Source organism: Osmerus mordax, chromosome 25 (assembly GCF_038355195.1).
Source record: "Osmerus mordax isolate fOsmMor3 chromosome 25, fOsmMor3.pri, whole genome shotgun sequence".
NCBI classification, from domain to species: Eukaryota; Metazoa; Chordata; class Actinopteri; order Osmeriformes; family Osmeridae; genus Osmerus; species Osmerus mordax.
Window position 1 is genome coordinate 435658 of NC_090074.1, and position 131601 is coordinate 567258.

General features: G+C 47.7%; 7 protein-coding genes across 9 annotated transcripts in view; 4 read left to right on the forward strand and 3 right to left on the reverse strand.

Annotated features, from left to right (window-relative positions):
* Positions 1-17695: 17695 nt before the first annotated feature.
* On the forward strand, positions 17696-43056 carry jam3b (junctional adhesion molecule 3b). Of its 2 annotated transcripts, none has more exons than XM_067228929.1 (9): positions 17696-17780; positions 37769-37837; positions 37971-38084; positions 38309-38461; positions 39165-39367; positions 40120-40219; positions 40419-40548; positions 40881-40935; positions 41050-43056. In XM_067228929.1, exons 1-9 carry the CDS (start codon positions 17696-17698, stop codon positions 41083-41085), a joined length of 945 nt encoding a protein of 314 aa, XP_067085030.1. In that variant the 3' UTR covers positions 41086-43056. The 2 variants fall into 2 exon arrangements, with proteins under 2 accessions (XP_067085030.1, XP_067085031.1); XM_067228930.1 differs by lacking the exon at positions 17696-17780 and adding an exon at positions 37562-37671.
* Positions 43050-53417, reverse strand: ncapd3 (non-SMC condensin II complex, subunit D3). Its single transcript, XM_067228931.1, has 34 exons — positions 53305-53417; positions 52518-52693; positions 51986-52315; positions 51565-51732; positions 51244-51305; positions 50919-51006; positions 50700-50833; positions 50544-50616; positions 50314-50439; positions 49879-50131; positions 49628-49666; positions 49439-49519; positions 49259-49332; positions 48869-49003; positions 48455-48675; positions 48045-48236; positions 47825-47922; positions 47558-47667; positions 47232-47339; positions 47039-47153; positions 46812-46895; positions 46465-46703; positions 46233-46312; positions 46022-46159; positions 45693-45826; positions 45360-45559; positions 45138-45248; positions 44898-45059; positions 44663-44808; positions 44302-44375; positions 44173-44226; positions 43490-43552; positions 43351-43405; positions 43050-43198 (listed from the first exon to the last, which is right to left on the reverse strand). Exons 1-34 carry the CDS (start codon positions 53354-53356, stop codon positions 43129-43131), a joined length of 4245 nt encoding a protein of 1414 aa, XP_067085032.1. The 5' UTR covers positions 53357-53417; the 3' UTR covers positions 43050-43128.
* Positions 53418-53805: 388 nt separating this feature from the next.
* vps26bl (vacuolar protein sorting 26 homolog B, like) lies at positions 53806-57022 on the forward strand. Its single transcript, XM_067229239.1, has 6 exons — positions 53806-54179; positions 54608-54764; positions 55095-55259; positions 55456-55631; positions 55876-56018; positions 56172-57022. The coding sequence occupies exons 1-6, from the start codon at positions 53957-53959 to the stop codon at positions 56298-56300; spliced, it is 993 nt and encodes a 330-aa protein (XP_067085340.1). The 5' UTR covers positions 53806-53956; the 3' UTR covers positions 56301-57022.
* A 4621-nt stretch (positions 57023-61643) lies between these two features.
* fez1 (fasciculation and elongation protein zeta 1 (zygin I)) lies at positions 61644-72058 on the forward strand. Its single transcript, XM_067229033.1, has 10 exons — positions 61644-61855; positions 64452-64815; positions 65785-65884; positions 66410-66496; positions 67101-67260; positions 68004-68323; positions 69147-69227; positions 69554-69629; positions 70063-70128; positions 71108-72058. Exons 2-10 carry the CDS (start codon positions 64481-64483, stop codon positions 71122-71124), a joined length of 1242 nt encoding a protein of 413 aa, XP_067085134.1. The 5' UTR covers positions 61644-61855; positions 64452-64480; the 3' UTR covers positions 71125-72058.
* Positions 72059-72213: 155 nt separating this feature from the next.
* esama (endothelial cell adhesion molecule a) lies at positions 72214-104179 on the reverse strand. 2 transcript variants are annotated; one of them, XM_067229030.1, is made up of 7 exons: positions 103735-104179; positions 77125-77270; positions 76227-76434; positions 75744-75899; positions 75414-75536; positions 75059-75188; positions 72214-74875 (listed from the first exon to the last, which is right to left on the reverse strand). In XM_067229030.1, the coding sequence occupies exons 1-7, from the start codon at positions 103796-103798 to the stop codon at positions 74398-74400; spliced, it is 1305 nt and encodes a 434-aa protein (XP_067085131.1). In that variant the 5' UTR covers positions 103799-104179; the 3' UTR covers positions 72214-74397. The 2 variants fall into 2 exon arrangements, with proteins under 2 accessions (XP_067085131.1, XP_067085132.1); XM_067229031.1 differs by lacking the exon at positions 103735-104179 and adding an exon at positions 81229-81300.
* A 2671-nt stretch (positions 104180-106850) lies between these two features.
* Positions 106851-110461, reverse strand: LOC136933646 (myb/SANT-like DNA-binding domain-containing protein 2). The gene is made up of 4 exons (XM_067229121.1): positions 110021-110461; positions 109174-109429; positions 108836-108899; positions 106851-108606 (listed from the first exon to the last, which is right to left on the reverse strand). Exons 1-4 carry the CDS (start codon positions 110459-110461, stop codon positions 107700-107702), a joined length of 1668 nt encoding a protein of 555 aa, XP_067085222.1. The 3' UTR covers positions 106851-107699.
* Positions 110462-129222: 18761 nt separating this feature from the next.
* The window catches only part of robo3 (roundabout, axon guidance receptor, homolog 3 (Drosophila)), a 51802-nt gene continuing 49423 nt past the window's right edge, over positions 129223-131601 (forward strand). The window contains 1 exon segment of the mRNA XM_067228571.1: positions 129223-129376. Coding sequence (XP_067084672.1) covers positions 129223-129376 — 154 coding nt within the window.

Genomic DNA, 131601 nt, shown 5'->3' on the forward strand with positions numbered 1-131601 from the left:
TGAACGATTAAAACATTAAACATATGGTAATAATGGACCTGGGTTTGGTGGACCAACAGCTGTAGGATAACAGCTCTCTCAAGTAGAGCTGCACTACTGTGGAACAGACTTCAGAGGCAGCCATGGACAGAAGCAGCCAGCGACAGAGGCAGCCATGGACAGAGTCAGCCATAGACAGAGGCAGCCATGGACTGAGGCAGCCATGGACAGAGGCAGCCATAGACAGAGGCAGCCATGGACAGAGGCAGCCATGGACAGAGGCAGCCATGGACAGAGGCAGCCAGCGACAGAGGCAGCCAGCGACAGAGGCAGCCATAGACAGAGGCAGCCATGGACAGAGGCAGCCATGGACAGAGGCAGCCATGGACAGAGTCAGCCATAGACAGAGGCAGCCATGGACAGAGGCAGCCAGTGACAGAGGCAGCCATGGACAGAGGCAGCCATGGACAGAGGCAGCCAGCGACAGAGGCAGCCATAGACAGAGGCAGCCATGGACAGAGGCAGCCAAGGACAGAGGCAGCCAAGGACAGAGGCAGCCATAGACAGAGGCAGCCATGGACAGAGGCAACCATAGACAGAGGCAGCCATGGACAGAGGCAGCCAAGGACAGAGGCAGCCAAGGACAGAGGCAGCCATGGACAGAGGCAGCCAAGGACAGAGGCAGCCATAGACAGAGGCAGCCAAGGACAGAGGCAGCCATAGACAGAGGCAGCCAAGGACAGAGGCAGCCATGGACAGAGGCAGCCATAGACAGAGGCAGCTCATGGTTTGTATTGCACCTATTTGATTTTCTGTCCTTTAACAGTTTCAGTTTTTTGGGGGTTTGTTTCTGCATATATTTGGCCATTCTTCTCCAAGTCTTTGGAAGAACAAGCCTTCTGTACATGAAGCTGAGAGCAGAACCCGCCCCACGTCGACCCTGTTTCAACAGAACATGACTCAGCCCTGCAGTGTGGGGTTTCGACCGGGAGCTGTTGTGACTCATGACCTTTCTAATCAAAACCCCAAGCAGGCCATCATCATCATCACCACCATCATCACCACCATCATCACCACCATTCTCCTGATAGTCCCTGGTGCTCTTCCTGACTGACCACGTCCAGACCTCCCACCAGCTCCTGATGCTATGCTGATGCAGCAGGAAGCTGAGCACAGTGTGCTCTGATGCAGCAGGAAGCTGAGCACAGTGGGCTCTGATGCAGCAGGAAGCTGAGCATAGTGTGCTCTGATGCAGCAGGAAGCTGAGCACAGTGTGCTCTGATGCAGCAGGAAGCTGAGCACAGTGGGCTCTGATGCAGCAGGAAGCTGAGCACAGTGTGCTCTGATGCAGCAGGAAGCTGAGCACAGTGGGCTCTGATGCAGCAGGAAGCTGAGCACAGTGGGCTCTGATGCAGCAGGAAGCTGAGCACAGTGGGCTCTGATGCAGCAGGAAGCTGAGCACAGTGTGCTCTGATGCAGCAGGAAGCTGAGCACAGTGTGCTCTGATGCAGCAGGAAGCTGAGCTGGGCTCTGATGCAGCAGGAAGCTGAGCACAGTGTGCTCTGATGCAGCAGGAAGCTGAGCTGTGCTCTGATGCAGCAGGAAGCTGAGCTGGGCTCTGATGCAGCAGGAAGCTGAGCACAGTGTGCTCTGATGCAGCAGGAAGCTGAGCTGTGCTCTGATGCAGCAGGAAGCTGAGCTGGGCTCTGATGCAGCAGGAAGCTGAGTTGGGCTCTGATGCAGCAGGAAGCTGAGCACAGTGGGCTCTGACGGCTCTGACAGGACTCGCCGCCTGCACGCTGTCTCCTTGTGACTGTCCTCCACCTTGAAGAAGCTTTGTCTATAAGTGACTCATCCACATCTACTGTGCGTCACCTGTCTGTTAACACACGGATAAGACACGTCAGAATAGAACCAGGTATTTGTACGGTACTGCCTTTACAGTGCTGAGTCACTGAGTGCTCCCCCACAACCTTCATGTTTCTCAGCACGAGACCGTCGTCATGTCCAGTGGAGGATGGACAGAAGAAGCCTCCAAACCATGAATCAGCCAGCCTGCCTACCTTCTGCATCTGAGGGGGCCGAATGGTGATTGGCTGGCCTGCATTTGAGAGTGCTGGATGGCGATTGGCTAGCCCATATTTGAGGGTGCTGGATGGTGATTGGCTGGCCGACAGCACAAGTGTGCACTCACGGGGACAGCACGACGGTTGCCATGGTTGCCAGCGTGCTCGTCACTGAGCAGTGAGGAAGGCTCCCCAGCTCTGCTCTCCTCTCTCTCTGTTTCTCTCCCTCCCTCCTTCTCTGCTTCTCTGCTTCTCTCTCTCCTCACACTGCTTAATCTGTAAACACAACAGTTTAGTCTTCAAATGGAGATCTCCACGTATCGTGTCCGACATATACAAGCCTACTGTTGTGTAGTGTAGTTTTGTAGTGTAGTGTTGTGTAGTGTGAGTGGGATTCCCTCCTGGTAAACTTGAGCATCTACCATCACAAAGTGGTTAGATAGTAACATATGTAGCTCTCTCTCTCTCTCACACACACACACACACACACACACAATTTCTTTCTTATCAAAAATACAGGACATCTCTTCCCCCAGCGCCGAAACATTTGAACACTGATTAGATCATGAGGACACTGAGTTTATGATCAGGAGAACCTTTTAGAGATAATACACGTTCTTAATAACTGAACTCAGAAAGCCTTGACTGAGCACAGTGTAAAACACAGCTTGTTAACTTGGCTGTGGAACAGAATTGTGGAGATGGGTGTTAGTAACCTGTGTAGAAACATGTCCTCTCCACAACAGAAACTCGCATAACTGAGTTTCAAAGAAAAATGCACAATTCCACAGCCAAAGGCATGAACGAATCAAATGTGCCTTTAGAAAGATAAATTTTGCTCTCCAAAAAAGATGAACTACTGCATAGAAGTAAATCCAGGATCAGTCCCCGTCAAATAAAATAAAATATTGCATGACATACAGACCTGCTATGTTTTATTCAAGTTTAAAACCCGCAAGAAAGAAAGTTCACTTGTGTTTGCAGCAGGTGGCTGTATACAGACGCTCTGGTCTTTGAGGTTGAAGGTCACGGGCGTCACACCTGCAATGACTTCACACCGGTTCTCCACACTTGGTCTCACACTGAGGTAAGGACCTCACGCTGAGAAAACTATGACACATCACTCAGTCACTCTCACACTCTCACACTGTTCCCTTCAACGGCAATGACTCTCATGGCAACTCTTCATTCTATACGGCAACGTGACGCATGAGTGTTTCAATCAGTGTGAGTCGAATGCTGTTCAATTCTCAGCATGTATTCTGAGATCTGATAAAAACGTTACATAGTTTCATCGTCAAAATACGCCTGGTTCTGTGTTAGAGGAGCTCTTTATCTTGCTAGGGTTATGAGTTTCATGAGAGAAAAGCAAAAACATGAACAAAACACTGAACGCAAATGTCCCCAACAGGCAAGAGCAACAGTGTCTGAGGTCAGCAGGCGGTTCTTGATCACTTCCAGGTTTGATCTGTAAGAGGCAGTTGACAAGGCAGGGAGACTGGTTGGTTCTCTCTGGAGGGCTGTGGCAGCCAATGAAAAACAACAGGAGCAAGAGGGGGGCTGGTTCCAAACCACTTAAGAGCAACCTTGTACACACAACAAGTGTGTAGAGCAGGGTGACCCAGGGGGGATTGGTTGTAGGGTTCTAATTCATAACACTGGCTCCCACAGGAGAGAGTTGCCTGGCAATCTATATGTTGTCCATGGAGACAAGAAGGACGGGACAACAAGATTGGAACAACAGCTTGAGATTTACACACAAGTGTTTTGGGTCTTTGGGAAGTCAGTTTGTGTGAGTGTGTGTTTGTTGTGTGCAGGAAAACTGGCTGTTTCTGGATGTATGACTGTATTACCGCTAAGCTATTAAACTTCTTAAACTTCCAAAATATGACTACAGATAACCCCTACAGATGAACAAAATACAGAATTCATTTTTACAATTTCCAAAAGTGTGACATCAGGCAAGTCTGTTATCGATTGTTTATAATGAAGTCCACCTTCCACTCAGTTGTCTCTGTTCCTTGCAGCGTGTTCACACCTTGTAACCAAGTCTGAGGTGAGTTCTTAAGTTCTCAAAATGCTGTGCCCTGTTTCACACATCTCAAGTGTTCTGTTAAACTTCACTGTGATCTTAACACCTCATCCTATTATCACCCATTATTTATACCTTCTGATAGAGATGCAGCCTATTGGCATGACATCATAGTCCTGCTCAGCTGCCTCTCCTGAGCTTTCATCCACCAGGCAGCCTGATGATGTCATGAGTCTATAACACAAGACCTGGCGGATAAACCTGACAATGTCATGAGTCTATAACACAAGACCTGGTGGATAACCTGACAATGTCATGAGTCTATAACACAAGACCTGGTGGATAAACCTGACAATGTCATGAGTCTATAACACAAGACCTGGTGGATAACCTGACGATGTCATGAGTCTATAACACAAGACCTGGTGGATAACCTGATGATGTCATGAGTCTATAACACAAGACCTGGTGGATAACCTGATGATGTCATGAGTCTATAACACAAGACCTGGTGGATAACCTGATGATGTCATGAGTCTATAACACAAGACCTGGTGGATAACCTGATGATGTCATGAGTCTATAACACAAGACCTGGTGGATAACCTGATGATGTCATGAGTCTATAACACAAGACCTGGTGGATAACCTGATGATGTCATGAGTCTATAACACAAGACCTGGTGGATAACCTGATCATCTGAAGAAATGTCAGGTCAAAGCCAGCAGCTTTCATGGCTGATAAAACCCACCGGTCTGACTGGGACGTTTTAACAACAAAAGTCTGTGCACCACTAGCATGGAGTCTGTTTAGCTCAGTCAGGTGTTGGTTATATTCTGCTAAAACATAACCCTGATGAGGTGCCTGTTGGAGATCACTCTGACAAGCATTTGGAAACAACATATTTGCATCACATTTCAAAAGGCCAATGACTTGGTCTGCAAACAGGTACACTCAGTATGGATATTCAGGCGGATCCACTGATGAAGGCTGCCCTCTTGTGTATACAAGCAACACTTCTGGTGGTCAACTGGTGTGAAGTCTCACTCTAACGCTGTAGAACTGCAGTTACAGCAGTCTGGTTTCCACTCTGGATTCACTTTAAATCTAGACATGGACACTGGCTAGTGGTTTCACATCCAAAAGCTGTTACTTAGTTTGCTATTACCATTTCTTGCTGCTAGAAAACAGTTATTTCCTCAAACCCGGCATTCCATTTAATTGCACATTGACTTTAAGCAACTTTGCTGTGGGCAGATGGATCGCAGCAACAGGTACGCAATGAGTTTACATGACCTGACAGGGCAATTAAACCACTTTTCTTGTGTGCCTTGGGCCAGTTTGTCCTTAGAACACTTAGCAAAGGAACGGTTGGTTTTTCTAAGCAGGGAGCATTACAGCTTCAGAAATGTTACAGTTGTAAAGCTTGTTACAGAAATTAACAGAGTTTAGAGTTACAATATATTTTGTACGATTACAATAATCAAGTCCTATATCTCAATCCATTTTTATGCAGTCTCTAGTCTTGCCCACAAGAGGGCGCAACTATAATGTAGTAAAACGTTCTATGTAATGTAATGCCATGCCATGGAATTATGTCAAAAATATTTAACTTTGCTTTAACGACACTACAGCTGCACAGTCTTGTGGGCAAAACCAGGCACGGCAGCAAGATTGAAGAAACAAGAGCAAAAATCTTCCCTTCAAAGCCTTCCACCCCTGAAACAGACTACAAGTATCTGTCTGTGCTGCTGGCTTTTAATGATACAAAATATATTTAGTTTGAAAGGAAAAGGAGTCCTAGTGTTCGGCTTCATCTTGTAAAGCATGTCATTCTTCTTGTAAGGTTTGTCACTGTGTGACACACCAGTGGCTGGTGCACTGTGCAGTGTGAGGCCTCACAAACAGGAAGTAGCAGGGATAATGGCCCCTGTCCTTTAAGAACAAACCGAAGCATTCTCTGCAAGGTGCAGTTTGACTTAGGAAACAGGGGGCATGGATTTACAGCAGTTGTACTATTTCGCTTTCAACAACACTGCAGTGGCCAAAACATGGCACCACCACCACACTACAGCACCAGTCTTTGAAGTTGTGTTTCTCAAATTGAAACAGCAGTGATGAATCAAATATGAAACACTTTGAGCAGGGGGTTGTCATTGTATAGAAATTGATGGAGGGTGGAGGTGGTGATGGGTGGTGTGTGGGTGTGGCAGAGAAGAGGAGGGATATGGGCTGGTGGAGGTTGTGATGTGGCAGAGAGGAGGAGGGATATGGGCTGGTGGAGGTTGTGATGTGGCAGAGAGGAGGAGGGATATGGGCTGGTGGAGGTTGTGATGTTGCAGAGAGGAGGAGGGATATGGGCTGGTGGAGGTTGTGATGTTGCAGAGAGGAGGAGGGATATGGGCTGGTGGAGGTTGTGATGTTGCAGAGAGGAGGAGGGATATGGGCTGGTGGAGGTTGTGATGTGGCAGAGAGGAGGAGGGATATGGGCTGGTGGAGGTTGTGATGTGGCAGAGAGGAGGAGGGATATGGGCTGGTGGAGGTTGTGATGTGGCAGAGAGGAGGAGGGATATGGGCTTGCTTATTAACCATTGACATGTGCATGAGGTGTCATGAAGCTAAACATTGTGCTGGAAACCCCTCGGCAGTCCTAACCCTGACCACTAACCCTGACCCCTAACCCTGACCCTAACCCCGACCCCTAACCATCATGGCTCCAGATATGTAATGTCTCATCTGGACTGTCAACATTCCCTCATAATCTCACTCTCTCTGTCTCTCTGTCTCTATCTCTGTATCTCTATCTCTTTCACTCATGTCGTTCTCTCTCCTGAACCTCTCTGTCACGTCAGGATGTGAAGCACATTCTTATTGCTTTGTGACAAGAGTTAAGCCAGCAGATAAGGCTTAGCAATTAGAACTGTGCTTAACAATGCAGATACACAATATGATGAGACTACAGAGTTAAACCTGGATGTAAACTGCTGAATCCTCTAATACTATACTATCCATCTAACCACACACACTGTATGCATGTCACTAATCTCCACCTTCAAATTTCAAAGACAAGAATTGTCTATTAAAGTCAATAATACATGATTAGAGCAACATATCATTTTGATGAAATTATACCTTCCCGTACATGGCTGAAGGTAGTGAACTGGAAGAATGTAAGCCGACTGACACTGTTCAGAGATGCACATTTACAATCTTACATCAACACCACAGACCACAGACTGTGCATTGATTTACTGAATACATTGATTTCCTATGCAAGTGCATCGGAAACTACTTAGAGGATTGTGAAGTGCTCTTAGCCTTTCTTGAGCGCTTTTCTCATCGTTACGGAAGTGGATCCGCTTCCTGCTGAAGGCTGTGCATACATTTATAACCTGCATGCTGATTTCGTTTATAGACCTGCACGCTGATTGCACAATCTGCAACAGACTTCTGAAGAAGCACAGACACATGGGTAGTTCTGCAGGTTGACATGTTCTGTGTTTAAAGAGTGCATTTGTTTTAAAGTAGACAGGTGAAGGATGTTTAGTGATAAATGTAGGATGTTCTAGTGACAGGTGAAGGATGTTTAGTGATAAAGGTAGGATGTTCTAGTGACAGGTGAAGGATGTTTAGTGATAAAGGTAGGATGTTCTAGTGACAGGTGAAGGATGTTTAGTGATAAATGTAAGATGTTCTAGTGACAGGTGTAGGATGTGTATACGAGCCCAGATGTGTGTGATGGAAAAACGTCTATGTGGGTCACCGTGGTTACATTGGAGTTTATTTCAAATCCTAATCCATTTGGCACAAGCTCATAGAATGTTGGCGTCAAAATGAAGAATGATGAGACAGAGGTTTAGGAGCGGTCGTTTGGTGGCTCAGACAGCTGCATTCTTGTGGAGAGTTAAAGTGTTTAGTGAGAGTTGGGGGAAGTTGTGCTAGAGGGTTAGGATCTGGAATCCAGGTTTGAGACTCACTTCTTTAGATCCAGTCCTGTAGAAAGGTACATGATGTGGACTGGCATGCCTGCAGATCCGTCTGGGAAAGACGCGTCAGATGAGTAGAAGGAAAGGAGCAAAAGGCTTCATCATGATCGTAGTCTTGAGGCAGATTGTTTTCTATCTGAAACTGGTTGTAATGTAAAGTTTACGAAGTGAATCTACAATCTCTGAAAGCCTCATATTACAATCTGACAAAACACAAATTTGCTTTTGAAATCAAAATATAAAATCGTGATTTATTTGTTCTATTTTGAAAATAAATCTAAAATCAGCATTGCAGTGCTACAATGCATTTATTAGTCATCAAAACGATTAAATGTAATGCATCTTAAAATGTATAATTTCATAAATAATGTCCCTGAAATGGCAGCCAAGCATCATTCAGTTTGCTCCACATTACCTCAGTGGATCCAGGTGGGGTCTAGAATTCTCCCCCACATCAGCTGAATGTGGTCTAACCAGAATCCATGCTAATTAGCATGAGCTCAGTGAGTTGTCTGTGTCATGATGGGGCAACGGGGGAAGGTGGGGGGGCTACACTGAACAGACCCAGGTGGCACTAACAGCACAACAGACGTTACAGGAGCATCTGCACATGTGGCAGGCAGCCAGACCCTGTTCTCTGCTCCTGTCCTCTCCCTCCCCCTCTCCTCTCTCTCCCTCCCCCTCTCCTCTCCTCTCTCTCCCTCCCCCTCTCCTCTCTTCTCCTTTCCCTCTCCTCCCTCCCTCCCTCCCCCTCTCCTCTCCTCCCTCCCCTTTCCTCTCCTCCCTCCCCTTTCCTCTCCTCCCTCCCCCTCTCCTCTCCCTCCCTCCCCCTCTCCTCCCCTCCCCTCTCCTCCCCTCCCCTCCCCTCCCCTCTCCTCCCCTCCCCTCCCCTCCCCTCCCCTCCCCTCCCCTCCCCTCCCCTCCCCTCCCCTCCCCTCCCCTCCCCTCCCCTCCCCTCCCCTCCCCTCCCCCTCTCCTCTCCTCCAGGCCGGTCTGTCTGTGCAGATGTTGTTTTCACAGACGTCCCTAACGCTGGTGAGAAGGTGGGATGAAGCCAGCCGTGTTGGGGGAGGAACGGGGGGGGGACTCCGTGCTGGGGGAGGGACGGGGGGGGACGACGCCGTGCTGGGGGAGGGACGCCGTGCTGGGGGAGGGACGGGGGAGGGACGCCGTGCTGGGGGAGGGACGGGGGGGGGACGCCGTGCTGGGGGAGGGACGGGGGGGGGACGCCGTGCTGGGGGAGGGACGCCGTGCTGGGGGAGGGACGGGGGGGGACGCCGTGCTGGGGGAGGGACGGGGGGGGGGACGCCGTGCTGGGGGAGGGACGCCGTGCTGGGGGAGGGACGGGGGGGGGGACGCCGTGCTGGGGGAGGGACGGGGGGGGACGCCGTGCTGGGGGAGGGACGGGGGACGGGGGCCATGCTGGGGGAGGGACGCCGTGCTGGGGGAGGGACGGGGGGGGAGGGACGGGGGGATGCCGTGCTGGGGGAGGGCGTCAGGCATGCGTCAGGCATGCTGGCCGGGTGACAGCTGAGAGAGGGTGGAGACCCAGCTGAGAGAGGGTGGAGACACAGCTGAGAGAGGGTGGAGACCCAGCTGAGAGAGGGTGGAGACCCAGGCGGTCAGTGTTGGCAGTGGAGGAAGGACAGGAGCCAGGCGAGGGAGATGTGCAGACCGCCCAAGGGAGATGTGCAGACCGCCCAAGGGAGGATGGATCACGTGACACACACATAACAGGGATGGGGACATGGTTTAGTGCTCAAAATTATAATACAGGACATCCATAATTGTTGTTGATTTTTCACTCAACATTTTAACCATGAATGTAACTATGAGGGCATCCTCATGGAATGTTTGTTTTCTTTGTGTCATGATGGGAATGTGAGAGAAAGTTGTGATTCTAAATGAATTTAAAGAAAATGAAAAGCAGAATTCTGAATGTTGGTCCAACTCTTAAATGACACAAACCTACAGACCTCTCCATCTCCTTCCTTCAAACCTGGAGAATGTACTGTATGTCCTTCCTCCAAGGAGAACAGACGAGGAGAGACAACAGACGAGGAGAGACAACAGAGAGATTACTCCTTCTTTCATGTAGTTGTATGTGAAGAACACACAAAAATCCACCAGCAATCCCCACATCACATTAAGAGCTTTAACAGAAAGGTGTAAGAGGTTTACAGGCCGTAATTCCTTTAGAAAGCTCTTCTTATGTCCTTGTCTCTTACTACCTAAGAGCCTTGGTGACTTGGTCAGACACAAAGCAGGGAGCTTCCGATTGAATCAGCTGTCTTCTAATCCTTCTTAATTTAGGTACGTAAACCTCAAGGGCTTAACGTTCTACGACCCTTTCCAACCTAGCGAATAAAGCAACTGATTGTCTCCTGGTTTGGCCTCCAACTGGATTTCACTCCAACGTCGGGACACGTTCTTCTCATCGCTGGGGCGAGAAAACATCTTCAGACTCTGATTCGTCCTTCACGGTCTTCTACTGCTTGTCCGTTTCTCTTTCCTATCGTCGCTTCTCTCCATAGTGTCTTAACGCTTCTCTTCTCAGCAGCCCACCACTCTCACCTCCTACATCAGGATCCTCTTGACGTCCTGCATCTCCTCTTCGTTCACCTCCATCCCGGCATCTTTTATACTTCAGAGATTCTGCTTGTTCTTTTGTTTCGCTCCTCAGTTGAGCCCAGAGGGGCTGTGAGGTGGAGGGTCAGAAGTCTCTGCTGTCTCCTGTTTCTCTCTGGCTGGTCTCTCTCTCTCTCTCTGGCTGGTCTCTCTCTCTCTCTCTGGCTGGTCTCTCTCTCTCTCTGGCTGGTCTCTCTCTCTCTCTCTGGCTGGTCTGTCTCTCTCTCTCTGTCTGGTCTCTCTCTCTCTCTCTGGCTGGTCTCTCTCTCTCTGGCTGGTCTGGGTCTGGCTGTGTGTCGCCTGGCTGGCCTGTCAGATCTCATTACCTAATTGGGATTGAAAGGCAGCTGGGCTGTGATTCTGCCTGCGCTGCACTCCTGGGCAAGGTGCTCAGACCTCCCTCTGCCTCACATCCCTCTGCAGAGCCCTCTCTCTGCCTCACATCCCTCTGCAGAGCCCCTCTCTGCCTCAGACCTCCCTCTGCCTCACATCCCTCTGCAGAGCCCCTCTCTCTGCCTCAGATCCCTCTGCAGAGCCCCTCTCTCTGCCTCACATCCCTCTGCAGAGCCCCTCTCTGCCTCAGACCTCCCTCTGCCTCACATCCCTCTGCAGAGCCCCTCTCTCTGCCTCACATCCCTCTGCCTCAGACCTCCCTCTGCCTCACATCCCTCTGCAGAGCCCCTCTCTCTGCCTCACATCCCTCTGCAGAGCCCCTCTCTGCCTCAGACCTCCCTCTGCCTCACATCCCTCTGCAGAGCCCCTCTCTCTGCCTCACATCCCTCTGCAGAGCCCCTCTCTGCCTCAGACCTCCCTCTGCCTCACATCCCTCTGCAGAGCCCCTCTATCTGTCTCACATCCCTCTGCAGAGCCCCACTCTGCCTCAGACCTCCCTCTGCCTCACATCCCTCTGCAGAGCCCCTCTCTCTGCCTCACATCCCTCTGCAGAGCCCCTCTCTGCCTCAGACCTCCCTCTGCCTCACACCTCCCTCTGCAGAGGCAGGCTGTACGGTTAAAGTGTGACTGGTATTGTGCATATTTCATGGAAGAATTGGTTCCAAAGGATTGTGCTAATGTGAAAAACGGTATACTCAAATTGCTCCTTATTTCAACAAATGTACTCATCTGACTTAAATGTGTGCAACATGGCTTATATTTTTTGGAATTAGTTTCAATAAATTAATTTAAATTTTAATGACAGTCTTGTGATCAGCAATATAATACCCAAAAGTAATAAACTGGGAATCTAGCGAGAATAGTTAGAGTTTGTTTTGAATCTGCTAAACTAACCTAGATAAAAACGGAGGAGAATGTTTTTGAACTAAGGGAACGTTTTTCTGGCAGGACACTAGTCAGTCTTTTTATAGGTGGGGTCTGCACATGAAATGGATCTGAAACAGCTCATTAATATCAATTAACTCTGACAGAAAATCTACTGCCAACATGACCCACATTTTAAAATGTTTGAAGACCGGCTTTGTAAGAAAACAATAGCTCTGACTTGAAAGAGAGCACGTTAATTGGAAGGATTATAATGATGTTTTTCACTCTGTGCTTCTCTTCTGTATTTAACATCTTAAGGACATCCATTATTATCCATCACACACACCACAGTGGGAAAGCCTGAGGTCATGAACACCATAATAATATTAGCGAGGTCAAAACTTGCAAGGTTTCTCTAACACGAGACAGGTTGTTTTATATAAGTTACAGGGGTGAATACTCTTTATACTTGTCTGGAAACTCTGTCATTGTAAATAAGAATATGTTCTTAGTGGACTGACCTGGTAAAATAAAGTCCTCTGTGAAGAACATTAAACTGTCCAGTCACCTGAGAACAGGGGCCTCTGTAGTTTTGACACAGATGGAGAGGTCTCTTGTAATGTGGGCTTAACACTGTCGGACAGATGAAAGATATCTCATACTTACATTTTCAGATAGAATAGAATCGACCTTAATGCAATGTGATCAAGATCTTTTCAATGAATTCCTGCCTTCATTAATTCCTCAAGATCATAATGTCACATTCCAAAGACCTCATGCTGTAGAACAACAAACTCTCTCTAGAATCCTGGGACACAAGAAACTTAGAGAAAAATACTTACAAAAAAGTTAAGAGAACTATTCTGAAGTCCAGAGAACAGGACGAGGTGTTTGTTATCTTGTTCATGCAGAGGTGTTGGGTTAGGGTTAGAGGTGCAGAGGTGTTGGGTTGGGTTAGAGGTGCAGAGGTGTTGGGTTAGGGGTGCAGAGGTGTTGGGTTGAGTTAGAGGTGCAGAGGTGTTGGGTTAGGGGTGCAGAGGTGTTGGGTTAGGGGTGCAGAGGTGTTGGGTTGAGTTAGAGGTGCAGAGGTGTTGGGTTAGGGGTGCAGAGGTGTTGGGTTGAGTTAGAGGTGCAGAGGTGTTGGGTTGAGTTAGAGGTGCAGAGGTGTTGGGTTAGGGGTGCAGAGGTGTTGGGTTAGGGTTAGGGGTGCAGAGGTGTTGGGTTAGGGTTAGGGGTGCAGAGGTGTTGGAGAGATGGAGAGGCCTGCATGATAGAGACCCCCCCCCCTGACTGTGCAAACGAACCCTGTGTGGTCCCTGGGATGCGGTATCACACACCCCTTTAGCGAGGCTGTGAATGAACACACCCAGATGGAGCCTCAAGCCTATTACGAGCCAAACAAAACGCTGGCCTCAGCAATAAGAGATGACTCACTTTTGTATTAATCAGACATCTGTTGTCATGAGGTAATGAACGTGTTCAGCAGTTATACAGCCATGGCCCTCAGTAGCAGTAACAGCAGAATTATTTTTTAAAAGCCATTCAGCTAAAATTAGCTGCATAACTAATGTATAAGCAGGCAGCATGCCACAGTTAGGGTGGGTTTGTGCCTTACATTATTTAAAGGGTGAACGTTGATCTTTAGACAGAGGGCACAATGATGCTTCAACTATTTGGAAACGTCTGCAGATGTTACTGAAACGTACATTCATATGCAGGTGTCGCGTATGTAAGGACCAGTTGACAGTCTTTAAGAAACACTTTGAAAAACATTCATGTACAGCTACTTCTGTCCTGTGTCTAGAAAGTGCAGACTTATTTGTCATCAAAAGTACTCGGAGTAAGTGAGTCGGAGTCTGAGTAGTGAGGAGGTGTCCAGGTCATAACGAGGGGCGCTTCAGGTCATGGTTGAGAGGTGCAGTTGAGGTGAGGGTCTGAACAAAAAAATTACTCATTCGTGCCCAAATCATGGAAAAAGATAACTGTCAATTCCAAATAAATATGTAATAAAATGGAACTTTATGGTATTTTTCTTGCTGCCTCAAAAATAATATGTTATTCATACAATCATACACTGTATAAAACCACCCAGGCTTGGCTTGGTATGTGTCGTCATTATATTTTCATAGGTTCAAACACGCATCAAAAAACACACTCCGTGAAACTGCCTCGTCTTTCCTGGAAAGGCAGCCTTGGTGTGACGTTTCACACTCAGGCCTGGCTGTCAAGTTCTCCTGTGAGTGCGTGTGAGAGTGTGTATAAGTATGTGTGTACAGTGTGTGTGTGAGAGTGTGTGTTTGTGTTTCAGGGTGTGTAGATGTCTGCATGGCTGACCTCACGCCAGCCCTCACAGGAGCTTCAGCCTTCAGACCCTCAGGCTCTCGACCTCTCTCCAGCTGGCACCCAGCCAAACACTCCTTACATGTTTCATTGTGTGTGAATCGCCTCTGTGATTTGTCTGGGCTTGATTTACTTAATGCTCCATTTTCAGTTTTTCATGAGTTAAATTTGTTTCATTTTTTCTGTGTATACTATTTCTGTTTCTGTGTGTTCACAATGCAACAATGTTCCCTGTAAAATGGAGGAACGTGTACATTCCCAAACCTCTCAGCGTTTTAGGATTCAGTTGGGCTTTGTGCATTCACTTCTTTGATTTCTATTGAAGATTTGTTACATTTATGTAAATCCAAATGAGTCCCAGCCTCAACAGGAAACTAAAAGTGTTTTAAATAAAGACACAGCTACTATAAACCTTAGTTGAAAGATAAAAAGATGAGTACAAAAAGGTTGTGAATTCATTTTCTTTCGTTCTGTACACACATTTTGTGTCTAATTGTATTCCTGTTCAGGTCTGTGTTCTACTGAAGGATCATGTATTGTGTTTCGCTAGAAAGGTGGTAAAAGTCAGAATATCTTCAGGAGAACCTGCCTGGTTTCCAGGGAGAACCTGCCTGGTTCCAGGGAGAACCTGCCTGGTTCCAGGGAGAACCTGCCTGGTTCCAGGGAGAACCTGCCTGGTTCCAGGGAGAACCTGCCTGGTTTCCAGGGTCACTCAGAGTTAAACTGTACCGATAGCAGCAGGATAGACCCTCACACACACCCACGACAGATTTGCAGAGCACGAGAAGTGATTACTTGAGACACATCGGGTGCTCTTGGGGAAAAAATGCCCTATTTATTTGATCTGAATTCTGGTACAGTTCTCATTTACCCCCAAATCCTTTTACTCACTTAAGCTTGACAAGGTCCATGCGGGTTTGTAAATAAGCATGAAAGTTGAGGGAATACTACGGACCCATGTCTGCCAAATTGTCCAGCTTCATGGACACAGGGTTGAGCTTCTCTGAACACAGGGTCCAGTTTCTGTAGGCACAGGGTCCAGCTTCTCTGAACACAGGGTCCAGTTTCTGTAGGCACAGGGTCCAGCTTCTCTGAACACAGGGCCCAGCTTCTCTGAACACAGGGCCCAGCTTCTCTGGACACAGGGTCCAGCTTCTCTGAACACAGGGCCCAGCTTCTCTGAACACAGGGCCCAGCTTCTCTGAACACAGGGTCCAGCTTCTCTGGACACAGGAGACGTGTGCAGAGGAGCGGGTGTGACAGGGGCTGCCAGCTAGGCTGTCTATCATTGTCTAAATATAAAATGTGATACATCAGGGGATATAAATACATTGGCTTGATATCCTTATCTTCACCCTTCACCAATCAAATCACACATTGGGTCACCGATTGTGTGCCTCCTCCTCCCCTGGAGCCTAGAGGAGACTGGAGTCCTGTCTGAGTGCAGTCTATCTGAGTGCTTTCTCACTCAGGGCTTACATGTAAACGTTCTTGACTACTGTAAGGGCCTCTAAATAAGGATCGCTGGTGCTGCCAGCAAGAGGCTGTCCGCTGGTGGTGAACCCACAGGGTCCGACACACTCTCTTTACGTGATTGGACAAGTGTCCTCTCCACACTTCCTGTGTTAGAGGACCTGATGTTCCTGACCAACAAGGCAGCAGGACAGAGGTGGTTGAGAGGAGGGGGCTGGGTGGTGGGGAGGAGGAGGCTGGGTGGTGGAGAGGAGGGGGCTGGGTGGTGGAGAGGAGGGGGCAGGGTGGTGGGGAGGAGGGGGCTGGGTGGTGGAGAGGAGGAGGCTGGGTGGTGGGGAGGAGGGGGCTGGGTGGTGGGGAGGAGGAGGCTGGGTGGTTGAGAGGAGGAGGCTGGGTGGTGGAGAGGAGGAGGCTGGGTGGTGGGGAGGAGGAGGCTGGGTGGTGGGGAGGAGGAGGCTGGGTGGTGGAGAGGGGGAGTGGTGCATTTCCTGATACAATGCAAGATGAGTTCATAAACATCTGTTCTTGTTGGAAACTGAGTTATTTAAAACAGTCTTCTCTCTGAAGGCAACGGGTCAGGCTTCAGAACTCTCATGCATACATTCATGTACACTCAGACGTGTACACTTAGGAAAAAGGTTCAAATGCTGAAAGTTTGTTTCATTCAGCTGTGACAATTAACATGTCTCTCTACCTTGCACTGTATATTTGTACAACATTATTTGAATGCCTGCCTTAAAATATTGGTCTTGGATTAAAAAATGAGGTTGGCCCTGACTATCATGTAGGTTTTGAAGTTCAGGCTTGGGAGCCATATGGTTTCCCTAAGTGCTGGGAAGTATATCCCAGAATGCAACATGTCTCTGAAGGACTCAAACCACCTCTATTATTCAGAAGACAAGAGGCAAGACAATGGATACAACAGAGGCTGTAACACTGTATTGTCTGTGTGTGTCTTCACTTACTGTTCTTCCATGAACATCAATGTAGAGAAGCTTAATGCATTGTGCACATTGGAAATGTTCTATATTTGAACTCCATTCGCTCTGAATGCATGACTTCCTAGTCCTGTAAGACACTGTTGTCTTGTGAGTTTACTGGAGGACTTGCATGAGAGTGACTAACTGAATGTGGAGAACATACTAAGAATTGATGCTCCTTATCCTATACATTACACTACTATCCTATCAAGGGTGACATAGTATTCCTGCTACTGGCAGGTCGAACTCAGTACCACCCACACACACACACATGCACCAATCCACACAAATATATCCTTGTACACATCCATCCCCCCCACACACACACGAGCATGCATGCATGCACGCACACACATGACTGATGTTTAGCTCTGCTATGAATGTCCAGTTATGGGCAGCAGTGCATGGTAATTGCATGCAGCAGTGCATGGTACAGGCATGCAGCCTCTATTGAGCCTCACCAGGATAAGTGGCTGAATGTTTCCTTTAGCTGGGATCCTGTAGATCACATGAAGGCTTCAGTTATCCAGTGACAGGATTAGGCCTGTAGCGGAACCTCCAATCAATGTACAATAATCCCTTGTTTAGTCTACATAACAATCTCACAGCACAGCAAACATAATAAAATAAATGATTTGTCATTGACAGTGGAATAAATAGTAGTTAGATTTCAGGCATTTACTATAATGCGTAATTTCATTTTGTGTATCTTTGTATCTGAACACGAGCGTCTGTAGAGGTGAATATAACCTGCTGATATACTCTATGCAGGCTGCTGCAGCGGGTCCTGTTCTAAAAGCCTCCCACATCTCAACTATAAATTCTTGTCTTTGTGAGTGATGCTTTTGGTAGCTATGGAAACCCGATACAATAGATTCCCCCCCCCCCCCCCTCTCTCTCTCTGTCGCTCGCAGTCCTCTCCATCCTCTCCAAAGCTCTTTACTTTGCGCATGTACAGCCAAACTGAACATTGCATCGACTTCAAGATGGCGTTAACACGTCTGGCTTGCTTTCTGGTCCTCCTCTCAACTCACTGTAAGTAGCTAAATTCATGTTATAGATTCCTAACCGAGTATTATTACTCCGGAAAGATCCGTGGGTGATCGGTTCTATCCTGAATTTACTTTCGACTCGTGTGCCGGTTAAGTGTTACATTTGTGTCTGATTAGTTGTGATTCTTTCTGACCTAACTAAATATACCTTACAGTATCAAACCATTCACCCCACACAGAGAAAAGTGTTTAGATCATTGTATGTCAAAGAATATTTGAAAACGACTGATAACGGAATTTGTTTGTCATCATAACGCTAGAGCGTGAGCACTACTGACTCGATGAAATGCCGTTTCTAACGGACAGTGTTTCACTGTCTGGCTTTGTGAAGCGTGTCTTGGAGAACTATTCCTAAACAGTTATTTAAAACATCGACATCTATTTCCGAGTTATAATTTAACCGAGCATTATCTAAAGAAAACATTCTGCTTTGGTCAATTTGGTGGTTTTCGGTTACAAGGTTGGATTTGTCGGTTTGGCGACTTCTATAGTTCCAAAAGTTTTAGGTGTTGGATATTTAGACAAACAGACGTTCATACATTCTGAAATGATATCTTGAAATTTCCAGTTATCTATAGTGAAGTTGTTAAATATATATCTAGCTTGTTATAAACCGTACGGCGCTAGATCCAGTGATGCGAGATAACGGTAGTTTTCCACGGGAACAGACGGACCGCGGGAGGAGCTTGTGCAGGCCAGCGGGCAGCGCGTGCTTCTGTCCTTAAACAGAGTTTGAAAGTTTTTATTAGCTCTCTCGGAACGATCGATGGACCATCTTTATCTCCCCAAATCTAATCAGTTTGATGACATTTGAGAAAGGGTATATGCCATTTGTTAATGTAAAGCTTTGTGTTTCGACGACTAGGCCATCTCATCCTTTTGGAAACCTGAAATATTAAAATTAGGCAATTTTGGATTTTCCCATTTGCCTTAGTTTAGTGATACAATATGCAAATAATTTGCCAAAATCAAAATACCACGGCATTAAAAGGGCGTTTAGAAACTCTTAAGTCTATATCCTCAAAACAAGTTTTATATATTTTAAATGCTGTTTACTAACTTTAATTAATCATCACTTGGCTTGTTAAAGCAAAAGCAAAATAAATCACCAAAATGAGGCCATAGCCTGTAGCAGAACTAGAGGGTCGGCGGGTCATCTGTCTGAGGGCTGGGCGAGCGGCGCGAGGACGGGGCAGAACAAAGGCAGCCCGAGCCTTCACACCACGCCGTTAGCTTCTGATCATCCAAGTGTGCGGATTGGTTTAAACCTCAGTGGATTTAATTAGGAGGTAGAAATGTTGCAGTGTCTCACACGGCCTCCTTGCAGTCTGGTAGCCTTTAAATATTAAATTAAAAGGCAGACTTGTTGACTGGTGGATAAAAAGAGGGGAAATAAATTTCCATTTTAATAGATGCATTACTTGAGTCATCTTGAGAAATGCAAATGTGTGTCCATGGAATTCATTTAATAAAGAAAATGATGTCTCAGTTATCTGACATCATTATGTCTTTTAGGTAGGACTACTGAACATAATTTAAAGGCGCAAGAAAGTTGTAGGAATGTAGCCTTATTTGTTTGGACTTGTTTTGTGGATAATAAAATGCCTGCAAGAACATTCTGCCATTTTCCACTATTGTTTTTACCTGAATTTCTCAGAACAGGGGTAAGCACTTAGGAATGCTGTTGCCTGGTACTCCTGCCAGTATGTAGGGGCTTGGACAACGCTCAAAGCAGATCAGAACTCTGCCAACATAAACCTCAGCTTCACTACTGGCATTCTCACGATCTTAGAGAAACCACCTGTTCAAAATCCTAATAAATCACTTCTGCCTTGTACAGCCTGATCTACCTTGTACAGCCTTGAAAGTGGGACACTAGCAAATGTAATTTCAGGCTTGATGAATGACCTTTTTGCAAATTAGTCAGAAATTGATTACTCTACATGACTAAGCCAAGCGACATTTGAAACTCCAGTTGTAGGCCTAGTTGTTTTGTGCCTCCTGGCATCTCAGAGGAAGCAGAGACCTCTATCAGCAGAGACAGACAGCTGTCTTATGTGGAGTGATGTGTGGAGGGCTTCTCTTTGATAGGTCATTTCATCATGCCAAGCGGTTCGGCCTTGCAGCGCTTCACAGAATAGCGGACACATTTTGACTGGGTAAACTCTTTTAACAGCAAACAACTGAACAAGTATGTATTTTAAAGGAGCCCCCAAACAGGTGTCTTGGCATTGTTTGGCACGTGCGGTATAGCTGCTTATGGAGTCCTGGGGAAAGTGCTGATCAAGCTAGCTCCAGGGGGGGGGGCTTGTTGTCAAATGCTTCCCTTTCCACCAACAGCTTGTGAGCAAATGTTTGGTTATTCCCTGCATGGTATGTAGGAACCCTTCAGGGCGAGTCACACACAGCCTGACATTTTACTGTAGACAGTAAATGGCAAAGAAAGATAAAAAAAATAGAAAGATAGAAAAATGGATTTCACACAAGGAACCCCTGAGTCCCAGTCAGTTCTTATTAGTTGAATAGTTGAACCTTTTAACCCCAAAAGCAATTGTGTGACAACATGAACCCCCTGTACTTTACATACTTCTCTGTTTTTACTCATGTTGTTCTTGAGACATAAAACTCAGATGTATCAAGAGACATGTAGGATACAGTGCTCAGTAGATAACTATAGCATCATGCTTTATTATCCACATCAGTACATTCGTGCTCCACATACACACGGCATTTCTCTGCCACAAGGACAAACAGCACAGAGCCCTGAAGCAGCTGAGCACATGAGGAAGGTGTTCGGGCGCAGAGGCTACGGACAGAAATATCTATCCAGGCATCCAAACCTCAGACACTGTTGTTAGCGGCACATGCAGCATTCCAATCACAACCACATGGGCGGAAGCCGTCATGTACTGTGTAGTGATATTTCTGAATGTTTAGATAAAGGCCTGAGGGTTTCTCTGGTAGGTGGACAGAAGGGAAAGAGGTGGTGGCAGCTTTGTGGGAGTTAGAAGTCCACCTGTGTTCATATGTCCTTTCATGAGACGACAATCCACATAAACCTCTCGCCAAGAGCATGAAAGGTGATCGAAGCCAGCGCCTATCCTGTTTTAATGAATGTTTAGCCTGGTAAACCTGTCAGCTCGGTAGACATGGGTGCAAAAGCTCAAAACACGCTAACCTTCCAGGAATTTTAAGCATGTACGTTCTCTGAACGTTGATAAAAGTATGTGAACAAAAGAGAAGATTGATACAGCAAAACCTTTTTCTGTCAAGAGCAGCAAGAATCCATTGTTAGCTTTGTGGCGTAAGGCAGTATTCTTTTGTTGACTTTGTATTTAGTGGCTAATCTAGTCTCCTATCATCTGTCTGAGTGTAGGGGCAGTGTTGGGATGACTTCCTGTTTGAGGATGTTTAGAGGTGGTCATGTGATTCCTTGGGGAGGAATCCTGTCTGTGGCGGAGTCTTGGTTCTCAGGACACAGCCTGGGCTCTCACAGGTCAGACGAGAACACCATCGATCAACATTTGGGAAGCAGTCAATTCAGATGAATGTCTTAATGACAGGGCACAGGCAAGGTTAAGCTGGTATGTCAGACTGAGGTGAAACTTCTCATTCAGATGTGTGGCCTTGTCAGAGATGGATGCATGCATTTAGTTAAACACCATTTCATTTACAATATAAAGTAGTACTATTCCAAAACTATGTGCCATCCTGTGACTTCATACATCAAACTGAAACGCTTTCACATGGTACTGTAGTACTGGCTTTGCAGCAGATTTGTTTTGGTTAAAAATCACTCAGAAATGTTGGTGTTCATCCAAAGGGAGTGGGTCGTTTGGTAACATAGGATTGAGTAACTGGGGAAGAGAAGGGTTAGGGTGGTGGGATGTGCATGTAACCGCAGTAACTGGGAGGGTTAGGGTGGTGTTAAGGTGGTGTGGAGGAGGGTTAGGGGTGGTGTGGATGAGGGTTAGGGTGGTGTTAAGGTGGTGTGGAGGAGGGTTAGGGTGGTGTTAAGGTGGTGTGGAGGAGGGTTAGGGTGGTGTTAAGGTGGTGTGGAGGAGGGTTAAGGTGGTGTTAAGGTGGTGTGGAGGAGGATTAGGGTGGTGTTAAGGTGGTGTGGAGGAGGGTTAGGGTGGTGTTGAGGTGGTGTGGAGGAGGATTAGGGTGGTGTTAAGGTGGTGTGGAGGAGGGTTAGGGTGGTGTTAAGGTGGTGTGGAGGAGGGTTAGGGTGGTGTTAAGGTGGTGTGGAGGAGGGTTAGGGTGGTGTTGAGGTGGTGTGGAGGAGGGTTAGGGTGGTGTTGAGGAGGATTAGGGTGGTGTTGAGGTGGTGTGGAGGAGGGTTAGGGTGGTGTTGAGGTGGTGTGGAGGAGGGTTAGGGTGGTGTTGAGGTGGTGTGGAGGAGGGTTAGGGTGGTGTTGTTCCCATGTAATCGGCCCAGATGCTTTATCCACCCCAGCAACACATACGCTACAAATGATTCATCATCAGGCAGAAGCCTAACCCTAACCCTAACGCAGCATCGCATCATGCTCACTCTGACGACCGGCTCCAGATCAGAACATCCAGACGACTGCTGACTCCCAGGACACTGCTACCTAGATTCTTATCCAGATAATTACAGGCCCCATCAAACTGTCCTACATTACCGCTAGCATGTTAATATGAAGATTGTTTTGGTATTTCAACAGTAATAACTTTACCACTAAACCGTAATGAAGTGTAACTACTTAGTTCTTCCTATAAGTATTGCTATGTAACTACATGGTAGTTATTGTAACCTTAATGTAAAGTACATTAGTAGCTTTTTATGTTATTTTAGATCTTACAGTATCCCCTTTTTGTAACATGGATATTATGTTTTAATCAAATACACTCCACTAGGTTTTTCCTTTCTGTCTCCAAGGAACTGTTTCTTAATTAGCGTGTGACAACAGAGAGAATAGGATCAATAGTCTGCCCTGCTGCTAAACAACATCAGACCAGCAATGTGCATTTAGCTGACTGACCAGCCTGGAGAGGGCAGATTGTAACCAGACCATCTGTCAATCTGTTGTTAGAGACTAACACCAACAGGCTTCTTAACTGGTAAGAAGAAGGTTTTAAGCAGGATCTATTCCACAGTTTTAAATACTGCTTTTAACATGGCAGGAGTTGGCGAGGGAATTATTTGACTTGTTTTTTCTTCGAGTAAATGCATCAGGAATGTTGAGACTGAGGAGATCTCCAAATAATTAGAGGAAAGGATAGCCTGGGATTTGAAGCGGGCTACTTCTTCATAGTACATAGAGCTGACCTACTAAGGGCTACCATCCATTAAAACTTCATCGTTAGTTGGGTGGAAAAAGAAATAAAATTTGTTGGATGGAACATGAATAAATAAATACCAAAGTGATAATATCTAGGGACATTAATGGCATTTTCTGATCCTGTCACACTGGATCATGGAGATGAAGTCGACCCACTCATGTTTCAGGGCTGGTGGATGGGACTGGGCAGCAGTGCTTTTACCCAGCTGCCACGTGTAACTGACAGCAGCCAGGGGAAGGGCGTGCCTGAGATATTTGCCGTAATGCCAGACATAAGTGGCGAGTTTGTAACATGGTGGCCCTTGACAGAGACCTGCTACAGGGCCGCCTGGGTAACGCTCTATGTCCCTCCTATGTGACAGAAAGGAAGAGAGGGAGGTTAAACGGCCATATCAACAGCCATAAAACAGCCATATCAACAGTCTTATCAACAGTCTTATCAACAGCCATATCAACAGCCATATCAACAGCCATATCAACAGTCCTTATTAACAGTCATTCACATCACTACTCAGCGGTTTGGTGGACATGTGTCACTGCTGTAACAGGATCCTGTGAATTCGCCCTGAATTCAGCCATAAATACGATGGTACGTGATAAGCAAGCTTCCAGGAACCGGCGAAGGACCAGTGCAACAGAATTGCCCTCCTTTTTTTTTAACTTAAAATTCCATGGAGACTTCTTCAAATATAACCACACTATCTTATCATCCTTCCTCGTAGACCAAAGTTCTGCTAACAGACCAGGCTTAACATGTTTACTCAGAGGTCCTTATCAGAGCTAAAAGATAACTCCTTTTAAACCAATGGAAATTCAAACCTTGGAAATGTTTCTCACAGCCGGCAGAATCAGGCAGTATTATTAAGAGATTGTGTGACACTTGAAAGAGTAATTTAAAAACCCCAAAATATAACAAAAACGCTTGGAGATGCACAGCGGACCTTGTAATTGAAAGGAGCTAGTTGGATTGGGGTTCTGCTGCACCAGAAGCAATTTACAGCGACCCCGCGATGAGTCCAAGACTAGGAGAGAGAAGACTGTTTAAAAATGACAATTTATGAACTAAGAAAAATGATTTGTTGCAACATGAGACAAAGATTAAAGTTGCCCCTTTAAAACCAATTTAATCCCAACAGAAGCAAGAATAATGTTTTAAGAATCAGGATTACGACAGATTGTGATAGAAATGTATGTCTGTGCAGCTCCTAATGTTGTCGTGGGAACGCTCACGCGGGCAGGAATCACGCTGATCTCAACTCCACAAGAGGACTAACAGGGTCTCCAACATTGCTCTGAATCATCAATTGACCATAAAATGAGACTCCCTTAAGCTTGCATGCGCATCATGACAGAATGACAATTATCTGCAAGCTGTAGTGCCCTGCCTGCCACTGCCGTCATGTCCTCTACGTACCCAGCCTGCCTTCTGAAGCTAGATGGGCTGCGGTCCCCTACGGCTGGACTCTGTATCGCCAGCTGTGATTGGCTTCAACCATATTTCTAAAATTGCTAAGAGAACGGCATGGTGTTTAGCTGCTGCTTGAATGTCCCTACTAGGACACAAGATGTGCATGACAGTATCAAATGTTTATTTATGGCTAATGGTTTAAAGAGATTAATATAGCACACTGCGCTCACAAACCAGGACCTTATTGACTGCTGATCCAGGTTGTAGCCACCCTGAGCACTTCTACACTCACTGTTATTGCTTCTGTAGTTATGTGCTGGACTCATACAGTGTACTGTACACTGTCCTGTTGGACAATGTTCCAGGAGGGATCCTGCTTTGAATATGTTTATTCCTGTACATTTCATAATGGAACTAGAAGGCTATAGACTGAAGCAGGGAGGAACAGTCGAGTGATTCACTAAATTGTGAAATCTGATGACAGTACAGTGACTCACCCTTTGCTCAGGAGCAGTGACAGAGGAGTTAGCATCTGATGTTCCGTCGCCCTCCCTGCACGCGCAGGCCTGGAACCAGTCTCATCTTAGAACAATCGCAGCAGAGATGTGTCGTTCTCCTGAAATATTAAACGTGTAAAACTACAGTCACAATATAACTAACAAATAATTTATCGGGAAAATAAATAAGCCTGGTACAGAACAGGAGAACAAAAGTGTTGTGGGGAGGGGGAGCAGGTAAAGGAACAGCACTCAGACAGCCCGGTGAGACTGAAGAACACAAGCCGCTAAACACGAGCCGAGCCAAAGACCCTCTGAAAGCAGCTCCAGCTATCTGCCTTGAACTAGAACAATGATCTTATGGGTTCATGCATTTTCCACTACACTTTCAGAAGGAATCTATATCTGTAGGATGATGAGTGCAGGCTCTTAACCGTCCTTCACCCCAGCTGGGCACGGAGGATCATCCATGTGGAACTGACCAACCATGCAGTTTTATTTCAGATCATCAACACTCAGGATCACGGCCCTCGTGGCTGTGGGCACTGTCCTGTAGGTCCAGGCTACAGCGCACGCACGCCCAGCGCACGCTCGCCCGGTGCACGCTCGCCCGGTGCACGCTCGCCCGGCGCATGCTCGCCCGGTGCACGCTCGCCCGGCGCACGCTCGCCCAGCGCACGCTCGCCCAGCGCACGCACGCCCAGGCCTGGCCTGGTTCTGGACAGGAAGAGTGTGTTTCGCCTGCACGTTAAAAGACAGTAGTTCACACAGACAGACCCCAGATGTGAGCATTAGAGGTGGCTGGTGTGGTGTATGTAGGTTAAACCTCGGTGCTTACGTCTGTTTTCTAGTCTTCCCATCAGGGTTTAGTGGGTACAGTGCATTTAAAGAGATTAGGTCAGCAGTTGGCTAATCAGTTAGAGACATCACTTATCAGGGGTGGGGTTAATTGCTATGTGTAACTGCAAAGATTACAACCGGCAATCAGGACATTCCATACTGTCGTCATGGTAATTGACTAAATATTCTCCTCACTCCACTAATAGGTTTGGCTGTAATCATTTCCAATTAAAGCTTTTTACCCCCTGGCTGTCGCTTGGCTGAGTCATATAAAAATGGGAGTGCCAAAGGACAGTAACAATACTGTAAATCTGAATCATTTAGTCACAAATGGTTCATTTACAACATAATTATCTCCAAAATGAATCCAGGACATACGCACACATGAGAAGGCCTGTAAAGGGAGCGTGAGATGACGGTTCTGACAAGGTGGCTTCATGTCTGGCGGGTTAGGAGGAGGGAGGATGGACGGAGGGAGGATGGACGGAGGGAGGATGGACGGAGGGAGGATGGACGGAGGGAGGATGGAAGGAGGATGGAGGGAGGGAGGGAGGATGGAAGGAGGATGGAGGGAGGACAGAGGATTATGTGAGAGGGAGGAGTGTTCTTCCTGGATCATCGTCCAGATGGCTGCATGTTTCTTTACGATGACTAATCTGAGCCTTCTGAATTACTACTCCATCTTTCTGAGATTTAAATAAGAGACAAAAGCAGTGGGTCTATAAACAAAGTCTCCTCAGAAGTTTCTGGCAGGTCGCTGAGGTAATAGTGGTGATGAGTGGTGATGTGTTGATCCTAGGGTGACTGGTTGGGCCCCAGTTTGTCACGATGACCTACCCTGCCACATCAGACATGACACTATGGAGATATTCTGGGTTCAACAGTGACTGGAAGCCTCTGACTACCACAGCAGGCCTCTGACCGTTAAAACGGAAGGCGGTCATCTATGTTTTCCGGGCAACAGGTTGCACTGTAACCTTTTATATAACAGTTACGTCTAACTTCCTGTGACTGCATAGCTTGGTTAATGTTGAAGAAACATCCGCAGAGCTGGACGTTTCTGCCATCTGACAATTGTCTGGCATTTCCCATGGGGAGTCCCCTCCCCCCTCCTCCCCCAAGCAGGTGATAAGAGCGGGGGTAACTGGCCTGTATGCCACCCCCCAGCCCTCCTCTCCCCATCTGTTGCTGAGCTACATTCCCTGTCCCCAGCACTCAGCCGGCTTATGCTAACTATGTGAGTCTGCAGTCTGCTTTCACACATGCTCTCTGGGTCACTTGCTCTCCTCGGGAATCACATTTGATGTCTCTATCCTTTTTTGGAAAAGGACGAGCATTGGGATCCTGCAGTTGGAAAGGATTTTTATTTATTCTCATTTATGTACTGTGTCAGGCCAAAGTGCTGCATGGAAAGTGCTGAATCATTTGTCTGCTCTAAGAAGAAGGCCTCTTCTTTTGTCAGTTATGTAAACAACTATCTGAATACAAGTCCCACTTTAATAGCTTATTGTATTTTTCCTTTGCAGATGCTACACATTGCTAAGGTCGAATAGAATTGATCTGCCACTTCACAATCAGATTTTATAAAATAACTTTTTGGAAAGTTCACTCTAACAAGTCTTGTTGTTAAACAAACACCAGTTCAGGAAGCCAGTATACCCAACTGGGAAGGTTGTGGTTATAGGCTGTCTGAGGGCAGAGACTCTCTCTTTTGAAGCCACTATGGGAGGAATGTGAGGGCCTGTGACATGCGACCCCCGGCCAATCAGAACAGGGGTTCACCTGTGAAAGCTCTTCCCCCCAGAATCACAGACGTGTGTTCAGCTAACATTCTCCAGTCCTCCTCCGCGCGGCGCGCTGCTCCAGAATGGCTTACGAAGCACAAACAGTTGGTTCAGAAATGTTTCCCACAGCTTTGCAAAAAAAGTCTGTCAGGCACTTTAAGGTGACATGAACTATCAAGAACTCATAGAAACACCTATAGGAACAACATTGTGCCTTCTTACACTCTTGTAATATATCACCAACACTCAAGACCATTTAATTACTAAGTCATTCCTGTGTATTTCCAATTTATACTTTTTATAATGCTACTTTTGACATGATTCTGTCTGGGCAGCAGGACCCTACAGATTCTTCCGGGGAAGATCAGTAAGGAGGACAGCCAATTACAACGCAGCATTCCACATTCACATTAAGCGTAACCGTCATGTCCCCCTCCCAGCTCATGTCTTCTGTATGCCGTCTTGCGTAACTGACGATCATTTTCCAAAGGCTATTCATGGAGTAATAGGGGTTGGTCACCTTGATTTAAGGCTCTAGCTTGGCTGTACATCACTGCTCTGGAATCACCAGTGAAAGCAAAGGTTAGGGGCGGCTCATTATTCCCTCGGTTGCTATAGAGCTTGGCTTTGCGTCGCCTGCATGCTAAACTAATGTTATTGAAAGTCAGAGCTTATAGACCCAGACAGACTGCAGTGTGCGGACCCAGACAGACTGCAGTGTGCGGACCCAGACAGACTGCAGTGTGCGGACCCAGACAGACTGCAGTGTGCGGACCCAGACAGACTGCAGTGTGCGGACCCAGGCCCTACAGATGCTACGGTGCTGGAGACAGGAGAGATGGAGCCATTCTCTGGCCAACATCGATAATGAAAACCAAGAAACGAGAAAGCGAAACCTGCGAAGTGTTAACCCTAACCCTGCGAATTCTATGGACCCTCAACTGTATCCTGAAATCAATGTCAAATTGATAAAAACAATTATTGTGCAATTAGAAACAGCATGTGAAGGGCTGAAACTCTTCTCACTGACCTTAATAGAGTACATAAGATAATCATTTGCCAGACAGTTTATGAACAGCCCTTGCCTTCAGAGTTGCTGCACAAGTTGGCTTTTGTTGTTCAGAAGTGCAAACAAAGACCAATGAATCCTCCAGGCTGTGGGGGGCCAAGCTGGAGCAGAGCACAATAGGAGCTCTGGGTTTGTGCTGCTGTTCTATAGCAGATAACATCTTGATGACTGGACTGAATGCAGTCGGGAGGCCCTATTATGGAGACTTCATAAGCTTCCTGAGCGGTCGCCTCCGCTACTAGTCCAGGCTGTCAGACACCACAACTGTGTGGATGCTGAACAGGGACCAGCTCTGGTCCTGGAACACGTCTCAGGGACCTGGCATACGACAACCAATATGATTATTGTTCACGGCGACCTAAATAAGGAGATAAAAAGGCTGTAAACAACCCACCGTGCTGGCTGTCCCACCAGCCCCAGAGGGAGTGGCACAGGGCACAGGCTGCCATTCTCAGCAGAGGAAATGACCATCGTTTGGTGCAGGAAGTGGGTCGGATTAAGGCTTTTGCTCGTGCTAAGTCAACATGGCTCTGCTAGCAGTGTGGTGTTATTATTCAGCTGTCAGACAAGCCTTACCTCACTGCTGTCTGACGACCAGCCACACACTGAACAATGGCTGCTTATCACCACAGCCCAGGCTACAATGGCTGAGCCTCAGTCCCACTGCACGGCCAGGACGGCAGCAGCTTGGACTGTACCGCTGGGGTTGTTGTGAACATGAACAGCGTTCAGATTTAACTGACAACAAAGCGCTCGAGTGGAGACGTGTCTTTTGATCTCGAGAGGAATTATGAAGGATTTGTGTGTTGAGGAGGGCAGTATGGACATGTTAATATCAGACATGCAGAGATGAGGGAGGAGGTGTAGATTGTGACGCGGGGATGGGCTTAAAGCTTTGGATATAGGATGATGATATTTATAATGTAGCTTTCACTGCTGGAGGTTTAACCTAAACACAAACGTATTACAGAGCAGAGCACCAGCAGGGTTTACTATATGAACAGCATAAAAACCCCCATGAGAAATATCTCCCTGCAGTTACTATATCTTGGGTTGTCTTAGTAATCATAGTATTTCTCATACAGGAAAAAAAGAAAAAGATTCACTGAATGCTTCTCGTCGTACTCTCTATCCAACAACTCCAGGCTTTTCATCACACTTGGAAAGGGCTGGGCTGGAAATGACATTCCTAATTAGGATTTAGGGTTAGGGCTAGCTGGGCAGTCTGGCTGGACAGGAATGCGAGTCATTCGCAGGGTGCATGGCCTGTGCCATCTGTGCACAGTACAGTGAGCAGCTAATTCTGGCACAGAGTGTGATGCAATTTAACACAGATTTTCATGGTAGCAGATTCAAGCTCAGGATTGACTCGGTCTACCAGCCAAAACTCTCTGTGTTGAGCTGCATTAGGCCCCTAGATCTCTCTAAGCCTTCACAGTGGAGCCCCCCAATTTATTTAGATGTGTGGTATGAGGCTGGTCTGGCATGTAGGCACGTCACAGGGCTGCGACAGGAGGAAGACGCCCCTCCAATAATCTGCTTCCTGCAGCAGTTGGCTTTTAAAGGAGGTGTTTTCAGCATCATTCTCAATGGGGACGACCCAGGGACGACCCAGGGACGACCCAGGGAGTTTGAGAAATAAGCTACCGACGGATGTTGTTAGTGAGGAGGGTGGAGGCGGCGCTGGCTGTGATGCTGCATGAGATTCTGCAGCTCTCCTTTACCTGAGAGCACGATTAGCAGGCGGTAGGGGCCTCGGTCCGCGCTGACAGCCTCTATAAATACCGCTTATGCCTCTCGAACGCTAACCTGTTCTCACCCTCGTGGGGAATAACTCACCAGCCCGCTGCCTCGGACGCCCACTCGCATCATTACTAACCTGTATCACTAAATGTCAGCACTGATACTAAAACTCGCTGCATATCAGTTTCATCTTTGGCTCATTATTTATGATCGGTAATAAGGCCTTTTGCTACACCACTATACTAATACTTTACTACATTTCTGTGCAAATGTCTGCCCCAGGTATAAATATTTAGATAGCTGCTACAGGCAAAGATGATTAAAATATTGCAATTTAAGATTTGTTGATTTTATCAGATCAGTCCTGCTTGCTGATTCCTTGTTGCCTTTGGGTTTAGCGGCATACTTGTGTGTGGAAAGTTTATTTAAAAGGGTGTTAAACGGTGTGCATACCACTCACAGCAGCGTATTTAAACCATACCAGAACACATAACTATTATAGCTCTTCACTACTGTATACGATGGAAAAATACAAAAAAGAAGAAAACTAAATTTGTGGCTGTTAATTTGACAGTTACGGTTAGATTTATTTACATCAGTTTTAGCGGGATAGTTCCAAACAGCTGTAAATCTCACAGAAGTCTTGTATTTATTTGGAGGGTTTTCTATCTGGTGAACACAGAGTGCTGGTGTTCTAGACCCATCTTGACACGTCACAGGGAACAAATGGAGCATTAAATTATCCCAGTATATTTACATTCTTAACGTTTTCACACAGAAAATAACCGAGAGATGGCCATACCAGAAGCGTTCTATTGTGATTCAAAATCCCTGATGCCTGTCCTGTTTACAGTGTCCCATGATTGCCTTCTCATCTGAGTCAGTAGGATGTAAGGATAATCAGCTTCTATAATAGTTATATCTGGAATGTCATCATTCCTGAGACACAATAGGCTCCATCCTAATTGTTTACTTAGCATTCATCCTCTCTACGAGAGACTCAAATGTGTGTCACTAAACAAAGGTCTCCATTAGCAGACAGGCGGTGAGGCCCTGAGCATGAGAACCAACAGCTAAAGAACCTGGGAAATTTAAAATTCAGGCACAGAACAGTTGCATAATAAAGCCAGGATTGTTTGGCATGAGTGTGACTGAGGGTGATCTGCTCAGACCATTTAGAAAACACTTTCAGAAGCACTTCACATGTCATGTGCAGATCACATCTCGTATTCCACAGTAATGCTGAGATGTGAGGAACTGGAATCCCGCTACCATGCTAGTCAGGGGTGTAGGGTACCATGCTAGTCAGGGGTGTAGGGTACCATGCTAGTCAGGGGTGTAGGGTACCATGCTAGTCAGAGGTGTAGGGTACCATGCTAGTCAGAGGTGTAGGGTACCATGCTAGTCAGAGGTGTAGGGTACCATGCTAGTCAGAGGTGTAGGGTACCATGCTAGTCAGAGGTGTAGGGTACCATGCTAGTCAGGGGTGTAGGGTACCATGCTAGTCAGGGAGAGGTGTAGGGTGGCTCAGGTGACTGGGAGGGTTCTCGTGGACTGGTGCTGTGGATGTTCGCTGGAGGACAGAGCCCAGCCAGGTGCAGACTAATGCTGACGCAGTCTGACAGGCTCTCAGGCATTCTGTCACACCATCAGTCCCCCCTCTCTCACCCTCTCCCTCTCTCACCCTCTCCCTCTCTCACCCTCTCCCTCCCTCACCCTCTCTCACCCTCACCCTCTCTCACCCCTCTCTCACCCTCACACCTCTCCTTGGCTTGTCTGGGACCTGGTGTGGGACCCACAGCAGATCAGAAAGCTTTCTCTTACTCTACTCCTACCATCTACATATCACTCATTCTGCTTGAGTCTGACTCTTTTCTCCAAAGAGACGTTCATATAGTGCAGACAGAAGGTGCAGCGGAGGACTTAAGGATCTAATCCCAAACGGATACACCACACACTGCAGGCCACTCTCCCTTTACCACATCATGCATCTTACTCTTGTGTGTAACTTTCCAGTGTGTGGCATGTAAGACTGAAGGGATGTTGCAGAGCACACACACTGCAGAGCGTGGTGTGCTCTGAAGGGGAGCAGTATGAGGTAGTCTCTTCAGGGACTTGTGTTATCTCTGCTTCATCTCATCTATTTTTAGCCTGATGGAATGAGGGAGGAATACAAAGTCTCTCCTGTCAATTCTAAACTCTGTGCTGAGGCACTACCTCACACACACAGAGTCAGCTGGGGTACCCACTACCTCACACACACAGAGTCAGCTGGGGTACCCACTACCTCACACACACAGTCAGCTGGGGTACCCACTACCTCACACACACAGAGTCAGCTGGGGTACCCACTACCTCACACACACAGTCAGCTGGGGTACCCAATACCTCACACACACAGAGTCAGCTGGGGTACCCACTACCTCACACAGTCAGCTGGTCTTTCATTTCAAACTCAGCGCTGGTTTAGACAATGCCTCACATCTACAATAAAGCTGATCTTTAAATCTTTAGTTGCATGCGATGATGATCAACTGACTCTCAGTCATTCAATGCAGCCTCTACCGTACCGGTAACCACTAGCAACACCAGCTTCCTGGTAACCAGGTGACTCCCCCTCCAGAGCGTTCTGAGCGTGCTCAGTGTCACTACAACCCCCTCAGCAGCCTGATCCTACCTCATCCTTCACTTCTTTCATATCGGAGGAGTTTCATAGAAACACAAAGTTATCTGTGCGACACTGAAGGCTAGAAGTTGTGTTTTCGTGATTTCCCAAGCCACTTCAGAAAAGAGATTTCGACAAATCTAGAAAATGATTTTTCATATGGTCTTATATCATTAGAGGAGGAGCCGTGTTAATCTTCTGTACTTACGTAAAGACGCTCCACTGAGCTCTTCATAATCTATGTCATCCCTCACAATGGGGAGACTTCTGGAACGGAATGATACAAAAACAGTTGAAATCTGGATTTTGGACCTTTACAAGTCATGTGTTGAGACTGACCTCCAGCAGGTCATCGGCCTTGGTGACAGGGCACCTTTCAGCCCTACAGTCCTGCCTCTCCTTCTGTCCTGCCTCTCCTACAGTCCTGCCTCTCCTACAGTCCTGCATCTCCTACAGTCCTGCATCTCCTACAGTCCTGCCTCTCCTACAGTCCTGCCTCTCCTTCTTTCCTGCCTCTCCTACTGTCCTGCCTCTCCTACAGTCCTGCCTCTCCTACTGTCCTGCCTCTCCTACTGTCCTGCCTCTCCTACTGTCCTGCCTCTCCTACTGTCCTGCTCCTGTCCTGTGGTCGTCGATAGAGAAGAACATTCATAGATATCTGTATTTATATTGACTAGAGCCTTTTAGAGTGGTTTGTTTGGAATCTGACACTAATCATTCAGCAGTAAAGTGGTGTGAGTGTGAGTGTGTGTGTGGGGGGGGGATGTGTGAGAGGAAATAGAAAGAGGTCAAAAAACATGGTGCTGTTAAGTGTCCAGTTTGACACTATTCACACAGAGAAGCTTTGCATGATGGAACCCTGCAATACCAGAGTTGCAAGTTGTAGAACCTGTAGAACCCATCACAGCAGTTATGTCACTGCATGGTCGTGAGGGTTCATAAGAGCAGTTATGTCACTGCATGGTCGTGAGGGTTCATAAGAGAGTCCAGTATGAAAGCCAGAAAACAACACTGCCCAAAGGAAGAGGACATTCAACAGAAAAACAACTATGATATGGCACTTCAGTCTACCCGTCTACCTGGAATATTGGATTCACCATCCAATCAATATCAGTGCAGGAATAAACAAGAATATAATTGTAGTTGCTGAACCAGGGAGGGTAATGAGCTCTGTTGTCCCTCTGCTCCTCCACATGGAACTGAATCAATGCAGCGTTTTAAAAATAACAAGGAATATTATCTTCCTTAATTATATTCTACTGAATGAACAAATGTGCTGAATGTTTTGTTAATGCTACACTTAACCGCAGATTATTCTCAGATTCAGAGCAGCGACCAAACCTTCGCTTGTGATCATGGATGATTTGAGCTTGTGATCATGGATGATGTGTGATTTTCAGCCAAGCTGAAAACAGAATAGTAGATTTAAAGATGGTAAATAGAGGGTTAGGGTTATCTAGATGTGGTGATCTAGAGAATGTTTGTTTTCCTAGTGGGCTAGTCTCTCTCTCTAAATATGAACTGGAAGAACACACACTGTTCTCCTCAATAACAGACAGGGGAAATACTGAATACATACATTTCTTAAGTTTAAAACACGATAAAAAATAAAGCAATAACCTCAAATGCTTTAATCAGTTCTACAGACATCATCTGTGATCCCCTGATAGGCTCTGTGTTCTGGGAGGGTAATCCTCACGTCTCCAGGTGTGTCTACTGATGTATCTCTGGGAAGCTATCAGAGCATCACACTGAGATTAACCAAGAAAACAAGAAACAAGCCAGGCCCACAGAGGAGGCAGGAGAGGAGGCAGGGAGAGGAGGCAGGGAGAGGAGGCAGGGAGAGGAGGCAGGGAGAGGAGGCAGGGAGAGGAGGCAGGGAGACGCTGCAGGGAGAGGAGGCAGGGAGACGCTGCAGGGAGAGGAGGCAGGGAGAGGAGGCAGGGAGATGAGACGCACCCAAGCTCACATCAGACAGATGCAGGTGTCAGGGTCAGGATTAGACTCAGATCAGGACAAGGTCAGGACCTCTGATACCCCCCATGGGAGAGGAAAGAGAGAGAGATCAGGATGACAGCATGACAGGATGTGGAGACAGAGGGGAAGAGAGAGGGGAGACACCTGCCTCACTGTAGCGTCCTGCAGGGTCAGCCCTCTCAGGGTCTCACAGCATCGTCACTCGCCACGCCACTCCTGCTGTTTCCCATTGTCAGGAACGATCCATTTGTCACCCTGCAAAACACAGGCAGGATGTAAACTTTACAGGATACAGAGTTCACCCAGAACCTGGGAGCCAATCAGGCGTCTGTGTTTACCTCAGCTGTGTGCCGCTGCCAGCACAGGGAAATCAGGAGGAACTCAGGCTTCCTGCGGACAAACCGGTGTTTAAACCCCCTGTTCAGGAGCTTGTGGAGGGCTGGATGAGTTACTGGCAAGATTAGTATGCTCTTGTCTACTGTAGTCACCTTTAACACACCTAACAAAATAGGTGAATTTAAATCTGTATAAATGACAATCCTGTTGTGGTGTAGTAGTCCCTGAGCTGTATGTGGTCCAGTAGTTCATGTTTCTCCTGACCTGTACAGTGTCTTTGTCTTACAGACTTACCTAGTACATCACTGAACACACTGGAAACATAGAGATCTGTTTTCAATGCATGTCCTAAAGATTGGATCATCTGTTCACCATAACAGTAAGCAATGCACTAAATGAGCTGTACCTTACCTGATGGCAGGCACAGGCAGGCAGTAGGCCGAAATTTCAGTTTAGATACTGCTCGTATTAATCGTTACATCCCCCAGTGGAGAATCTCCTTCCTTCGCTGACTCCTCTAATCAAGAGGAGAATTGACATTTGAACAAGACAGTTTGACACCATCCTAGCTTCAAGGCTTGTCAGAAACATTAGCAAGTTTCCCAACCAGCCAGAGAAACTTCTTCTATACAGTTGTTATTTCCACCTCATCACAGTCCTCTACACACACAGACCTCTCCTCCCAGCCTGTGTCCTCATATTAAGCAGGATCACATCAGACTTTGGTGTTTTGACTGTCATCTAACTGACAGGTTTATTATTATTTTTTTAATAAAAAATACATTTCAATATTGTCACTTGCTCTCTGTTCCCAAAATAGTACTGTATAAAACATAACATCTAAAGAGTACTTCAGAACACCTTTCCAAAGATCTGAAGTTCAGATTCATAGCAAACAAGGGAACTATCACGTTTCAGAGAACATGAGTCAAAGTTTAATCTCAGAACGAGGTAGAAGGGATCCAACAATATGGCGTCAGTCTGGGTGAGGTGTTTAAACCGCCGACAGCAGGAAAACACAAGCTGTGTTGTAATTGTCTTAGACGGACTAAGCTGCTTACAAGACTGTCTGCTTCAGGTGCAGCCCCCAGACCGCCCCCACGCCCTGGGACGAGCAGGAACACTGGGTCAAGACCTGACTTAACACCCACACTAACTGCCCTTGACTTAGCAGAGAGCGAGACGGATAACACACCATCTCTTAATGATGAGGGCTGGTGGACGGGGGGTCAGAGTTTAGACGTCCTTATGCCTCCAGACAGACATGTCTGTTTGCGTCTGACTAGCGCGGTGGTATGAGCTGACTGTGTGGTGCTCAGCTAATTCACGGTGTCAGCGGGGGCCTTGGTGACCCCAGTGTGCAGCTCCACAGGAGCTGTTGTGTTTCTGAAGGCCCGACACTTTTATTTATGACCTCAGATGGAGAGGAGGGGCTACAATATCACCATGGTCCCCGGGGGGGAGGGGGGGGGGGTTAAGAGGATGTCCTAAGTGGCCAGGATGTAGCTCTCAGTTTGAGTCCTGGTTTAACTGTGGAGATCAGCCAGTAGAAAAAGCAACAGTGAGGTTTTTCTCTAAGCAGCTGACCCTGCCCATGACTCCTCCCCACCCTCTGCCTGAGCGGCAGGGGTGTGGTCTGAGGAACAGCTGTTTATGAGTGCTGACCTGTACGTGTGTCTACAACATGGCCTGTGTGGCCTGAGCCCGATCCCTCTACCACAGGGGCTGGGCAGGGGGGCAACCATGCCCCGTTACTGCCACATGGGCACCCCTGTCACACAGGCAGGGAGAGAGACAGGCAGGGAGAGAGACAGGTAGGGAGAGAGAGAGACAGGCAGGGAGAGAGAGAGAGAGACAGGCAGGGAGAGAGACAGGCAGGGAGAGAGACAGGCAGGGAGAGAGACAGGCAGGGAGAGAGACAGGCAAGGAGAGAGAGAGACAGGCAGGGAGAGAGACAGGCAGGGAGAGAGACAGGCAGGGAGAGAGACCAGAGAGAACCAGTGCCTAGTTGTCTGAGAGGCTATGCTGCCAGCATGGAAGAGCTTACACAGACATGGCCACGTGCCTCCTGTGCCATTACCCAGCATGCTAAGAGATCACACCCTCGCTTACATAACGCCACATTCATCTGACCAGCCACTCTAAAACTGGACGGCACCACATTCATCCAGCCATGTGCTGGAACGCAGAGAATGAGGAACCTGTCACCGTGGCGATGAGGAGGAGAGAGATCGGGGGAGAAAGGGGTTTTGATGTTTATTGACTTTGTGGAATTTATGATGATGGAATTCATGATGAATTCATGAGGATGGGCTGACATAGTTCTTCTTCTGTGATTTGCAGACTTTTTCACAGTCTTGGCAGTGATTCTGAGAACAACCGACAAAGCGCCGTGGGCCAACGAGTTTGACTGTAAGAGCCAGCAGATCACAAGTCAGACACTAAACTCTGTCCACCCTTCATCACAGAAGAAGCACACAAGAATTGTTTGGTGAGTCTTCTGATCTCTACCCTTAAAAAAAAACAAATTTTCTTTATCTTGCAGCGATTGAGTTGTCCTGTTTAGTAGAATCCATCTCAACGAAAAACCCCAGAATTGAGTGGAAGAAGATCAAGAACGGAGAACCCAGTTACGTTTACTTTGAGAAGAAGATCTCAGGTACCACACGTTCATCTTAACATCGAGTCATTCAAGAAAATGTGTTTCACTGAACGGAACGATAAACACAACCATCTTCATGTGCATCATCTAACAAAATAATTAGCTTTGGATCAAATGTTCACCAAATAACTAATTTAACGTTTAGTATACAGCATCAAATGTTGATGCTGTACACCAGTGTGTCGCTCCACCCCTCCCCCTCACGGTTCTTGTGCCTCCAGGAGACCTGGAGAACCGGGCCAGGATCCGGGAGCCGGCCACGCTGGTGATCACCAACACCACCAGGTCCGACACCGCGCAGTACCGCTGTGAAGTCACCGCCACCAACGACCAGAAGTCTTTCGATGAGATTCTCATCCAACTGGTAGTCAGAGGTAGGTGTACCTCCACCCCTCCCCTCCCGTCATGTGCTAATGTGAATCAGCACCCACTATGCCTTAGCAGGATCAGATATTGATTGTAATAAATTCCGCTGTGATGGAGTACGCCAATGCTATTGATTCCAGGATTCCTGGCAGCCAGGAGACTCTCCAAGTGACTGAGACTCAAACTACAAGCTCATGAAATTGGAATGCTTTGAACTGTATTACTTTTCCATAAATCGTACCTCTGCCGTACATAAGATTCTACGTTTAGATGAATATGCATAGCCTCTGGCCAGATGTAAATTAGCTTTCAAATTGGACAACACAGCACTTACAAAGATGACTGGAAAATTGTGAGGAACCACCTGCAAAGCCTCAGCGTTTGTAGTGTCCACTTCAAATGCTGAACATGAAACAGTCATGTGGGCAGGGTGACACTCAAGGATGGTGACCCTCCCTGCTGTTTAGGAGTGTTCTGGGGCTAAATGTGGAAGCTCTGAAACTGCATCCCTGCTAAATAGCTAACGTGCTAAAGATGGAAAGTAGCAGGCGTGTTTTGGTGGCAGGGTTTGGCACCGGACTGAAAACACATACTTGTCTAGGTCACTACAATATTCATCAAGCCAGGTTTTCATCATTTCCACAGGCAGGGCAGCAAAGAGACGTACATCTTGTTTGACATTAAAACGCTGGATGTCTTTTTTCTTCACAGTTAAGCCTGTCACGCCCAAATGCAGCCTGCCAAAGTCTGTGCCTGTTGGAAAGTCAGCGGAGCTGGGCTGTGTGGAGGATGAGGGCTTCCCTAAGTCTCAGTACCAGTGGTTCCACAACAACGAGGAGATCCCCGATGACCCCAAAACCAGCCCCAAGTTCTTCAACTCCTCCTACGTGCTCAACTCTGAAACAGGGACTCTGGTGTGTGTTTGGGCTGGGGGAGTGTCGAGGCAGGGAGTCTGGTGTGTGTTTGGGCTGGGGGAGTGTCGAGGCAGGGACCCTGGTGTGTGTTTGGGCTGGGGGAGTGTCGAGGCAGGGACCCTGGTGTGTGTTTGGGCTGGGGGAGTGTCGAGGCAGGGACCCTGGTGTGTGTTTGGGCTGGGGGAGTGTCGAGGCAGGGACCCTAGTGTGTGTTTGGGCTGGGGGAGTGTCGAGGCAGGGCGGGGTGCTGGCGCCCGGGGGGAGGGAGGATATTTTGGGGAGACAGTTGATGGTGTGAGGGGGCTTGAGCCACGAGGGGAATCTGCTGTCCTCGTTTGCACATTCCTCAAACCTCCCCTCCTCTCAGAGAGATGCAGTCAGCGGCTCGCCCATGGCCACCCCGGTCAACCTTCACCCTGGCCTCTGGAAAGGTTGGCTTGCCTGTCAGTCCCGTGACTTCCAGCCCGTCACACCCAACTGTGAACTACAGGCCTTAACTGAAACCCTTTCAGGCAAACACTGCCAACCACAGCCAGTCGTCCTGTAGAGGGGGGCTGTAGTGGGGGGCTGTATTAGGCTGCAGAAACAGAAAACAAAGTGGATAACAAAATAATTGTCAAATGCCTCTTTAGAAAGATTCTGATTCCCCCTTCACCACCACCATACCCAACCTGTTACAGTGTCCGTGGTTGTATATCTGTCCATTCACACTGGAGGGATGAAAACAGCAGTTTCCTCTGTTTTGTCTGTAGAAATTCAGCGTTGTGAGGAAGGAGGACGCAGGGCAGTATTACTGCAGGGCCAAGAACGATGCGGGATACTCCGAGTGCAGCGCACAGATCATGGAAGTCTGTAAGTCTGGCAGATCACCACACACACACGCAACACTAATTACAGGAAGTCCATTTGTGACCATACGCGGTTCTGTATTGATGACTAAACGGATCCTCTTATGAATCACAAGTCTTCAGTATTGCTGCCCTGTGGCCATGTGGCCAGGACATTTCAGGATCAGAAGCAAAGATGTAACAGAGATGTTTGTTCTCCTCAGACGACATCAACATAGCAGGGATCGTGCTGGGGGTGCTGGTGGTGGTGGTGGTGCTGCTCTGCATCACCGTGGGGATCTGCTGTGCCTACAAGAGAGGATACTTCGCCAGCCAGAAGCAGACAGGAAACAAGTATGTATAATATCTGTGATCATTTAGCAGACACTTTTATCCAGAGCCACATATAGGAAAGGATTCCAATCTATGACCTCTTGATCACTAAGAACACAAAGACTGCCCTAAATGAGTCAAAAGGAAAGGTCAGGTTCTGGGATTCTTGAATTTAGCAAGAAGTTATTCACTGGCCCTCAGGACCAAATGCCGTTGTCTTCATAATGATGAGTAGCCCAAGTCTTGATAGTTGCCATGAGTCCTCATATCTAACATGTTCAGTGCCACACTACAGGCAGTTCCTGGTCTGGCTAGCGCTGGACAGTTCTGCTAATATTGTTTGTGTTTGTCAGTTACAAGGCCCCTGCCAAAGGAGACGGCGTGGACTACGTCAGGACAGAGGACGAGGTAGATAAACAAACATAACACCACGCGTTTAAAAGGTTCCTGTTATACAATTCTATACAGCACTTGCCTGCAAGAACATAAGCTTAATATATTCTTATTTGTATTATTTTCTAGGGGGACTTTCGACACAAATCTTCATTTGTCATATGAGAGGGAAGTGAGTAGGGAAGTATAAAGGCCAGGAGTCAAAGACATGATACTTGTGGCTGGATTCTTCGTGTGATCAGCTAGCTGCCTCGTGCCTTGATCTGGGCACGGCTGGAATGAAAACTAAACCCTTACGTTTGCCAAAGTTGACAAGTTTTCACACCTACAGTAATCAGTACCCAGCCCACATAAAGGTACCGAAATCCACTTGTTTTGCAGAATTATGTTTTTTTGTTTTGTTTTTTTTTACAGTTATTGCACGTTTTAAATGGTTATTAACACTACCTGCTGGAAACAAAAAAATAATATTTACACAAGAGATTCTGCGTGGATGAAAGTCTTTATGCTTTGAAGTACATCTATCATGACACATTCTACTGCAAACATTTGCTTCAAACCTATGGTAATTTATATAACATTTATTTTCTACCAGCAAAATTTGTCAGACTATTTTTGATGGAATACTTTTTAAAATGCCTATAGATAAAGGTTTACTTTTTTAAATTTTTGTAAAATACTAACATGTTTTTATTTGGTTGTTGGACAAGAAATCTTTAACAGTTCTAACCACTGTGTTCCGTTGTAATCCTTCCCCCTTTCCTCATCATAAAATATCTCACTAGTTCTTGATCGACGGTCTTACATATGTTATTGTAGAGATGTTCATGTTGATATTGAAAAAGAAAGTTCCATGTTAATGTTTGTGGAGTCTTAGACAGTAGGAGGTTTAAAGAATAGGAAGTGATGCTGAGTGGACTGTTCACAATCAGTGCAGCGCATCCTTGATATGAAGTGTCCTTTTATGCTTGCTGTTAATCTTGTACATATAGAATATAGTGTCCAGTTTGAGGTTTGTGCCGTCTATCAGGAATGCGTTCAGTATTACATTGTAATTAATACAGTTTGTGTTGGGTAACAATTGTACTGACTGTATATAGATGTCCCATCCCAAGTCTATGTGCAGTGCTGAAATATTCTAACGTCTAGCACAGAAGGCAGTATGACACTCTGTCCATGGATCAACAGACTGATGGATGTTCATGGTAGAGAAGATATGCCCGTTTTGGAACATGGAGATCTCATCTTTCCTTTCCCCCAAGCATTTATCACTCAAATACATTATTTTAAAAGTATTTGTGAGCGTGACTAAACATCCTCAAAACACAAAGATCAGTTTCATATTCATGCAGACGTATATAGTTATTCATCTCATAGCAGGAACTGGTACTGAAGTTCACATGTGTACATTAGTTAAGAAATCATTCCTCTTAAGTGCCTTCTGCTACTACAACAGCCCAGCTCCAACATCACCACACACATCAGTACAGATATGATCCAACTACAACTGCATCATTAACTCGACATGAACGGCGTTTGAGAGGAATGATGCTCAGTACCGTCACGTATCTACACTCCACACATATCTGCAATTTTGTAAATAGGAATGTTTTAATTTCTTTTTCATTGATTTGAAGGATTCAATTTTATTTAATTATTTTTTTTCCATTGGATTAGAAATAGAGATTACATATGTATTAGTGCCTAAATATAGTGGGAATTATTTTTGGTAAAGACACATAGCACTAGTATGCAAAGATTAAAAGATATACAAGACACGCTAAATGGTTTGATGAAGAAAGCCTTACAGCTGACATTTACCTTTCAGGCCAGATAATTACACGTCTAGAACACTGTGTGCTGACTGGATGGTAGACTATCTGTGTCTTGTGCTTGGGACAAGCTAGACCAATCACTGACTCCCAACCATGAGTTTCCACCAATCCAAGGACAACAAGGTTCCAGAGATCTGTTTTGTTTGGTGTCTGAGCGAGTGTGGAACAGGATCGTTTAACAGAACATGATTTATTGATCGAAACTCGGAAGGTCAGCCTCAAGCCAAGTAAAGAAAAACCAAAAAAAAAAAGATATTGACAGTTCATGTTTGTGATTAATAAAGCTCACTTCTAATACATATACATTTGCAGTGTTTCATTTATTTGATCTGACAGTACAATTCAAGGCGATGTTTCGTTGAAACGAGACAGCTTATTGTCCTTTCTTGGTCCTTCTGGTAGCCAGAGGAGACTGCACCTCCCACTGCCTCGGAGGGGGGCTTCTGAAACCACACACAAGTACAGTCAGCACATGCATTCATCTGTGGAAGTCAGACATGAGCCATGTAGGAAGTTTTCTAATTTAGACACAAATGTCTCATATGTAATGTTTCCCAGACACTAGCAGAGGTAAGCTCCTAACACTGCTCCTCACCGCTGCTCTGGGGACCTGAGGTGGAGCACACTCTCTTCTTCTCTGTCCGAAGATCCTGCAGACACAAAACCTGTTTAAACCACAGCTGGTGCAGCACCTATAGTGATGATGATGACGTGTAACGTGGACATGTACGTACCTCCTCTCCTCTCACTGAAGATGGCGCTGAGTCCCTCCCCGAAGGTCACGTCATTTATGTTCCCTGAGGGGCCGTGGGATGTGTGCAAGAAAGAATAAATATCCAGAACTGGCTCAGATATCCAGCCACAAGCCCCCAACAGGAGGGAGATGAACGACTGGTCCAGAACACGCTACTGCGTCCTGCCCGTCACTCACCAAGCGGCTGCTCAACAAGATATTTAAACTCCACATCTAAGCCCTGGGTTCAGTCTGTGAATAATTCACAGCTCTTCAAAACCACTTTAAGATCAAGGAGCGAAGCTCAATGGTTGGATTGTCAAGACACATCGTCAATAAAAATAGCCTGTTATTATCCCCCGGGGAAAACTGATTTCCTCCTAATAAGCGGAGGAAGGGGAAGTACGAGGAACAATGACAGCACAAGGAGGTTATCAGCAGGGACAGCTGATGACCAACTCCAGACACGCATGGAAACAGAGTTACCAGGACAGTTATGAAACCCAGGGGGGGAGGAATTGTATTTTCAACTTTTAGAGCTGTTCAGTAGATTGATTCAGAAAAACAAGCATCAGCTCACATGCACCTTGTCACCATCTCCCTGTGAGGCTGCAGCTCTGAGAACCAGGCTGCAACAGGAGGAGTGAGAGAGAGACAGGTGTGTGCGTGCGTGCGCGTACTCACCGTGAGGAGTGCTGAAGGCTCTGTGACACAGGCTTCCTTTGGGGGGCACCGACACTACAACCAAAGGGGACTCTTAGTTGGAATAAAACCTTGTCTGTTGACCTGAGTGTGTGTCTGTGTGTGTGGTACCTGACTCCTGGGCTGAGAGTCTTCTGTGAGGACCGCTGGTCTGCTGGTTGTCAGCTGCCCTCAGTAGTGGACGCCTGGACAAACAAGCAGCAGTCAGACCGCTGGATTTCCCTTCCTGCCTGTTTCTACGCTGCTCTGGGTGTGTGTGAGGGGCTGTACCTGTTTCTACGTTGCTCTGCGTGTGTGAGGGGCTGTACCCGTTTCTACGCTGCTCTGGGTGTGAGTGTGAGGGGCTGTACCTGTTTCTACGTTGCTCTGGGTGTGAGTGAGGGGCTGTACCTGTTTCTACGCTGCTCTGGGTGTGAGTGAGGGGCTGTACCTGTTTCTACGCTGCTCTGGGTGTGAGTGTGAGGGGCTGTACCCGGCTGACTGGGACAGCAGGCGGGAGAGCTGGGCTGGCAGGGGGCCCCGAGGGGCCTGAGGGGTGGTGAAGGCCCCCTGGAGATGCCTCCTGGAGGGGGAGGCCGGGGCTGGCAGCCTCATGGAGGAGGTGGCCGGGGAGGAGGCCTGGGAACAGGGGAGGAGCGGCTTAGGGAGGTGAGAGCCATCAACAGGGTGACAGTGTGGAGGAACAGCAGCAGTGCAGCATGTCTTACAGCTGAGTCTCTGGTCTGCGTCTCTCTGGGCAGGCTGCTGGCGGCCATGTTGTCCTGCTGTTCCTTCTCATACAGCGTGAGGTTGTACTCCAGCTCTGCTGCTAGCTGCTCGTCCGCCGCAAACAGCTCCTTCACCTCGCTGCGGTAGTCCTGCATGGTGACCTGGAGCGGGGACAACATGTTACCCTCTGGACCTGCAGTCTCTGGACCTGCAGGTCCCTCATCAGCTCCCCTGCTCACCTGCAGGTACCCCATCAGGTCCTTCAGCACCGGGGAGTGCTGCTGCTCCAGCTTGCTCTTCAGGGCGATGATGATGGGGATCATGTTCTCTATGAAGATCTTCTTCTGGACCTGGAGATGGACGGACACACGCAGGGCTGGTTAGACGGCGCCCTCTGGTGGTGCAACTGAACTCCAACCCCTTCAGACTGAACAGAAATATCCCCTGAGTACTGGCCACACCTGGGAGACCACCTTCTTCTGGGCCACCTGGATGACGGCTTTGGCCAGGGCCACCGGCTCGTCGTCCTGCTCGTCGACCTCGCCCCGCCCCGCCGCCAGAGCCTGCAGCTTCATCTCCTTCAGGCTCAGCACGCCCAGCGTCTCAGACAGAATCTCCCTGCCCTCATCGTCCAGAGCAAGCTCTCCATCCACGAAGCACGCTGACGCAGAGAGAGAGACAGAGAGAGACAATTCAACAAGAGTGACATCACGTATTGTTTGATCCTGAAGTGTTATGACGTTAACAACCAAGGCTAAAGAGCGCTGTCAGCTGCTCCAGGGTGCAGCTGTTACCCAGCACATTGAGGCTGATCTTGGTGGTGATGTTGAAGCGCTGGGCGTCTGTGAAGTTCTCCAGCAGGAAGCGGTAGATCCTGAACCTCTTGTCTTTGTTCTGGGAGCCCCTCAGAGAGAACCTGGCCTTCTCACTGGGTACACACACACAACGTTACAACACTGAGCCCTCAGTTCATCTTTCACTGCTTGTTGTAAAAGTGAATCATAAACTACAGTTAGATCCTGGTTGCAGGCAGTGTATTCCTCTTTATTATTTGGTGGACTTTATGCTGATTAAAATGATTTGGTAAATTTAGCCAATGACTGGCTTCTAACGAGAGCTTTACCTTGCGGTTTGGGAGAACTTGTTGTAGGTTTTGTGTTTCTCGTAGGAATTGAAGTGAAAGATGCACTCTATGAAGTGCTGGGAGAACATGGCAGGATTCTTCTTCAGCAGGAGGTGGACCAGGCAGTACTCACACAGCCTGCAGGAGAGAAGCTGCAGTCAGCCCCGGCTCTGCACACGAGAGGTGAGAGGTGAGAGGGGAGAGAGTTTACCTGCTGACGGCTGGTTCAGGGTCTACCAGCACCGTCACAAACCTGAAGAACAGAGAGCCCTTCCACTTGACAAACTCCTCCTACAACAAACACAGCAGCACAGTGAGACTAGCCATGCTGCCATATGCTTCATAATGTAACAAACTACTTACAGTTCAGTTTATTCATTCTTATTGATCTGAATGTGTGTGTGTGTGTGTGTGTGTGTGTGTGTGTGTGTGTGTGTGTGTACCTGCAGCAGGCTGGTCAGCATGGTGACCGTCTGCTCTCTGATGAGCGGGTGGTCGTCCTGGAGACAGGCTGAGATGTTGGGCAGGTAGCGCTCCAGCATGTTGGTGTAGCGCACATACAGGTCACACATGACCAGTGCCACGTTGCTGCGTACGGCCATGTCAGCGCTGAGCTGCAGCTCGCGGGCGAACGCAGGCAGGTACCTCTGGGTGAGCTCCTCGTGCTGCAGACACAGCTTCCCTGAGGGGGGAGGCACATCCACAGTGAGTCTTCAACATGGCCCTCTGCTGGAGCTGTGCTGGGGGACGTCTGCTGTGGTCTGTCTGCTGGAGAGACAGGGGTGCTTACCCAGGGTTAGGACAGCATGGGCTCTCACCCTGCTGGGCATGGAGGAGGGGTGGAACTGGGACAGGGGCTCCTCTGGTTGCCCCCCTGGAACACACACAGCAACACACACCAGCTCGTCATCATGAACACATGGAAGTAGTCACATGTTGACCTGACTACTTGTTTATATGACAGGTCGCCTACACGTATATTTCTATATGCCATCATGACAGAAGTGATGTGTGTACCGGCCGTGTGCTCAGGGCTGGAGGACAGGATAGACTGCACCAGCAGGACTGTCCTCTTGCCCACCCGGGCGGGGCAGTGCAGCGACGCCACCCCCAGCAGGTACAGATGCTTCACCTGAAACACACCCAGCCATCCTTCAGGTGAGGCCATGTCTTACAAGACATCAATATCAACACAGGAGGAGTCTCTCACCACCAAGTCCTCGTTCAGGTTCTGTGCTCCCTTCTCATTGAGGATGACTGTGGACAGGTAGGTCTCACAGAGAGAGACCAGCTCCCCACAGTGCTGGTTCAGGAACGCCTGTCACACGAGGAAAGAGGACTGAGAACCTGAGGCTGTACCGCAGGGGCCTGGGTTCGAATCTGACCTAGACCCTTAGCAGCATCTGTCTCTGCCTTTCCTGTCACACTACAGACAAACTGTCCAATAAAGCATGAAATATACCAAAGACTACAGTAAGAATGTGTGGGAGGTTTTCCTGGCTGTGAGCAGACAGGGATCTTTGTAGAGCAGCTCACCTGTGTCCCCCTCTTGGCCTGGGCGCGGCCCAGTCGACACAGGGCCTCCACACTGGCCCCCACCACCTCCTGGGGCATCTCCAGGCTCCTCAGCCAGGACATGATGTCCTCTGGAGGACACAAACATCCAAGGTGCCATCTCAATAGTGGATCCTCTTACTGTCAGCTTCTCACAGAACACATGACGCAATCTTGCTGTGGTGCTCTTGTCATTGTCTAGCATTGTGCTGCCTGGGTTAGGACTGGGCTCCCTGACGGCCCGCTCACCAACGATCCTGCTCCTGGTGTCCTTGTTCAGGTGTTCACAGACGTCCCCGAGCACGCTCAGGATGTGGCAGGACGTTGTGACGGTCACATTCCTCAACCTGGGGACATGCAATACGTAAGGGATCATTCCTGACAAGAATCGAATAATGGACGGAATTTTAGTAGTACAATAAGGCATGAGACATCTAGATCGTTTCAGGCCTGTGTGAGGGTCACCTACCGGACCATGCGGTCCCAGGCGTCCAGGATCTTTCTGTAGTTGAGGTTGGGGGAGGATCCGGCCACCTTGGACAGCAGCAGCCAGGCTCCTGCAGCATGCTCTGCCTCCATGTGAGACCCCAGGTTACTGATGAAGGCTGCAGTGAACTTGTTCTGCCTCGACCACACTGTGAAGGCCTTGCTGAAGTAGCGACTGGACACAGTAAGGAGGAAAACAGGGTGCAACAGAGACAGAAACAACACACAGTTCAGGATGCATTTGATTTTGTGATGCTTTTGCTGAAAATGATTTAAACTCTAAAACTCCTCTGTAGACGTGCCCCCTCCAGGTGAGTGGCACCCCCACGCTGAGCGGCGCCCCACGCTGAGCCCCCCTGCAGGTGAGTGGCGCCCCCTGCTGAGCCGAGGTACCTGAGATCCTGACAGTCGTCGCAGAGCAGGCCCAGCAGGTCCCAGCAGAGCTTCTGCCCTGCGTCCTCCCAGCTGGAGGGGGAATGCTTCTTCACCTGGCTCAGCACCACCTGCTCCAGGCTCTCCAGGGCCTTATCCTGGACCGCGCTCTCCGGGTCGATGATGGCCGGCAGCAGGCCTCTCAGCCAGGCCGTCTGGACCACCCTGCTGTGGGAGTGGGCCTGAGGATCACATAGGGCCTCATTCACACTCGTGGATGATTACATCGTACTACGTCACATCACATGGATGACATTGTACTACATCGTACACAGAAATGCATCCTTGTGAAGGAGGGGCCATGCACCGAGGCTTGGGTCTGGGTCCAGGGTTTAAAGACTGAATCCAGGGCTGGGGTCGGGGTCAGGGACTCACATGCAGCAGCTCTCCCAGACACTGCATGGCCTTCTTCTTGACGGACACGGCGGGGTCTCGACAGCGCTCCGACAGCACCGAGAGGTTCTCCTGTCCCAGCAGGATTACACTGTGCTTCATCAGACTCATTATGGCCTGCACATGGACACACACACACAGAGAGAGAGAGAGAGACAGAGAGAGAGACAGATGTGGTGGATTAGAAACAACCAGAAAGATATTGAACACTGATATCTTCTACTTGGTGTGGATGTCATGTCTGTACTAGAGGGCAGTCTATCCCCAACAGTGTAAAACCCGTAGGGACTACAGCTGTGATACAGTGATACGAGTGTGTCAAATCAAGTTGGGATGCCTGGTACATGACAGAAATGATCAGTCTGACTGTACCTGCAGTGCAGACTTCCTCACGATGGTCTTCTGGTCACTGACACGCCGCATGAGCACAGACATGGCTTCTTTTGCTGATGGATACACATAAAAAAAAAACAAGTTCCCCTTTAAATGTTTCTCAATGTGAGAAAAACAAACCCCAAAAGGAAATGTTTTGTTCTAAAAAGTGTTCCTTACACTCATAACTAATGTCACTGCCGGTGATGTCCACAGTCTTGAACTGCAAAGTCCTGTAAGTCTTTTGGGACCTCAGAGAACCTGCAACATCAGCAAGAAACGTTACATGATGTCATCAGACTGGAACGTTCTGGAAACACCCATACAACCATGGAAACAGCTTTGGAACAGTCCAAATAAAGAGCTCACCGTCCGTGCCGTCCCCCTCCAGGACGGTGTGCACTCCGGCTGAAAGAGGAACACTGATGAAGCCGTGACAGCAGAACCAATAATACTACTATTTATAGCACAGCCTTCATTTTGGAGGCAATCTCAGGACGCTACAGGTTTATATAAAATATATTCTTAAAAATATATATATAAATAATAAACACTCGTACAGTAAAGACACAGCAGTACATGAGAAGGCTTGTGTACGTAGCGGGGCGGCTGTGCCTTACTGGAGGAGAAGAGCTCCTGAACGCAGCGCGTGGCGTTGAGCGAGGGCATCTCCAGGCAGCGGGACAGGCAGGTGAGGGCGTGGGCCCGCACGGTGGGGGAGGCGTCAGAGCGCCGCCCGAACACCAGGCTCTGGACCAGGAACCTGTGGGACAGCAGGCCGGCCTGCTCAGGGCCCATAGAGCCCTCTGCCTGCCGCTCCGGGCACGCCAGCAAGGCCACGGACACGTCCAGAGCAAACAGCCTGTAGGCCACCTGGCGGGGGGAAGTAACATGGGACTTGGAGTTTTGTTGTTGTTGACTTTTGTAGTTCAAAGTGTCCAGTTTCAAAAGGAGCAGAGATGTACTTGTTCAGCTACAGTATGTCAAGAGGGGATTGTTTTGTTGTTGTAATAAATGACAATTCTCCTCACAAAAACTGAACACGGTGTAACTACCTTTGAGTTAGTGGAGTAGGCAAACAGCCACTTGATGAAGGAAGCGTAGTCTGAACCGGGCATCTTGTCCAGCAGCTGGGACACAGCCTGGGCACCGTGGGAGCGGCAGTCTGTCTTCTCCACCATCTACACAACACAAGGAGCCGTCTTACAGCCTCTGCCAGCCTGCAGCCCTGCAGTCAGACTGCAGGGCTGCAGTCAGACTGCTTCATGTTGCTGCCCTGACCTACCTGACAGCACAGGTGTTGCAGCAGGATACGGAGGAAAGGCAGAGCAATCTCTTTCAGCTCATCTACCAGGTGGCTGTCAGGATTTAGGGATTAGTCATACAACAGATGTGATTCCATTTGAATGTGCATGCTTTATGAGAAACTGGTGTGGCGTACCAGACAAACAGGAGGGCCTGGTCTCTGGAGGTGATCACAGCCTGGCTGGGCAGCAGCAGAGTGGGCTTGCGGCCCTCCCCCCTCCTCATCATCAGGATCACGTACAGCAGGCTGTGGAACACGCGTCGCACATTCTGCCAACAACACGCAGCCCGGAGGAGGACGTTACATCAACGCTACAGGAAGTCAAAGACAAGATCTTTTTTTAAGACGGCATACCTCTTTCTCATCGCCGTGACTGGGAGAGCAGAGCAATGCTAACCCGTAGTAGGCTAGCTCTGGAACGCTCTTGATCTCATCCAGAGCCCTGAAAGCACAGGTCACAGTGAGATTGGGGTCATAACATTACATTTAATTAATTTAGAAGACACTTAAAATGATGTACCAATAGTGTAATTAGAAACTACAGCAGAAAAGACAAGGATCAGAAGAGCGTAGTTTTAACAGTACTAAAGGCTCAGTCTGCATATACCAGGCCATCATTATCAGTGACTGTTTTACCTCCAACATAGCTGAAGTCAAAAAGATATGTTCGACTACTTACTGTTTGCTGTTAAATTCCAATTCCCCAATGACTGGTTCAAAATCTGTCAGTTCACTGAATATCTGAAGAAAACGAAATGTGACTTTGTATCATCGTTGTTAAAAAGGTAATATTCATGGCTTTACCCTATCAGATTGTCCTAAATCATTACATTGAGGGGACTAGCATGAGTAACCAGAGTAAGTTTCATGCATGTGGCACCTTCCTCATCAGAGTTAACAGGGGGTGCATATCTTGGCACAACACTACAGCCTTGCCACCATGTTGCAAGTCCAGATCAAGAAATGACAGTGCTTCCCCTGCACACACAGTTCATAGTACCTTCACACAGCTGTCTGCACTCTGGCGCTTGTCTTTGAGAGGAAACGTCTGCAGAAGCCTGAGGAGGTTCCTGACGAGGAGAACGATGGCCTTCCTGATGGTGAGCAGGTTCCGGGGGGAGAAGTGAACCCTCTCCTCCTGCTCCTCCTCAGCCTCCCCCCCCTCCACCTGGGGAGGAGCACACACACACACACATCACAATCCGTCATATCCCTCCACCTTACTACACAGTCTACTAGGACATCTTGACATGTTTTTAAAACCTTTCGACAAGCAAACACAAGGACAAAAGCATATTAAAACCAAGAGCATTAAAAAACTCAAAACGCATCACTGCAATGCAACATCAGCACGTAGACAGCCATCACTGTCGTACCCTACAGCTAGCGTAGTCTAACTCAGCCCAGCCGGCTGGACGAACCTCTTCCTGCTCCCTCCGCTGTGCCCGGGGCCTCTTCCCCTCCGCCTGCGAGCTCTTCACACACTCCTTCTTCCTCTTCCTCTCACAGCTCTGCGGCCAGCAGTGAGCAGGCAGGGCCAGGCAGGCGTCGAACAGGACCTGGTGGAACACCTGGTTGACCACGCTCCCCGGGGTGCCCAGCAGCAGCAGGTAGATGGAGGCCGCGTGCAGGGACAGCAGTCTGGGCTGGAAGCCGTCCGGACGGGTCCTCGCTCCCACCACGAAGTAGGCCAGCAGGGCCACTAGGGAGCGCGTTGAGACACCACTGTCCCCCAACACAGTCCACACACTCTGAAACAGGAAGCAGAGAGGACTGGCTCATGACCTCAGCTGTACACTGTGCTGCTTCTGTGAAGGCTCTAAGAAAAGCTGGGCTTATTTTAAAGGCTGTAGTATCTCATAAGTCACACATGAACAAAAAGTATTGAGGAAGCCCACCACGATTTAGAATAATGTTAAAGATTATTTCCAGAGAAGTGTAGTTAAGTCTTACTTGGGACAATCCATCACTTGCTGCAGTGGAGCTCTCAGCGTTGTTCGTGTAGGGGAGCAGGCATCTGTACAAGGCCTCCAGTCCCCGCGATCCGTTTCTCGTGATTGAATCTTCAATTTCTGCGTCAAGCGCTTCCACCTCAGTGAACTCCAAATCCCAGACGCCATCAACCCAATCTAGTGAGGGAAACAAGCATTGATTGAGATGCTGTCGTTGACAGATCATGGACAAGAGAAAAGGGAAAATTACTTCTTACTTCACTAAACCAGCCCGACACGGAGTAGCAAAGGTGAACACGTTAGGACAGTGCGAGTGAAACGCCATTAAAATAGATTTTTACGACTGTAAATTGCATTTAAAAAGTAGATGTTCAAGAGGAAATGCTTGCTAATTGCTAATTACCTGAGGGGTGAGAGTGGGGTTACGCCACCCTTCACCTAAGCTTATTTTTGAGCCAGGAAAAACCCTGTTATGTATAGTGCTAATTAGAATTGCGTCTGTAACAGTGACTTCTTCTCCCTGGATCAACAAGGTAAGCATCGCCATTATACTAAAATAGGTTACCCTAAAGTGTTTTAATGTGTGTCGTTTCTGAGATAGCTAGATCTAGCTAGAGCTAGATGGCGGCCGACCCACATGATAGCTGTCAGAGTTTGCTGTACAAACTTGAATGTGACTACTAGCTTGCTAACTAACTGGAAAACAAAAGAATGCAGAAAATGGATTAGCGAATTACGAACAGATCCATTAACAAAGCCATAAACCTTAAGTTCAGATATTAACGTACCTTTAGAAACTTCTTTAAGTTTGAGAATCTCCAACGCATTCATTAATTCCATCTTGATGTATTTTGACTGAACCCGCCAACACAACCATTGGCGCGATTTAGCCCGAGCTTTATACGTCATACGTGCTTTCGCGGCATCAACCATGCGTCCAGATTACGCATACCACGCGAATCAGAGTATATTTCCACTACCTTAAATTTAGGCAATGAAATTTGATAAATCCAGATTTCCAGTGCACAATACCGAAGGCACAGTAATATAAATCTTTGTAAGAAAAAGCACATGTTAATTTTGAAAATGTTCTATTTAATTGTGGAGTTGGCCCTACTATTAAGCCACAGGTTCCAGGCTTAATAGTAGTTTTTGCTGTCTTTTGTTGACTCTTTAGACTGTTGTTGCTTTCTTTGTATGTCAATGTTGCATTAAAGAAAGAAAATAAATATGTTGCAAAAATAAAACGCATGCGCATTTGTAAAGAAGCTATGCGGAAGTGTCTTGGACATGGTGCACTGTTTGCAGCGAATATTTTCAAATTCACCTTTTGGATGTGCAGATGATAGAACAATAACTAGATAACACTGTTTATTGTTACAGTAATTTACACATATCTAGAAAAAATTCTGCTATATGTAGAACAGAAAATCATCAGTTATGAGTTTCTTTGGTTTTGGCCAAAGTGCTGAAATCGACATTGTACTGAATGATGCGGAAACGAGAAAGAAAGTGGAACACAAAACCGAGGATGGGAAGAAGGATAAATATTTTCTATTCTATGATGGAGAGACGGTGGCTGGAAAGGTAAACATTACTCTCAAAAACCCCGGGAAGAGGCTCGAACACCATGGCATCAAGATCGAATTTATCGGACAGATTGGTATGTTGAAGTATTTAATTGAATGAAAGGGTACAGTCCATTTATTCTTTATAACAAAGATTAGTAATATAGTGTGTGCACGTTTAGGCAGATGTGTCTAAAGATGTTGTTTACCAAGCCACTTGTGTTTCTGTCGCACTATTGTTCCTCGAAGTGACAGGGTAGTCTCGTGACATCATGTGCCGTCAGCAACAATTATCCGTAGAAAAAGTTACTGCTGCAGTTGGCCTTTGGCCTACTGAGAGAAAGCTATACAGTTTATGAGCTTTACATTCCATCAACATCCAGTTAACCGACATCAATGTAGTCACTGCCTTTACGGTTTCATAAGTTTGATTGAATTACTCATTCTACGAAACTCTTGCACAATTTACATGAGTCATCCACCAACTGTATGAGCTAAGTGTTAATTTATTCACTTTTTACAGAACTGTACTATGACAGAGGGAACCACCATGAGTTTGTGTCTCTAGTGAAGGACTTGGCCCGCCCAGGGGAACTCACCCAATCCCAGACCTTTGACTTTGACTTCACGCATGTAGAAAAGCCTTATGAGTCGTACACAGGCCAGAATGTCAAATTACGGTGAGTAACAAAATGAGGAACATTTGAACTGTCTTTTTAACTCACTCTCCTTCTATCGATAAGTGTTTCTGATAAAGTGTTTCTGAGTGTCTCACCCATTCACTAATACTGTTGTGAATGAGAGACAATGTTTCCAATAGCTGTGGTTAGCACCCAGCACTCAGGTCACACAGAGAGAGTTTAGTGTCTCGTGGTTTGAACCATTGCCCATCGCTAGTCCTCTTTAATAGAATGTCACTCTCATCAGCATTACTACATGCCTTTATGAACTGCTCTTTATGTATTGTGTTTCTTTATTGATACATTTAATGATTCTTCTTTTAATTTCAGCTACTTTTTGAAGGCAACGTTAAGCCGAAGACTGAATGACACCAGTAAAGAACTGGATGTTGTTGTGCACACGCTCAGTACCTACCCAGAACTGAACTCCTCAATCAAGATGGAAGTTGGAATCGAAGACTGTTTACACATCGAGTTTGAGTACAACAAATCAAAGTGCGAATCACAACATGCATTTAGTCGATTGGATGTCATTCTGAATGAAGTTAGAAGCCAGATCAGACTCTGTGTTGCTTTTCTGTAGAACAATACCTAACCCTAACTTAATGAACCAGTTGTCCTCTCCATTTGGCTTTATACTATTATTCACTTCTAACAGAAACCTCCCCCCTCTGACCATCCCTGCCTGCAGATACCACGTTAAAGATGTGATTGTGGGAAAGATCTTCTTCCTGTTGGTGCGGATCAAGATCCGACACATGGAAATAGACATCATCCGGCGTGAGACGACGGGAGCGGGCGCGGCCGTGTACCACGAGAACGACACCATCGCCAAGTACGAGATCATGGACGGAGCGCCGGTGAGAGGTACCCACGGCAATCAAACTACGTTACACACACACGCTCAGGTGCCAAAACATCTCAGGATTTCATGTAAATGATCACTGAATAATACTAATTTCAGTGGAACTATCGCCAGAGAAACTCAATAACCACACATTATTCCCATCATAGTTCAGACTGAATTCATCTCTGTTTAGTTTTCTCAACATGGGAGGGGACATTAAGTAAGCGTTCCCTGTCCCAGTCGCTCAGTCTGTTTCCCTTCCAGGAGAGTCCATCCCCATCAGGCTGTTCCTGGCGGGCTACGAGATGACGCCCACCATGAAGGATGTGAATAAGAAGTTCTCCGTGCGCTACTACCTCAACCTGGTTCTGATCGACGAGGAGGAGCGCCGTTACTTCAAACAGCAGGTATCCTCCAGACACACTAGAAACTTAATGATTCAGCGCCAATGAGTTTCAAATGAAGTATACAAGCCTATGGTCTCTGTGTGGATGAATGCTGTAGTGAACAGCAAGGACAGTAACTGTGTCTGACTGGGATGCTGTTGCCCCCTGGTCCAGGAGATCTCTCTGTGGAGGAAGGGGGACATAGTGAGGAAGAGTCTGTCCCAGCAGGCGGTCCTGGCTGCCCAGCGCTATGAGGGCTCCGCCAGAGCAGAGGAGGCCCTGGCCCCTGACCATGACAGCTGAGCCACAACACACTCCATCTCCCTGTGTGTGTGTGTGTGTGTGCGTGTGTGTGTGGTACATGTTACATATTTGGTGTTCAGCTAGGAGAACCTTATCACTGAACTATTACTGGAGTGAAACAAAGTCCTTCCTCAAAATGGCCTTCCAGTATTTGTGTCTTCAGAAAAAGATAAAAAAGAAATCTCCCTTTTCCGGATTCTTGATTTGTTGTTTTCAGGTTAAATACTAAACTTCCAGCTAAATTTCCAAAGCACAACAACCTGCATCCTGCAGCGACTTGCTGAAGTTTGCTGCTGCAGATTAGCTGTCCTCAGCAGCTTCATAGTTAGAAAACTAAAATCCAGCAGAGCAGAGCTGTTCACCAGCAGGGCTGTTCACCAGCAGGGCTGTTCACCAGCAGGGCTGTTCACCAGCAGGGCTGTTCACCAGCAGGGCTGTTCACCAGCAGAGCTGTTCACCAGCAGGGCTGTTCACCAGCAGGGCTGTTCACCAGCAGAGCTGTTCACCAGCAGAGCTGTTGTCTGCTGGGTACCAGGGAGTCATGTCATCTGTGATGCTGTGAGGATCTTAATGCTTCATTGATTCTCAGTTAATAGGATTTGTAAGTATTCTTAACTTGTGCCTTCACTCTAGGAGTCTGTGGAATTAGGTTTTGAGATCCTGGACTAAGATTGTGAAACTCTAAGGTCTGCGTTGAGCCTTTAACAAAATTTTCTTTTTTTTTTTTTTTTTTTTACAAATTTCTTTAAATATTTTAGATGACCTGGTAAATAAACTGCACATTTTTACTCCTCAACAGGTCTGCAAACGCCTTTGTAAACCGAGATTTGTAAAACAAATCGTTTTATCAAATCGAGGCGACAAAGCGTTTGCTGACCTGTCGAGGAGTAACAACAATACGTGGGAAGATCCCAAATCAAACACGTCGAATCTGGGGAAGACGCCATGTTGTCAGAGCAATCAGCTGCACTTGCACTGGTGACGTCACTACATCTCCAAGGCAACATATCAACAACAGCGTATTGGTCCAATTATTACACTAGTATATAAGAAACTGGAATATTTTAGTGTTTAATAATTGATGTGAGCATATTTGTGTACAGTCTTCCCAGAGGGTCAGATTTACATGTCAAGACTCCAGCGGCTTCCGGTTCTCCTGTGATGCGTAGAAGACTGTCAGGATCAGACAACCTTCCCTTGGCATGTTTAGCATTGTGAACATGTGTGCACCTCTTACAAGCACAATCACCTTTTATCTTTAGAATTTTTTTTTTTTTTTTATTTAAATGTACACTTTGCCTGGCAGTTTGTTGCGTTTTAAGGAAGTATTTTAATAGTGTTGACTCATGTAGTTGTAGTTCGGCCTCAATATAAATCAAAAGTTCTAATTAAGTCAAATACTATTGTTCAATTCATATATCTTCATTTTCAGAGAAATTTTGGTATACTTTTAGACATGAAGAATCCCAAAAAATCAAATAAAGTACTAACTCATAAAAAAAAGGAATGAATGCATTTGATATTAAACATCAGTAGAGGCAAAATGCCAGCACTGTAACTTCATGATTAATATATGTACTTTGTGTTTGTCATTTTTAATCCTCTGCCTTTTCTTGAAAGAGTCCTACTGACCCATGTTGTACCATGTGACCTTGGTTTGTCACGTTGTCCTAAAGTCTGTCTCATACATTCCAAACATCATAAATGTACACAGTGTCTGTCAGCTGTTTGTACAACTAGTCAGGTCAGTGGTTTATTACTACAATTTCTCACATGTAACGACCTGCATCAGTGTTCTTAGAATATAATAATACTGATCTTAATGAATGAATAAAGAATAGCACGTAACCCTGGTGAGGTGTACCATGTTCATGTCTAGTCTACCAAAGGAAAAAGGATAGTTATTTCAACTGGAGATTGTTTAAATCAGGTGTATGCTAGCTATACCAGTTCTCTGCTCCACAGATACAGCACCTCTAATTCACATCTAAATATATATTTATAATTTACATTTTAAATTGTTTTATTTTTTAGATTGTTAGTTCTTAGGACTAGTTAGACTACTGTATTTTTCTACTTTTTGATTGAAGATCTGTATATGTTTATTGTTTGCACTTTCCGGCCACAGTCAATTCTGTGTTTGTGTAAACCTACATGGCGAATAAAACCTGATTCTGACTTCTGATTGTCCTGCGGGCAGATCAGACTGGCCAGTAGAGGGCAGAAGAGGATCAAGCATCATATGTGCCTGTTTTTAAAGTACATATTTATTTTAGCTTGTGCAGGTGCAGTAGTAAAGACAGGGGTCAAGTCAATGCCTTCTAAAAGGCCTGTTTGCTAGCAGAACCCTTCTCACCAGCAGTAGGAAACAAACAGAACCCTCCTGTCATCCAGGGTGGTGGGTATTGATCACAAGGGGAATGTTGCTGACGGGCGCTGTGCAGAGCAGATGAACTGCAGGAGACAGGAGAGGGTCTTGGTGTTCTTTACTGTTATCTGTCATAATATCCTCTAGCTCTGCTGAGCTAGTGGCTTCACATGCTAAACCACACCACCTCAGGAACTTGAACCTGAAGCCAGGTTCACAGTTTTGAAGGAGCAGTAATTTTTTGAAGGCTAATGCCTAACAGTGGCTATATATCAGCCTTAGCTGAACATTCAAATACCTTTTTTTGAATAATAAAAAATCGGGAGACCTTGATCCACGGGTTGATGCACTGTGCATCGTCATGTGGGTGTTAGATTGTGTTTCCTGTTTGCAGCCATCAGTGTGCTTGAGAGGAACAGATAGGAAAGAAGGAGGTGAAAGGGAAGGAGGGGAGGAGGAGGGGGGGTGGAGTCATGGGACTTCGTCTCCCAATTATAACCAAGACAACCACCTCAAGTGCTGCCTAGCCTTGCCTCGTCAGGTTGCCATGGAAACGAGAGGCCTCTGTCAGTCTTTTCCTTTTATACCGCCGAGGGGGAGGGGGGGAGAGGGGGGATAATTAGGTCGTTGGTTTGGTGTTAATCCCAGAATTCCTCATCGTACCCAAGACGGAGAAAAAGTCTAGAAATATACTGGAATCAAAATTCCTTCCAGTCAAAGAATAGGTGAAAACTAGACGATCAGAAACCTTCATAGATCAATAATGCAGGAACATCAGCTGGTCTTAATAATGACCAGCCTCGGTTCTCCAAAACCACCATCTTATATCCCCAGATGGTTATTCTGTTGTAGAAATGTTTTCCTTCCAAATGCAATACGGTATATACAATATGTCTACATGTTATTTGATGTTAACATGTAATGATGAGATTAGTGTTGCTCCCCCCTCACACACACACACACACACACACCAGGTGGGCAGCCCATCTCCTGTGTGATGATGTCATCGTAACCATTCTAATAGCGATGAATGAGACCGTGTGTCCGCCTCTCCAACACCCCTCCCCTTCCTGTGTCTCTCTCTCTCTCTCTCTTTGTCTCTGCATGCTTCTCTTTACTCACTCACTATCAAAGCTACATTCAGAGAATCCTTTCTAAACACCTGGTAACTTCATAACTGGGGACAGTAAGAATGTACAGATGTGAAAGTTGTATTTTGAAATACACATGAACTAGGTAGAACCAACACAGACAAAAGTAAAATATTTATATTCCCGTACACGCACACATTGTTAGAATGGAGGAAAATACCATCAGAAAATGTCACCAGTTAAACTGGAGAACACTGTTCATGTTAGAGACTACATGGTCCACTGCCTTCAAAACTACAGTAAATACTTCTACTGACTTGAAGGAACAGTTCATGCAGGAAGTTTATGAAAGAAGGAGTTTATAGAGTTTATAGAGTTTCAGGACTAATCTGTTCCTCTTCACTCATTTCTTCCTTGTCCTTTGTCCTCTTCAGTTTGATGGTTGAGATGGACTAGAATCAGATAAAGTAGATCAGTCCATCTTTCCAAACCTGCTGTTGGTACCGTGTATCCTGAACATGGTTGAACAACATCAGATCAGACCGTCATCTCTCTGACGGTGTGGCGGTAGTCACTGTCTTCAGACACTGTGACTTAGTTTCAAACTACAGATTATCTGATGAATCTTATAGCCAATGTTAACATTTAGTCATTTAGCAGCAGACACTCTTATCCAGAGCGACTTACAGTAAGTACAGGGACATTCTCCCTGAGGCAAGTAGGGTGAAGTGCCTTGCCCAAGGACACAACGTCATTTGACACGGCCAGGAATCAAACCAGCGACCTTCTGATTACTAACCCGATTCCCTAACTGCTCAGCCACCTGACTCCCACAACGTGGAATTATGCAGGAAGTATGTCAATTTATGGTGAAGTTACTGTGTGTGTGTGTGTGTGCTCAGTGTCATAGCGCATGAGGTGTTACGTGAGAGCATGTGTTTCTATTCCTATGCTCAGGCTTGTAGAGGGGGATTTGAGAGGCGACTATTCAGATTAAAGCCCGTCAGGGATTAGAGGCACGAACAGGGAAGCCTGCAGGATAGAGGAGTCCGCTCAGTACACAAAGTCGTCTACGAACTGTGACTTGGTGTCTGTCCTAGTGAGAGCAGTTAGGAGGACAGTCACAGTGACAAGACCCAAGCTGACAGTTGTTGCTTTAGTTAAACACTTGTCTACCCAGCTCTGTTGTCTCACATGACAAACAGAAAGTGTTTTGTTGTCTGGAATATTGGACTAAATGTAATCGCCTCTCCTCTTCAATCTCCAATATTCTTCCTCCAGTTTACAACATAATGATTCTCCAATGGTCAGATTTGCTGTAATCTAATCATATAAATGCAGAGAAATCACACTAGATTTCCCTGAACGTTTGTCCCCACAGCAGACACCCCTGTTCCATCCAAACCTCCTCCTCTGGGTCCACATCAGCAAACCGTCTGGCTCCAGACTCCCGGCAACACGACAACCAGACCTGCTTGAGGAGACACGACCCTGCACAGGCCTGCTTGCTGAGGAGACACAACCCTGCACAGACCTGCTTGCTGAGGAGACACAACCCTGCACAGACCTGCTTGCTGAGGAGACACAACCCTGCACAGGCCCAGAGCACGGCCCAGCCGGGTCCACAGGAGACAAGCAGCTGCTCCATTTGTTTCCCTTTGGCTCCTCATGAATATTAAGGGACTGGAGGCTGGGGAGAGGAGGAGGAGGGAGGCGTGGACAAAGGGAGAGAGGGAGAGGAGGGAGAGGGGGAGGAGGGAGAGGGGGATGATTTCGTCAGAGGGCTAGGGCGATGCGCAGGCTCTCTAAACACAGCTGAGGCAGTCTACTGATTGGAAAACAACGCTCTGTGTTTCTGCCTGGCCGCAAGAGAACAGTGTAGAACGACGAGAGGAGAGCCAATATAACAACAGCACCGGCTATTGTCTCTCTCTCTCTGCTTCTCTCTCTCTCTCTCTCTCTCTCTCTGTTCTTCTCCTTCGCACTGGAGTGACGGAGGTTGTCGCTAGCTGGCAGCAGCAGGATTGTCAGAGGAAGGTGGCGTCGTCAGAGGGGTCTTCGTGCTGACTTGTATCTGGGAGGCACATCTACACCAGGTATGTCGGATCTCCTGCATGTTCTCTAGCCTGCAACTCCTATCCTCCCCTCCGTCACCCTCGCTCGTGTGAGACCATGGCTGTCTCCATCTTTTCTTCCCTCCATGTCTTTTCCTGCTCTCCCTCCCCCTCCCGTTTTATTCTTCCTCAGATGAGATGGACAATGTAAAAATATATACATACAGTATATAGAGTATTTACTATATATACACATATTGAGACACTGGGAGAAACATATTATTAACATTTACTAATCAAATTCCACCAAATAAAAAAAAACTATTTGTTTAAATTCCAAGTGTGCCAAATCTGTTTTACCTATGACGAAGATGAGGAATCTTCTGATGTGGCTGGACTGCATGGAGACTGGTGATGCTTAGAGACTAGTGATGCTTAGAGACTAGTGATGCTTAGAAGGGAGGAAATACTGGCAATGAACATGTGTTATGAAATGAATCCACACATGCATATGTAAATAATCAACCCATGTTTGCATCTTAGCTCAAACGTCTTAAAAGAAACATTTATTATTTCAATTATTTGAATGCAATTAATTGAAATGGAATTGGCAAAGTATTGATTTGAGAATCATATTGATTTTCTCTCCATCAGTGGAATGTTTGTTTCAGTGTAAAATGGGGCCAGCGATTTGGTTCCATTGCATTAAACGACCTCTGATGAGGTCCTCTGATTGGCTGGTTGTGTTCCTGGTGTCTTGTGTGTGTTCCCTGGCTCCTGGCGGGAACACAGTCACACACCTGGACCAGCAGGTCTACATGAAGGTCAAACAACATGCACATGCTCATCTCCCTCTGTCGCCTCGAGTCAGCCTGCTGCTGAAACTCCCCCAGAACATGTCTAAGACACCACTCTGCTACTGATAAATATCACTAACAGATCAGCTGGATTCTCAAGGCCAAAATTTGTCAAGCTAAGCCGGACACTGAACTACAAATGCAGCATTTTGAATTCAGGATCACACAATCCTTGTATAGATCTATTGATTTGGCACAAAGACATCCGTTTCTGTTTTACATTTACATTACAATGTTCCTCCATTCCAGCATCCTTTCTGACTAATTTCCTGTATTTGATATGAAGTCTTGGTTTGGTCGTGATTTTCATGCGGATCATTGGTCTGTTTTCTAAACGAGGTCTACTGTGTGTCGTCACAGAGACGGTTTGATGATTCATCACTGTCTCTCTGTTGTGAGGGATTGTGGGTAATGTAGTCCCTGTCTTGACTGGGCTGTCAAGACAATTATACATTGCAAACGTCTCAGTATAAAAAGGGGAAACAGGAGATATAGAAAGAGAGAATGTTATTGTAGTCAGAGATATAAATATTGTTCTGGTAGTCAGACAGAGAATGTTATGGCTACTCAGAGATAGATGGGTGAGGAAGTCAAAGACAGATGGATGGAGGATGAGAGGAATAATATAATAATAATATTGGGTTTATGATGCACTTTGCTGAGTATGTTGAGGAGCCAGAGAAAGGCTAACACAAGCCTGTTTTAAATGGATTCTCCTCCTCTCCCTGGACTAGAGGCTCCAAGGAGGGTAAAAGACAACAATCACTTCCTCACTCACTCCAGTAATTACATTGCACCAGCAGTCTGACTTAAGCACCAGGTGTCTGACTTAAGCACAACTATCTGTCCAACAGCCCTTTCTGCAGTGTTACTATTGTTCAAGAAACATCTTTTGTCTCTGTTGAGTGATCTGATGGGATTGGTTGGGGTGAAATGCTTAAGTGTTAAGGAAAGTGCAATATTACAGTTTAGAATGCGTTTTCCAATTAGATTAGCTAATTGCGTACAAGGTTTTATTATGTTTTAATTATATTCTTTGACACCTCTGACTGACACAAGCATTCTATGCCACTTTTTTACTCTGACATTCTTTTGCTTGGGGAATAAATCTCTAATCAGCAGCTGGACTCGATCGTAAATTGAGGCCCAGGCTTTTCAGTTAAGACTCCATGATGTCTGGCCATCATATTGTCCTTGTAACGAGAGCCTGTCTTCAATCCCCTCAACATCAATTACATTCCAACAGTGAGGCCTAATTAACTAGTTTACTGAGGCTCCTCCTGGGTCACTAGCAGAGAGGTTGAACAGTAGGTAATAACAGTGGGTAATAACTGTGTAATAACAGTGGGTAATTGTGTAATAACAGTAGGTAATAACAGTGGGTAATTGTGTAATAAGTGGGTAATAACCGTGTATCAACAGTGGGTAATAACTGTGTAATAAGTGGGTAATAACCGTGTAATAAGTGGGTAATAAGTGTATTGGTGGAATAACAATGCAAAAATAACCTGTTTTTGCCTCTGCCTGTAGGTCAGTCTGTTTAGCGGCTGTTCCTGCCCCCTCAGTCATGTTAACTGTCACTCATCCCCATTCTACATCCAGGCATCATCTATACCTTCTATATACAGTTTAAGTTTAAGAAAACAAAGGAGAAATGTAAATCTCTCTTGTAGTGCAAGGTTTCTTGCCATTTGTAACAAGTACATGGGAGTTCTTAATAACACTGCCTGACCCTACGATGTGAAGCCTGTTGTAAATAACCCTGTCTCCTTGTCTCCCAGAGCCCCCCTCTCTCAGACCACACGTCCTGATGGAGGCTCCGCTGGTGTGTCTGGACGAGGAGTTCGAGGACCTGCGACCGTACAGGATGGAGGACCAGGATCAGACCTCCCCCTGCTCCTCCCCCTACCATGACTCCTTCACCACCACCACCGCCCCCCTGGCCCCCCTCACCCGAGAGGACTTCTCTGAGCTGGAGAACTTCTCTGAGATGATGAGCTTCAAGTCCATGGAGGATCTGGTGAACGAGTTTGACGAGAAGCTCAACGTGTGTTTCCACAACTACAACACGAAGACGGAGGTCCTGGCTCCGGTCCGGAACCAGGCCCATGCAGAGGAGGACGAGGAGAGGCTGCAGGACGAGGAGTGAGTATCATCCTGACGGCTGCCCCGCCCTGACGGCTGCCCCGCCCTGACGGCTGCCCCACCCTGACGGCTGCCCCGCCCTGACGGCTGCCCCACCTTCAGGGCGCGCAGGGTCTCCCCAGGCCCGTCCAGCGTTCAGCTGGCCTCCCCAGGCCCGTCCAGCGTTCAGCTGGGCCGCATCATGAATTATTCACCATGTTTGAGTTTGCTTCACCTCTCCTGCTGTGCCTGCTCCCTGCCCAGCAGTCTGCCTGCTGTACTGCCTCCCCGCAGCACAGAGGGACATTCTCACACTGGAGGGGAACGAAGCCTCACACTAAAAATAGCCCAGTTGGACGTGCCCTTGGGTACGCCTGTTGATCCACATGCTGAGTTCAGGGAACATGAAATGATGAGCAGACAAGTGAATGTGTGTGAGTGTGTGTCTGGTTCTACGACGTGCCAGTGTGTAAGAGTCTGGGAGGTCTACAACGTGTGTGTGTGTAGACAGCAGGCATGACCTGTGAGGTCATTGCTGTGATGAATGGCTGCTTGTTTTCCCGACATGGCAGTGCCACCAGGCGGAGGCAGGGCACCAGGAGGAGGCAGGGCACCAGGAGGAGGCAGGGCACCAGGCGGAGGCAGGGCACCAGGCCAAGCAGGAGGAAACTCGCACAAAGCCAGAGCTCTTTCACTCCATGTCATTGTCCCTCAAACAGTCGACTGGACTGAGGCTCTAGCGGTTTTCTAAGACAACTTAACACAATGATGTGAGAAGCTCCTTTATCTAAACCTCTTGTCAGTGGATACCTTTCATGGAGGAGATAGCTTGGCTGTCAGACTTCCACAGGAAGTTCAGATCCGTAATGTTTTTTCATGCCATCGATTCAACTAACCGTTATTGATTGGGGAAGAGGGGTAAGACGGTGGATGTAAGATGAAGTCCTCAGGGATTCCAGTATGTGATGTGGTCATGTTTATGTTTTTCAGTGTGTGGGACGCGCTGACAGACAACTACGTCCAGTCCTCGGTGTCCAGCTGGGACGAGCCCAACTCAGAGGGGATCAACGGGAACCTCTCCGACCAGGAGGTAAAACAACCTCCTCTTTACTGGCTCTCTACACCTCCTCTTTACCTGCTCTCTACACCTCCTCTCCCTCCTGGTCTCAACATCTCCTTACCTGCGCATGGTTCTGTCCTTCCCTCACTGGCAGTAAAGAGTGTGTTGTTTTGGTATTTGGTTACTATGGTTTTCAGTTAAGGAGACTGCAGTATTTGTTCTTCTTTTGTCATAATGCAAACTAACCAAGAGTGCATTTTATTTCTGAACTCTGATGTTGAATTCCCAGTTTCTTTAAAAGCTTGAATTCCTAAATTCATTAGTTATTTTTGTGATGAGTTTTCAGTGTATTTGAAGCCCAAATCTTTGCTTTCTGTGTGACTGCAGCTGTAGCCTTCTGACGGTCCTTCATGTTAACTAACATTCTGCGTGACTGAGAGCGAGTGCTCTAAGATTACATTTACATTTAGTCATTGTAGGATAGAATACATTAGACATCTTTCTCGAAGCTGAGGCCAATTCTGCAGATTAAAAGACGATTCTGTTTTCCTCCAGATTCATGAAAAAGAAGAAGAGGAGATGAACGAGAAGAACGACAACGCTAACTGTCTGAGCGAGGAGCCGCTCGTCACAGCTGACCAGGTGACCACAACACACTTCCTGTTACCTGCTGGTTATCACAGCTGACCACAACACACTTCCTGTTACCTGCTGGTTATCACAGCTGACCACAACACACTTCCTGTTACCTGCTGGTTATCACAGCTGACCACAACACACTTCCTGTTACCTGCTGGTTATCACAGCTGACCACAACACACTTCCTGTTACCTGCTGGTTATCACAGCTGACCACAACACACTTCCTGTTACCTGCTGGTTATCACAGCTGACCACAACACACTTCCTGTTACCTGCTGGTTATCACAGCTGACCACAACACACTTCCTGTTACCTGCTGGTTATCACAGCTGACCACAACACACTTCCTGTTACCTGCTGGTTATCACAGCTGACCAGGTGATGCAGAACACATGCTTCCTGTTACCTGCTGGTTATCCAGGAAGCCAAACCAAGGACTCTCAAAGACCTCTTATTTTGGGGATTCTTATTTTTATTAATAATTCAGGATCTATGTCAAATGATCTATGTCAAATGAAGTACATAGTCCTAGAGTACACTAGTTACTATTCATGGGAAAGCACTCATGTATCTTCCTGTCTCGTCCCACCATGGCTGTATTGAAGGTCATTGAGGAGATAGTTGAGATGATGGAGAACTCCCCGGACCCCGGAGAGACGGAGGATGAGGAGGAGAGCATCCACTCCTCCACCAAGACCAGCCCCTCGCTCCTGGAGGAGATCCGGCAGCTGTCTCTGGCCTCCAACAACAACTGCTCCTACGAAGGTGAGGAGGAACCCACGGATGCTGCTTCTGGTCCTGACGTGCACATGCACGTGCACAGGGTCAGCCAGGATAACTCTATAGCCTCGTTCACACCAGGCAAACTTCATGTGTTGCCTTGGAAGGTCATTCATTTACATCCCAATCTGCACAACTGTGGATAATCTACCGCATCGGCCAGATTTGGATGCGGTGTCGCGTAATTTTATGCCATGCCTGGTGTGAACAAGGCTTAACTCCTATACGATCTGACACACCTGTTCAGTTGCACTACCTTATCTAGTTTGTTGCGGAAACTATCAACTTGAAAAACAGGCAAACATCTCAAATCTAGAATCAGTCGTCAACCGGAGACAAACAAATACAAGAGCCCAACAATCCAGTTCTGCCATGCTTGTTTGGTCTGTACCACTTCACATTGTGTTCCTCTGAGGTCTGGCACGCCATGCTTGTTTGGTCTGTACCACTTCACATTGTGTTCCTCTGAGGTCTGGCACGCCTTGTTACCAAACATGCTACTGTCCAGGGACACAGTGCAGGTCCCTGTCGAGGAACAGATTGTGTGACCATGTGGCTCGCCTGCATGGGTCAAGTTCCCTTGTCTTCCTCCCTGTGTGGGGCTAGGGAGTGTGTGTGAGAGTGTGTGAGACTGTGTGTGTGTGTGTGTGTGTATGTTCTATTTATATAAACAGTGAACCGTCATTCTGGTGGATGTTGAGTGTAATGTTGTCCCTGCCCCTGGGCAGGCCTGAGCCTGATGCCGGGCCCAGCCCTGGAGCAGCTGCTGACCAGGGTGGAGGCTGCCATCCGTGAGTACTCAGAGGAGCTGGTCACCCAGCTGGCTCGCAGAGACGAGCTGGAGTTTGAGAAGGAGGTGAAGAACACCTTCATCACCCAGCTGATGGAGGTGCAGAACAGGCAGAAGGAGCAGAGGGACGGAGGGAAGCGCCGGCGCAGGGACAAGGGCCTCAGCCTGCAGGGCCTCAGCCTGCAGGGCCTCAGCGTGCAGGGCAACACCACCGTCAGCCCTGCCCCCACCACCCTGGGCACCACCATGCCCATAAAGGTGAGCGCTGCCCCCACCACCCTGGGCACCACCATGCCCATAAAGGTGAGCGCTGCCCCCACCACACTGGGCACCACCATGCCCATAAAGGTGAGCGCTGCCCCCACCACACTGGGCACCACCATGCCCATAAAGGTGAGCGCTGTGTGTGTACACACAGGTAGGGATGCCCTTTAAGTGCATGCATTTACAGTATGTGTCTGTGTGAAGCATGTGTACATCGCACGTGAGATGTGTAGATGGAGTGTGTTCATGTCCACACCCAGACAGCTCTTATGGACAAGCTAATGGAAGCCCACATTAGCAACTAACTGCACTTTACAGGAAGGGGGCTTGGATCAGCCCTGCTCGTCAATATCCAGGAACAGATGAATAACTTATGCTCTATGGACAGAGACATGATATATGTAGTTGAAGACACTTAAACTTAACATACAACATTGTCATGTAATATATGTCTCACCCTCTCATCTCTGTCATTACTCTGTCCTGCTAGGTCTGCCTCACAATGCATATTGATCATTATGTTAGAATCAGTCTATGCAGGTCATAACAGCCCAGTAGAGAGGATGTACAGGTCATAACAGCCCAGTAGAGAGGATGTACAGGTCATAACAGCCCAGTAGAGAGGATGTACAGGTCATAACAGCCCAGTAGAGAGGATGTACAGGTCATAACAGCCCAGTAGAGAGGATGTACAGGTCATAACAGCCCAGTAGAGAGGATGTACAGGTCATAACAGCCCAGTAGAGAGGATGTACAGGTCATAACAGCCCAGTAGAGAGGATGTACAGGTCATAACAGCGTTGTCCTTGTCCCTCAGCGCTTCAGTATGGAGGGTCTGTCCAACATCCTGCAGACCGGCATCAGGCAGACGTTCGGGGGCACAGGAAACGACAAGCAGGTGAAGTCAAAGGTCACTGTGACCTGACATAGCCACACCTAGCATAACCACAGCTAGCATAACCACACCTGCGGTCTATCAGGACCAAAATCTCACGGCACAAGAATAGTTTCTTCCTGTTTACAGCCGTTTTCCTCAACAAGACCCGGCACCAACACTGTCACCGACAGTTCCTCTGGCTACGCTCATTCTTATGGCTCAGTTACCACATTTTAGACATAGTTTATCATGGTTTGTCATCTGACGTTATAGAGCTATACAAAACATTTACAGTTCCTATGTTCTAATAGTTTCATGCTAACTTGAACGTGTCTGTCCTGGTTCAGTACCTGAACACTGTCATCCCCTACGAGAAGAAGGTGTCTCCTCCCTCCGTGGACGACCTGCAGATGCTAACCAACAGTAGGTAGAGCCAAGAGCTCAACACCTGGGGCCTGCTCAATACACTCAACACCTGGGGCCTGTTCCATACACTCAACACCTGGGGCCTGCTCCATACACTCAACACCTGGGGCCTGCTCCATACATTCAACACCTGGGGCCTGCTCCATACACTCAACACCTGGGGCCTGCTCCATACACTCAACACCTGAGGCCTGCTCCATACACTCAACACCTGGGGCCTGTTCCATACACTCAACACCTGTGGCCTGCTCCATACACTCAACACCTGGGGCCTGTTCCATACACTCAACACCTGGGGCCTGTTCCATACACTAACACCTGCTCCATACACTCAAGACCTGGGGCCTGTTCCATACACACTTGGCTCTCTGTGAAGGTAAATAATCCTGTTCAGTCAAGCTGGTCCCATCTGTGCCCTTCTCCCCCCCAGTTCTTCATGCTATGAAGGAGGACAGTGACAAGGTGCCTACTCTGTTAACTGACTACATATTAAAAGGTAAGTTCTATAAATTGCAACCCTTTTATTTTCATACAGTTAAGCAATGTTGAAAAATACTACAAGTAGGCCTACCTGGCGGCACATTACATGAATAGGTTACTATTAAAAACGTTATTATACGTGTGACGTGCACGCCTAGTGGCAGGGTGTTAGAGGGATGGTTCGGAAGTAACTTTGAAGTATAACACTTTAGTGGCGCGCCAGCCCTGCACATGGTGGTGATGGAAAGGGCAGTGGGACTACGCCCTGTGTCCTGATTGGGGCCCAGGTAATCATGGGGAGGGCTTTAGCCTTTTTGAACTCCAATTGGGGCCCCAATCGTTACGGTCGTGGTTGTCTAGGGGTATAATATTCGACTTTAACCGATGCTATAGCTAACATGCGGCGGGCCCCGACAGGTGAAACTGGGAAGGAGAACCGGGAAAACTCACCCCCAGCAAGGTAGACTCCCGTCTCCGGGACAGCGCAAGCCGCCGTTCCGTTTGGTGCACAGCTCGTTCGCAGTAGGTCGATCTGTTTGATATAGCTTATAGACATTAAGCACGGCGTCACACAAAGTAAAAGGTGGAAAAGTAGCAGAGGGGAAACAACTTAAGAGGGAAACAGAAACCCAGGAGACAACGGGTCGGCATCGATGGTTACGTCCACACCAAAACAAACTCAGATGTTCCCCCATCTTCCCGCCTCCGGGAGTTCAAAAAGGCTAAACCCCTCCCCATGATAACCTGGACCCCGATCAGGACACAGGACGTAGTCCCACTCCCCTTTCAATCCCCACCATGTGCAAGGCCGCTGTGCAACTAAAGTGTTATAAAGTTACTTCCGAGAAAGGAATATGAACCATCCTGGCGGGCACGTAACATACGACTACTCGTTTTGTATCTAGAAACGTTTATAACATTAATTGTAAATCAAGCTGGGAAAACTGAGAGCAGTTGCTCTTGTATTCTGACGTGGCTTTGTGTCTTGTCTCTAGTGTTATGTCCTACCTAAAGAAACCAAGCCATGACCTGCTGTCTGAATGAGAGTTCAGGGAGGGTTTCTCAAACCTGGCAACCCCTCCAGTCCAAGCTGCATGAGCTCCTTCCCCCTTTCATTATCAGCCATGGATCGTTAACATCTAAATAATTGTACCTTACTCATCTAATACAACTACTGCCTTTGCTGAGCTCACCTTGTCCTGCACACTAGGGTCTGGCCAGATCCAAAATGGCCACCAACTGAATTCTACTGCATGGGGAAACTGGTCCCCCTTAAAGGACTACTAACTGATCTCTATTCAGAGCATGGGAAGTTACTACCGGCCACATATATACAGGGATGAGATGTCTGTTTTTCTTTTTTTTTTCTTTTTTTTAATGATTTCAGATCCTGTTTGATTTCACCTGCGGCCCAGAGGGCTGTTTTTTTTTTTTTTTTTTTTGTATTTTATGCAATTCCATTTGCTGACCCATATTGCATTGTACAGTTTATTGAAAAGTGTCACATTTCACTTGATAATTTCTACTCCATTAATCATAAAACACATTTGAATACAAAAGCCATTTGAAGTAACCTTTCTGCCAATATAGTGCTGTAGCTACTCAGACAAACTTTACGGGTGCAGTACATTTGAATGGTTTTTTTTTCAGCGAATATTTGGATATTCAGTGCTCTTTTGACTTTTTTGTCGTTTGTTTTAACTTGTATCTAATCTTAAAATAGGAAATGACACTGTTGTTAATTTTATACTTGTACAGTATGTACTGTATAATCTGAATGATAAGAACATGTCACCCATAGGCTGTGGAGTTATTCATTGAGTTTTCATTGACTGTCATTCATGGATGAGCTGATTTCAACAAGACGTATTCTTTTGAGCCACTTCAGTGGGAACTCTGTGCTAATCGCAAATTCAAATAAACATGATACCCTAAGATGTGCCAAACGTTTATTCATTACTATTTTCATGTCGTTAGACGACAGTGCAAAGAACAGTGTGACCAGAGTAAATCATTTGATTATGTTTTTGTTGTTGGTCGTGAGTTGTTGAGTGCAATGACGGACCATGACCACTAGGAGGTAGTAAGACATCCTTCAATGAACAAACAATCAGACCACATGTTTACTTGCAGGGTGACACAAAGTGAGAAGCTTCTAGATGAGACAAACACAATTTGAACTGTTTATATTTTAATTATAAATCTTAATGCAAAGGATTTTTATTATACATAAAATTGAAAGAAACCAAAGAACACTCCACATTGCATCTATTGTTTAGCATATATACATCTGCACAAATCTGTCCATCAGTGTGTTCATACTATCCAAAACCATTACCTTTTCAAGAAAAAGACAGCAACTAGGAAATACTTTTTAATTGTTCTGACATTCAATGTTTCTCTCTTTTTCCACTGTCTTGTGCATATACTGTATGTCAACAGTAACACAACACAAAAGCTATCTCTTAATTTCTTTTAAGTGCTATCCTTTACAACAATAGTAATATAACTTGCCAATGTAAACTAATAAATATATGTCACTGCGAAGGAGACTACCCAGAGGCTCATCCTCTTCAGACAGTCTGCTCCTCCGGCTCCTGTCTGCACTAAACTAGAACATTATAGTGTTTCACTAAACTGGAACATTATAGTGTTTCACTAAACTGGAACATTATAGTGTTTCACTAAACTAGAACATTATAGTGTTTCACAGAACTGGAACATTATAGTGTTTCTCCAGTGTTACGACGATAAGCAGTCTCCAGTTGCAGAAAGTTTGAAACAATAGTCCAATAACAATATTAGAAATAGTTGGGGAAGTTTAAGAAAATAAGATTTTTCTGTTTTTTTTCCCCCTGTTTTCTTCAAAATGGAGGGAAACAGAATTGAGTTCATATCCTAAACAATTTGTTCACACTTTTTTGGGAGAAAATAAAAAACAAAAATATTTGGCTTTGTTACTGGATTTTAAACTGACATTGTCAACAGTACTGTTCTGTTGACTACATAGGCGTCTAGGTGACCAAGGGAGTTACTCAAATACAGTTCACACAATCAATATCTTATTTACAATTTCAATGGTGGTTTTAGACAGCTGCCATGTTGGTCACCGAACTGTGACCAACTTGGGGAATGTCCCTTGGCTTACTGTAGGTCGCTCTGGATAAGAGCGTCTGCTAAATGACTACATGTGATTGTTTTATGGGCAGCTTGTCTGCAGGGTGTTCCGTGTTAGCGACTACATTTGAAGCACTACGTCTAAAAGAGTGTTTATTTTAGTAGGAAGCTTTAGATATAGATGACTGTATACTTCTAGCTTTCATGTCCACCAAGTAGCTAAAGTACAGCTCTAGTACAACTCTAGTACAGTTCTAGTACAGCTCTAGTACAGCTCTAGTAAAGCTCCAGTACAGCTCTAGTACAGCTGCAGTACAGCTCTAGTACAGCTGCAGTACAGCTCTAGTACAGCTCTAGTACAGCTCTAGTACAGCTGCAGTACAGCTCTAGTACAGCTCTAGTACAGCTCTAGTACAGCTCTAGTACAACAGTGGTTTGTCCGGATGAGGCTGGCCCAGTTGCTGACCAGGGGTGAAGCTCATAATCATCTCTATGATTACTATTCTAAAATAACCATAGAATATCAACAAAATATTACAGAAAATGAAAGAAAACCTTCAGTAAAGTATGTGGGATTATCATTTTGTTCTTCAAACTCATTTGTCCAACGCATGTCCATATGTTTGTTTCCAAACGATGGGGACAGCGTTATTACTAACCAAGGATACGCCTGTTGAAGACGATTTTCTTAATAAAAAGTTGGGGGGACAGATTTGCCTTAAAAAAAAAATAATTTTATAAAAAATTATAATCCAAAATGTATAATCAAACATGTGTCATCAAACTTAAGCCCTTACATCTACGCAACAAATCTGTTTGGAATCGATAAAATCCTTGGTAATGACAGAGGACTTGTTAAACCTGCACTGAAAGAATCATGTAAAAAAACATACATTGTCTGATCCAATAGAAAAGAAGATGCTGCAGAACAGTCTGCAATCGCTATCTGGACGTTTCTGCAGTATTTATCAAATATAAAAAATTATAGTATAAAGTTAAATAAAGAATTTTCCTTGTTCAGTAACACAGTCTGTGTTTTAAGGTTTTGCCCCTGCCTCTTGAGATCCTACTCAAGCTTTGAAACACTTGAATTATACTGGAAATCATCTATTTAAGCAGCAGAGTTCCCTTTGAAAGACGTGTCTCAGGACGTCAGAGATCCTCTCTGCTACACCAGAGAGCCCGCTTGGTTCTGGGCCGGCACCATGATGGGCACCCCCCCCATCCTGGAGATGTTGGAGGCCGTGACCACGGAGGAGGGCAGAGGTGGGGGGCGGGGCACCTGGGCGTAGGTCTGGGGGTGGGTCTGGGGGAGGGGCGTGGAGCGCTCTGTTCTGGCCAGAGAGCTGCCATTACTGGCCGGCTCACCGCGCGGCGCGCTGTTGCTGCTGTAGCCGTAGGCGGGGGTGGGGGTGGAGGAGGCTTGGCGGGGCCGGTAGCCGGCCGTGCTGCCGGCGGTGGTGAGGACAGAGGCGGTGTCGGAGGGCGGGCGCTGGGGGTACTGCTGCAGCGCGGGGTGGTGGTGGTAGGGTGCCCTCTGGTGAGGGCTGGAGGTGATGGAGGAGAGGGTGCCGTTCTTAGAGATGATGTCAGACCCTGAGCCGCTCTTAGCCCACGAGACGCGCTTGGGAGCCTGGGCGTCCTCCCTGGACACACACACACACACACAGGTCAGTTCTATCCTAGTGGGGCCCGACCATTCAAAACAGTGTTATCTTTAACCTTTACCCCATAGTGTAACTTTTACCTTAACACTCATTCTAACCTGAACTCTACAACTCCGTAAACCCCCTGAAACACACACACACACACACACAGCTGGGTCTTACTTAATGTCATTGGCCAGATCTTCCTCCGTGTCTCTCCTCCTCTTCAGGAGGAAGATGAGGAAGAGGATGATGAAGATGAAGCCGAACACTGAGCCGACTGTGGCTCCAGCAATCATCCCTGAGTTAGTGGCTGGAGGAACACACACACACACACACACAGCCATATCAAACATGTTCCATTTACACAACCAGGAGGGATTCCTTGAAGCTAGAGGAGGCACTTTAAAGCATGTGTGCCTCAAATACACCACCTAATACTTTTATACACAACATATCAGTCAGCGTGTGTAGCTGTGAGTGTGTGTGTGTGTAGCTGAGTGAGTGTGTAGCTGAGTGAGTGTGTGTGTGTACGTACAGGTGATAACCTCCAGGTTGATGTAGCAGCGCTCCTCCCCTGCTGTGTTGCTGGAGGTACACACGTACTTCCCTGACATGTTGCTGCTCAGGTTGGTCAGCCTCAGAACGCCTGTTACCTCATCTGCAGGCAGGTGACACACACACACACACACACACACACACACATGCAGGGTTACACACACACATGCAGGGTTACACACACACACACACACACACACACAGGGTTACAGACAGTAAACAGACAGGGTGAAATACAGCATATTGTACAGAAGGCAGGTTACTTGGGATCAACTGGAACCGTAGAAGCGTGGTGTCTGTCAGAACTCACTCTGGTGCGGAGCGAAGAAGTACTGGGACTCTGGCGTGGTTTTCTGCCACCTGTAGACGGGGACGGGCTTCCCAGAGCCGGACATGCAGCTCAGAGATACGTTGGCCTTCAGGACAGGCTTCCCCGACAAGGAACACTCCGGAACAGCAGGGGGCACTGGGGGGAGGGATGGAGGAGACAGAGGGAGGGGGGAGACAGAGAATGAAAAAGAGGGGGAGATTTAGCTGACGTCATTTTGTGTCACATTTACTTAAGTGTATGTGTGTGTGAGTGTGTATGTGTGTGTGTATGTGTGTGTGTATGTATGTGTGTGTGTATGTGTGTGTGTATGTATGTGTGTATGTATGTGTGTGTGTATGTGTGTGTGTGTGTATGTGTGTATGTATGTGTGTGTGTATGTGTGTGTGTATGTATGTGTGTGTGTATGTGTGTATGTATGTGTGTGTGTATGTGTGTGTGTGTCTCCTGGTAGGCGTCCCTCACCCTTGACGTTGAGGGTGGTGGTGCCTAATCCAGAAACGATGCCTGTTCCAGGAAAGATGACCTGACACATGTAGCGTCCAGAGTCCGACTCCTTCGTGTTGTTGATGTAGAGCGACACGTTGGTGGAGGGCATGGTGGCTGTGAAGCCAACACGACCCTGAAGAGGAGACTCCCCAAAGCTCAGCGAGTCTGGGGTGTAGGAGATGATCTGGAGAGGAGGAGAGGAGGAGGGAGAGGAGGAGAGGAGGAGAGAGAAGAGGAGGAGAGGGGAGAGGGAGGAGGGAAGAGGAGGAGAGGGGAGAGGAGACTTTACTGGTGTCTATAATGACATAGCTATCCCCTGACACTCCCCATGCTCCTCCTCTGGTAGCAGCATGTGAGAGTCTGGTCCTGTCCAGGCAGAGAGAGCCTTTTTCTTTTGATTCATTTCTGAGAGTTTTCAAAGGAAGGGCTTTTCCAGATTAACAGTATAACGGCAGTCAAGCTTCCATTATCACCGTAATCCCGGCACAGCACAACCACAGATGGTCAAGCAAGAAGATTGTCATGCTGTGCCGAGGAGACCCCTGAGCTGCAGCTGTCTCCATCCACAGGCCTGCAGGGGAATGTCAAGCCACACACACACACACACACACACACAGATGTTGTAACTGTGACTTGGTTTGACACACTGCAACCCTTCAGTCTAGATCTACTGTCCTGCTACGACCTGCCGTACCGTACATCTGTGTGTGTGTGTGTGTGTCCAGGCCATGACCGATCACAACCTTTTGATTCAGGTTCAGTCCCAGAAGAGGAAAAAAAGGAAGGTTTATATTTAAGGTTTAGGTTATCAATGGAAGCAGAGTTCTGAATGAAGATCTCCTGTGTTGGTTGTGGTGTTTGGTTGGTGCCTCACCAGTTTGGAGTTGTTGGCTACATAGTTCCAGATGATGATGTTCCTCTCCATGTTGGTGTTGGGGCTGTACCAGGCCTGTAGCACCACCTTCCTGCCCTGGGTCACCTCCACGCTGGCCTGGGGCATCTGTAGCTCAGCCAGGACGCCTGCAATCACAGGGTCAGGGGTCAGGGCTACATCATAGATTTGTGTCTAGTTTTGGAAAATGTAGCCGTGCAAAATCCCTGACAAAAACACAAACACACTATGTACTGTAAACTCTTGAAATGCTTTCTCGATTGTAATTATGTTGCTTTTCAGCATGGCGTTAGAACCCACAGATTGTGTGGTGTGACAGTTGGTGTGATAGGTGATGTGATAGGTGATGTGATAGTTGTAGACCACAGTGGAGAGCAGAAGGCATTTTACAGCATATTTAACACAAGAAGGTCTGTCACCACCCGGCCTCTTGTGGGGTCTCACTTTAGAGGATCAAAACTCCCTAGAAGGTGCTGCTACCCTGATTCCCCACCAGAAGGAGAAATATGTGGCGAGTACAACTCAGGTTCAGAGCATCAATCTGGTGACAGTGACCTACATCCCGTTTCCCCCCAAAACATCCACATTGTGATTAAAAAACACATTTTCATTTGGGAACGAGAAACACGACAAGAACGACCTGCTGTTTACAAGCTTCAAACTCCATCCTACGCCCAGACGAGACCTGGACACTAGCAGCTATTACAAATATCATCAAAAAGGGTTGTTCCTACCAACCCGCTCCCACCCTGCACGGTGGCGGTGATGAGGAGAAGAGGCATCCCACAACGCTTCAACTCAACAACAAAACACAAACACTCACAGTCCTCAGGGCGGAATCCAACCAGACAGTCTCCACCCGCTCGATTCGCCAGTTTGGCAGCAAGTCAGTCGGCCCACTCTGGGAAGGAGCACGCTGACACAGGAAACATGCGCCCACACACTCACACTAGCTCACTCCAACAGGACAGTCCTCTTCATCACTGGCAAATCCTCTTTATGCTCATTCAATTCTTTCATACACGAGACCGCCGCTGGGACTGTCTACAGTAGAGGGAATTACACAGTGTGTGCGTGTGTGACGTCAAGACCCAACCAGGCTGCTATACTGTTGTGGGGCTTAAGGTGCTGGCCGGCCTGGGGGGGCAGAGCGGCCGAGCGGCAGGCCTGCTCAGGCTTCGGTCTCCAGGGGCTGTTCTGTCCTGGATTCACAGCATTGAGCGTCTTAATCTCCAAACAGATTGATGTCTGGGCGTCTCTCAAGCACAGTCCAGATTTATAACGCACAGCTCTGGGAATCTTGTTGCACTGATTGTGTTGAAAGATTTCCGGTGGCGAGCTCATGGTGTAAGGGGGTGTGTGTTTATGTGTGTGTGTGTGGAGAGTGTGTGTCTGTACTTGAACAGACAGAACATGCATAAAGGATAACCAAATATGACAAGAATCAAATCTGATTGAATGCAGTCACAAGCACAGACACAGACATAGTCAACACACAATCTAGAACAACTCGGGGGGCCAGCATCAGGAGCCTGGGAGGGTGCAGTACATCCCCCTGACCAGCAGAGGGCAGCAAACACCAAGAACCACACATCACCTGTCAGAGGACAGGGAGGAGGGGGAGGAGAGAGAGAGAGAGAGGAGAGAGAGAGAGAGAGAGAGAGAGAGAGAGAGAGAGAGAGAGAGAGAGAGAGAGAGAGAGAGAGAGAGAGAGAGAGAGAGAGAGAGAGAGAGAGAGAGAGAGAGAGAGAGAGAAGAGAGAGACCAGGATAAGACCATGGAGAGACGTGGCAGAGGACCTGTGTGTCACTGCTCTGCTCTCATTACGTAAACAAGCTCACTCTCCAAACCTCGTTTTTTAATCATCCCTTTCTCCTTAAGTAGCCTGTCCCTCCCTCCCTCCCTCCTCCTCCTCCTCCCTTCCTTCCTTCCTTCCTTCCTTCCTTCCTTCCTTCCTTCCTTCCTTCCTTCCTTCCTTCCTTCCTTCCTTCTTTCCTTCCTCCCCTTCCTTCCTCCCTCCCCTCCCTCCTTCCCTCCTTCCCTCCTCCCTGGGTCTTAGCCAGGCTAATACCCTTTTCTCCAGACTCACTACCACCCTAACTTTCATGTCTACCTGGAGACGCATTGTACAGTTATAGAGGATATACAGTATGTATACCGTATATTTATGATTGGAGTGGGCTGTATAAAGGTACCATCAGCTGCAGGTGTGTGTGTGTGTGTGTACATGCAGACAGCAGTGTGAGGCTGTGTAGTACTGTCATGTGACCAGGGCTGAACTGGCCCTGTGTGCAGTGTGCCACCCGTGAAACAGGCTGACAGACAGGCTGACAGACAGACAGGCTGACAGACAGGCAGACAGACAGGCTGACAGACAGACAGGCTGACAGACAGACAGGCTGACAGACAGGCTGACAGACACACTGCATGCAGAGGTGATGGGGTCCACCTCCACGTCACACTTAAGAAACCTCTGAAACCTTCATTCCATTGTGAAATGAATACACATCTGTCCATGTTGCCATGTGAGTGGTGTTGGCCCTCTGCTGCAGCCTGCCAGAGAGCACCTCCATGGGGCCCATCCCAGGAGAGGAGGGGATTAAAGGAAAAGAAAGAAATGAGACAGGGATAAGCTGAGAGGAGAGGGTGGAGGAAGGAGAGGGGCCACGGCTGAAAAGGGAAGAGGAAGAGGAGGAGATGAGGAGATAATGGATGAACATTCAACCGATGCTTAGATTTGTAGTAACATTCACAGTCCGTTGAGGGGAAACACATTCACCATGGAGGTGCAGGATGAGTGGATACATGAGGGGATGGATGAGTAGATGGATCAGAGGTCTGAAGGGAGGGTCAAGGATCAATGGTGCTAATGCAGTCTTTAGAGAAAATATGCTTATTTCTTGTAACAATGACCTCATTGAAAAGAAAGCTTTTGAGGCTGAGTGGACAGAGAGACTGGAGGAGGAGAGGGAGAGGGAGAGGAGGAGAGGAGAGGGAGAGAAGGAGAGGAGGAGAGGGACAGGAGAGGGAGAGAAGGAGGAGGAGAGGGAGAGGGAGAGAAGGAGGAGGAGAGGGAGAGGGAGAGGAGGAGGAGAGGGAGAGGGAGAGGAGGAGAGGGAGAGAAGGAGGAGAGAGAGAGGAGGAGGAGAGGGAGAGAAGGAGGAGGAGAGGGAGAGGAGGAGAGGGAGAGGGAGAGGAGGAGGAGGAGGAGGAGAGGGAGAGGGAGAGGAAGAGGAGGAGAGGGGGTTGTGGTCTGGTTGAATGTGACGTTGCTAAAGAGCTTTTCATTCTTCAACCTCAAGGCTTTTTCAGCGAGGAGGAAGGATGTTGTGCAGGGATGTACCCCAGCGTGGACCTCAGAGGACAGGAAGGAGGAGAGGGCATGGGATGGGGTAAATATGAAACTATGAATTCACCATACCCACAACAAGTCACTCTCTCTTTCTCTCAATCCATCTCTCTCTCGCCCAGAAGAGTTTAACGATGTGAAGCTCAATTTGTTCCGACCTCATCTGGAGGCGTGGAGCGTGTTCTGCATTCCTGGATGGAATGAAGAACTAGAAGAAGGATGTGAGTGTTGTGATGATGGTGTGAATGTGTGTGCGGGCATGTGTGTGGGTACGTGTGCGTGCGGGCATGTGTGTGTTTGTTTGTGTGTGTGAATGCGTGAATGAGTGTGTGTGTGTGAATATGTGTGGGTTTGTGGATAATCTGAACAAGTCTGATTTAAGTTGTTCATTTTGGGCTTTTGGCTGTCAGCAATGATCCTGTACCAGCACTACTCTAGAGGAGGAGTCACAGTGAGAGAGGACTGTCTGAGACAGGAAGAGCAGAATCTACCAAGCATGTGATCAGAGTAAACTCTCAATGTGCATGCGTGACAAGACCTTAGGCACTGGTGTGTGTGTGTGTGTGTGTGAGGGTGTGTGTGTGTGTGTGTGTGTGTGTGTGTGTGTGTGAGAGAGGGCCCTCCCTGCCCTGCCCTGGGGACACAGCAGCTTAGCATGCAGAGGGGAGAGGTGGAGGATGCTGTCAAGCTCAAGTAAGCAGATCTTAATTGCAGGAAGACGGATGAGATCTGTTTACCTTTTATGGAGGTTTCTGAGTTGGTAGATTAAGAACTAGCTGCAACCTTCTGACGGTTTATTTAGTTTGTTTATTAGCGTTGTAGCTTCCGTGAGGTCTTTCATGTTGAGAGGAGCGCTGGGTGGAGAACACACTCCCTCCCAGGTCTTATCGATGGAAGAAAGGAAGGCTGTAGAAAGCTGGTGTTGATGTTGAAGCAAACTTCACGTCTCTTGGAAGTCCCAGAGGCTGACAGTGGAACGTGTGATGAGAGAAATCAATTGGACTTTCATCAAACTTATCAGTACCACAGTGCTGATTATCCCAAGTGTGTGTGTGTGTGTGTGGGGGGGGTGGGGTGTTGATAGGAATCAGAGGAAAAGATGAATGCAAAGACATCAGAGAGATGAATGGGGAAGAGAGAGAGAGAGATAGGAGTTAAAGAGAGAGAGATTGTAATCTGTGGGGAGGATCAGAAGGACTCCTGGGTGATAAAGCCAGTGCTCCAGTCTTCTGAGGACAGCTGTGCGACACACACACGGCTGATCTGGGCGTCGTGGAGAAACACCACACTCTCACGCCAGTTAGAGTCTGGTAGAGATCCCACTGAACTGGTCCCAGCAGATCTCAGATCAGAACTTATTACGCACATCAAAGACTCGCTTATCACAAGCTCTGAGAGCTGTGGACAAACACAAACTGCAGATGACAGATGTACAAGAACTAGTTTGTTATATAATCATCATCATATTATATGACTGCATATGTCTCTACTGAATCTCCTCAAGGCTCTACAGCAAAATAGATGTTGCAATAGTAGTGGAAGTCAGCAAATGTGGTTTCTAGAAATCTCTCTACAGTTACATCCAGTACAGTATGTAAATTGTACACACAAAAGATTGCATTGGTATCTCTTGGCAAGCACACAGACACACACTCAAACACACACACTCAAACACACACACGCATTCAAACACACACACATATCTAAGATAACTCAGGGCAGTTCCAGTCAGAAGGAAAGTTGTTTGTGAGTTAAAGAGAGGAAGATTATCCAACACCTGTGACCTTGTGGAAGAAAAAATGATCATGCCACCGCCCCCCCCCCCTCCTCCTCCCCCCCCCTCTCCCCCCCCCCCCCCACACACACACACCCTCTCCCCCCCTCCTCCCCCCCCCCCACACACACACCCTCTCAGCAGCAGACAGCAGTACTGTAGTATTCTCCATGTGATCCGCCCCTCCAGGCCTCCTGTCTTCATCAGTCTCTCTCCCTGGCTCCCTCCCCGGCACTCTGACAGGAAGCTGCTGTAGCTACTGGATACCAGTACACATCTGTGTGTGAGAGTTCATCTCCACATGTGTGTGAGAGCGTGTGTGTGTGTGTGAGTGTGTGAGTGTGCAGTGTGAGTGGAGCTGTTGATGGGGATATAGGGCAGCAGGCTGGAGGTTAATGGGAGCATGATGGAGCAGCTCATCTGATTGAGGGAGCGAGAGAGAGGGGGCATCTGGGAGAGAGAGGGGGCGTCTAGGATAGAGAGGGAGTATTAACCAACACAATCCAACAGCCAGTTACTTTGAGGCTCCTTGTGAGACACATTGATAAGAAACCGCTGCTCTGGAATAAATCAACTGGACATTTTTTATAATTTCAATACAGTTTCAACCACAAAAGTAGTAAGTGGACAAGCCAACAGAGCAGTCATTTCACACACTGGTCACTCGGCAACACAGGATGATGACGCTGGAAGAGAGGCGAAAGGATGGGAACATTTACCACAAACTGTCCTTACTGCTGCAAAACACTGAACTCAGCATCCTCTATGGGTGAAATCACACACACTCACACATATCCACGCTCACACACACACTCGCTCTCACACACACTCACACACATACACGCAAACAAATACAAACACACCCACACAAGCACATTTCCTTTGCTTTGTGCAGACAATGGCCAAGAGGAAAACGCTGAGTCTCCTGATAGTGCTCAAGCCCAGAAATAGCAGATGACACAGTGACAGAGGTCACACAGCAAGCTCACACACACACTCTCACACACACACTCTCACACACACACTCTCACACACACACTCTCACACACACACTCTCACACACACACTTTCACACACACACTCTCACACACACACGCTCACACTCTCACATACACACTCTCACACACACACACGCTCACACTCTCACATACACACTCTCACACACACTCTCACACACACACTCTTACACACAGTCTGTACCGTGAGCACCTGGCTTCAAACAATCATACTGGGAAATGCTTTCCTGTGTTTAGAGGAGGTGTCAGAGGGTAGAGGTGTGGAGTTTAGAGGAGGTGTCAGAGGGTAGAGGAGGTGTGGAGTTTAGAGGAGGTGTCAGAGGGTAGAGGAGGTGTGGAGTTTAGAGGAGGTGTCAGAGTGGAGGGGAGGAGTTTCGAGGAGGTGTCAGAGGGGAGGAGTTTCGAGGAGGTGTCAGAGGGGAGGAGTTTCGAGGAGGTGTCAGAGGGGAGGAGTTTCGAGGAGGTGTCCGAGGTGCTGCTGGTGTGTTTCCTCCCCTCTCTCTGCTCCAGGACCCTCCTGTCCACACAACAGCTGGAGGGAGCGGATCAAGCTGCACAATACTGAAAGGTGGCAGGTGACAATCCCTTCAGATACCACTGGATTACCATGATGAATTTACCCCATTGTTATCCCCCCATGTCTCCCCCCCCCCCGCTGGGCTGATCTGCAGGGAGAGGGAGACTGGATACAATCTGTCGTAGCGATCAGTGACACACAAACCTGGCAACCTGCTAACCTTCAATCTGAAGGGCTCATATCCCTGTTCTGATTTCATTTTCCCTCATCTGGCAGCTGGCCCAGGGACTAGCCTGTTGTTGTGTTAGTGTGTGTGTACAGTCTGTGTGTGTGTGGTTGTTACAGTGGAATCAAAAGCTGTCAAGGGAGAGGGATTGTTTTGACGTGTGTGTGCCAGTGATTGGGTATTCCTCTGCACAGGGAGCCAGAGAGACAGGGACACCTTCAGACTTGATATTAGCAGCAGTCCTCTGGTGTTGTATCCCAGGGGACTAGATAATAATACTGGATCCATTTAGCTGAGGCCTTCGTCACAATCAACTTACAGGGGAAGGGGGGGAATTTGAACCTGTGACCTCTCAATCAGCAGTCAAACCCTCTAACCACTGATCTACACTCATACCGCCATACTAGACCCACTGAGCTATACCAGAGCAGAGCCAGCCCTCTCTGATCCTGGGTGTGGAGCGGGGCCCTGGCAGGGGGGTGTGGAGCGGGGCCCTGGCAGGGGGGTGTGGAGCGGGGCCCTGGCAGGGGGGTGTGGAGCGGGGCCCTGGCAGGGGGGTGTGGAGCGGGCCCCCCTGGCAGGGCGGTGTGGAGCGGGGCCCTGGCAGGGGGGTGTGGAGCGGGCCCCCCTGCCAGGGCCCCGCTCCACACCGCCCTGCCAGGGGGGTGTGGAGCGGGCCCCCCTGGCAGGGCGGTGTGGAGCGGGGCCCTGGCAGGGGGGTGTGGAGCGGGCCCCCCTGGCAGGGCGGTGTGGAGCGGGGCCCTGGCAGGGGGGTGTGGAGCGGGCCCCCCTGGCAGGGCGGTGTGGAGCGGGGCCCTGGCAGGGGGGTGTGGAGCGGGCCCCCCTGGCAGGGGGGTGTGGAGCGGGGCCCTGGCAGGGGGGTGTGGAGCGGGGCCCTGGCAGGGGGGTGTGGAGCGGGCCCCCCTGGCAGGGGGTCCTCAGGGAGGAGAGGGGCTCAGGTGGGGGAGGAGCCAGGCAGGGACAGCATGACTGGGATGAGGCCCTGGACATGAAGGGCCTTGTGGCTTTGTTGTAGCTGTGAATACTGAACTCAACAGGGATACAACAGCACACCTCTCTACACACTCCTCTCCTGCTATACACTCTCCTCTCCTGCTATACACACTCCTCTCCTGCTATACACACTCCTCTCCTCTCCTGCTATACACTCTCCTCTCCTGCTATACACACTCCTCTCCTGCTATACACACTCCTCTCCTGCTATACACACTCCTCTCCTGCTATACACACTCCTCTCCTGCTATACACTCTCCTCTCCTGCTATACACACTCCTCTCCTCTCCTGCTATACACACCTCCCCCCGCCAGCACAGCACTAAGCCAAACCTGAATTATGTTAAACAGAAATGTTTAACAGAAACTCGTGAATTTTGATAAGGAGTTTAGTAATTAAGAGGCTTGTGTTTTGCTCCCCTGGCAGGGCAAGAGGGAGGCGATGAGGGGAGGGGGGCGATGACAAGTCATTAATCCTTCGCTGATGTGAAACACTGATAAGGGCTATGTTGCTATGCAAGACACGCATGTTTCAATGCTAACTGAACCTGTTCTATTTACAAACACCCTCAGAGATGCACTCAGTGATGTCACTCAGTGATGTCACTTTCGGGGTTGTTGTTTTTTCCATCTCATGGTTATAGAAACAAAATATATTTTGTAAGTGTCTGAGCAAAATTCCACATGCCACAGGATATGTTTTTGTTCTGAGGCTGAGCCAGGAAAAGACCTAAAAATGATGAACCCTAAAAATAGTCATGTTCTTCCGAGGCTCAGTAGTAGAGAGAGCACAGGGCCCTGGAACTCTGGGCTGGATTACCCAGCATCCCCTGGGGCTTACTGGTGTTCCCACACGCCGTCACATCGGTTTAGTGACGCTCTCTGTAAACACGTCTGGACTGGACTGGACAGAAGGATTGCAGCTCTTAACCCGAGCTGAAAGCGGCCCACTGCGACAAACACAGTCCAGAGCACCAAGAAACAGCAAGAACACATGAACAAGAGGCACACACACACTCAAACAACACACGCACAACACACACAACAGTCCAGAGACTTCTACAACTTCAACTTTACCCCCTCAACAACTTCAGCGCCTCAGGTTTCCATGTGGGTCGCCATGACCATATTAGGACGTAAACATCCTCCCTATCTGAGTCCTAATTGGAGACCTCGAGGGTCAGAGAGACAAACAGTAGCCCTGAAGCCTGCTGGCTGCAGCGCACGTATTTATGACAAGCCACTTCCTGTTTATGACAAGCCACTTCCTGTTGCTGCGGTTACTCTTCCTGTGGCAGGGGTCGAGTCTCACGCCACGGGGAAGCCCTCCACTGACGGAGCAGCCCCGAGGACGAGAGGAAGCAGCTCTGCCCAGTGAGGGACCAGGTCTGCCCAGAGAGAGACCAGGTCTGCCCAGAGAGAGACCAGGTCTGCCCAGTGAGAGACCAGGTCTGCCCAGTGAGAGACCAGGTCTGCCCAGAGAGAGACCAGCTTATATTTACATCTTTCTCATCCAGCAGACACTGTTAGCCAAACTGACGTACAAACAGTACTTATAGACAGTACATCAGAAGATCAAGGGTCAGTAAGTAGCCACCTCTACCAGGCAAGGTGAACTCAAAATAATGTATATTACGTAGAGGCTCTGGATTCTTTTGTGTGAACAAAACACAAAAACAAACTATTGTTGATAAATGAATACAGATTTATCCTTGCTGAATGATCAGCCTGACTTTGTTGCACATGGGCAGAGTGTTTGAGGACACTAGTCTATGATAGCACAATCTTTTTGGATTTTGAGGAATTGTTTATGGGAAAATACCACTGTCCATGTTGATCTGGCCACAGTCCAAAGATGACAGAGCAGCTAAAGATAGAGATGTCCACAGCCTGAGAGGACGAGTGTAGAGGGAAGTCCACATGGTGGGAGATTAACGCTCCATGACGAGGTGACATCCAGAGTGGCTTTTCTCAGTCCTCATGAACACAGGCTGAGTGTGATCCACCAGTCCTCATGAACACAGGCTGAGTGTGATCCACCATTCCTCAGACCAGGACTGTCAAACTGGACTGAAGAGTTCAACATAAGCGTCTACTTCTGGTCCTGTGTGGCAGGTGTTGATGAACGACCAGATCAACCTTGGAAGTGTTTCTCTTTATTTGATGAGGTGAGAATAAGCTTGTTTATTTGATGGTTTATAAATGCTCCAGAGGTCATTGACCAGAATGATGTGACCTAGACAGGAATGTGTAGGCCTCCACACATCACTGAGACAGCACTCGGTGCTCTATGATTTAATACTTTATGTTGAGGAATTGGAACAAAGTATACATGTTGTAAATGTTAAGGAATGTGACTGTTTAGGCTAACTGATAACATCTTCTCCTGAGTCAAGAGAGGGAAAGAGGAGTACCTGATTTACGCACCTCAGTAAGGGTGCTTTATGAAGAACAACGAAAGGCAGACAGGCCTTGTTTCATGCTGTAAGAAGGACTGTGAATCTTCCCTCTGCGGCTCCGTGTTCCTGTCGACATGCTTGTGTTTCACTGGAGGGAGGTGGTTCTTGGGTCTTTAGAGACACCAGGTTGCATCTGACTGGATGCAGGGTAAGGGAGAACTGTAGACCACTGCAGACCTGTAGACCACTGCAGACCACTGCAGACCTGTAGACCACTGCAGACCACAAGATATCTGTAGACCACTGCAGACCACTGCAGACCACTGCAGACCAACACACAGAAACATCGCTGGATTCCTCTAACACGGAGGAGCTGTGGTACGGTGCAGGAGAACCCAGAGGGAGGAAACATCTAGAAGATCTCGAAGATGACTGTGATCAAGAGGAGATGTGATGTGTGTGTGTGTAGAGTTTGGCAACATGGTCACCCCTCTACTCAAAGGTCTCTTGTTGCACTCTGTGAGATTGGGTGATGGAACAAGCCAGGCCTGTGCCCAGTAAGCCTCCACGCTCCTAATCCCATCAGCCTCCAGCGCGTCTCTGAAGGTGACACCCCTACAGAGACCAGGATGGCCCCAGGCACAGTGGGACTTAGAGAGATGAATCCCAACCGGAATGTGTACACGTAAGCACACACACACACACGCAAACACACACGCAAACACACACACACTCATACACAGCTAAAATATAAATGACTAATAGTTTACTTGCTCTGGGAAGTCACAAGATGGCAGAAATATGAGCTCATGTCAGTTAAGACGTAGACCTGTTTTGGAACCACAAAGGCTTCTGAGTACTGTCTAAACACTACAGACACATGACGGTCGGGCAACATGGAAATAATCTGGAATCTTGGTGGTAGTAATTTACCCAAATCAGTGGGACTTGGATCTGAATAGTTAGGCTTGTCCCCATGACCAATCAGTTGCCCGCTGGTTTAAAGGGGGGAAAACTTATGATGTTTCCTTCAATGTAAAACTTTCGATCGATATAGATAACATCCGTATGTGTTTAAAGTCTTCAACTGACTAGATTGATCTCCCCTGAATAATTTATAAACTGAAACCAAAAACTCAAATGATTTATTAATTAACTTCATGTCCCAAGAGGCGCAATCTCTCTGCTGTGGCAGCCTAGCATGCTAGGCCTGCGCTGACGACAAGCTAGTCTGCAGGCGGGGCGAGGAGAGGGGAGGGGTGGAGTCAGGTGAGATCCACACACAGAGGTGCACTACATGACTGTCTTGTTGTCTGGGTGATTCTCCAGGTGTCTTTTCTACTGAAGACAGACTGAAGTAAAGGCCCACCCAGCCTAGCACGAGCAGGAGGAGGAGATTCAATTCTGTTGTGTGATTTCGGAGGAGGAACGACTCTAAAAGTTCCCTTAAAAAGCCTCCTAGTCTCTTCTCCTGTTCCAAATCCCAAACGTTCTCTCTCCTCTCCCCCCCCGGCCCCTCCCCTGGCACAGCTTCCTCCAGGGGAGGCTGGCGTGGCGGGGGCCGGGGGAGGGGCCGGGGGAGGGGCCGGGGGAGGGGCCGGGTGGTGGAGCTGCCCCAGGTAGGGCCTGCTGTGAAAGGGCTCTTTGTGTCTCCTGAGAAGCAGCTTCTGGTGTCAGTGGGTCCGTGCTGAATGACAGGCATGAACCGCTCTCTCTCTGCTGCGTCCTGAATGGAGCTGGACTAGAGTTACTGACAACACACACACACAGATAAGCACCCCCCACACACACACACACACATGCTTGTGCACAAACTCACACCCACTAACTCCCCCCCCCCCCCTGTTAGCTAGTGTCTCTCCTCCACAGCGGGGCTCCGGTTGCAGGAAGGAAGGGAGGAGTAGTCAGACACAGGCTTCACATTTCCTCTCAGCTCCTTTGTTGGGCTCTACGGCTGGAACTGTTGACCTAGTACCCTCATCCTGGGTCTGGAACTGTTGACCTAGTACCTTCATCCTGGGTCTGGAACTGTTGACCTAGTACCTTCATCCTGGGTCTGGAACTGTTGACCTAGTACCTTCATCCTGGGTCTGAAACTGCCTCACCTACCCTTCCATCTGACCACAGCTTCCTCACAGCAGAGAGACAGGACGTCTTCTAGGGAAGGTGTCTTAGTTTGGAGTCACACAACGTACCATCCACCTGCACACTAAGTAACAAAGCTCCCTATCTCCCAAATTAGATTTTTAAAAATCATTCCTCCACAGCTTCCAATCTCCACAACTACTCTCAGCCTTTTCAACATGTCATGTGGCTGCTCGGTCTCAGAAAGATGCTCTTCACCGCAGGCCTCTTCTGTCTATGGGCTGATAGGAGAGGAGGGAAGGAAGGGCGCCTCGACAACAAGATGAATTTATTTATGTTGCTGCAGCTTGGGACGGGCGGCCTTTATCAGGGGACGATCACAACAGGGCTGGAATTGGTGGAGGACGGGGAGAGAGCTGGACAGGGGAGGGGGGAGGAGAGGGAGGGAGGGAGGGAAGAGGAATGCTGTACAGGGTCTTATCTGGGAGAGCCAGGCTGCTGGAGGGGAAGTGGTGTGTTAGGGAAAAGGAAGAGGACACAGCCAGCGTCTCTTCCTGTTTATAGGCAGCACAGCAATCCATTCTTCTTCTCCCTCTCTCCCCCTTCACTCCCTTTCTCTCTCGCCCCACCCTGAGCCATTTCCCTCGTTTTCTAAATCTACTGGCTCAGAATGATGCATTCAGTGGAAAACAATTTGAAAAGGGCGCTTGTCTGAAAGGGCTCCTGGTTTAGTTATCAGTGGTTTACATCCCAGTACAGCCACGTGCAGTGCTCTGTTACGCACCAACATCGTCATGGAGATGTTCGCTCTGAAAGGTTTACAACCGCTCAGTTAAATTCCATCCCTTTCTATCTACATATTAATGAGCGTGAGGTCAGTCTACCTAGACGAGACTGCACTTTGACCACGAGAAGAATCCACTTAACCCATCCAGACCTGCTCACCACCTCAAACACCCGGCTGTCGCTAGAACAGGCTTCACACACGGCCTCAGCAGACCTCCTCATGGGTATATTCCCTCACATCAAACTGAATCTTCAAAGAAGCAGGGAGGAGAGAGGCACAAGCAGGTGCTGGAACCATGTGCAAAGTCATTAAAAAAAACTTCTTCCACTAGGAAGAACCGCGGGTATCTCAGTCTGGTTGCAGTTTGTTTGTTAATGAAGCTGTAGACTTGAAGGAAAGGGTTGAATGTAAACACCACGGTGGACTAGAGTGATTAAAGAGCTCCAACATGCCGTCCTCAACCATATCACATATCCTCATTGTGCACATGCTTAATCCACAGATCGTTTGTGAATCAAACGTTTTCCGGCTCGATAAAAGCTGTAGTGTGTCACTTCCCTTCAGGGATCATGACGTCACTTCCTTCAAGGATCATGACGTCACTTCCTTCAGGGATCATGACAGTCTCTAATACTACTGCTGGTCGCCTCAGACCTGACATCCGTACAGCACGAGTCTGTGTTGCCCCGCTGTGAGCAGGACAGACTACCTCACAGGGGAGCCCAGGCTATGTGCCTGATACGCACACACACACGCACGCACACACACACACACACACACACACACACACACACACACACACACACACACACACACACACACACACACACACACACACACACACACACACACACACACACACACACACACACACACACACACACACACACACACACACACACACACACACACACACACACACACCCTGCTGATACCCAAATATCTGCTGGAATTTCAAGCCTGTTTCTGATGCTGTCATTCTGCCTGTGAAATAATGCATGTAGTTCCCCAGTTGAAAACTCTCGTCCCTGAGTGGTCTGAACACAAACACCAGGACCAGAGCAGACCAGAGAGACAGAGAGACGGAGAGAGAGAGATAGAGAGAGACAGAGACAGGGAGAGGGGGTGAAAGAGAGAGAGACAGGGAGAGAGTGAGAAAGAGAGTGAGAAGGTAGCTTTGATAAACACTTTGATGAAGAATATAAACACACAAAGTTATCTAGTTGTGGATGTTTTGTTTCTTTAAAGACAAGAGTAGAAGAAGGCAGATGAACCGTCTGAGCAGAGCAGACAACAGAGCAGCAGAATAACCTCCATCTTGTGCATAATGCAACAGACTCCAGCGTGCTCACCTTCCACTCTGGACAAGCAGTCATTGTTGGACTCTTACAAAGTGTGTTTATGATTACAGTGCATGTTTAAAATCCAGTCTAGCGCTGGGAGAAGCCCACAGTGCTGTGCCCAGACCAGCCCTCTGCTGGGGAGGCTATAATTACTCCTCTTCCTTCTGCAGGTTCGTGTGAATCTTCCTTCACAGCAGGTGAAGCAGGGTGGCCTGCCCATCCAGCCTCAGCTGAAAACAAATTAAAATTTTCACAGCTTAGACGCACCCTGCCAGCCACTCAGAAACCTTTTCCAAGCCAGCCCTGTAATATGAGAGGCTAGAGTTTGTGCTGCTAGCTTGGTCAAAATGGTTGCAATGCACTGGTGTGTGGTGTTGTATTTGTGTGTGTAGTGCTTGTATGATGTGGGTGTGTGTGGTCTTGTTGAACTACCCTTGTCTGGTCCAGAAGTCAACTCTGAACTAGGAGACTAAGACATGAGAGCCGTTGTAGGGACGTTTTCTTGGGCACCACAACTTCAAGTGTTGTTTCCAGGGTGTAAAGGGTTTAGGGATCAGGGTTAGAATTAGTGTTAGAACGAGATAAAGGTTGAAGGTGAAGATTAGGCAGGTTAAGAACACCCCCCACAAACACACACACACACACACACACACACACACACACACACTCACACATCCTTGAGGCATTAATAAATCATAGCTCAGATGTTCTCTCTCTCTGTAGAGCTGCACAGTCAGTCATGTGGATTTGAGTGGCATGAGATTTACCTACATTCTGCCACCAGAAATAGAATGTGCACTAGTGCAGGTTTAGTATGTGTGTTAGGTATGTGTTAGGTGTGTGTGTTAAGTATGTGTGTGTGTTGACTATGATGGCCCATGCTCCTGTCCAGAGTGTGTGATTTATCTTCCCTGAGCAGGCTGATGGCTCCTCACACTGCTGAACAATCAGCTGCACTGCCAGAAAACTCTCTCCTCACCAAACACAGAAAATCCTGGGGAAATACATACAATTTCATGCATGGTCACAAACTGGGATTTAGAGAATATTGCTTCACTGGAAAGAAGGCTTAATTTCCCTTACAGTTGCCGGTGTGAAGGCAAATTTCCCTTCCTCGATTTCAGAAGTCCCTGGGCATTGTGGAAATGTGTGGATTTAGCACAGCATTATGTTATAACAAGGTAATCTCTCCTGGTGTTTTTCGCTGGTGACCTAACTGGAACACATGTAGAACGTAAAATATCACACTCTCAGACACACACTCTCAGACACACACACACACTCTCAGACACACACACACACACTCTCAGACACACTCAGACACACACACACACACACTCTCAGACACGCGCACTCTGCTGTCCAGTTGCACACTACAGCTTGGTCTGTTTCTCAGATTAATGCTCTCTAATTTGCTGATATGTCGCAACTCCTCCATAATCCCAGTCTAATCCTCGCAGTCCTAACCTTAACCCTTACAGGCTCCATTAAACAAGTTGAATCTGCAGCTCTACCAGGCAGTGTTGCATCCTAGTGTTGCACACACACCTGCAGCAAGTGTTGCACACCTGTGTGGGTCTGTGCAGGCCTCGCCCGGATCACTGCTCTGATCACTCTCTCAGCTATGGATAGATAATATTCTATATATATATACACACAAACACACCTTTACATGGAGGGTAACGTGTGTATCTGCAGTGTAACAAGGGTGCTGGGCTGGTTCATTGAGAGTTGATGATCTACAGGAAGGGGAAGACACATCCTCTACAGATGAAACTACACACGTGCTTTAAGCCAGACGAGGATGTCGTCAGCGCGGCTGGTCTGATGTTTTCCTCCTCCACGCACCCAGGTCTTCCCTAGTGGCAGGCCGAGGTGAGTGAGTGTGGGTGTGTGCGAGGTGTTGTCATGAGAAAACTCATTACACAGACACTGATGTTCCTCAGTGATGAGTCCTGACTGTGTGTGTGTGTGTGTGTGTGTGTATTGATATCAAGTCTGACAAAAGATGATAATCTTTCCGTGACAGCAGAGGAAGTAGAGCGACGAGGAGGAACTCAGGAGAACAGTTATGGATCACACGATCATCTGATGATGCTGGTGATGTCAACTGACAAGATGCAGGGGAGATGGAGAGACTGACTAGATGGTCTCTGAACGACCCCTGGACATCTGCTCTGTGATTGCTAAGGTATTATTTTGCTATTGACCCTGGCCCTTCAACTGCGATTCCAGATGTCCAGACCAGCAGATCACCATGAAGCAGGTGTGAGAGGGTATTCCACATGTCCTCAGCCTCACCTCCTGTCTGGTGAGTTCCTCTGAAGCGGAGCATAGCAGCTGGACCCAAGAGAACACAGGCTGGGTGTTCGTCCAGGCCTTAGGCTCTGGGTCAGAAGGCCTCTCTGTTCATACACGCTACACCTGCACCCTCAAGCTGCCTGTCTGGACAGCAACACTGCTCCCCACTGCCCTCCACCTTATCCAGCCTGCCTCTCCCTCAAGACTACACGCTCTCCCTGTCACAAACCTGCCTCTCCCTCAAGACTACACGCTCTCCCTGTCACAAACCAAAACGCCTGTCAATGACAGACATTTGTTCCTGTTTATTCCTGGAGGGTAAGTAGGAGGTGGGTTAGGGTTAGGAGGAACCCAAATGAAGAGTCCCCACTTGTCCCCAGCTGCAGGTTAATGCACTCACAGCCTGGACCTCCCAGACTAATCAATGGGAGTAATGAACAGTCCCTAATGATGTTGAAAATGTCAACGGCAGAAAGCTTTGAAACGAACACAGAGCATGCGACAGATCTATTCACGGCCGAAACGCTGCACTAATGGTGCAGCTCTGCATTGAAAAACAGATATTTAGCAAAAAGAAATGCGTGTTAAGCGCAGCATGTGGCAGTCTGAAACTGTTATTGGCAATTATGAGATTTCATATGCCTTCCAGTTCCTATTTCCGTTTACCTAGAAAGGCAGGGACTTTAAACACGCCCAACATACAGGAAATAGGAAGTTTACCATGAAGAAAGAGTATTATTCTGTACAGCGGTTAATGTAACGTCACCATTTCCATATTTCTCTTCCCTCCAAAAAACGTTTGTCATGCTAAGCTAAGACTGCATCAAAATCCAGACTTAATCCTGATAGATCCTGTTTAGCATTCAGTTTAAAATATTTCCACCTCTTCAAAGACATCCTGGGAGATTATTGAGTCGCTCTCCCCGAGCGTTCTGCCTCGCTGTCTTTGTGCCTTGTGAGCATACAGAGCTCTGCCTTGCTGCCTTTGTGCCTCATGAGCATACAGAGAGCAGGAGCATAGGAATGTCCAGCGATGTGATGTATGTCCTCCTCACTTTCCCAGCAGAAGAGGTGGACACCAAGCAGGGTGAAGGAGAACAATGTTGCCTCATTAGCATATTTTGTATGTATTTTTTATATTTTCACACCTGCTCATCTTTGGAGAAACTACAGGGTGTTGCTCACTCAACACCAGGAACCAGGAAGTTCAAAGCTGTTGAAAAGTCCTCGCAACATCAACCTGGACCACAGTCATCCACAGGAAACGACCCCCTGAAGGCACAACTACCACGATCAATGCCTTTTAGTGGCTGTTTCATGCTTGTGGGGTTAATTGTCCACTCGCGGCAATGGCAGAGATAGACATTGGAGACACTGTTGAGAAACTAGCCAGAATTCTTCCTCTGGCAAAGGCCGTGGAAAACACATTTGTACATTTGTGTGAACGTCAAAGTGTTTTGGGAACAGCAGAACCACTTGAGGCTCTGCGCTGTGCTCACGGCTGTTGTCACTTCGACGCACAACACAACTGTATCATTTAATAAAGAAGACTTCCACAGCCGATGACAGGAAGACATAAATTGAAGATATATCATGTTTCGTGAGTTCATGAGTTTCGTGAGTCATTATTAACAGAGATTCTGTACCCAGCAGAGCGTCCAGGGACGTCTTCAGTAAACAATAATTACAGTCTGAGGTGAGAAACTGTACCTCTGAGAGTGTCATCAAAAATAATAACATCCTCCACCTCTCAGCAGAGTGCTGTGAGAGAGCTGGGATGAAATCCCATAATTACCCAGGACCCAGGCAGGGCTGGGAGAGACGGGGGGGGGGGGGACAAGGGAGACGTGAGCGGGGAGACGTGAGCGGGGGGTTGAGAGCAAACTGAGAGGGCCACCAAGAAAAGAGGCCCTGGAGAGAGTGATGCTATATATAAACATGAAAACCAATAATACACACGGGCACACACACTGTGTCCACACACACTCTCAGCATCCCACATGACACACATCACACAAACACTCTCTCTCTACACCCATTCTCTTCTGGTTCTCAGTGTAATGAGCAGTCCTTCTCTCTCTGACCCCGGCGCTGACCTGAGATGTGCTGATGAGATGCTTGAGCTCCAGCCCTCTGGGGAGAGGGAGGGAGGGAGGGTGGGAGGGAGGGGGAGAGGGGGAGGCATGGAAAAAAATAGCTAGGTGGAGCTGGAAGAGGCATGGAAAAAAATAGCTAGGTGGAGCTGGAAGAGGCTGAGCAGAGAGAGAGAGATGAGGGAGACAGAGAGAGAGATGAGGGAGAGTGTATGTAAGAGGTAGAAGAAAGATGAAAGGACAACAGCGATGGAGGACTTGAAGAGTAGGGTTAGAGAAAGGAGCAAGGACAAGGAGGAAGAGAGGAGAGGGAAAAAGGAAGGAAGGAAGGAAAAGAGAGCGGAGAAGTGCAGGCCGGAAAACTGGTAACAGGTGGATTCTCCTGGGCAGGAAGTGACATCACAGAGGCTAGACCACAGGTCCGGCCAGGACAGATGATGCTAGGAGCTTGTGGGATGGCTGATGGTATGAATATGTGTGTGTGTGTGTGTGTGTGCGCGTGGCGTGTTGGTGTGGCTGGCGTGCGAGTGTGTGGCGAGCAGAGAGGGGACTGTGTTGTGGTCTCTTCTTCTCTTCTACCCACAGTGCCTCTTGATCACTAGCTCTGCCCCACTGAGCCAGCTAACATTGCCTGCAGCTCTGTAGGGCTCGGCCTAATAGTGTGGATATAATGAGTTTTTCCACAAGACTGGCGGCTGTGCTGCGACTGCATACACCATCACACCCTCTCAGGAAAATGCAATTAGACTTTTTTCCCCTCCTTTTCTCTACGTGGAGTTTTGATCGCAGAAATATCTGTTCAACATCACAGGTGGTGTGTAATATAATTATCCTATGGCGAAGGAATGAGTGTGTGAGAAAGACTGTCTCTGTGTTGTGTGTGCATATGAACGTGTGTGTGTGTGTGGGTGTCAGGGAATTAATCTTTTTGCATGTATCAATGGTAAAATGACATGAAACCAATTGTGTAGGAACATTAGAAGGATGTTAATGGTCGAGTCAAGCTGTAGACAGGGGGTTCATCAGGAGAAGGAGATGGTTAGTAGTGGAGCTACCTGCTGCCTGGCTACTGGACAGCCATGACAGTCAGTAAGCGATCGGGCATGTTCGTTCAGAGAGCCAAACGTGTGAATGCAACAATACAACTGGACACCATCGTCATAAAAGGACTCAAAATAACTACACCAATATTGTAGACAAAGAGAAAAATCACTAAGACTTTCAGTGTTTCACGAGAGTTTGGGAAACATACATTTTGAGGGATCAATTGATATTGGCTGTTGCTGAACAAGACTCAATCAAGAATCTACAATAGACCCTGATTCTGGTTAGTGTTTCTTTTTGTTAATATTATTTATAACCACAAAAGCCAATCAGTAACGTGTTATTATTTAAAAAGCTGTTTCTATGGTGATTAACACTTAATGTTATGTAGCTGGGAGAATGTAGGCCTTAATGCATATAGGAATGACTGTGTGGGTAGAAAGGCCTTTCAGAGTCTTATATCAACGCAGGTTATTGATATATGCTTGAAAAGGGCCGCTGTCTAAAATCTATCATGGAAAGTCCACCCATAGGAGAGAATCAAGGAGAGGCGTATGGTTTATACATCTGCAGCAACACCAGTCGACATGTTTACATGTAGCTAGGTCAGAACGCCATGGTACAGAGGAACCCTGCCCCAGTACTTCCTCTCTGCTCCTTAAGAGCCATTCAGACTAAGAAGCAGGCTAGCATATGTACCCTGACAGAGGCAGGCTAGCATATGTACCCTGACAGAGGCAGGCTAGCATATGTACCCTGACACAGGCAGGCTAGCATATGTACCCTGACAGAGGCAGGCTAGCATATGTACCCTGACAGAGGCAGGCTAGCATATGTACCCTGACAGAGGCAGGCTAGCATATGTACCCTGACAGAAGCAGGCTAGCATATGTACCCTGACAGAGGCAGGCTAGCATATGTATCCTGACAGAGGCAGGCTAGCATATGTACCCTGACAGAGGCAGGCTAGCATATGTACCCTGACAGAGGCAGGCTAGCATATGTACCCTGACAGAGGCAGGCTAGCATATGTACCCTGACACAGGCAGGCTAGCATATGTACCCTGACAGAGGCAGGCTAGCATATGTACCCTGACAGAGGCAGGCTAGCATATGTACCCTGACAGAGGCAGGCTAGCATATGTACCCTGACACAGGCAGGCTAGCATATGTACCCTGACAGAGGCAGGCTAGCATATGTACCCTGACAGAGGCAGGCTAGCATATGTACCCTGACAGAGGCAGGCTAGCATATGTACCCTGACAGAGGCAGGCTAGCATATGTACCCTGACAGAGGCAGGCTAGCATATGTACCCTGACACAGGCAGGAACATCTGTCCACACCAGCTCTGCTCCGCGGCTTATCTGGGTGGATTCGTCACTGCTAAGTTGCGCTGAGACAAGCAGGTAGCAGAACACTGACATCATCCATCAGACACCGTTTGTTCCCTTCAAAGGGTCATGAGCAAAGCCTATAGTCACACTTGTGAATCAGCATATCAACTTATTTTCTTTGATTTGTACATGCAAAGTGATTAGCTGAACAAATAGCAACTGAAAGTCAAGGCTGTAAACAACCAGTTTTTTTCAATAGTTACTTCCATTCAACAGGAAATACCATCATTGTGATTTGAAGCATACACGTCAATGGTAGTTAGAATTTCTATTAATATCTTGTTCTCTCTCTAAAGAGGAACACAATGCCGTGTACAAGACCAAGTAAGTGTTGGGCGTAAACTAAGACACAGAAAACATGAACTTGAAATAACATGCTTCTTAGTCCGTAAGCAAACAATAGTCTTAACTTATCAAAACCTTCATAATCACTCACTTATGGAGGCAATGATTCACACACACTCACACCCACACACACACACTCACATACAAACGCACAAACACACACACAAACCTCTCCCTCTGCCCATCTGTGGTATCTGGCCCAAACCATTTCCTTTTCCAGAGGGGAGGAGGAGGAGGGAGGCGAGGGGAGAGAGAGAGAGAGGAGAGAGAGAGTCAGGGAGGAGGAGGGAGGCGAGGGGAGAGAGAGTGGAGAGTGAGAGTCAGGGAGGAGGAGGGAGGCGATGGGAGAGAGAGGAGTGAGAGAGAGAGTTAGGGAGGTCGAGGGAGAAGGAGGGAGGCGAGAGAGTCATGGAGGAGGAGGAGGAGGAGAGCGCCTGTGTCTTTAAGAGGAGTCAGGACCAGGGTCAGAGTGTTGGGAACATCGCCCTCCCTGGTTCTCATGACCCCTGGCCAGCCGAGAGGAGAGCAGCTCCTCCTGGGAGATGCAGTCATGAGGCAGGAAGCAGTCATGAGGCAGGAAGGAGTCATGACATCTTGGTCCTCCGCCTGCATGTTCCTCGTATAGTGCTAGCGACGCGCTGGTGGTGTCTCAACTCTAAACACCATCACTTTCTGTACTCAGTGCTTAGAGCTGAGCTGGCCTCTACCTGGGACTCCAGGTGCGGTCAGGATTACATCACTCATGTCTCTGGGCTGCCAGGCTGGACCAATCCCAACTGACCTCTTTCACGAAAGAAAAAATGAGTTGACACGATGTTCTGTTGATTCTCTTTACATCTCTGCCCTACAGTCCTGACAAATCCACAATCCCTGTGGAACAAATCAAAAGCGTGCTCTGGGTAGGGTCCAGACACACACACACACACACACACACACACAAGCTCAAGGGACCACCAACTTCAAACCAGCTCTGCATAATCTCTGGCATGGCAGCCTTCCACTAGATATTATTTCAAGAAATGAGCAATTACAGATAAGGCAGGGTTGTTATAAATGAGATGGATCGCACTCTGGGGTCCTCCCCCTTCAACGGCCTTTCTGTATTCTGGGCTGTGAGATTGATGGGGAACAGTGAGAAGCCCAACTGAAGGCAGTCGAACACTGAAGGGAGGGAGAACACCAGCTGTCTAGTTCCAGTAAGAAGTTAACTACAGTAACCCTGGTCTGAAGCTGGTGAACAGGGCGCCAGCCTCCGTTAAAACAACATCATGAAGACAGACATGGCTCAAATAAGATCCCAGTCCTGTGTTTGTCACCATGAGAGACACCACGGGAGAGACACTCTCATCAGAAACCAGAAGGGTTTTGAAGCCATCGAGGGTGACCCTGTTAAATAAGTAAGACCGTGAGAGGAGACCAGAGGACAACAGAAACGTGCTCTCTGGGAAGGTGCTGTGCAGGCTAGCTGGGTAGGTGCTGTGTGCAGGCTAGCTGGGTAGGTGCTGTGTGCAGGCAAGCTGGGAAGGTGCTGTGCAGGCTAGCTGGGTAGGTGCTGTGTGCAGGCTAGCTGGGTAGGTGCTGTGTGCAGGCTAGCTGGGAAGGTGCTGTGCAGGCTAGCTGGGAAGGTGCTGTGCAGGCTAGCTGGGAAGGTGCTGTGCAGGCTAGCTGGGAAGGTGCTGTGCAGGCTAGCTGGGAAGGTGCTGTGCAGGCTAGCTGGGAAGGTGCTGTGTGCAGGCTAGCTGGGAAGGTGCTGTGCAGGCTAGCTGGGAAGGTGCTGTGCAGGCTAGCTGGGAAGGTGCTGTGCAGGCTAGGTGGGAAGGTGCTGTGTGCAGGCTAGCTGGGAAGGTGCTGTGCAGGCTAGCTGGGAAGGTGCTGTGCAGGCCAGCTGGGAAGGTGCTGTGCAGGCTAGCTGGGAAGGTGCTGTGTGCAGGCTAGCTGGGAAGGTGCTGTGCAGGCTAGCTGGGAAGGTGCTGTGCAGGCTAGCTGGGAAGGTGCTGTGCAGGCTAGCTGGGAAGGTGCTGTGCAGGCTAGCTGGGAAGGTGCTGTGTGCAGGCTAGCTGGGAAGGTGCTGTGCATGCTAGCTGGGTAGGTGCTGTGTGCAGGCTAGCTGGGAAGGTGCTGTGCAGGCTAGCTGGGAAGGTGCTGTGCAGGCTAGCTGGGTAGGTGCTGTGTGCAGGCTAGCTGGGAAGGTGCTGTGCAGGCTAGCTGGGAAGGTGCTGTGTGCAGGCTAGCTGGGAAGGTGCTGTGCAGGCTAGCTGGGTAGGTGCTGTGTGCAGGCTAGCTGGGAAGGTGCTGTGCAGGCTAGCTGGGAAGGTGCTGTGCAGGCTAGCTGGGTAGGTGCTGTGTGCAGGCTAGCTGGGAAGGTGCTGTGCAGGCTAGCTGGGTAGGTGCTGTGTGCAGGCTAGCTGGGAAGGTGCTGTGCAGGCTAGCTGGGAAGGTGCTGTGCAGGCTAGCTGGGAAGGTGCTGTGTTCAGGCTAGCAGATTAATGGTGTGATGATCAGCTTGCAGATACGGTGAGGTTTATTCTCAGGTTTATAATGCTGTCGCGAACAGCAGGCTTTAGATAAGAGACGTTTATCAGGCGTTCACCCTCAGAGGCATGGACACAGGCACATACACACTCACACACTAACACAGGCACAAACACTCACACACTAACACAGGCACAAACACTCACACACTAACACAGGCACAAACACACGTCCACACTAACACAGAGCTGCAATTTCACTACGCATGTGTAACAGGTTAATCTCAGTCAGTGACAAAGTCTGCAGCTTTACATCAGAAGATATAAACATTTATGTTTAACCTGTTTAGCAGACTATTATATTAAACCACATCTATAGAGCCAACCCACTTGTTTAATCAAAGACAGAAAGGTTTTCATAAACAATGGTCAAGTCCTATTAAAACTGAGCTCGATGAGGAACTGCATAGATTAGGTTAATTACCAAGAGAGAGAGAGGGGGTGAGAGAGAGAGTGAGAGACAGAGAGAGAGAGACAGACACAGACAGAGACGGTGAGAGAGAGAGAGGGAGAGAGGGGGTGAGAGAGAGAGAGAGAGAGAGAGAGAGAGAGAGAGAGAGAGAGAGAGAGAGAGAGAGGAGAGAGAGAGAGAGAGAGAGAGAGAGAGAGAGAGAGAGAGAGAGAGAGAGAGAGAGAGAGAGAGAGAGAGAGAGAGAGAGAGAGAGAGAGAGAGAGAGAGAGAGGAGCTAAGATGCAGAAAACCCTGCAAACACATTTCCTTTGTTGATGAGATTCAGTAATGGAACTTTACTACTAATATACTGTGCAGCACCTCAAGGTCATCTGAACAATTACAACACAACACATAATTATGCAGTCGACCTACTGAGATGAGACAAAGGTCATTCTAATGAGTTGAGCCTAAATTACTTAACTAGTCAACTGTAAATAGATTTATTTCTGGATCCAGGACCATGAACCCAGAATTTGAACATAAGCATGGATGTATCTGGTGAAACAAGATGCCTGTATGGTTCGACACCACTAATCTGCTTTAATGATTTGGGGCTCTTAATGATTTTGAGTGCCATCATTGCATTTGAAACACTCATTAGCTGAACATACTTTACTACCCTATATTAGTTGTTCTTTCTCTCTCTGCTCATTTCAGTTGCGTTTCTTTCCTTCAGTGGCGTTTCTACAAACTTTGATCGACACACCGGCAACACAATAGGCTCTTTCCTATTTGTTCCTGAAGCCTGACGGTTTAATCACGACTTAGAGAATGCACATTCTTCCTGTTAGTCAGACAGCTATTCAACAGTGTTTCCTATTAAGTCTCTGTTCTCTGAAAGGACACACCTGCTGTACAACACAGCACGACACAGTCAAGGTCAGACACGGCAAGTTGCATGCATGCAATGCATGCTGGGAAATATGAAAAGTATGATGCACGACGCAGCCAGGTTATCAACAGAGCTCTGAGGAACACTGCCGTGGTTTGCTCTGGAGATAAGAGACCAGAGGAGGCATGTGTCATGAGGGGTCAGAGGACCTCTACCTGGTCCAAGGTGTGGTGGTGTAGAACTAACACACCCAGAAACGACCTGCTATGAAAGCACCTGTGTCACCACATTTCAGTGTTTAGGAAACACAGCAGATGACAGCACAGATGAGACTGGAACAGACTGTGAAAATACGACACCGAAAGAGAGTCGCTGCAAGTGAACACTTTCCATTTGTAAATGTGTGTACGTTCATCTGAAAGAAGGCCGGTGGGTGTTGATATTAAGTGAAAAACTCTCAACAGTTGCTAAGTGTAGTTTAATGGCGGAAGATGGCCACTAGATCCAGTGACTTCAAAATACAATACAGACCATTTCTTACAGCAGTTTGTTTTATCTAAACTTCATCTAACCCATTTAATCTTCCACTTTGATGAAATACATTTGTAAAAAAAAATCCTGTGTGTATTCAATAGTTATCTACTCTAACTATACTATAGTTTTTACCATTATGAATCATTTGAGATTTCCTGAAATTGAGTGAGCTTTCGCATGTATAGCCAAAGTAACTAGAGAAGAAGGATCAGGGAATTGCTAGGCGTAGAGCCTATTGGTATAAAGGGATTATTCTTCCCTGGCCAGCACAATCATGTGTAACACTTGTTTCAAATAATACGAGAAAACAAACAGGTGTTTCAGATTTAATCCCTGTGTGGAATCGTGATGCCTCTATCATGTAATCAAAACAAGAGTACATTCTCTTTTTAGGCTACATGTTTCATATTTAAATACGTATTGGAGCTATTTTCCGAGTCTACATTTTTGAAACCAATGTTTTTCAAAAGCCTACAACAATCAAAATATAAAGCAGACAGCTTCGTTATACGGCAAACTATATGAATGTAGTCAGTAATAAATAAAACTTACCGGTAAATGCAAACAGAAGCGTCAGTGACAGCAGGGTGCCAAGTTTCCTGGTGTACATCTCCATAGTTCAGCACGCGCTTCAGTGAGTCTCAGCCGTGGTCTCCACTCTGCTCCGGTCTCCCCGTTATCTACGCGCAGCTTCGCCCTGGGGACTTAAGCCTTCTTTCAAGTGTCTTGCTCAACCTCTTAACGGTGTGGCAGTAGTTGAGCTGTGCTCGGGATTCGTCGCTGTGTTGAGGTCCTGCCTTTCCAAGAAGATGATCTGGACGTCAGCTCCACTAGGTTTTCGTTATCGTTGGGTGTCGTTAGGCTAATCCAGTTTTTACACTAGAACGCAGCAAGTGTCCAAACCGTCGACATTTAGAGGTCCTCTCAGTCTCTCTCCGTTTTACGCTTCGTTGTGGCTGAAGCCGTTGGTGAGGAACATGTTCGTAGTGAAAAACTCTTGGAAGTTCTCACTTTGTGTTTCCGCTCCTGCCACCGAGACACCTGTCCTCTAGTGACGCCCTGGAACTGTTCCCACGCACCTCCCCGCGCGCCGGCAGGTGCTTTGTAGAAAACAACGTCAACATGAAATTTGACACATTTTCGCAGGATTCCTAGACATTTACAATAAACTATTTACACTGTTAGTTACGCAGCAACAATTATGTTCAGATGTTTAACTACGATTTAAAGTTTTCATAAAGGCAGCGTGGCGTGCATTACATTTATCTACATTATGTGGACTGGTCATTGTTCAGAAGTTTATTCAGTTTGGCCTTTGAGGATTGAGGGATAGGAAAATAAAGTCGTCTAAATCTACCATTATATTAATCAATAGTATTAGTTCCAGGCATGTACATGCAGTCTTAGGATATAGTTCAATTTTTAATAAGATCATGTAAGATAGTTGGATTGACCCATACTTAAAATCGTGCAACAATAAAATACGAATGGCCCATTTGTATAACATCAGTGAACGACAAAGTAGACCGTTGCATGTTTGTTAAACCCTAAAAGTAAAAAATCTGTTCCTCTATTCGGTCTCTATCTTGAAACAACATGTCATGCTCTATAGTGCTTTTGGTGTTCTTGGTTGGCTAATGCAAAGAAACAAGCCTCGGTGTGTTGACAGGCGTGCGGGCGGGCGGCCGGCCCCCCTCCCCCTCCAGCACTTAGTAGCTCCGGAGAAGCGGCGCGTGGCGACAGCCTCGCCCTCAGAGGTGAGGACGGGCCTCGCTGCCTTTCTCCCGGGCCAGACGGTTGCCGTGGAGACGGCAGTGAGGCTAATGCGGGAGGACTGTTCAATTATTAGAGGGGAGGGAGGCTCACTTCACTGATTAAATCACAGAGTCTGGAGTCGCATACTATATGTATAAGAGTTCTCCGTGTAGCTGTCCTGTCCTGGTCTGCAACCAAACCTCTCTTGAAGTGCGCTGAGGGTGTTTGGAGGTGTCAGCCATGATGATAGCAGGCGCTTCTCTTCATTTATTTAATGCTTTGGACTCTGAGCAGAGCCTTTACCCAGTGTGGGTATCTGAGGGCATTGGAAGAGATGAACTCTTTAATGTGTCATTTATTTACATTGACATTACATTTAGTCATTTAGCAGACGCTCTTATCCAGAGCGACTTACAGTAAGTACAGGGACATTCCCCCGAGGCAAGTAGGGTGAAGTGCCTTGCCCAAGGACACAACGTCAGTTGGCATGACCGGGAATTGAACTGGCAACCTTCGGATTACTAGCCCGATTCCCTCACCGCTCAGCCAACTGACTCCCTATTTCGGGGCAGAGTGACACATGTTTATGTGTGGATCATCACAAAACCTTTATGTCAAGCGTCATAGCTACTGTTGAGGCTGTTGACTACTAGACATTAGCTGCACCCGAGGAATGTCATATTCTCTGTAAACAAACACACACTGTCTGTACAGGCCAAGGCCAGGGTCACAGGGGTCATGCGTGGCTTGTAGGTGTCATTCCAGGGTCCTGTGAGTTGGTGTGAGAATAAGGAGTGGCAAAGCTTGTCACCGGACACATGAACACACAGCAGCTCTGGAAACAGACACCTACCTCCACACAACACAACAGCAGTCATAACTGGAGACGCTACCTACATAAAGTGTATAAAACACACAACAGTCACATACATTCCAAATCCTTACATAATACTTTCCTGAATTATGAATCTGCAATAAGAATGATATATCTTGTATCTTGTGCAGACTACTGAATCATATTCTGCTTCACAACTGAACTGTTCCGCATGCTGATTCAGGAATGGATCTCTGGCTCCACCTGCTGGTTGTTCTGATGCATGACGCACACGTCCATCCTGGATGGATCCTGGATCCTTGGATGACCGAGCACCACCTCCAGCTGAACCTCGCCAAAACAGAACTCCTCATCATCCCGGCCAAACCCTCCATCTCCCACGATCTCTCAATAACCCTGGGATCGGCGACGGTGACCCCTTCATCTTCTGCCAGGAACCTCGGGGTGACCATGGATGACGAGCTCTCCCTCACAGCCCACATTGCTGCAGTCTCCCGGTCGTGTAGATTCTGATGTTAGTTTCCTCCAGGATCACAATGACTCGTATTGAGAGACTTGTTGCTCTTGTTGGTTAGTTGTAACGGTTTCAAATTCTTGTACTCGCTGTGAAATATTTTACTGTTGATTGGTTTTTCTACAGGTACACTCATGCACTCTTGTGGGGAGTTTCATGTTGTTCAATTGTAACTTGTTTAACTGCATGCTCGTATGGTTCTTCCCTTTGGCACTTATTTGGTTTTCCACAATGTATGCTTCATGTTTTGGCTGCTCGCAATGTTTGGGGCGTCTCGTTGTTATGATCAGTGACCTATGCTCTTTTGTAAAGCTCTCTCTTGGAAGTCGCTTTGGATAAAAGCGTCTGCTAAATGCATAAATGTAATGTAATCCTCAGGGCAGCTGAAACACAGGACTCACCAACACTTCTTCAGTTTATTCAGTGAACCCTGCTTTTCAAATACCTAGAAAACGTCTTTATTTCCCCTAGATGTACTTAATACCTCCCTGTACTTTCTGCGTTAAGTTGACGTGTTAATAAGCCCAGAATCCAGCAGGGACCACGGAAGAGCCACATTCTCAGTGAGTGGCAAACAGCGTCAGTGTCTCATTTATTTGTTTTTAAAACATGTAAACATACTGGGACGAGACTGGGACCTCAAAGCAAATCATACAGAAGACACGGTGTGGAACAAAAAAATAAAAAAGTTTCATATACAAAAAAGGATATTTTAAATGTAATATGTTTGCAAAGGCTGGAATGCTTGACAACATCAATATATATTCTTAAATATATATATATTTTTTTTTTCTATAGAGATAAATTCATTATTTATGTATTCTTTCAGGTTTTCCCAGACAGATCCTTTTTCAATAGCTTGTTTTCTTTAAAGTCATGTAATCCCTTCCTGGCACCTGAGCACCAAGCCTGAGCCTAGAGGTGAGCTTGGCGGTGGTGCCCCAGCCCCAGAGCACACCTCCACACCCTGGAGAGGTAGGGGCTCCCTGTCCCTGATAAGACCACAGTAACACCTTCCATAAGAGGAAACAGGAGGTGACCACGGCTCTCTGTCCACACAACAGCACTCACAACTCAGAAAGTAAGCTTAAAGCAGTCTCTTGGGTTACGATGTCTCAAATAATAATTGCCACAATTTGCGGGAAACAGTTCAACGGATTTTCACTAATAGCTGACCAACCAATAGTTGAACAGAAACTTAAGTTGTCTTGCTGCAAAGACAACAATCTAAAACGAAAGATACAATTTTAATCCAGCCAGCTACGATACAATCTGCAGCTTGTTTTCAAGCTCTAACCAGCGGATCAGTTCAGTGCTGTTTTGTGGACATAAAAGTTCTTGTAGCTCTCTCTGACCCTCTCTCTTTGAATACTTTGAGTTCATACTTCAGTCTAAAGAGTGAAACCAGGAGGACTACAGCATCTCTTTGCTGTTGTACTTGAGGGCGTATCCCACAGCCACCTCCATACACTCCAGCAGCGAGCCTGCGGACAGGAAGTCCAGCTCTACCTCGATGAACTTGATATAGACGGCCGAGCGATGGTGGGGCGAGGCGTCTCCACCCCGCCCCGCGCTGCTGCAGTTCCCCTGAAGGAAGCGAGTGACAGCTGAGGGTTCGTCTCGTCCAAAGTGCTTCCCTGAGCTCTGAAAGTGCTGGAACAGACACTGCTGTAGGGTCCTCTCCTCGGCCACGCCCAGGTAACAGTACGTCACCCTGGTTGCTGTCCTGCCCCGCCCTTCCTCCTCCCCGTCCCCTGTGGCCCCGTCCCCCGGCTGAGGCGTGCCCGGGTCGGAGTCATCGTCCTGCTGCAAGGACTCCGCGGCCACGCCCATGTTGTCCAGCAGCAGCGACGTCTCCTCGTAGCCGACAGCGTAGAGTCCGTAAGTCTTGGGGATCCCCCCTGGGAGGAGATACTGGGACGTGCCGTTACTGCAGCCCGTCACTCTGGACTGGGCGATGGGGATCCAGTCCACCTCCATGTGGAGCTCCAGACAGCGAGCCTCGCTGATGGTGATGTCCAGATACTTGTAGTAAACATTCTTCCAGTTCATCTTCTGAACCTTGGTCATGATGACACGCCCCTCCGGCTTCTCTGGGTTGAAGTACTCCCTCAGCCTCTTCCCCAGGGGCACCTGGGAGCTGATCTCAGCGTAGTGGTAGCGGATGTCTTCACGCCACCGCGTGTTGTAGCCCACCCCGAAGATGGCCAGCTTGTTGGACAGGTGCAGGCGGGAGAAGTCCGTCCAGGTCTGGAAGTGTTCCCACTTGAGCTGCACCGACTCCAGGATACGAGTCACATTCTGCATCCCCTCCTTTTTTCTGGGGGGAGAGAGAGAGAGAATAAGGTTGAAAAAACATTTAAACAAACAATACGACATACACACAGATACAGCAAACACACAACATTCAGCAAACACACAACATACAAGGCTAATGACACGGTAAGGACATACAATCCACATTTCTGTAAAGTTAAACACATGAGGCGTGGTGCCGGCGTGGCGTGGTGCCGGCGAGGCGTGGTGCCGGCGAGGCGTGGTGAACTCACTGTGTGGACGGAGACGGCTCCGGCCTCAGGGGCGGGACTTTGATCTTCGGCAGCTGGATCTCCTCTGAACAGGAAACCAAAAAGATGGTCAAACCCAGCAGTGAAGACATTCATACATCTAACCCTAACCAGCAGTGAAGACATTCATACATCTAACCCTACCCAGCAGTGAAGACATTCATACAGCATTTTCAAGCAGGTGGGCACAGCTCAGGGGCAGAGGTCGTCATCTGACGACCGATCTAGAAGTCGCAGGTTCAAATCCCCCTTTATCCACTGCTCTGGACAAAACCGTTAAATAAACCCGTCGAATGATCATAGTAACCACCACATCTTACCGGCCTCCATGTCCCCATCCTGGAAAGCGGAGGACAGCACCTGTGTGCACCAGTCCTCCTGGGACAGGTCTTCCATGGTGCTGCTGTCTGACTCCATCTCCTGGTACAGCCCGCTGCTGTTGATGAGGACCGGGGCACAGCTCTGGGAGTCCCAACCCCCCTGGCCAAACACCTTCTCCAGCTGCTCCAGGGAGTAGCTGCTCTTCCTCTTGCCGATGCCGTGCTCCTTCACCCGGCTGTAGCATCGACGCAGCGTCTGCATGAATACCGGGAGAGACACCTCAGGGTGTGTGCCTAGTGCTTACTAGGGAGGTTTGGTGTAGCTTAGTGGGTAGAGCGTTTGGCTGTAGATCAAGAGGTCGCAGGTTTGAATCCCCTGAATGAATTTATTATAATTATTAGTACTTTATACTAGTAATTTAGCAAACACCTGTGCTTGTATCGTGAGTGACATATTTCCACTCACTGTTACGGTGAGTTATGGGACAAATGGCAGAAGTAGTTAACCTGTTGGAGTGTTTGGGTGTTCATTTAAAGGATGGTACAGTAGTTAGCAATAGACAAGTCTATGGTGGACTCTTACTATCTTTACAAGGAAGGCACCAATTACCACAACGTTTTATATTGTTACATGTTATCATCAAAAACCTAATTATTCCTGTATTGTGTGTTTGCTAGCAAGATGCCAGAAGCTAGCTAGCTACTACTACTTAAAAGCTAGCTATTTACATGTTGTGGACATTAGACGTAGCTAGCTAGCTACTTTGACGTCTATCTAGCTACCAGCTAGCTGCCCCTTTAGCACGCTAGTTCCTATTTCCTGCTAATACATATCTGTATATTTTACCTTCATCCTCTCCCTGCACTGGGACGGGGTCCTCTCGTACCCCAACTCTGCCAGGGCTCTCGATACCCGCTCGTACATGGCAGGGCCAGGAGCCTTCCCCGAGAACACGGTACCTGCCACCTCCAGCTGCTGCATCCGTGCCTCTGTCAGTCTTTCGTTGCCCCACACCGCAATAAGGGCGTTTGTTTCAGATGGAGTCCAAGACATCCCTCGGCAAGCGGCGAAATTGTTTGAGGATGAAGCCAGTCCACTTCGGCCTGCGCTCCCAGACACCGACAACCCCGCGTTGAGAGGAGAAAATCGATTAGGTGTGGAAGGATTAGAAAGATACTGGTTGCTGTCGCTTAAATCCTCTGATTCGGGTGATGGTACCTCCGTTTTTGGTATCTTCAGCGGCGTCGATATCTCGGGAGAATGATCAGCGTTCCTGGGCGCTGCCATCTTGCTTCTGTTGCTAAGGGGAGGGGGATGGGAGTGCAGGGACGTAATTTTTTCCCCTTTGATGACGTCTTCCGTGAGTGAATACTTTCAGTGGGGCTCTTCGGAATTAATGAACTAATTTAATAAAATAGGGTTCCAATGATGGAACAAATTCAGCTTCCGACTAAAAAAAATAAGAACAAATTAGGTTATAGGTTCAATCTAGCTGTTCAGATCCAATCGTAAATTTTAAATTTATTATTTGCCTATTTTATTTTTTTAAGTTTAAACAAAGTCAAGTAGCCTACTGCAGGGCTGCATCTATTTTGTTTATGTTTCTCTTCCAGTATTATGCTGTGAAATCCTCACTGACTGTGAAACAGCCCCTGCATCTAAATACGGATTTTATCTCACCGAGATAGGCATGGGCCTATTATGGGATTGTGTACAAAACAGCCCCTCATCTGATTGCAACAATAGCGTTAAAAGAAAGACAACAACAACAACCTTTATTTATAAAGCACATTTAACACAATACAAATTGATCCAAAGTGCTGTACATAGTGCATAGCATAACTACGCTATAAAACAACAATTAAAAGTTTCCAAAAGCTAAAGAATAAAAATGTGTTTTTAGAGTAGATTTAAAAATATCCAATGACGGGTACCAACGTAGGCGACAGTCCGTGTCACCAGAGAAGATGGTCAATAAACGGAAAAGGTGAGAGGGTCCTAGCCTGCCCTCTCCCCTCGCGAGTCATCTACGGGGGATTAGAGCTGGAGGACTCCTGTCATCATCCCATCAACATATATCGAGTTGATGCAGAGTTCATCTTTGTTGAGAGACAGAGTATAATTGGACTTCCTCTCAGATATCTTCAGATTTCTGAGTTTAATCCGGACGCTTCTCCAGCTGTCCGTTGTGAGCTCGAGACCAGAGGTTATGACCTGGCCTGAGGAACAGTCTCCTTCTTTGACAAGATGTGAGTTCTGTCCTTGATAAAGGTCAGGGACAGGAAAAGACAAGACGACTCCTGGACACACAGATCCATCAGGACTGCTGTCACACTGAAAACGTTATAGCCTACAAACGCAAAACTTGAAAAGACTGTCAATGAATACAACTTTTTAAATCGTTTTTGAATATAGTGTGTGTATGAGGTAACCTCATGGCTTGTGATTTTGATGAAAATGTGTTTAGTGCTTCATCATTTACATTACATTTAGTCATTTATCAGACGCTCTTATCCAGAGCGACTTACAGTAAGTACAGGGACATTCCCCCCGAGGCAAGTAGGGTGAAGTGCCTTGCCCAAGGACACAACGTCATTGGCATGGCCGGGAATCGAACTGGCAACCTTCAGATTACTAGCCCGATTCCCTAACCCCTCAGCCACCTGACTCCCTTTTATCATCATAATTCTGAAATCTCTTTGTCCTGATAGAAGAGGTCTATACCTCAGAAGACAGGGCTCGTGTTTTCAGGCTCGGTGTGATTGGCTATTTGCTAATGCAAATCTGTACAAAAGACTCTGATCTGTTAATCTATGCACTATTAAAAGGTCCCTATTATAGTCTATATACATGCACAGACATAACCAAAGAATAATGTGATGATGTCTATATTTGTGCTTGTTCTGGATAAATACACCACCATGCAGTGCTGAAGGCTAAGGTCCTATTAACTGAAGTTTGAAGACAGATCACTTTGTAATTATAGAGCGGTAGTCATCATAAGCTTAAAGATGACTTTGGAATTTTAAGTTTCACGTGGCCAATGCTCGGCATAAATTCTATTCACGTGTACTTTTTATTCAAATGATATTCGTAAGAGATTGGATTTGATTAAGTGGGAAGGATATCACATTTGAATATTATAATGCTTATTTTTAATCAGCTATCGTGTGCTCTGTCTGGGAAGTGCGCATGTGCAGGTGTGGCACTGGTTTGCAGTACATTTGTTAGCTGATGATTGTCTTGCACGAAAATTGCATGTTTTGATCACTTCTCTATTTTCCTAATCAGGCCACTTTCTCCACATGGTCCCGCCGGCGGAACAACATTATTAACCCTACACCCTAATATTTTCACATTTGCATATTCCAACCTCATCACCTCTATCAATGCTACTCCCTCGGGTCGTATATCTCCGACAAAGCAGAGGGGGTTATTTTGCGGTGTCCTTTTTTCTTCTTTATCACAGCTCGTAATAAAAAGGTGTTACTTCTTCATTAACATTAGATTTGGAACTATAATTGTTGAGGTTTTTATCCACAGCTTTTACTTAGCCTACATGATGCCTAATGGGTTGCGCAGAAAGCAAAACAAACATCACTGAAAAACACATAAATACAGACAATTATTGGAAATTGGTACATTTGGCACTGAATGGCTGTATGCGCAGTCAACAACAGTAAACAATTTCCTGGTTTGGTGATGAATTTATCTGAATTCCATGCTAACCCATGAGCGTGTCACAGATGTGCTGGTCACCCACAAGCCACTGTGTTTCAGGCAGTGCCAAGGAAACCTTCAGACATTTATCAAAGCTCCCATCTTCTCGGTAATCGGTAACAACGACACAAAACAGGATTTCAGAACCAACGACTGCAAAAGTGCCAGAATAACACCAAAAATTTGGTAATTGTGGAGAGAATAACTATTCATTATTCCTTTCTTTTCTCCTTTTCCTACATGTAACTGTTGGACTGGGTAGTTCTGAGTGAGTCATCGGTATTCGTGGATTTTTCACACTCACCATGGATTGGGTTTTTATCTCGTTCCCTTCCGCTGAGTGCTCGGTATCGAATCATTATCGTGCGAGTGTGAACGGTAATTGCCGCACCTGCAGTGGACACACCAGCCCAGACTGGAGACTGTCACGGTATAAATAAATACTAAAAGTAGACAAAAAAGCTGAAGTTGCTGGGAGATGAATATAGTCTAAGAACACGTGACTTTGATGACTTTAGCATGAGTTTGCACGAGTTAATATCCTGCTCCACCCTCACACTTGTCTCTTGATGTGTAATTTAGTCTTTTTTCAATTTTAAATAAAACATATAGAAAAAGACTTACCATTTATGCAATATGATTACATTTGAATGTGAGAAATGCTGTATACGTTAAAATTAAGCAGCAAAGTTTGTCTATGGAAGCTTCACAGCAGTGTGTGAATTATTTAAACAAATTAAAATGACATCACACGCCAAATGAATTAATTCGCCTCCAACTCCTGCCAATTAAGAAAGACACTTGGCCTGTCCTTTCTTCCAATCGCCATGTCCTCGAACAAAAGGACCCTGTCAAACCCCGTCCCCCCCGATAAACCCGACGCCCTCACACATCCCTCCAGCCACACCATCCCAACCAGCATTTACCTCCGTGACTTCCCCCAGCTGAGCCCCCCCCCGGGACACCCCACCCAGCTCTAACCACCCCCGGGCTCCCCAGGCCCAGGTGTTGTCTTCTGCCCAGACGGAGGGGTAATTCGGCCCGGCACATCCCAACACACGTGCACCCTCATCAGCCAGGCCCTCCCAGGAGCCAAGTCTTCAACATTAAACACTGTCTCATTAGCTGCATGCGGATGAGACGGCCACCCTAATGAGAGATGGTGTAACGACCCAAAACATCTGATCTCCACCCGTGCCAAACAAAACAGTCAGGTAGGCCCAGGGTCAGGGCCAAAGCCAAGACACGCCCCGGTGCCTGTGATGCAGGGGAGGAGGAGAGGGGTGGAGGAGAGGGGTGGAGGAGAGGGAGGAGGAGAGGGGTGGAGGAGAGGGGTGGAGGAGAGGGAGGAGGAGAGGGGTGGAGGAGAGGGGTGGAGGAGAGGGAGGAGGAGAGGGGTGGAGGAGAGGGGTGGCAAGAAGAAATGGAGAAATCAAGGAGTGGTTAGGGCTAGGGTTAGGGTTAGTGGGGGTTAGGGTTAATGGGGGTATTCAAGTTCAAGGCTCACAAAGAAGGTGTCGGGTTTGAGTAAATAGAGATCAAATGAGGCACATGTTGTTAAAAGTGCTTCTTCAGATTGATTTTTTCAGCATGTTCAAAAGAATAGTTGTATTTCAATAATATCTTATTATTATTATTATAATTATTCATAAAATATGTTACTGTTTCTGGTATTTTATGGACAGAGTTACAACAATGAACTTAAAGGTAATTTAACCACAAATGCTTGAGATAAGATGACACTTTATTCATCCCAGAAGGTGTTGCAGCAGCAGAGGTACATGTGAACAGAGATCAAAACAATAAGAAATAAAAGACAATGAACAAATAATAAGCATATAATATAAACAGGCAGGGCACTATTCATTATATTTAACTGCCACAGACAGATTTTTGTATTAGGGTTTATTCCACAGCTAATTAACATCTCATAAATGATGAATCAGAAGTCAGGTAATTGGCTGGTAATGATGACATCATCACATCAGCACTAAGTCCTGCATCGTGTTCCCTCCCAGCACACAGCCTTTGTCTGTTCTGGAACATTCTCTCCGTAATTATTTTACAGAGGTTAAAATAAAGGTGACCAAAAGACTACAATGCTGAAATAATGACTGAATTACCACGTAAATGAACTAATAACACTTTGACAACTTGTGCAAACATCACCTCTAATTGTTCTTGTAACGCAGAGCACTTGCAGTACAGCTATCATAAATCTGACTTCAAACTTCAACATGGCCCTTCTCCTAGTCAGCAACTCCTATTGAGACAGTTAATTGCACCTTCCGCTCCATTGAATGCAATTATTCCCCTCGATGTCAAATCCGGGGGGGAGAGGGAAGAAAGATGGCAGAAGAAAATGAAAGATGCCCCACTGGTCATTGTGTTAAAGATCTCCACTGGTCATTGTGTTTTGATAACACGGCCTCTCTCAAGTGTCCGAGATGGCGATTGATGTCGTCGATTAGAGTTGTCAGGAGTGTGAGTGATAAAGGGCTGGCACCGTGGCGTGGCTGGGGGTGGAGGGAGGCAGGGAGGATCCCGGGGCCCCCAGTGGACAGCCCCCTGGCCCCCCTCTTCCATGACCACAGATGTGGGGCAGCTGGGGCTCCCAGGCCTCTGGTCTGACCACAGCTCAATACTCCATCACCCCCGGCAGCTGTCCGGCTCTGGAGCGCTCTCACCATCCTCCCTCCCCTGACCACTCTCACCATCCTCCCTCCCCTGACCACTCTCACTATCCTCTCCTGTCCTCCCCTGTCCTCTCCTGTCCTCCTCTCCCTCCCCTGTCCTCTCCCTCCCCTGTCCTCTCCTGTCCTCCTCTCCCTCCCCTGTCCTCTCCTCCCCTGTCCTCTCCTGTCCTCCTCTGTCCTCTCCTGTCCTGAAATCCATGAAACAAACGACAACCTGACGTTTCACCCATCACCCATCTTCCTCACCCCCTGCATGGTAATTCACTGTCAGCTGTGTAGTAATGAGTGTGCCTGGTGAGTGAAAATGGGCCTGCGCGCTGTCTCCTCACTTGCGATGATTGATAACTGCAATAAAGACTGGAGTTCTCAGTGAGTGTATATTCCGGCCGTCCGATCTTATCTGTGCTTGCTGAGTGGCCCCAATTAATCTTTCTTACCATCCAAGTCACAGCTTACAGTCCGACTGTCTAATCCTTTGACAGTCGGTTTGTCCCCAACGCTTTCTTTAATGGTGAAATATGATACCTGCAGTGATATTGGTAAAACTTGTGTCAATTATGGGGAGGTGTGGGGGGGGGGGACGGGGGCGTAGACAGTTGCGACTAATGAATCATTCTCGATCCCAGGCAGATCTCGTTGTGTCAGCTGGGTCTGTTTCTCTTTGTTGGGGTTCTGAGGTTAGTTGTTGGGGTGGCTTCTGGTGTCATGACATTCTCCTCGGGGTGAAAGGTCTTTCGCCAAAATGTCAGCAGCTGGCAAATGACTCCTTACAGCTCATCAGCCCTCCACCCACCCAACCCTCCACCCATCCACCCTCCTACCCACCCACCCACCCAATGTGGGAGTACACACGCGCGTGTGTGTGTGTTTGAGGGGCATGCTGGCCGCAGAGGTATCCTGCTGTGAGCCTAATGAAGAGGAGCAAGGAGCAGAGCTGTTCTCCTGGAGCACAGCATGGGGTCTGTATATCTCCCCTCTCCTCTCCCCACGCCCTCCCCCTCTCCCCCCTCCACCTCTCTGTCTCAGTAATGCGGCTGCACATGTGGCCCTTGCCCATCAGAATCATATACATGTTTGTGTGTGTGTGTGTGTGTGTGGTAGCAGGTACACTATATCTTTTGTTTGTGTGTATGGCAGTAAATACAAGAGCAGAGTGTGTTTGTATAAATTGGTTTGTAGTTAGTTACTTGTGTCTTTATATTTGGTAGTTGAATGTTTGTGTCTTTTGGTGAGTAACCGTGGTTACTGGGGGGGACCAATCCAACTCCAGAAACACCCTTCTGAAATGATGGAAAACTGCTTCAAACCGGTCAAGAGAGTCTGATAGACAACCCTTTTGATTCTGGCTTAGTCACACTTTCTATAGAAATGACTGAACATAGGGCTATCTACGTGGCATGAACAAATCCATACACACACACACACACACACACACACGCAAACACTGTTGCCAGTGTTAGTCCACCCTTGCTTGTAGTGCTGATGTAATCCCAGCAGTAATTGCGTTTGCAGGTCTGGGAGTGTTGGAGTGGCTTGTGCGTCCTGCAGCCCGGCGGACACCACTGCCCTTCACCTCCTCCGCCTCAGTGAGGTCAGGAGCTGCCGTCATCACATCCACATCTAATCCCTCTGCTCACAACGTGAGGCAGATCCTGCACTGATTATGACTGCTGATTATTCTGTCCTTCATGTCTACATTTTGCTTTATTTCAAATGGACAGCTGAGTCTGTGACACGAGGGATGTGAGCAATGTCTTTTGGAGGTTTACGGAGGTAGAGTATTGGTGAGAGATCCGTGATAGATCTGTTTTGTCCTTGACAAGTTCTTACTCTTGGAAATTGTCTTATTGTAGTATTGGAAACGTGTATAGAATACTGGGATGTACAGAAAATCTGACTTTAAAGATCAGTGGAATGTCTGCCTCTCTCCCTCTCTCTCTCTCCCACTCTCTCCCTCTCTCTCTCTCCCACTCTCTCTCTCTCCCTCTCTCTCTCTCCCACTCTCTCTTCCTCTCTTTCCCGCTCTCTCTCTCCTTCTCTCTCTCTCTCTCTCTCTCCCTCTCTCTCTCTCTCTCTCTCTCTCTCTCTCTCTCTCTCTCTCTCTCTCCCTCTCTCTCTCTCTAACCCTTTGAAGTCTCTTCTATTGGACTTCAACACTTCAAAGGAGCATGCGTTCCTTCATCCCTCCATCTCTGCTGGCATCTCCATCTCCACATCCTCTTCATTAACTCCAACCTCTTTGTTTGTGAGGGGGGACCCCAGATGATGCCCACATGGGTCGTCCATCACCCCTGACACCCCCCCCCCCCCCCCCCCACCAGGACCCCACCGCCCCCCTGCCCCCCTGCTTATTCAAGCAGGATGCGGCCCCCGGCATGCAGGGCCCTGGGCTGGAGGCGGACGGGGCCAAAGCAGCCGCTCTCCTGTGTGTCTCTAATGTGCTAATAAAGAGGGCAGGATTCCCCCGTGGTAATGGCTCTCCAGGGGCATGCTGGGTAATTAAAGGGCTGCCTCTTTCTGTGAGCTGTAATCACTCACAGTCAGGGAACGCGCGTGTTATCCTGCACGTGTGATCATGTTGTACATGTACGATCATATTATGCATGTATGATCATATTATGCATGTATGAACACGTTGGGAATATTTTGAAAAGGAAACTATGGTTACATGTGCAGAAGACCTGTGGACAAACATGTATTGTCATGTAGAGAAAGTAGTTTTCTGTAGGAAGTGGATATAAGTACATGCTCTCAACCCCTCCATCCTTCTTGTTTGGTGGTTTTAAACACTGTAACTGAGACTTCACAGACAGACTGGTATGAGTCTCTCACTGACAGAAGACTAGTTTGTGATTTGACTAAACAATTTGGTCATTAGTTTAAAGTAAGACAAGCTTTTTGTGTCTCTGTCCAGTGTCCACACATCCAGTGGCGGAACTAGAGTTTTATACATGGGGTGGCCATGGCTTATTCAGGGGGTCCATAGTCCAGAGTCTTGGGTCACTGTTTTCATTAATATATACAGTATAATCTGGGTCTATAAGTGCTGGAACATCCAAAATGTATTTTTTGGAAAAAAAAGCTCAAGCACCAGGGACTTATAATAGCATTTCTTTGTTACAGAAATAACACATTGCATAGTTTATTTACAAAACAGCATTGTGTAACACACTTTGGTTGTGGATAGTATGTCCAGAAATAAAGCCAAGTCACTCATTTAGTGGCAGAATCCATTGTTATGCTAAAAAATTATTTTAGATATAGTATAAGTTTAGCTAGCTTGCAAATCCTGAGGATAGCCTACTGTAGTAGACCTTTCTATGTGACAACGGACAAGGGTGTTTTGTCCCTCGGGAGTTGCCATAGGCTTGATGTTGAAAGCATATGTGAAATCAGTGAGGGCTGTTCGAATGGCGATGTCAAGAAGAGCAGTGGTACATACAAGTTATGTCTGTTCGAATGGCGATGTCAAGAGGAGCAGTGGTACATACAAGTTATGGCTGTTCGAATGGCGATGTCAAGAAGAGCAGTGGTAAAATACAAGTTGTGAAAAGAGACCGCGTCCGTGTCTTATTGTCCACACGATCATATACAATTAGATCTAAAACGAACTTACAAAGAGCTCGGTTACACCGGACACCCCTGTGGCTCCGCTACTGCACACATCCCTTCTGTGATGACCATGTGTCCTCTCTATCAGGGGCTTCATGAGCGGAGAGAATATTATATCTTATATTGGGGAAGTAGACTCCAGTAAGAGGAGGGGGTGGAGGGGAATGGAGGCAGTGGAGGCAGTGGAGGGGGGTGGAGGGGGGTGGAGGGGAATGGAGGCAGTGGAGGCAGTGGAGGGGGGTGGAGGGGGGTGGAGGGGAATGGAGGCAGTGGAGGCAGTGGAGGGGGGTGGAGAGGGTGGAGAGGGTGGAGGGAGGTCGGGGGTCCTTGGGGGATCCCTCTCTGAAGGAACGAATACCATCCTGTCCCTTTCTTTGTTCTTTAATGAGTGTGTCAAATGCCTGTGTGTGTGTGTGTGTGTGTGGCTGATGGCCCTTAACATCTTCAGTCAACCTATTTTGTCAGTTCAAGAAGGATGAAGCAGTTTTGTCCCCATCGTGTTCCCGTCCTGTGTCCTCACATGACGGCCCGTCCTGTGTCCTCACATGACGGCCCGTCCTGTGTCCTCACATGACGGCCCGTCCTGTGTCCTCACATGACGGCTCGTCCTGTGTCCTCACATGACGGCTCGTCCTGTGTCCTCACATGACGGCCCGTCCTGTGTCCTCACATGACGGCTCGTCCTGTGTCCTCACATGACGGCCCGTCCTGTGTCCTCACATGACGGCCCGTCCTGTGTCCTCACATGACGGCCCGTCCTGTGTCCTCACATGACGGCCCGTCCTGTGTCCTCACATGACGGCCCGTCCTGTGTCCTCACATGACGGCTCGTCCTGTGTCCTCACATGACGGCTCGTCCTGTGTCCTCACATGACGGCTCGTCCTGTGTCCTCACATGACGGCTCAGCATCCACACTTCCCACAAACTCACGGACATGACAGAGTTATATGCTGTTCAGTGGTACTTTGCTGTGTTTTATAGCTGTACAGTAACAATCCAGAGTAGTTTGAGTTTCTAAATAATACACACCCTTCAGTACACCTCTACACCAGTCACGATGAACATTGAGTGACCGACTCACAAGCCTGGTTTGAACTTTATAAACGTTCTGACTCAAGGATGTTGTTGTAATTATGTTTAGGGACTCGGTTTAGTGGACCACATTCTCAGACGAGTCCTAAAACCATGAGCCACTGATCAAAACACTGTTCACCACAGCCTGCGCAGAGCGTCCCACAAACATCACAGGTGTCGCCTTTAAACCACCCTATAAAAGTCTTCCTCACACTCCCCCAGGAGAACACCTCCAGAAACTGTAAACCCCGGCTTTAGATCCCACACGGAAGAAATGCAAACATCTTCATTAGGCCGTGTCACTTCCTCCAAGCCCATGATTATCCCCAGCTGAGCTGCCTGGCCCGCTGTCTCCAGCCTTGGAGGCGGGAGATGGGAGGGCTGTGTGGCCCAGACTCAGGAGGCTGTGTGAGGGTCTCAGGGTCGTAGGAGAGGAGGACAGCGGGAGCTGGATCAGCCGGCTGTTTCATTCGTCCCCACTAATAAACGAGCCACTCGCCGTCCCGTTTCCCTTGCTAACTGCCAAGTAAACTCTGTCAAGCTGCGCTGGAGACTGGAGGGAGGAGGGGGGAGGAGGGATGGTGTTGTTTATGGAAGGCTTTGTTAGGAGGTTTGCTTCTGATACAGACCCTCTCCCCCCTGCTCCGACACCCCCTGATGCTCCCCTACACACACACATACACACACACACACCGCCCCGGTGGTGGGCTGTGAAATGGACATCAGACAGAGGGAAGCAGAGAAGAATGGGAGGTGTGTGTGTGTGTGTGTGTGTTCATGGGGAAAAGCGGTTTACCTCTCACAATTTTCCGTCTTAGCTTGTGTCGTTGGGACAGGAATATTCTGGAACAATCAGGAATATTCTGGAATGATCAGGAATATTCTGAAACACAATGTAACAATGTTTTAGAACATTATAGAAAAATTAATCATTTTTGGTTTTCCTAAAATAGTCCAAACATCAGTCTTTCCATTCAAAAGTTTTGCTTCATCTTATGCTAGAATTGTTACCCAAAGTAAAACTCTATGATAGTTTTTCAACAATAAAGTTTAAAGTTTCACCCAAAAATAACACCAACCCCACTATAGTTATCAAGCATAACAAGCTAAAACAACATGCATGGTCCAGCTCATCTCCAGAGCCCTGCCCAGTGTAGACACAGTTAACCAAGCGAGGGCCAAGCATTGGAGGGAAAAATAAATTGAGAAGGAGAGGTTGACAATGAGTTCAGCTCATTGTCTCAGTCTGTTAATCATTCTCCGAACCCCTCTGGCTCCAATAAGGGCTGAATAAAAAGAGCATAAAAGAACAATTTGGCTTGTCCCAGCTGTGAACAGCTCAGCCAATCACACACACAATAGGACCGTGACTGCCCCTGTAATACAACATATGATCAGGGACACGCCCCCTGTCTCTCCTGGTGTCTTTGTTTAAACCTGGCCTGACCCACCCAACACCCCCCCCTCCCTCACATAAACACTCACACACTCACACACACTCACGCACACACACACACACACTCACGCACACACACCCCTCCCTCCTACCCCCCTACCTTCCTTCCCGTCCAGATGGGTAAATCCATAATGTAGGACTATATCCCCTCTTCATCCCCCCCCCTCCCCACTCCCAGTGACACATCTCTCATAACTCCCCCCCCCTCCCCCCTCCTAGTGACACATCTCTCATAACTCCCCCCCTCCCCACAGCTAATTAGCCGTATCTGGGCCGGGCCGGTGTGGGAGGGGCTGCACCTGGGGAACCTACCTGTTGCTCTTCCCTGCCTGGTCATTATCCCTGCAGAGAGGCATTGCAGGTGAGGCAGGAGAGGCAGGGGAGGCAGGGGAGGCAGGTGAGGCAGGGGACCCAGCTGGCCAGACGAGCTGCCAGTTAAGGGCGGGCGTGGTCGTGGTTGGTGAGGCGGAGTGGACTGGTTCATACTGGCGTGCTGGAGGGGGGGGGGGGGGGGGGGGGGGGGTGAAGGGAGATGTGTCAGGAGGGGTGCTGTTCAAATGTTCAGAGGTTTTAGAATGAACACACACTCACTCGTAGCTTTCTCATCATTTTCTCGACCTAATTGCTGCTCTGGTTTCTGCATATTAAGCTGCTTGTGATTGAGGTAATATCCTGCTGATGTTTGATCTGTTTAGTTTCAGCATAATTGTTTTTGTTTTGATTCAGAGTTCTCTGGTATTTACTTGGCATTCAGCAAATGAAATATCACACCAACACTGATAGTTATTGAATTACCCATTTTCATCTCTGCAATCATAATTGCTATAGCGGGGGAGAATTAATTCCAGCGGTTAATAACAGCACACTTTTACCTGCAGATCTAACACAACATCCACAGTAGACTCCAGAATAGAGATTCACAACATGAAAACACAATGAAAACTGCTATGGTGAATAAGTGATTCAAGTGCAGTTGGACACTGCTGTTGATTTCCTCCAGAGTGGAATCACCTGGTATGTTAACATGCTGAGAGAGCACAGTGAGAAATCAAAGCTCAGGCCTTCTCTTCATCTCCACATACCAGGAACACAGGCCACAGAACCATCATGACCAGCCTCATGATCAAGACCAAGACAAGGTCCTTAAATTCCTGAATCCATCTTCTGAAGGTCTCAGTGCGTTTGCGGCTGAACCCAAGCCTGTTCTGGTGAACGACATCACGGTTAATTTTCACCCACATCAGGCGAGAGCCTCGTGGTGTTGTGGTGGCCCAGGGGCAGGTAGCAGTACAGAAGAGCACCGGTCCTTCACCTGGAGACACGAACCACTAAACCACCAGACAGACAGTCTGGGTTTCAAGCTAAATATGCACTTTTGGGATGTGGAGGTGGAGGGTGGGGGGGGAGTGGAGAATATTCTAATGCGTATTTAAATAAGTACTTTGCATTTTCCTACAAATGAGCACAAAATAATGAAATGGATATGGTTATGCAAAGGCAGGGGAGGGAAAAATTCATAAAATGCTAATACGTCCGAAGGGGGGCAAATGACTGGGGGCGTGTTTTCCAAGTTAATGTCTGTGGGCTTGTGGCTAATTGTGCCTTTGTTGTGCTATTACACAGGGTTTGCACAGGGTTTACAGACTTGACAGCGGGGGCTGGGAGGGGGGGGGGCACAGGGGCCTGCTCTTTGTTTGACTTCCTCCCCTCGTGGCCCCAGGGTTCCCCTCAGGGTGCCCCTCTGGCCTCTGGAGATTGTCTAATCCCCATCTTTACAGCATGGCCATGTCACTTCCTGTTTGCTCTAACTGCATGTTAGATATAGAGGCATGTGAAAGCTGAACATGTGAAAGCCCTGTTTTTGACTGTTTAACCTTTAGTCAGAACCATCGACTTGAAGACCTGTGAAGGGACTCGTGGAACACAGAGATGTGATTCAGAAGTGAAGAGAGGAAGGGGGGTGGAGGGATGGTGGGGGGTGGAGGAGGAGGTGGAGGGATGATGGGGGGGTGGAGGAAGTGGAGGGGATGATGGGGGGTGGAGGAGGTGGAGGGGGATGATGGGGGGTGGAGGAGGTGGAGGGGGGGCAGTGGGGTCCTTCTCCGCACCCAGCCCCTCTCTCTGACCTGTACCAGCTGAAAGTAAGACGGAGGCACCAATTACACCCCCTCACATATGGGCAGCAGCTCTAAGCTGTGATGACGGACTGTGCCAACTGCCAACTGCTCACCAGGGCCTGCTGCTTGGTCCCAGCGCCTGGTGCCTGGTGCCAAAAAAAGACTTCCAATTACCAGCACTTACTTTCCCCGGCGGCAGTTTTGCTTCCAGCTGTGAGGGGGCTTAGGAGAACTTGCGGGAGAGAATCGTACACCTGCGAGTCTCAGAGGCCTCCTCGTGGCATGGCTTCGACCTCCCCACCGCCCCCATCTGGCAGTGTCCACGCCCCGCGTCCCCCGCCTCCACCGGGGGGGGGGGGGGGGGCAGCCAGCCAGCCAGCCTGGACACAGATGTTCAGCACTGGGAGTAACACTGGTGGCACCTCACATCTCTCTGTCCATCACCCAGGATGAATGCAGGTGTGGGAGGGCACCGGTCGAGTCTCTCTGTTCAGGAGGAGTCAGACATCAAGCCTGCCTGACACCTCCTCCTCTGAGGCCTGGGCGCTGTCGTCAGACCGGCTGGAACAGCAACACACTCGGCAGCTGGCCTCTTCCCGGCTTGACATCTCCGGTCTTCATTTCCCTGGATGTTTGCTGGTCCTAAGATCTAGCTGGGAGGCCCCTACCAGTGCAGCTAAGACCTGCGTGGTGTTTGCAGTCTGAGCACATCCTGTAGTGGGGCAGTAAAACATAACAAGTCATTGAAATAAAGTTATGATCTACTGAGCACATTGAATAAAGCATGTGTTCAGTAGGAATGGATCCCAGGACAGTTCTGTCGTGTTTATTGGACACCTGAGAACTCATTAGAAGATGTAGTTGAGGAAATAAACAACATGCAGTCACTGCTGTATAACGATCTTCTCTGGGACGTTTTATCACTTGGTTGTTATAGTTGGTTTACTGCAAAGATAAAATCTTTGATTTGGTGTGGAAGAAAAGGTCTTCTCATGATCCAGTCTGGAGATGTCTACACTGCTCTCGCTTTCTGATTTCTAATTTCTGCGGCAAAACCAGCAGCAAACTCTGCATCCTGCAGGTCTAATCCTGCTTTGATGCAAGTGAATTCATGTTAACAGTGATTATGTGCTATCTTGTTTTCAACAGAGATGGCAAAAGTACACACATCCTTCACTACAGTATACATTTTTTTAACCTTTCAAATCATATATTTTTTTTATCCTTTAAAAAAAATAAATTTATTCAACCTTTCAAATATTGTTTTGCCGAAACTTTTCCTCACACAACACGACACAAAATTCTGTCGTTTATTCTCAACATTTTATGTATATTGTACTTTTTTCAAATTTTATTTTGAAAGAATGTTGAGAAAAAAAACGATAAACCTTTGGTGTCGTGTTGTATGTGATAGCTAGCTGTTATTTTCACAAATATTTGTTGACTTTCAAATCTTTAAGTATTCAATTCCCATATCTGGTCTTCAAGACCGTTCAAGTCAGCTTGTTCTTTTGACACCTTGTGTCATTGATGCAGCACACTGGAGGCAAATTCCTCCTTGTAAAATGTTGTAAGTCTGTAATAATGGGAGCATGACTGTGTGTCTCTCAGTGGGGGTTCGTTGTGCTTCCTTGAAAACAAGATATGGCAGAAAACAGGCAGAAAACAGACAGAAAATTGGAAAGGTATACAATACTCTTGAGCAGATGATTGGAGTGGTTATTGAATCTCCTTCTATCTCTCCCCCTCTCTCTTTCCTTCTCTCTCTCCCATCTCATAAATATACATGTGTGTGTATGCCTGTGTGTGAAAAAAAGAGTTCTTCATGTCTTGTGGCTCAAGTGTGTGTCCAGCGCAGAGTCTGTGCCTGCAGCTGGTGTATTTGACAGAGGGAGAGAGCAAGAGAGCGAGAGAGCGAGAGAGCGAGAGAGGGAGAGAGGAGAGAGGGAGAGAGGGAGAGAGGGAGAGAGGGAGAGAGGGAGAGAGGGAGAGAGGGAGAGAGGGAGAGAGGGAGAGAGAGCGAGAGAGGGAGAGAGCGAGAGAGGGAGAGCTCATCCTGCCTCTGCTGCGATTACGTTGTCATTCCTGGGAAAGGAGGAAAGATCAGACTGACACCAGCACCAGAAAGGCTCAGCCTGTCCTCAGCCCCACGCAGATCATCTACATGCATTCCTCTCACCTCCACATCCACAACAGAGCTACTTGAAGGGTTAGGGTTGAAGGGTTAGGGTTAGGGTTGAAGGGTTACTGTTAGGGTTAGGGCTAGGGTTACATGAAGGGTTACTGTTAGGGTTAGGGCTAGGGTTACATGAAGGGTTACTGTTAGGGTTAGGGTTGAAGGGTTAGGGTTGAAGGGTTAGGGTTAGGGTTGAAGGGTTACTGTTAGGGTTAGGGTTGAAGGGCTAGGGTTACATGAAGGGTTACTGTTAGGGTTAGGGTTAGGGTTACATGAAGGGTTACTGTTAGGGTTAGGGTTACATGAAGGGTTACTGTTAGGGTTTAGGGTTGAAGGGTTACTGTTAGGGTTAGGGTTGAAGGGTTACTGTTAGGGTTAGGGTTGAAGGGTTACTGTTAGGGTTAGGGTTGAAGGGTTAGGGTTACATGAAGGGTTACTGTTAGGGTTAGGGTTGAAGGGTTAGGGTTAGGGTTACTTGAAGGGGTTAGGGTTAGGGTTGACCGGTTAGGATTAGGGTTATTTCAAGGGCTAGGGTTAGGGTTTAAGGAATGAAGGGTTGAAGGCCTTTAAGTGGACGGACGATGCTCGCAGATCCCACATTCCTCCCTCTAGATCGCCTCTCGATCCCCACCCTGTGGGCTCCTTCGTCTCCAGGCTGTGGACTCACCCCAGGCCGGCTGCTGGTGAGCTGCCTGTGCAGAACGCTCCAGCTCAGCTGCCTCATGAATGGAGGATCCCCTCAGACGAGGCGGTCTGGGAGGTGACGCTGGAGGGGGTCGTCACGCCGGCTTTGTAGCCGCCACGCTCCGCATTGTTCTCTGTGTGTGGCTGGAGGACAGGGACCTGATGGAGGACAGGGACTGATGGAGGGCCGGGACTGATGGAGGGCCGGGACTGATGGAGGGCCAGGGGTCGGTAATACGAGCCACGCTGAAGCTGTCAGAGGGCCCTCACTCCTCCTGGACTCCTGGGGACAGAGGGCTTCACACATCAACACCTACAACCAACACAAACCTTCAAGCTTATTTTAAGGACGTTTGTGTGTGGACACGACACAAGCGCACACACACACACACACATCTGTATATCAACACTGAGAAAAACAATCTTGATTAACAGACCCACTCCCAAGCCTGCACATGGAAACATTGAAATAGATAGCCATGCATCACGTACATGTCTGCCAGCAGACACTAGCTCATGGATGGGCATAATGACCATTTCTGACCCACACACGCACACACACTCAAGCATACACACACACACAATTACTCAAGCATGCATACACACACTCACACACACACTCAAGTATGGCATGTTGACACGTTCATGCATACACATGCACACACACAGGACTACACGTATGCATGCACCTGCATGTCATGCATACGGCAGGCTCTAGTGATTCTCCAGTCTCCACTAACCAAACCTTACAATCCTCCAGGCGATCTCTCCTTCAGCTGAAGCTGAACTCAAACGCCTGCAGTCTTGTCTGACTGTGGTCAGAAACCAGTTGACAGATACGTGAGTGGTGTGTCAGTCTTGATGGCTAAATAAATCTCATTAGCTTGATATTTTTTGTTTTTCCTTTGAAGGCCAGACATCTGCTCTCCTCCTTCATCCTGAGATGAGAAGACAGTTGAAGCCATCTCGAGCAGTCGACCAAACAACAGCAGGTGTCGCCATTTGTAGTAATATTCTTTTGTACCTTTCATGAATCGAAAAAAAGTGATGACATGGATCTATTAATAAAAGGCATGTTCTGTAAAAGTGCTGACAGTACGGAGAGGGGAGTCTAGGAACTGAAAATGATATTATTTTAACCAATAACTGTGCCGAGCAAGATGAAGATATCACTAATCTATTCAGGATTAGTAAAATTGTGCTAGACAACTATTCCCTTATACAGAATTGAAAAAAAAAATCTAATTTCTATTGAACATTTCACATGCCGGTCAGCTGACAGGAAATCAATCTGATGTCACAATAATGATGTTCTGAAAACATGAAGAATGTCAAATTACACCCAGAACCAGGGAGCAGAACCAGGGAGCAGAACCAGGGAACAGAACCAGGGAGCAGAGTGTGTTGTTGTTGTGTGAAGAGAGCTCGTCAAATGATCCTCTGGTTAGAATGAAGTCATTAGGACTAGAAGGAGCAGCAGGTAGAGACAGCGCTCGGCTGGACGTACGCTTGTTTATTTGACTGCATATGTGTGTGCTTTACTCTGCCTGTGTGTGTGTGGACACACCATATGTGCATCTGGTGTGTGGCCACGTGTGCGTTACTGTGAGCATGTATGTGTGTGTTAGGACAGTGACAGTATAGTCCCCTAACCCTCACGCCCCCCACCCCAGGGATGATTATTAATCCAATAATTAAACATTTATTGCCAACAGCACCTGCTCTTCCTCTCTCCCCCCAAGCCCCTGGGACCCCATCACTCTGGTCCAGGAAGGGAATAGGAGAGAGAGAGAGAGAGAGAGAGAGAGAGAGAGAGAGAGAGAGAGAGAGAGAGAGAGAGAGAGAGAGAGAGAGAGAGAGAGAGAGAGAGAGAGAGAGAGAGAGAGAGAGAGAGAGAGAGAGAGAGAGAGAGAGAGAGAGAGAAGATCGTCAGCGACAGAGATGGAGGGAGGGATTGATAGAGACGGAAAAGATCGGCAGGGATAGGGAGGGAGGGAGGGACAGGAGGAGGGAAAAGGGGAGGGGTAAAAGAGCAGCAGTGAATCGGCGAGGGTCATCAGATCTCGGGATTCTTCCACAGGAGAGAGGTGTTTTGTGTGTGGTGTGAAGTTATGTGATTCCAGAACAAAAGAGAGCAGAGGAGGGGCAATCCGACACAGAGAGAGAAAAGGAGGAGAAGAAAGACAGAGTGCTTCCTGGTGTGACGACCCCGCAGAGGCAGAACTCTTCATCAAAGAACTGGACTTTATTTGTTTTCACCCAAAAAGTCTGGAAAGATGAGCTGACATATCTACAGAATTAAGTTGACAATTCCAATCAAGTTTTGTAATAACATGGACACTTCTACTCTACTCGACTGCTTCTGCTGAAGAAGGCTAAATATAAAGAACAGAAAGATTCGGCAGCACCAAACATCACACAGTCTTTCCCCTCAAGAGAAGAGAGAGGGAGAGAGTAAAGGAGCAGGTTCTCGGAGTCGGAGAGGTTCTCCTCTCCAGCAGAAGGAGTGAAAATGCTTCGCTACCTGATTAAAACTCTGCTCCAGATGAACCTGTTCACAGACAGCATGAGGGATCCTTCCAACAGCAGCGACCTGCTCTTCAACAGCTCTCTGCCCTCCTTCAACACCTCCTTCCTGGAATGGGGCAACTTCACCAGCTTCAACGGTGAGTTTCCTTCCCGAAGCGCTGTGACAGCTCTGCTCTCAGCCGCTGGCATCCCCCTCTTCTCTCCCTCTCCTCTCCTCTCCCTCTCCTCTCCTTCTCCTCTCCTCTCCTTCTCCTCTCCTCTCCTCTCCTCTCCCTCTCCTCTCCTCTCCTCTCCTCTCCTCTCCTCTCCTCTCCTCTCCTCTCCTTCTCCTCTCCCTCTCCCTCTCCCTCTCCCTCTCCCTCTCCCTCTCCCTCTCCCTCTCCCTCTCCCTCTCCCTCTCCCTCTCCCTCTCCCTCTACTCTCCTTCTCCTCTCCTCTCCTCTCCTCTCCTCTCCTTCTCCTCTCCCTCTCCTATCCTATTTATCTAGCTGTTTCCCATTAATAAACCACTGACACCTACTTCTCAGCTTGTCTATTATCCTGTCTTCCCTTCTCTCCCCCAATCTTTTTCTTTTCTTCTCCCTCTGTTTCCCTCTGTCTTTCTTTCTCTCTTTTTCCGCTCTCTCTCTCTCGCTGAGGTTGTGTAGTCCTGTGTAAGGGAGATGGGGGTCCCTGCTGTCCTATTCATGCAGCCTAGCTCTCTCTCCGTTCCTCCTATTGTCTGGTCTCCACCAGTGAGTCATCGCCTGGTGCCTGGTTGGAGGTCTGTTGTCATGCTAATGTGCTGAGTGAAAGGAGAAGGTACTCGTGAGGAAAAGTCATACTTGTCGTCAAAAAAGATCTCATGAAAGTCAGCGTGAAATTTGAATGTCATGGAAGTGTGTTTGAGTTCTTTCAAAAAAGTATTTGTCAAATCTACTGTGAGTGTTTTAAAAAGACATTTTTCGTACCTACCTGTGCTGTTAGCTCAAGTGGAGACCAGCTTTCCTGACTCGGTTAAAACACAAACCTAAAACTTCCAGGGGAATTAGAAAAATCTTAATATAAAAAATCATGGTTTATAAATTACAATTATGAGAAAAGAATCTGCACATTTAAAACTATCTGAAAGAGTATTTATACACTTCCCTCATATGCACGGTCACCGTGGTTACAAATCCAACCTGTCACCGTGGTTACACACCTTACCTTTGTAGTAAACTTTGTGTTGGGTTTTGTATGTGTGTGTGATGAGGAGGGTCTGTGTGTGTGTGATGAGGAGGGTCTGTGTGTGTGCGTGTGTGTGTGATGAGGAGGGTCCGTGTGTGTGTGATGAGGAGGGTCTGTGTGTGTGTGATGAGGAGGGTCTGTGTGTGTGTGTGTGTGTGTGTGATGATGTTTGTGTGGGCGGAGCTAATCTGAGTCTGTGGTGAATCACCTTGGAGGTGGATCCTTAATGAACTACCCTGCTCTGTCTGCATGTCTCAGCTGAAATCAATGCTACATCTGGTCAACACTCACACACACGCGCGGACTGTTTGTGTGTGTGTGTGATGGACAGCGAAAGTGTTGAGGTATAACAGTAGAGTCTGATGGACAGAGAGAGTGTTGAGGTAGAACAGGAGGGGTCTGATGGACAGAGAGAGTGTTGAGGTAGAACAGGAGAGTCTGATGGACAAAGAGAGTGTTGAGGTAGAACAGGAGAGTCTGATTGACAGAGAGAGTGTTGAGGTAGAACAGGAGAGTCTGATGGACAAAGAGAGTGTTGAGGTAGAACAGGAGAGTCTGATGGACAGAGAGTGTTGAGGTAGAACAGGAGGGGTCTGATGGACAGAGAGAGTGTTGAGGTAGAACAGGAGAGCCTGATGGACAAAGAGAGTGTTGAGGTAGAACAGGAGAGTCTGATGGACAAAGAGAGCGTTGAGGTAGAACAGGAGGGGTCTGATGGACAGAGAGAGTGTTGAGGTAGAACAGGAGGGGTCTGACGGACAGAGAGAGTGTTGAGGTAGAACAGGAGGGGTCTGATGGACAGAGAGAGTGTTGAGGTAGAACAGGAGGGGTCTGATGGACAAAGAGAGTGTTGAGGTAGAACAGGAGAGTCTGATGGACAAAGAGAGTGTTGAGGTAGAACAGGAGAGTCTGATGGACAAAGAGAGTGTTGAGGTAGAACAGGAGGGGTCTGACGGACAGAGAGTGTTGAGGTAGAACAGGAGGGGTCTGACGGACAGAGAGAGTGTTGAGGTAGAACAGGAGGGGTCTGACGGACAGAGAGAGTGTTGAGGTAGAACAGGAGGAGGAGCAGGAGGGAGTGGAGGTACGTCAGCCTCAGGATGCAGCTGGTCACAGCTGGTCAGCATGTGTTGGTGAGAGAGTTTCTTTCTGT

What these genes read in the sequence shown, in the direction of transcription:
- jam3b (XM_067228929.1), top strand. Translation starts at nt 17,696, where the DNA reads ATGTACAGCCAAACTGAACATTGCATCGACTTCAAGATGGCGTTAACA. An exon ending in GTGGGCCAACGAGTTTGACT is followed by an intron (nt 37,838 to 37,970) that starts GTAAGAGCCAGC and finishes TTTATCTTGCAG; the next exon opens with CGATTGAGTTGTCCTGTTTA. An exon ending in CGCACAGATCATGGAAGTCT is followed by an intron (nt 40,220 to 40,418) that starts GTAAGTCTGGCA and finishes TGTTCTCCTCAG; the next exon opens with ACGACATCAACATAGCAGGG.
- ncapd3 (XM_067228931.1), bottom strand. Translation starts at nt 53,356, where the DNA reads ATGGAATTAATGAATGCGTTGGAGATTCTCAAACTTAAAGAAGTTTCT. An exon ending in CAAGTGATGGATTGTCCCAA is followed by an intron (nt 52,316 to 52,517) that starts GTAAGACTTAAC and finishes TTCCTGTTTCAG; the next exon opens with AGTGTGTGGACTGTGTTGGG. An exon ending in GTGCAGACAGCTGTGTGAAG is followed by an intron (nt 51,306 to 51,564) that starts GTACTATGAACT and finishes CGTTTTCTTCAG; the next exon opens with ATATTCAGTGAACTGACAGA.
- vps26bl (XM_067229239.1), top strand. Translation starts at nt 53,957, where the DNA reads ATGAGTTTCTTTGGTTTTGGCCAAAGTGCTGAAATCGACATTGTACTG. An exon ending in CGAATTTATCGGACAGATTG is followed by an intron (nt 54,180 to 54,607) that starts GTATGTTGAAGT and finishes CACTTTTTACAG; the next exon opens with AACTGTACTATGACAGAGGG. An exon ending in TTTGAGTACAACAAATCAAA is followed by an intron (nt 55,260 to 55,455) that starts GTGCGAATCACA and finishes CCCTGCCTGCAG; the next exon opens with ATACCACGTTAAAGATGTGA.
- fez1 (XM_067229033.1), top strand. Translation starts at nt 64,481, where the DNA reads ATGGAGGCTCCGCTGGTGTGTCTGGACGAGGAGTTCGAGGACCTGCGA. An exon ending in GAGAGGCTGCAGGACGAGGA is followed by an intron (nt 64,816 to 65,784) that starts GTGAGTATCATC and finishes TATGTTTTTCAG; the next exon opens with TGTGTGGGACGCGCTGACAG. An exon ending in GCACAGGAAACGACAAGCAG is followed by an intron (nt 69,228 to 69,553) that starts GTGAAGTCAAAG and finishes GTCCTGGTTCAG; the next exon opens with TACCTGAACACTGTCATCCC.
- esama (XM_067229030.1), bottom strand. Translation starts at nt 103,798, where the DNA reads ATGGAGATGTACACCAGGAAACTTGGCACCCTGCTGTCACTGACGCTT. An exon ending in GCTTCTGTTTGCATTTACCG is followed by an intron (nt 77,271 to 103,734) that starts GTAAGTTTTATT and finishes CTGTGATTGCAG; the next exon opens with GCGTCCTGGCTGAGCTACAG. An exon ending in GATCTGGCCAATGACATTAA is followed by an intron (nt 74,876 to 75,058) that starts GTAAGACCCAGC and finishes GTGTGTGTCCAG; the next exon opens with GGAGGACGCCCAGGCTCCCA.
- LOC136933646 (XM_067229121.1), bottom strand. Translation starts at nt 110,461, where the DNA reads ATGGCAGCGCCCAGGAACGCTGATCATTCTCCCGAGATATCGACGCCG. An exon ending in GGATGGGGACATGGAGGCCG is followed by an intron (nt 108,900 to 109,173) that starts GTAAGATGTGGT and finishes TTTCCTGTTCAG; the next exon opens with AGGAGATCCAGCTGCCGAAG. An exon ending in GAGCCGTCTCCGTCCACACA is followed by an intron (nt 108,607 to 108,835) that starts GTGAGTTCACCA and finishes CTCTCCCCCCAG; the next exon opens with AAAAAAGGAGGGGATGCAGA.